This window comes from Cyprinodon tularosa, unplaced genomic scaffold, assembly GCF_016077235.1.
Source record: "Cyprinodon tularosa strain WSP-4 unplaced genomic scaffold, ASM1607723v1 ctg334, whole genome shotgun sequence".
In the NCBI taxonomy this organism is placed as follows: domain Eukaryota; kingdom Metazoa; phylum Chordata; class Actinopteri; order Cyprinodontiformes; family Cyprinodontidae; genus Cyprinodon; species Cyprinodon tularosa.
In genome coordinates this window covers 549,640-693,818 of record NW_024039046.1, presented here as the reverse complement: position 1 = coordinate 693,818, position 144,179 = coordinate 549,640, and the positions used below count along the sequence as shown (strand labels likewise).

General features: G+C 40.8%; 5 protein-coding genes across 7 annotated transcripts; 1 reads left to right on the top strand and 4 right to left on the bottom strand.

Annotated features, from left to right (window-relative positions):
• Nucleotides 1–23,553: 23,553 nt before the first annotated feature.
• Nucleotides 23,554–36,496, bottom strand: LOC119789292. The gene is made up of 4 exons (XM_038294116.1): nt 36,082–36,496; nt 33,397–33,506; nt 33,097–33,315; nt 23,554–23,786 (listed from the first exon to the last, which is right to left on the bottom strand). The coding sequence occupies exons 1-4, from the start codon at nt 36,408–36,410 to the stop codon at nt 23,677–23,679; spliced, it is 768 nt and encodes a 255-aa protein (XP_038150044.1). The 5' UTR covers nt 36,411–36,496; the 3' UTR covers nt 23,554–23,676.
• A 2,302-nt stretch (nt 36,497–38,798) lies between these two features.
• On the bottom strand, nt 38,799–42,557 carry rpl35 (ribosomal protein L35). The gene is made up of 4 exons (XM_038294100.1): nt 42,474–42,557; nt 41,882–42,018; nt 39,359–39,440; nt 38,799–38,991 (listed from the first exon to the last, which is right to left on the bottom strand). Exons 1-4 carry the CDS (start codon nt 42,474–42,476, stop codon nt 38,842–38,844), a joined length of 372 nt encoding a protein of 123 aa, XP_038150028.1. The 5' UTR covers nt 42,477–42,557; the 3' UTR covers nt 38,799–38,841.
• A 622-nt stretch (nt 42,558–43,179) lies between these two features.
• golga1 (golgin A1) lies at nt 43,180–75,898 on the bottom strand. Of its 3 annotated transcripts, XM_038294113.1 has the most exons (24): nt 75,691–75,898; nt 74,830–75,001; nt 71,724–71,814; nt 68,589–68,663; nt 65,553–65,650; nt 65,427–65,459; nt 58,324–58,452; nt 57,951–58,120; nt 56,345–56,456; nt 56,185–56,268; nt 55,937–56,062; nt 55,668–55,763; nt 55,430–55,525; nt 52,001–52,096; nt 51,779–51,919; nt 51,554–51,628; nt 51,205–51,294; nt 47,434–47,536; nt 47,172–47,320; nt 46,883–47,041; nt 46,735–46,794; nt 46,428–46,652; nt 46,261–46,347; nt 43,180–44,563 (listed from the first exon to the last, which is right to left on the bottom strand). In XM_038294113.1, exons 2-24 carry the CDS (start codon nt 74,956–74,958, stop codon nt 44,483–44,485), a joined length of 2,505 nt encoding a protein of 834 aa, XP_038150041.1. In that variant the 5' UTR covers nt 74,959–75,001; nt 75,691–75,898; the 3' UTR covers nt 43,180–44,482. The 3 variants fall into 3 exon arrangements, with proteins under 3 accessions (XP_038150041.1, XP_038150043.1, XP_038150042.1); XM_038294115.1 differs by lacking the exon at nt 58,324–58,452; XM_038294114.1 differs by lacking the exon at nt 68,589–68,663.
• A 2,368-nt stretch (nt 75,899–78,266) lies between these two features.
• On the bottom strand, nt 78,267–88,068 carry LOC119789298 (serine/threonine-protein phosphatase 6 catalytic subunit). The gene is made up of 7 exons (XM_038294126.1): nt 87,929–88,068; nt 83,676–83,771; nt 83,499–83,564; nt 83,278–83,419; nt 83,117–83,196; nt 82,784–82,993; nt 78,267–79,096 (listed from the first exon to the last, which is right to left on the bottom strand). The coding sequence occupies exons 1-7, from the start codon at nt 88,001–88,003 to the stop codon at nt 78,848–78,850; spliced, it is 918 nt and encodes a 305-aa protein (XP_038150054.1). The 5' UTR covers nt 88,004–88,068; the 3' UTR covers nt 78,267–78,847.
• Nucleotides 88,069–90,807: 2,739 nt separating this feature from the next.
• On the top strand, nt 90,808–143,739 carry LOC119789286 (multiple epidermal growth factor-like domains protein 9). The gene is made up of 6 exons (XM_038294109.1): nt 90,808–91,470; nt 97,199–97,403; nt 121,109–121,248; nt 127,281–127,430; nt 138,314–138,583; nt 141,818–143,739. The coding sequence occupies exons 1-6, from the start codon at nt 90,954–90,956 to the stop codon at nt 142,336–142,338; spliced, it is 1,803 nt and encodes a 600-aa protein (XP_038150037.1). The 5' UTR covers nt 90,808–90,953; the 3' UTR covers nt 142,339–143,739.
• The last annotated feature ends 440 nt before the right edge of the window (nt 143,740–144,179 follow it).

Here is a 144,179-nt window from a genome sequence, read left to right as displayed (position 1 = left end):
GAGGGACTGCCTTGGAGGGACTATGGAATGCAAAACGTGAAAGTCTATACCAGCTGAAATTTGGTGTTTATCTTGGAGAAAGTCAGATTCAACAGTGTTGAATGTTAAAACCTGTTTTCTCATTGTTATCAGGGTTTTTTCTGATTAACATTTCATAGAACAAATAAGGACATACAGAAGAAGTTTTTGCTTTGCTACTAGATGTGCAAAAGGTTTATTTTCCAAGAAAAATCAAAATGGTCTGTGATGTTTTTGTTTCTGGTTTTAAAGAGAAAAAAAACAAAAACTGTTTCTCTACTATAAGGTCGAGCATTAACTCTTAAAGCTACAGTGTGTAATTTTCAGCGACATCTAGCGGTCAGACTGCAGACCGCAGCAACATGAACATCTCCCCCCCACCGCTTCTCCCCCCAACAGTACGGCGAGCGTTACGGGACAAAATTTCTTCCACGACGTCCACATCACCTACCTTCTCAAGTGATGAGGTTTGTTTACATAGATAATTTTACAGATAGTATTTCATTAGTCTGAGTAGGGTATAGATTTCATGTAGACTTAAGATAATAAATATACCCGTTATTTTTTCTACATCGTTGTGACGTTTTGGTGAGCTGCTTTGCATGGTGATATAAACAGACGAAGTAATTGTAGTCATTAGTTTAACAGCGAGATTGTGTTCGCTGGAAGAATATATATTCCCCGTTTACAGAGTCTAAGTCATTTTGGTGGCACGGGGGTTACAACGCGAGGAAGAGGGAGAGGACGAGGGCGAGGGCAGGGAGGCCGTGCAGCTAGGGCCAGGCGAGAGAGGGGAGCCAGCGGGGTGAGAGCAGAGGAGGAAAGGCTTGAAGATCTCCAAAGGAGCCGGAGAGAAGTAACCGAGGTATATATCCAGAAAATTATTTTACAGAAAATTACTGAATCATTACCTATGAAACGTCAGGGACGTTGCTGAATAAGTATACTGGAGAGGAACAGCATCATCACGCCGCAGCATGTTATTGTTTTAGACAGGTCTGAGCATCCTGTACTCCAAAAACTGCAGTGATATTAGACAATTGTGTGTGTAGGATTAATTACCTGTCCAAGAGAAAACTGGCAACTTGAGCGTCACTTTGAAAACCTTTTTCCTCCATCAGTGACTTCCATCGTGTAAATGCCGTGCCAATGTTGATCCGTGTTTTTTGCCGTTTCTTGTCACGCTTGCGTTTATTCTCGTCGTGTTTCCGCTTCTTAGATGACGGGGGTTCGGTGTCCGCCGCTTTTCGTTGTGATACAGAGTAGGCATGATCCTCCATTCGTCTGATGTTTGGCCACACAGTGCCAAACAGTTTGCAAAGTCACTCACGCCTGCCGCCTTGTTCACCTTTCTTGTTACTGAGGCGCAGTATACCTGCTTCTTCTTCTTCTTCTTTGGTTTCAGGCAGACTAAACGCTTCTCAGGCATAATACTGCCATCTACTGTTCAGTACCGTCTCAGTTCATCTCTCTCAACTTGCCGTAGTTATTTTTGAGCGTCATGGGAGATCTCGCAATCGCTAGTTTGTTGCCTCTGCGCTTGCCGTAGCGCAAAGATGTCAGCCTCCATGGCTGCGAGACCCGCTCCTATGTAATTATAAATAACGAATTCTAAGGCAACGCAAATATTATGGTTAAAAGGCTGAGCTCATAGGTGATGATAAATAACATAGTTATGTATAATATATTAAATTTCTGACTTTATATCCCTGTAATTATTACACACTGTAGCTTTAACATTTTGCCAATGGAACAAGACAATTTACATTTAAAATAAGAAAACACAATTGCATTGTCTTATTTCAAGTGCATATTATCTAATTTTTGCATTTTAAGAGTAAAAATACTCATTTCATTGGCAAACTATCACATTTACCTACTCAAATTAAGGGTAAATACACTAAATTTAAGAAATTTTTACTTTTTTCTAGGTCGTTTTTCCAGTGCAGGCTTTAATCCTGTCTTGGAGACTCTACTGCATGTCTTATCTATTTCACTTTACCTCATTTCCTGTCCTTAAAAAAAAAAAAAAAAGGCACCACAAAGCTTTAAAAAACAGCATAGGCCTAGATAGATGGCTTCATAAAAAGATTCACTGTGTTGTTTTTCTTGAAGGTTTTTATGAATATATTTGAGCTCAGACTATAAATTACAACATCAGGATCCACATCAACCCCAGGTGTGTATCGCTGTCTTTCACTGACAACCACAGAGCCCAGACAATGTTTGGATTACAGCTGAAGAACTGTAACGAAACTGTAGTATTCCTTCAGTTTTAATGTTGCTTCAGTACTAATGATGCTATCAGAGCCATCAGCTTTGGCAAAGGCGAAATTAAAGGAAAAGTCCGGTCAGCAAGGAATGATCAATGGATCATTCATTATACCTAAAACTAATACGTTCGTACGTTGATTTAATGAGTGTTAATCAGTAAAAAATTTTTAAAGATTATTTTCATTGCGATCACTGAGTCTGGGAGCGGCCATTTTTGCCCAAATATAGCAACCCCTCCCTCCTGCCATCTTCCCACAATGATGTCATGCTGCGGTAAGCCTAGCGCCATTCTCCCCGCTTTACAAGCAAAATCAATGGCGACTACTAGACACATCTGCAATCAACAACAATTATTGAAGATTTCCAGAGGACTTCACCATTGAAATTCACCACGGACGGGTTCATTGTTGAATTGTCAACTTGAAGAGGAGGATTTGCCATCGAACTTCTGGCACGGAGAAGTTCGATGGCAAATCCTCCCTCTCCAAGTTGACAAGCAAATTGAACAAACATTTCTTCACATTAATTTCTTCTAAATGTATGTGGCCAACATTTTGAAGACGAAAGTTTTCATGATGACTTGGATTATATCGCGTTATGACAAACACCAGAGACAGCACTGGGACAGCCTCTACCGCACCGTGACATCACAAACTGCAGTAGTGTTCTTTGACAAACATGGATGTTTCCAGTAAAGCACATTCAAATGAAATTATTCTTAATTAAAAACACTTATAATTTATTGAACACTATTTAATAATTTCATATTTAAAGTACTTTCAGACGTTTGAATTGTGAATATGACTGAACTTTTCCTTTAACAACAAACAAAGCAGACTGAAGAAGATCCTGGCTTCATTTCCTTGCTGGATAGACTATGATGCAGTAGGTGGGCAGCAGTGTCCTGCATGTATCCTTGTGGTTGTGCTCCACAGAGCTTTGCTGGGTCCATTTTCCAGCCTGTTGCACCAGGTCAAGTTACAGAGTTCCTGGATGATAGCCGATGGCTCTGATACCCTTTGCTGAAATGGCATCGTCTCATTACATTTTCTATTGGAGTGAAATACTAAGGAAAAACAGCTAGTGTTCTAGATACTAACAAGCCAGTGTCTGAGACCTAACCCACAGAGTCTTTAGTCCTCCAAGAAAATCTGAAACACAGTTAGTGACCATAAGCAGAGAATGTATTACATAAAGAAGATTATTACTACACCAACCTTATGCCATTATGCTTTTCGGGTCTAGAGAAGCTATTGATAAAGGATCATTTACAGAATATCGAGCTTCATATGGATTGTCTACCTCCTCTATTAGTTAAAGAGAAAAAAAAACAGTAATTATGTTCACACTTGATTCTGACAGCCTGTTTTCTATTAGCACCCTCTCCTTATTAGCAGAAAAGTCTTGCCCATCCAGAATAGTTTACGGCTATTGGCTTAGATTTAATTTGGGTTCTTATGTTTACCACAGGACTTTTGGCATAAAAGTGAAACCCAATCAAAGCTGCTGCCATGTTCTAATGCACAGTTCCCACCAAATGGCTTGAGGACAGAGAGGAACAGCCCATGTGATCCACAGTGAACGAGGTTCAGAAGTGGATTGGGTAATCAGGGAGGGAAAACACCTTGTTAAAATAATCGCGGCTTTGCTATTGTTTCTCAAAAAAACCACAGGCCTGTAACTGTGAGGGGAGGGAACCACAGCAGCTCACTGTGCCCAACCCCCTGCAAACCACAAACAAATCCACCGAAGGAACCCGCTGTCCCTCGGCAACAGCGGAGTAGATCCACGGTGAGAGTAAAATCAGTATTTGGGTGGGGGTGCACAATCAGGGGAACATTGCAAGATTGAAACTCATTCAATCATGCTTTTTTTTGTTCCCGTCGGGGGGATATGCAGAGAGATTGGAATGAGAGCAGGTAAGAGCTGCAACAGGACTTTAAACAATGCTGGGGAGTTCCTGCAAGTCAGTGAAATTAACTGTTTCCCTAACCGTAATGACACACATGCTTTGAGTTAAAAGGCAGGTGATAATCATCCTTGTCCAAATTACGGGGTCAAAACAGCCATTTTGGTTCCAGAGAGGAAAACCTCCCGTTATTGTTTAACTGCTAGAATGTTTAATATATGTACGACAAACCCTCTTGAGGTGGCAAACTATGTTTGTTTCTTGGTAATGTCTTTTCTTTAACAATATTCTCTATCCTCTGTGGTTAAAACCTCTACTGTTGAGCAGAAAATAAGATGGAACAAATAAAAATCACTATCATTAATAGTTAATAATCACCTAGGAAAAATATTTACCGTATTTTCACGACTATAAGGCGCATATAAACATCTTTTTTTTCCCTCAAAATGTGCGGTACGCCCTATAGTGCGGTGCGCCCTATGTGTGTTGTTACTGCGGACGTTTGAGACCACCATGAGAAAGTTAAAAGGGGAAGTGTGGGCGTGGATTGTGTATAAAATAACAGGTATGTGCTTTATGCAGAACTCCTCATCTCCTCATTGAGGAGATGATGAAAGAGTGGCTGAGGGAGGTGAATGTAAGGAGACCAGGTGGTTTCCACTCATCACCATCGCTGTTAATCTGTGACTCCATGCGTACCCATCTCACAGCCGATGTGAAAAAAAACGTGAAACAATTGAACGCTGTGCTCGCCATTATTCCGGGAGGTCTGACAAAGGAACTTCAACCGCTCGACATCGGTGTGAACCGGCCGTTCAAAGTAAGGCTGCGTTCACAGCGGACGCAGCAGGCGCAGCAGAAGCAGCGAGTTTACATGCAAAGTCAATGGTTGACGCGCGTCAAGGCACAGCAAAAGGTCCCGCAGCGCATTTTGAGCAGCAGGCGCAGCGCATCTGAGCAGCCAAAGCAGCGCGTCGGGAGTGTTTAAGCTTCTGATGCGCTTGACGCGCCGCCAACGCGCTGCTGCTGCTGCTCGAGATGGAAAAAAAGCTGCTTCACCCGCGCGTCAGAACTGGTACAATCTAAACTGCAGGCACCAGGATAATAAAAGCGAACATATTCTGCCGGCAGATTTCTGCAATTTAAGTTAATTTATGCGTCAATAAACTGTTTCAGAGGAGTGATCACAGCGCTCTGTGTCATCAGCGATGTGTCTGTCTCACGGCCAGCTCCCAGGTTTGATTAATACTTTGTAATAAATACATGAATAAAGCACAAACAGGTATTTAAACGTAGTAGAGGATATGTATATATATAAAACCAGCGCCCTATAGTCCGGTGCGCCTTATGTGTGTGTTAAATACAGTAATGGCACACATAACTAAGACTGCGTCTTTTAGTACGGTGCGCCTTATGGTCATGAAAATACGGTACATGTTTTTTTTCTGTTTTACTGGGCCTCTTTAAAAAATAACTGATCTTGCAAAGATGATGGTAACTAGGTATAAACATCCAAAATGACTCCGACATTTCTATTTTTACCCTTTATTGACAGGAACTATTTTGTAAACAGCTTCTACACTTTTGATGTCCCAATTTCCAAGAACCAGAATCTAACAATTTTACAAATGTCTGGCTGCTGATCTTCATATTCAACCGAGAGCAAGGTAAACAATGATCATTATTGGTTTTACCAACAGACAGGATACCAGGGGAAACTGGGTAACAATTTGTCAAAGATGAGAAAGGTGAAAGAAGAGGTTGAAGAAATGTCCGTATGCAGAAAGAAGAGGAAAGGCAAGAGTCGAGGGCAGAGAAACGGAACTTCGATTGGAGAAGCTAGAGAGCTGGCAGATTTGATTCAGAGGAAGAAGGTGGACATACTGACACTGAGCTACTATAAGCATGGGTATATAAAAACATGTGCAAAGATGATAGCATGAGCAAAGCTTATCTACTCATCACACGCAGCCAGAATTACATCTGTGATAAAACCAAAAGAGCAGACCGATCCATTTAGCATGTTTACCCTCAAGATGTAGAACATATGCTGGTCATCAGAACCTGCAAAATACAGTTCACAAATGTGATTACTTACGACCTGCAATGTAATTCATTAAACCTAAAACAGATTGTGTTACACTTTTAGTGTTTTTATTTATCTAAAGTCAAGTTAAAACTCTCATGCAAAGATGTTTATGAGTGATAGTTAAAGAAAGAGCAAACAGCAACTTATATCGACAAGGAGGGAGAGGAGCTGTGCTCAGATTCTATGAAGTTGTTTTATTACAGTCATTCTCCGGCCAACAGCATCATATTATGGGTTTTCTGTTATGGCCTCATTGGTAAAATGTGAAAGAAGTTTGTCATCTTTCCATCATGATCAGCATCTTCATTGAGAAAAAATATTTTCCTATTAACCTTCAACAGATTCATTGTTTGCTAAACCTAAACACAGATAAATAAATTTAACCCAATAGGGACATGTTGGTTGATTTTTATCTCTATCTGGTTTATAATTCAGGGTCTGTATCAACCTGAATCAGGTAGATATGTTGCCTAAATTGTAGCAATAAACTGGAGGCAAACTTCTGGTACAAAATTAACCTGATGAGGTTTGAATTTAACGACAAGAACCAGTGTTGTCTTCTCAGTGTTTCTAACCATGTAATCAGATTTCATTTTCTCTCGCATTAAAAAATGTGAAAAGATGAAGTTTTGGAGCAAATCTCTGCTTCTTTTTTTTTTTTTTCTGTCCTCACATAATAAAGCACTTAAAGAAAGACAGAGGACGGAACAACAGCTTGCAATGACACTGAAAAATCTCTTAACATTTCCCCAGATCTGTTCCCTCTATGTGGACTAAAGCCACTCCGGCCAGCACATGTGTTTGACACATTTTGGGGTTGACACATTGAGTTGTAGCATATTGTATTCTGGTTCCACTTATTAGAACCACTGCCAGATTTTTCTGGAATGTCTCAGCTCCTAAAAAAATAAATGAAATAAATATGATAAAATACAGATTCTAAACAGATGCTTTATTTTTTTATGTACTGTGTTCATTCCCCACTACAAAGCACATATAATAAATTATCTTGAAGCAATGTTGTTGTTTTCTGAGGCTTTGAAATCCAGAAAGCCTATAAAGATTATGTCCTTCCTTTCAGCTGTACAACTAAATGACTGGTTTACACTGAATCTGTGTTTATAAATGATTATATATAATATGAAATGAAGAATAGGAGGAAGGCTACAAAGAAATGTTTGTCCATTTTATAAAAGAAAAGAGTAAATATTGCTATTAAATATTACTTTTGCAAGTAGTATTATGACTATTTGATCCCCTGTTCAATAACCTGTTTCTCTATATCTGACATCATGTGCAATAACTGTATATATAAGTGTAAAAATCCATCTATATAAATACCTATGTAAACACCCTGTGCAATAACCCTGTATAATGATTCTACTATATATAAAAAACGTTGTCATATGCAGACGCACTTGTATATACTGTATATGGGTCATTCCATGAAAACTGTTAAGTTTGGGTCCATAACATTCAAAGAGGAATAGGAAGCATAATAAAACTGTCAGTAGTACTTTAAGTGTCTAAAGCCATTGATTCAAGTTTAGTTGGTAGCATGAGGTCAAATAAAATTGAATGATAAATATATATTTTGCACATTTATAACTTTTTATGTTATAAACCATTTTTCTCATTCGTGTAATGTAAAACTTAAGAAATATGAAATAAATCTCAAAAAAAAATTTGTTGTTATGGTTAGAAATACTTTCCTCTTAATAGGAAATGTGTTAATTATATTAATATTTTTTTATTGAAATAGCATGATTTTTCTATGTCCATCAATTTCATATCCCACCCCGTTACACCAATGTTATTTTGCGCCAAAATGCAACACACTTCCTAGAAGTGACCTCACTAACATGAAGTGACATCATTCAAGAGTTTGAAGAAGAGAAGTCCAAACAATGGTGAGTTCTGTTTTTTCTTTAAGAAAATTTTTGGTACATTTTTCCTTTAAAATCCTTTCTGTTAACCACAGCATATCCACCCCGTTACACAAAAAAAGTGGGGAAAACAATTTGTTAATCAAATTTTGAAATTAAATTTGTATTAATCATTCATTTTTCATTGTACTTCAATGCTAACAGCAACATCAGGTTGTAACATATCCAGAAATTGAGCCATATTGCTTTAGATTTTCTACCCCGTCACACTAAATTCTGTGACGGGTTGGAATCATTGTGATAGGTGGCAACGTTCTTCATATTCAATTAATGCTGTACATCACATAAAAACATTTTTAAAAACACGTTGAAAACATTATTGGGTTTTTTTTTTTTTTTTAAAGACACTTTCTGAAGTGAATAAAATTTTGTTTGTCTTACCCTTTAATTTGTTAACCTTTATCCTGTGACGGGGTGGAAAAGGAAACTCTGTTCCCTGGATATAATGTGCTAAAATATTCGCAGAAAATGGTGTCTGAGCTTGAAAAACATGTTTTATTGCAACTGTTACATGTTCTACAGGCAATGAAACTAAAAAAAAAGAAAAAAAGGTTATGATCAAAAACCTTTAAATTCAGAGGTCAAATCTTTACACTTTCCATGGAATGACCCATATATTCCATGCACCTTGTTCTTCCTTTGGCACCTTCTTCTTATTTGACTATTTGAGCCGATGTAACAAGTAAAATCCTCCACTGTGAGATCAATAAAGTCAATCAACCAATCAATCAATATTGGCCTGTAACTGTTTTAATACTAAATATTTAACTAATGTTGCACCCACCATGTTTATAAAAAAAATTGTATATTACCTGTAATTGTTCATTTTGCTTCTCTGTTTTAAATATATTCAATCAGCTTTTATTGAACACATTCACTGACAGAAACCAGGTTGTGTTTTAGAGTTTTTTTTCTGATACATTCCTTATAAATGTAAAATTAAAAACACAAATCGCATCCTCTTTGCTAATTAAATGTACTTCAATAAATTTAACGTTAGGAACTGAGAAACAAATGCATTCTTGTGCTTTGAGGACAAAGAAAGTAGAGCTCCATCACTGGTCCAAAGAAAATTCAGCCTAAATTCTAAAAATGACCCTTTTTCCTGCTTCCAGCAAGACCAGGAGCAAACGGAGGCCCTCCGCTGTCCTCTAGAGACTCAGGGTCTCTAAGTAGTCAAGGTAAACACAGGACGCTGGGCTTTTTCATTTCTTCATCCTATTATTTACAGGTGCTTATGCAATAACTTCTTAGTGTGGGTAAACTCATTTGTTTCTTGACCAGCGAGTGGACAGCGGTTTCAAAAGTCTGTTGTTCTTGTCTTCCAGCCAGTTTCACCGTTGCCTTTCTGTAATTTAGACCGACTAAAACATGTCTGTGTTTTCCCACAGCTTTCAGCGGCTGTGTGGGGTAAAAATACCAAATCAGAAAAACATCTGGGAATCGCAAGCTGTTTACTTTATAGTAGCTTTGCTGAATTATGAAGTCAGAGCAAAACACTCTGTTTATAGGCTAAGGCTTTAAAGAGTATCATAAATCAGCTAATTTCAATATTCAGTGCAATTTACTTCAAGACACTTGTTTAATGTTTCCTGCGCTAAAAGAGGCTTTGGAGCTGGGTGATCTTATGGTGGGGGGTGTCTGGGTACATGGTGTTAAAGAATGAGCTAAAGGCTGCAGAGAGGATCTTAGTACTCATGTTCCTGGGTGTTTTTTAGGTCACATAGGATGAACAGTGGCCTGTGGCTGACTGCATCATCTGCTCACTGTCTGCAATGATGCTTTGATTTTCTTCAGAGGCTTCAACTCCAGTAACTGAAAGGATTTCATGACAACAGACAACAGGTCTGAGGTCATTTAATCCTGTGACGTTGCATTCTTGTGGAGCGACAGATTCAGAGACTTCTTAGAGATTTGAGTTTGACAATGCAAGTTCTAAGGCACGAGGAGGACGTATTGTCAGGTCAAACATCATGATGGTCATGTGCTGCAGAACATCATGAATTTATTGCACCTCTGATCTATTAGGAAAAAAATCCCTTTGCAGCACTGTAGAAAAAAAAGGAAATAAACCTATGAAAATTTGAGCTTCGAACGAATTGCATATTGCATGTGTTTAACTGGGTATAGATTGAGATGTGAAAATGATTTATTGCTCTTCATGTTTAGGGCTAAAATGTTCCAACTAGGAAATATAAATGAGGAAGACCTTGTTGATTCTTGAAAATCAGAGAAGACGTAACCCCCCTGTTTATGGCAGATTTCTTTCCCCAGGAAAACTAAACAAAAAAAAAAAAAACAGCCATCCCTCCCACCATAGCTTTCTCTCTATATCCTTCTCCAAATGAAGGAAGATTTAAAATCCTATAGGAGTCACCATAGAACTAATGCTCGCAGCTAAATGGGGAAATAGAGGAAAATAAACAGCTTGAAGTTATCAGGAATCCTACAGGACAACGCAGAGTGTAAAAATAAAAACATATAACAGCAACATTCTAAACAACCTACTACTTTTCCAAAAAAGTTAAAAAAGTTAAAAAATAAGCAGTCTACCCCCTTGTTCAATAATTTTAATGAAGTTACTTCGATGATAAAGGAAATGATCAATTCATTGAAATGTGAGGGATAAACCAGAGACACTGAAAGGCTGAAGCTCCATGCAGGGGCAGATTTACCATTAGCCAATACTAGGCAGTTGCCAAGGGCCCCAAGTTCCTGGGGGCCACATAAGACTCTGTTTACATGTATGGTTAACACAAATAATCCCTATTTGTGCACATTAATCATGTTTTTGATAAAAATCCTTTCACTAAAATGCCATTAGAACGCTTAGAATATTAAGTGTGTCTCAGCCACCCCCACCACCCCACCCCCCTCAGTGTCCACCATATTGGATCAGTCCATTTGCTGCACATGTTCATAAAGGTCCAAACAGACAGCAGCAAATCATTTGAAAACAAACGATATGAAGAGCAGTGTTGCCAACTTAGCGCATTCGTTGCTATATTTAGCCACTTTTCAGACCCCTCTAGCACTTTGATTTCAATAAAGCGCCTAGCGCCAAATCTAGCGGCTTTTTTCTGCTACTGCAGACTTTGGCGACAACATCTAAAAGCAGCAAACTCTGCTCTCCAGAGCAAATAGATGGTAACCCCGCCTCCTGCTCTCCTCTATCTTGTCTGCTGCCATGATTCATGCAGCTATTATTTCATCCAAATGAAAAATGGAGAACAGATAAGCAGATCATGGCTTGTCTACAGTGAAAAGAAGGACTGGGTTATTTACTTTGGCCTTTTTGGAAACACAGGAAGGAGCAATCAGCTAAGTGAGCTTAGTGCTTGGAAAAAATCTTTCATTCCTTTAGAGACAGCATGAAAAGTCAGCTGAGTACAAAACATAGAGAGGAAAACAAGAAGAAAATGGACAAGAAGAGAGGGACAAAACCTAGAACAAATAATGGATGTCTATTCTATTAACATTTCTCTATCTGTATGATGGGGTGTTTTATGTGTTCTCTTCTCAACTCAGAGGGCCCCCTGCCTGTCTTTCCAGGGCCCCAAATTTCCTTAATCCGCCCCTGGCTCCATGGCCCTCCTCTGTGCTTTGCCTCCTGGTCTTAGTTGTGGAAGCAGCAGCAGCGAATGTGTTCTAGCAGCAGATGCTCATGGAGGAACTATAAAGGCACCAACAGTGCAGATGGTTTGATACCAGGACTCCTCACATTTATCCTCCCACTTTTTCACAGCTTTAGTGAGTTGATCCACTTTCTTCTGGAGGCGGAGGACTCCATCAGGAAAGATGAAAAGGGATTGCTGCACCAAAGCATGACTTAGATTTAACCCAGTGCAACTCTCCTACACCACAAACAGCCAAGAGGATAATTCCTTTACGAAGAACAGCATCTCAGACTTTCACAGACAGCAGTCCTGATTGAGAGAGGACAGCAGCTCTGGTTTGGGAGTAAATAGTGACAGAGCTGCATGAGAAGAAGGCCGAGCACAGGTGGAGGGCTTGCCATGAGAAGAGGCTGCAGGTCAAGCTTGATTGATGCTTTGGTGGCGATTCAGTGGCCAAAGGAAAAGTACTGACCAATGCTTAGATTTCATTTAAAGTTGCACTAAAGAAGAGTATCCAGTAAAAATTGAATAAAAGAAATCACATTTGCAAATTGTATTTTGCACCGCTATCAGCCAAAGATCCGCCTAAATAAAAAGATGAAAACTGGTTCAAACAAAGAATGAATCTTTGTTACAGAGCAAAGAACTGCTGCAATAAAACTAAGTATGTACTGTACGATAATTTCAATCCTTCAACTCAGCTCACGATTTATGTTCTCACACTGCGCAACTCGACGCTTGGATGCTATCTACCTGCTCACACTGCACGTCCAAAAACCACACTTCGGACTCAGCGCGTTTTGTCGTACAGTTTGAGCTTTAGCTGCGTGCAACAATTGAAAATATCACACAGTGTATGGCCGGCTTCAAAGAGGAGGCTGGAATTTAGTGCTTCTCTGGCCTCGAGGTCAAGGATGAGGAACAAACAAATTAAAGGAGGGGCCCATCAGGAGCCACTGCAGAGTCAATAAGCAAGTAAGTAAATAAAAAAGTTTCATATGAAACCTGTACAGTTTGGTGAATCCAACTCTGCTATCTTTACTTTGGGATTCCTGTACTTTTTTCTTTTCCTGACATGTTTGGGGAAAAAATCACCTAAAGGAAGCATTCAATGAGATTCCCAAATAACCCGCTCCAAACTTGGTCCTAGTCTGAATCCATGACAATAAAACCTGCTTAGAGGAACCGTCAGCTTCAGTAAGATGTAATCTGACATTGAGATCTCTGTCTTCTGCCTAAATATGACATTTTTCTTCTCATGATTGAAAGAAATTAGCATCAGGATGCTTCCAAATGCCAGCAGGTTTTTATAACTGTATCCAAACAATGTTCACATTTCAGTTTTTCTGGCTTTGGTAAAGGAAGGAGCAGCTGCGCTTGTTTGTGATCAGTCAAACACTTTTTCACTGCCAACTGACAAACATTTCTATGTTTTACATTCTTTGTTTATTACTCAGACTGGCACTGCAGATGGTTTTTGTTTTTTGTTTTTTTTACTGCAGTTTTAAATGGTTGTGATGTTGTCTGATAAAGACACACTAGTTTAATCCCAAATGACATCTGAATAATGGATTTAACTGAATCCACTTTGCCATTAGAAAATCTAATAAAAAATCTAAAATCTAATAAATTAGCAAAGATTCCCAAAGGAGTAAATCATGATAATCTAATTAAAATCAAAATAACTCCAATTGGGGAAAAAGTTAAAACAATTAAATGCGGTCTGTTTAACATAAGATCGCTTTCCTCTAAAAGTCTGCTAGTTAATGACTTGATTTGTGATAATCACATTGACTTGTTTTGCCTTACAGAAACCTGGCTGCAGCAAGAGGATTATGTGAGCATAAATGAGGCAACTCCTTCAAGCTATTTAAATTTTCACATCCCCAGAAGTTCTGGGCGAGGAGGAGGAGTAGCAACAATCTTCGAGTCTGACTTACTGATTACTCCCAAAACAATTAATTCCTACAACTCTTTTGAACATTTAACCCTTAATTTCCCTGATCCAAATTTCAAGGCAAGAAAACCTCTTCTTTTTGTAACTTTGTATCGTCCACCAGGTCCTTACTCTGAATTTTTAGATGAGTTTTCAGAGTTCCTTTCTGATTTGGTATTAAATACTGACAGGGTCATCATAGTGGGAGATTTTAACATCCATGCTGACATTGAAGGCGATAGCTTAAGAGCAGCCTTTAATGCTATCTTAGACACTATTGGCTTTGTTCAAAATGTGAATAGTCCCACGCATTCTCATCTTCATACTTTGGATCTTGTGCTGACATACGGCATAGAATGTGAAGAAATAACAGTATTTCCTCACAACCCTGTCCTCTCTGACCACTTTCTAATAACCTTCAGGATTACTTTAACAGAGTTCTCCTCCCCCAAAAGAAGGTTCAATTTTAGTAGATCTTTATCAGATAGTGCAGTTATAAATTTTAAAGAATCTGCTTCACTTTCTCTCTGCTCTGTGTTACTGAGCAGTGCTGCAGAGTGCAAAAGCTTAGCTTATTCCCCTTCACAGGTTGATGATTTTGTTGAGGGGGTTGCTAGTTCTCTGCGTATTGCCTTAGACAACGCAGCTCCTTTGAAAATGAAAACCGTTAAAAATAGAAAGCTTGCTCCTTGGTTTAATGCAGAGCTGCGTACTTTGAAGCAAAATGCTAGGAAACTGGAGAGAAAATATCGCTCCACAGGCCTGCGAGAGTCCTTCCTAGTCTGGAAAAATGGTTTACTGCTGTATAAGAGGACCCTTTGTAAAGCAAGAGCAGCATACTTCTCCTCATTAATAGAGGAGAATAAGAATAATCCTAGATTTCTTTTTAATACAGTTGCCAAACTCACCCAGAGCCATAGCTCTGTTGAACCGTCCATTCCACCTGCTCTTAGCAGCAATGATTTTATGGGATTCTTTATAAATAAGATTGATCTTATTAAAAATAAGATCATAAGCACTCCTCTATCCGCGATTGTACCTGAGGTAGTCATGGAATCTGAACCGGGTTTAGACTGCTTTTATCCAGTTGAACTCTCTGAATTAGCAAAATTATTGTCTTCATCTAAGCCTTCAACTTGTATGTTAGATCCAGTTCCAACCAGGTTATTTAAGGAGGTATTCCCTTTGATCTCCTCCTCCATTTTAGATGTGATTAATCTATCTCTGTTACAGGGATATGTACCTAAAGCTTTTAAGATTGCTGTAATTAAACCTCTGCTTAAGAAACCGTCTCTTGACCCAGATGACTTGGTCAATTATAGACCTATATCCAATCTTCCTTTCTTATCCAAAATTCTTGAGAAAGTAGTTGCCAAACAAGTTTGCGATCACTTCCACCATAATGAACTTTTTGAAGAGTTTCAGTCTGGCTTTAGAGCTCATCATAGCACTGAAACAGCTCTTGTGAAAGTCACTAATGATATTCTCATGGCCTCAGATAATGGACTTGTATCTGTGCTCGTCCTGTTGGATCTTAGTGCTGCATTTGATACAGTTGACCATAATATTCTTTTAGAAAGACTTGAATATTTTGTTGGAATTAAAGGAACAGCACTAGACTGGTTTAAATCTTATCTATCTGATCGAATTCAGTTTGTTCATGTTAATGATAGATCTTCAACACGCTCAAAGGTTACCTGTGGAGTACCACAGGGATCAGTGCTAGGACCAATTCTCTTTACTTTATACATGCTCCCAATTGGTAGAGTTATTAGACAGCATGGGATTAATTTCCACTGTTATGCTGATGATACCCAGCTATATCTGTCTATAAATCCAGATGAAGCTAACCCATTACATAGATTACAGGCATGTCTTGAAGACATAAAAACCTGGATGACTCTTAATTTTCTGCTTCTGAATGCAGACAAAACAGAAGTTATAGTCTTTGGACCAGAGTCTCTGAAAAAGAAACTGATTAGCCAGTCACTTCATTTGGATGGGATTAAACTGATTTCAGATAATAAAGTAAAAAATCTTGGTGTTATTTTTGATCAGGACCTGTCATTTAAATCCCATATCAAAGAGGTTTCTAGAATTTCCTTCTTTCATCTGAGGAACATTGCAAAAATTAGAAATATCCTGTCCAGGGGTGATGCTGAGAAACTAGTCCATGCATTTGTTACTTCAAGGCTGGACTATTGTAATTCTTTACTATCAGGAAGTCCACAAACTGTAGTTAAAAGCCTTCAGCTGATCCAAAATGCTGCAGCCAGAGTTCTAATGAAAATGAAAAAGAGAGATCATATCTCTCCTATCCTGGCTTCTCTTCATTGGCTTCCTGTTAAATCAAGAATAGAATTTAAAATCCTCCTTCTCACATATAAAGCCTTAAATGGCCAAGCTCCATCTTATATCAGAGATCTGATTGTTCCTTATGTTCCTAACAGAGCACTTCGCTCTCAATCTGCAGGTTTACTAGTGGTTCCTAGAATTTCTAAAAGTAGAATGGGAGGCAGATCTTTTTGTTATCAGGCTCCTCTCCTGTGGAACCAACTACCAGTTTTAGTCCGTGAGGCAGACACCCTGTCTACTTTTAAGGCTAGGCTTAAAACTTTCCTTTTTGATAAAGCTTATAGTTAGGGTGGCTCAGGTTATCCTGAGCTATCTCTATAGTTATGCTGCTATAGGCTTAGACTTTTGGAGGACATAGGGACCCCCATTTCATCATTCTGCTTCATTCTCTCTCTGTTCTCCTATTCTGCAGAATCTGTTAGTTCAATCTCTAACCTTCTGCTCTCTCTGCTTTTCCTCAGAGTAGCTTTGCCTCGTCTGTTCCTGTTTGGCTGTGACGTCATCCTGGAAAAAAACATCAGCTGTGCTGCTTCTATCAACACCCTTGTTAATAGATGTTGGAGATCGGCCTGTTTTCCAGTGTGGTCCTGTTTCTCTGACCGTGACTGAGTGGATGTGCTCTCTTCGTCCTCTGGCATGGGAGCTGCCTTGGAGCTCGTCTGCCTGGCTGTGTGTTTCCTGGACGGGGCCGCCTTTTACAGCTGCTTTTTGTATCTCTGCTTCTGTCTCCTTGAACCCCAGTCGGCCTCGGCAGATGGCCGCTCACACTGAGCCTGGTTCTGCTGGAGGTTTCTTCCTGTTAAAAGGGAGTTTTTCCTCTCCACTGTCGCTACAAGCATGCTTAGTGTGGGGGATTGTATTTGAGTCAATGAGTCAATGCAATCAACTGGTTTTCCTTAGATAGAAAACTTTGTATCAATTTGACTGTATGATCTGGTTGAACTGTAAAGTGCCTTGAGATGACATGTGTTGTGAATTTGGCGCTATATAAATAAACTGAATTGAATTGAATTGAATTAGAAACACTCACAATTTCCTCTGATGACAATTTTTTTTTTCTAGAGCATCATAGCTCCACGAGGATTTCAACACTCAGCCTTTATCTACCTTTAACAGCATGAGGACAATGAACAGGTGAAGGTTATGAAAGGTGCTAAAAACGCCTCAGGTTATAAAATTGCCGTCTGACTTGTGTTTCATATTCCATTGACAGATTCTCAGTGTTTCCCTCCCAGACTTCCAGAAAAGCTCTCAGAATGATGTCAGTTGGAGGGTGGGGGAGACAAAAGCTATTTTCCCAAGCAATTAGAACAACTGCAGAGCATGAGAAAGCATGCCCACTGGGTCTAACAGGGATATGTTATTGTATATCCATGGAATCACTCCATGTAACACAAAGGTCCAGGAGGATGAAGTTACCGTGTTCTGTGCCAAAAAATCTGTGAAGCATCTGAACAGAAACAGCTATAGATGTAGACAAAAGGGATTTTTGAAGGAGTGTCTTTAGGTTAAAGCTACACCGGTCAAAAAAATATAAACCTAAACAGAAATTCCCTGCAAATTGGAAGATGCTGCCCATGTGGACTAAAATATAATTCTGACAGTTTTCTAATGCTCTCCCATGGGATCAGGTTAGATATGCAGGAAGCGGTTAGCAAGATATAAATATTTTAACCTTAGCAAAATCCTGATTTCGATGATTCCATGTATCACTTACTCATGGAAAAGCCAAAAAAGTGAGTAGACCCATGGAGAAGGGCTCTAAGTTGGTAATGGTGAAAAAAGCGATGCACTTTACTGGACCCTACCAACTCACTTTGACCCCTGAATATTATCACCATCCTTTCCTCTGACCAGAAGAAACATTTGGACTGGACCAGCCGGGCTTGTGTCTAAGAAAACTAAAGATTAGGGGGATGTCTCGGAGGCTTGAACTAGACACTGAGCTCATCACCAAAGTCAACATCCAAATGCAAACATGCATGATGAAAAGACTCCAAGTAGGCGAGACTTGTCTTTTCTCTTCATTCCTCGAAGAGGATTGGGTTTACACTTCTGAAGAGTGCACATACACTAAAATTAATACAAGAAATTAGATTTTTTTTTAGAATATTATCAAAAATCCCAAATTAATACTGCAGTACAGAAACTTGAATATATATTGTAGCCTTTATTAAAAAATAGATGTTTTTATTGACTTCCAAATATTGACTTCTCCCCCATTTGTCGGATTCGCAGTGGTAACTTAACATAAAGAGTTCCCTCCATCTGTGCAACATTTGTGTGTCCAGGACTTGGACATCTAGTAATGCAGCCACACCTCCAAATATTAAGTTGCTAGTTGCATGTATGGAGGGAATTTTGTTCCATTATTGTTGCAAGCAAAGCGCATGTTTTGTAAATGGAAATATATTTGAAAAAAATAAATGCAATCCAGAAATGAAATGTTGAATCAAAAAAATGTTCTAAGCATAATGAAGATATTTTGTCTGATTTTGTTTTTAAAAAAATCATACATTTTATTTTTTAAATGTACTTTTTCATTACATATATTTTACAGATTTGATCTTTTCTGTTTATTATTTTTTAAAATATTTTCTGTCTTCATTTTTTCTTCATTTAAAATTCTTAGATTGAGTTTAATGATTTTTTTTTCAAGTTATAATTTTATATCAAAGTTACTTTTAAGACATTTTTTATTATTAAAAAAGTTTATGAAGTTTTATTTCTCTATTCCCCTTTTTTTTCAAATTTAGATTTATAAAATGTGTTTTTTTCAAACATCCAATAACAAAATGTTTTCCTTGTTTACAACAATAACGGAATGAAATTCCCTCTGTACTCCAGCAGAGGAGAGAAGATGTAAAACCAGGCAGCTCTCCCTTCACATACCACTAACCGTGGGCCTCCCTGCCTCTCGTCACAGCAGACACAACAAGACCCAAGGCTGAAAACAGATTGAACCAGTTCATGTCTAAATTTCCTCCATGTGACACAACACTACTGCTGAGGCATGCATCGGGTTAAAAACACAACTTCCACAGTAAAACCAGCTCAGCTCACAACCAATGAGGCTCATCCTGGCAGAAAAAAACAGTCTATTCACCCTGAGGGTCACTGGAGAGAAACCCAACATGATAAGAAACTTTTGGATTGAGTTCACATCTAGTTTTTAGTGAAACAGGTGAACAGCATTTAATTCAAAATTTAAAAAAGGGTAAACAAAAGACAGCTGCTGAGAGAGAAAAGAGGGGACCACACAGTGAGGAGAGACGGAGATAACATTCAAACCGCTAATTAGTGGGAAAGAATGTGACACCAGGAGAGCAGAAGTCTTGCCCAAAGCAGCTTATTAAACAAATCACAAAGTCATTTATTTTCTGTCTGTCTTTGTTCCTTAATGTATTGCATTATTTCTATGAAAGATTGCAATAGCAAGGGAATAGAAATCTTTGTGTCCTCGACTAAAAACACAGAGCGTTGTGTTAGAAGGAAAAAAAGTTTCAGTAATGTTTGGGTTCCAGGCTAACTGTCTACAGACTGGCCCTCAGAGCAGCCTGACATGGAGACCTGAGAGGAACCAGTTGAGGAGGAACCAGAACCCCAAAAACACCAGAAGTGGGATTCACACCGTTACTCCGGCTCAGTGGTAGAAATCCACTGGAGACCAAAGCCCCTACACAACCTTACCTCTCCACAGATGACCCACCCCACTACTGTTAGTACACCACCCCCTTCCCCCGCATCCAAGTCTACTTTCTCTATAGATTGTTGCATGTATCATGGAGGAGGGGGTCCTGAGGGAGAAACTAACCCAAACAGTTATTAGCCATTTTTTTTAGCCCCATCCCATTAAAACCAATCCAGAGACTTTGGCGTGGGTCTCCACAAGATCCTCAGTGCCTTATCAGCTGACTAAGAAGCAGCAACCTTCCCCAGATCCATGATCGTAGGAAAGTGCAGGGTCTAGCAGGCAATCCCCAGCCCCCTACCACCCCAGCATACCACCCTAAATGTATGTTCACCCCAAACACGAAACCTGTCAATATGTCACCAATATGTGATCACCTGGTCATGCAAAAGCCTGGGATCCTACATCTCACCTCAACATGGATGACACGGATTAACCGAGTTTGTTTTTTTTATTTTTGACAGCTCAATAAAGCGGTTGGCGCTCCTGGACAGAACCAGATTCCCAGAGAGATAGAGCCAGTACGTAGAAAACCACTGCCACCTCCAAAGGCTAAGGCTACGTTGGTTCAGCGGCACTTTGGGGCCCTGCTGTCCTGGGGGTAAATCATTTGGACATCAGACCAAATGTTTTTTTTTTACGCCAAAAGATTTGACCAAAATGTTTCCCACTACATTCACAAACACTGATGGTATCGAGCTACACTGTAGGCACAGCTGCTCTGGGACTGCCGGACACGGGCGCCGCCAGCTGACCTTCAACCGACAACCCTTTGGTTTCAGGGCAAACTCCTGCATGAGTCGCCACTGTAGGCGGACAAAGTGCTGTAGATAAAAAAAAAAGAAAAAGTTAAGAATATATAAATAATTTTCAAAAACAGACATAATAAAAATGTTCACAGCAGGAGTAGTATCATATGAAACTAGAGCACAATGTTAAAAGCCAAGGAAAACATTTTTAAAAAGATTAAAAAACTGGAAAAGAGGAGGCCTGTAAATGATTACATAATGAATGAGCTGCTGCAGCAAATGTTCCGTGACCGCTGACCTTCAGCCTAGTTTCAGGGACGGTCAGCAAAAGCCAATCAGCAGACCTAAGTGATCGAGGGAGGCAGGAAGGTTGAAGCAGCATGGATAGATACGGTGCAGTGAGGATGTTCAGACATCTAAAACAAATATCAGCTTAAAATTAACTCTATAATGAATAGGGTGACAGTGAAAGGACGCCAGAATGAAAGGGATATGCTCACATCTGCAGGAGTGAGTTAGCAAGAGAGCAGCAAAGACCTCCACAAGCTGGAGACGGGCAGGAGACGCCTGGCTACTGCCTGCATACAAGCTTTACAAACTGTAACAAAAGGGTGGAATCATTTATCCAGGTCGGGTCGCTAAGATTCAGTTTCACTGTGGCTGTTTGAGTCGATAAAGACTTTTTCTAGCACTGCTGATCTGTTTTACAAATTTAAGATTGGATTCAAACTTTACCCCCAGATTCCTGACATAGTGACCCTGAGAGAAAACTGACACTGAACCAAGATCGACATTTGGCAAAGGAAAGAAACTCGGTGTCATGATCTGGCCTGTTTGCTCTCCCACCTGCCGTTTTCCCTCCCTGCCTCAATTATAATTTATTCCTCTCACCTGTTTGCTCTTGGTTATATTCAGTTCAGTCTGAGCATTCAGCGCAGATCATTATTTGTCTTTCTGTTAGCCTGTCTGTTATTTTTATTTCATTGTTCATGTCCTGGATCCTGTCGGCCAGTGGAAAGAGGTTTTTGTGTCTGTCTCGTCTCCCGATTGTCCACTGTTCCTCCCCCGAGGAGTCCTCTGGGTTTTTGGCTCAATATGTGGGGAGGAGACCAGTTTAAAGTCCTGCATCAAGTTCTGGTTCCACGTCCTGTCTCGGTTACACTCTTCCACTTATCCTGCTCTTCTGCACCTGATAATGTCTGCTCATGTGCATGACCACCTGGTCACGCTTTCGGACCCTGTCAGACTCTGAACCCTCCTGGGAGCTTGTGGATGCCTGGTAGGCTGGATTCTGCCACCTTTTTCTGTTCCTGTCTGTTCTGGATCCCTGACCAGGATCTGCTTCCAGCATGTCCTCTGGGACTGCAGCACTTGGGGACATTCTTGGACTGGACTGTTAAACCTGAGTGTCTGTGATTGGGCGGTGCCCCGCCCCCCTCCTGCAGTGTCAGCGAGCCACAGCTCCACTTTAATTTTTGTTTTATTTAATAAACTTTTTTGAACTTTCCTACTGACTGTCTCTCCTTGAATACTGGCTCCATCTGTCTGCGTTTCATGACACTCGGTCCAGATAACACGACTTCTGTACTGTTCGAATTTCGACTAAGGAAGTTAAGAGAGAGCCATGCTTTAAAGCAGGGGTAACTAAGTAAAAGTCAATGGGGTCCAAATAAAGAAAATCAACAACCATTTAACCATTATTATCTGTTACTTTAAACAGAATTTAACACTGAAATAAAATTAGGTGTTTATGCATCCATGTTATACTTTGCATTTTTAGATAAAAAAATCTAAAAAAAAAAAAAAAGAAAAAAGAAAATGTTTCCATATTAAAATCTAAATTGTTTTTGAAGTAGAGAACAACATCTTTCAGTTTGGTATATAGACAATTTCTTGATTCCCATATTTTTTAAAAGCCCTGAACTGACCGTTTGTTATTTTTCTTTCTTTATTCTGTCTTAATGTTGGCAGTGGGCTTTATGCTGCGCTGCAAGGCTTTAAACCTGGGTTTGAATGGAGACTAAGCCATTCTCAAGCACATATCAAGGTGCTCATTTTGAGCCTGGATCCAAATTTATTTTTGATTCTGTTCATGGTGGAGAATCCTGCTTCACAGCAGCAGGTTGAGCCAAACATCCTCTAAATGTGCAGGGTCATCTTTGAGCACCATTTCACTTTTCTTTCACCAGTTCACCGCAGTTCTTCCAGCAGTCCACACTTTCTCTGCTCTCTTTTTCTCATCGTCTTCTCCTTCTTTCCCATCGCCCGGCTTGCCACAGGTTTGCCTGCTGTGTCTAAAAGTAGCAGCAGCAGCAACCCAGACTGACAGCTCATTGGCTCATTTGGATCCTGTGTAGCCTGGTCCTGCTTATTCCTGTCAGGGTTTTGTCAGTACCTATCTTTGGCAGTCTATGGACAAGAGGCAGAGTAAGTTCAGCACACTGTCACAAGGCAACACAGAAACACACACCTAAGGGGATTTTAGAGAATCCAATTAACCAATCAGTCATGTTTTTGGACTGTGGGAGGAAGCTGGAGTACCTGGAGAGAATCCACACATGGGAAGGGAGAACGTACAAGCTCAATGCAGAAAGTCCCCGGGCCGGGAATGGAACCCAGAACCTTATTGATACAAGGCCACATAGCTACCCACTCCACCACCATGCAGACCTTGTCTTGTTTTTTGCAAACATATATGTGGCAGTCATCAGGTTCTAACAGTGTTTCATCTTTGATTGATGATTCCCCACAATAAAAAAAATAAAAAATAAATTCAGTTTTTTGGTTGAATTTACAAGATGAGTGACACATAATGAAGGAAAAGGTTTTAAGATCTTTATTATGGTCTCACTGTTCTCCAAAAGAAAAAAAAAATCTACCACTGTACCAGGGCTGTTGTAGCAACCTCTACATGAGGTTCTTTCTTTCCTTTAATTACTGACATTATTTGTGTCTATTGCCAAACACAGTAAAACATTAAACTGTTATGCCTTAAAAAAAAAAAAAAAACCTAATCCGGTTATTTCTTCAGATCCAGTTCAGTCTTAGAATATTGCTCAGCTCCTCGGTTGCGCTGCGTCAGGTTTGCATCTTTACTGCGGTCGTCTCTCGCTGCAGAGGAAGCAGATCATACACCACACACTGTCCTCCGGAGATATCTGCACTCCGCTGTGGCTTCGGAACGGCCTGAGTGCACAGGAGCCTGTTCAAAGAGAGGAGAGGCTCAATTCCACAAGATATGAATTCCTTCTGAAGGACTGAGTCATGTTTATTTCTCTGCAAATCTGTACGACGTAACATCATAACTCTGCTCAGAGTTGTTGCAATTATGGCAGGAAGCTGTCCCAGTCACTGGATAGGAAGCAGATCAAACCTTTGCATGAGACTTTATTCAATATAGTCACCAGTTTAATAAACTTGGACATGTTTGGACCACAGTATCCAGAGAAGGCCCACACACAGGCCAGTTATAGCCGACAAGCAAACTCAGTATGGACGTACAGGCAGTTTATGTGGTTGACCAAACACAAGGTAAATATTTATAACCTGAATACAAAAGATACCAGAGGATGTGTTTAGCTCTGCAAGAAGAAACAAATAAAAGGGGTTTATTGTAAGATACAATTAAAGGAAAAGTGCGGTCAGCAAGCAATAAACAATGGATCATTATTTATACCTAAAACTAATAGGTGTGCGGTGATTTAATGAAATTAAAGTAAAAAATAAATAAATAAATAAAAAAAATAATAATAATAATAATTTGCTTCTTTTTTTCTTTTTTTTAATAATTTTCGTGGCGATCACTGAGTCTGGGAGCAGCCATTTTTGCCCAAATATAGTAACACCTCCCTCCTGACATCTTCCAGCAGTGACGTCATGGTGCGGTAAGCCTAGCGCCATTCTCCCCGCTTTACAAGCTAAATCAATGGGAACTACTAGATGTGGTAATGTGGCCTTTTTAAGTTTATTGCATGTATTCTAATTTTTGATTTTCTTTATTTTTGAACTTGTTTGCTTGTTTTTTAATTTTGTGTGTTGCATGTTTTTTTGGGATTTTGTTTGGAGGCCACATTGCCACTCACACCTGGACACGCCCACAGCAACGGCACAGGTGTTCCCCATCAACCAAGCAGCGTGCCAACTGGGACGCTGATTTAAAAAGGCAGCTGTTTGGTTGGGGAGAGACCAGGACATGGGAAGGTTTGGTTGGAGACAGACACCGGACATGGGAAGGCCGATCTTGGAGGGAGCCGGACGGAGCGGGTGAGAGAGAAGCAGCGGGAGAGGTTTGGGGACTGACGGCCGGACGCCCGCCGGAGCGAGGCGCAGAGACGCCCGCCGGAGCGAGGGGCAGAGACACCCGACGGAGCAAGGGGCAGAGACGCCCGCCGGAGCGAGGGGCAGAGACGCCCGCCGGAGCGAGGTGCAGAGACTCCCGCCGGAGCGAGGTGCAGAGACGCGCACCGGAGCGAGGGGCAGAGACGCCCGCCGGAGCGAGGGGCAGAGACGCCCGCCGGAGCGAGGGGCAGAGACGCCCGCCGGAGCGAGGGGCAGAGACGCCCGCCGGAGCGAGGTGCAGAGACTCACGCCGGAGCAAGGTGCAGAGACGCGCACCGGAGCGAGGCGCAGAGACGCATGCCGGAGCGGGGTGCAGAGAGGCCCGTCATGGAGCGAGGCGCAGAGGCACGCTGGCTAGAGGCGCGTGTTGGAGTTGACCTCGCAGGCCAGCTATGCTGGAGAGGCCCACACGCGCAGCGTGCCGGAACGAGGATCCAGCGCTGGGGTGAAGGCGCGTGTTGGAGGTGACCTCGCTAAGGCCAGCTATGCTGGAGAGGCCCACACGCGCAGCGTACTGGAACGAGGATCCAGCGCTGGGGTGGACGGTGCCCTCCATTATACCCGCCGAGTGCGCGTCTTTTTAACAGACTGGCCCATTGACTCTGCTGCTCTTCACCATCTGGATTTTTATCTTTCTTTTTATCTTTTTTTTATTGGATTTTAATTGATTTTAACTTATCTTTTTATCTTTTATTGGATTTTAATCGTTTAAACTTTTTAAAGCTCTTCTCACAATCGCCGCAGTCTGTTTGGTTTTATTACATTTTTTTTTTTAGATGATCGCACCTCTCGGGTGCCACACTAGACACATCTGCAATCAACAACAATTATTGAAGATTTCCAGAGGACTTCACCATTGAAATTCAAGCTAGAGTTAAACTCTAGTTTAACTTGATTGTTGTAGCACATTGGGTAAAAGTGAAAAAAAATTTATTTCACATTTTCGGGAGGGAGGATTTGGCATCGAACTTCTGGCCAGAGAAAAAACACGTAATATGTAGCCAACATTTGGAAGAACAATGTTTTCAAGATGACTTGGCTAATAGCACGTTGTGACAAACACCAGATACAGCACTGGGACTTGATCAACAGCCGATACCGCACCGCGACGTCACAAACCAGTAGGTGGCAGTAGTGTTCTTTGACAAACATGGATGCCTCCAGTAAAGCACATTCAAATGAAAATTACTCTTAATTAAAAAAAAAAACGTATCATTTATTGAACAGTATGTAATAATTTCATATTTAAAGTAGTTTCAGAAGTTTGAATTCAGAATATGACCAGACTGGGGCGACAGTGGCGTTGGATGTAGGAGTTTGCCCTGAAATCGAAGGGTTGACGGTTCAAGCCCTGACTCTGACTTTCATTGTCGTTGTGTCCTTGGGCAAGACACTTCACCTGCATTGTCTACTGATGGTGGTCAGAGGGCCCCGTGGTGCCAGTGTACGGCAGCCAGTGAGCCCCAGGGCAGCTGTGGCTACAATGTAGCTTGCCACCGTGTGTGTGAATCGGTGAATGAATGTAGTGTAAAGTGCTTTGGTCAAGTCTCCTAACTTGAATAAAGGCGCTATATAAGTATTTACCATTTTCCTTTATATATTGTATTTAGATATGACAGTGCACTTGGTCTGCCATGAGAAACTGCAGTGATCCATAATTTAGAGATAAATCTCTGAAGGAAAGGCTGGGGGGGAAAAAGGCAACAGAAGACGGTTTCCAGTCTGAAACAAACCATGCAAAGAACCTTGAACCATCTCCATGTGGAGACAAGGTAGAGGAGCCATCATGCTGTGGGGACAGGGAGCTGTAGAGAGCTTAAATGGAGATCAGTGGAGCTCAATACTGAATAATTCATGAAGAAAACCTCTTGGAGGCTTTAAAAGACTAAAAACTGGGGCAGAGCTTTAACGTCCACCTAACAAAGACCCCCAACATACAGATGGGCTACAATAGCAGCTTCTTTAGGCTGGATCAAAGTGGTGTTATGTGTTAGAATGGCTTAGTCCATATTCAGACCTAAACACAATTGTTAATGTTTCCCAAGACTCAAAATCTCTTCACCTTTATCAAATTTAGATAACATCCATCAGTCTTTTTCTAGGTATGCAAAGGTGATAGAGATACACCACAAAATACTGTAGCAGCAGCTAAACGAGAACTAGAAAGAAAAACTCTGAATGCTGAGTGATTGAATGCATATGCCCTTTACAGGTTCATATTTGGAGTATAGAAAATGATATTAAAAGCCAACTTTTCCTCGTCATTATACAATTATCTCTGATGTGCACTGGTTTATCACATAAAATCCCAGCATGAGCCCATTGTTGGGAGCTGGAGAAATTCCACCTTTCTCCAGCAGAGTCCGCCGTGGATCCTCTGAGGGAACCTCCTGCACACCTGCAGCTCGTCAAGATCATCAGAGGATCCACTACTTAAGCTGTCTTCAGACCTTGCCTCAACGCCGCAGTGTTGTTCCAGTTGGTCAGCGCTTAAGCCTAGATCCTCTGAGTAACTCGATGACTTTTGAATCCAGCTTGGATTCTAATCCTTGTCTCTGTTTTCCAGGAAACCTGTGCCTCCTCTGTGAAAGCTCAGAAAGAGCTAACCTGCCGAGCCGACCCTCAGAGCCAAACCCGAAGAATCACAGAGAACCTCCAAGCAGCTCTGGACTAGAGCTGGGAAACCCTAAACCAAGGTCTGTTCATGTTAGACGTGAGACACTGAAGCAGCAAACGGATTCTGCTGATGAACTCTTCTCCAGACGCAACAGAGACTCTCCCAAAGCTAACCTCAAGAACCCTCAAGGTACAATCAGTAAACTTCAGGAAATCAAACCTCTGTTGGCAACGCTAACTGAACTGTCTCTCACGCAGACTCCGGTGAACCAGTATCCAGGCCCCGAACCTGAACCAGTAGATTCTGTGTGCTTGTGCTTCAATAAACTGTTAAACTTTCATCCCTGTGTCCGTCAGTGGTGTTCTGCATTTTTGGGTCGCTTTTAGTGAACCCATCATGACAGAACACTGCGGCCAAACTCAAGGCCCAGCAGATCACCTCACCCGTCGACTAGAGGAGCAGGATGCCCAAATTCAAGGACAAACCCAAACGCTCCGTGAGATATACCGCCTGGTTGACACTCATAACCACATGCTACAGAGCTATGCTAATTATCTGAGCAGCGCTAATGCTGCACAACAACCATTTCCGGGTCCAGTCCCTCCTCCGAGGTCACCAGCAGTGACGTCATCAGAGTACCGTCCTAGTCTCCCAGAAAGATTTTCTGGTAACATGAAAGATTGCAAAGGATTTTTATTTCAATGTCGATTGATTTTTCAGAACTCCCCTGGCAGCTTTTCCACGGATTACTTTCATTCTCTCACAGTTAACAGGAAGAGCCTTGGAATGGGCTCAGGCAAGATTTGCCGCTGACGATAGCTTAAACTGCTACTACTCTGATTTCATCTCTGAATTTACCCAGGTATTCAACCAAGAAACTGACCAAACAATTGATTCCAGAGCTCTTTTCAACCTAAAACAGGGAAACTCTTCGGTGGCTGAATTTTCCATTAACTTCCGGGTTAAAGCGGCAGCTTCCGGATGGAACCAAAGCGCTCTTAAGGGAGCCTTTTTCATGGCATTAAATGAGCACATTAAAGATGAGCTCGCAACCCTCGACGAACCTGCTACCCTCGAAGATCTAATTCGCCTCTCCATTAGATTGGATAATAGAATTCGTGCCAGAAACAGTTCTAAGAAGCAGGGTACACTTTCTTCTGCCTCACATAACGTGACTGTTTGTTCTTCCTCTACAGATCAGCTGCCCATTCAGAGGCCTAAGTCCCAGTCTCTACCGTTGCCTATTCAGGCCTCTCATTCGGGCGAACGGGATGTCGAACCCATGCAGGTGGGACACACTAGGCTCACTCCAGAGGAGAGGCAAAGGCGTTTTCTAAGCAAACTATGTATCTACTGTGGTGAGAGTGGACACTTCATCGCTTCCTGCCCGGCTAAATCAAAAGCCTGGGCCCGCCAGAGGATCTGAGGAGTCTGGCAGGCCAGATAAACACAAAGAAATCTCCTCGACTGTTACTTCCTGCCACGTTGTTCTGTGCTAACCAAAGCCTCTCTTTTTCTGCATTCATCGACTCAGGCTGTGAACGTAACCTTATCGATTCTAACCTCGTCCAGCAACTCCAAATTGAAACCATTCCTCTGACTCAGCCTCTCAGTGTATCCGCTATTGACGGAAAAAGACTCCATCAAGTTACCCATCAAACTCTGCCCCTCGAGCTACTTCTGTCAGGTAACCACCGAGAAACTATAACATTTTTTGTTTTTCCCTCTGCATGTTCCCCATTGGTGCTTGGTTTCGAATGGTTGGAGAAGCATAATCCTCACATAAACTGGACTGAACGTCACCTGGAATCATGGTCCATCTCATGCCATGAAAAATGCCTTCGTTCTGCTGCCCCCTTGGTGGGGTCTCCTAGAGGTGGGGGGGAGATGGACTCTCCTGACCTTTCTTCAGTTCCTTCTGAGTACCATGACCTAGCCCCGGTTTTCAGTAAGGTCAGTGCGACGTCCCTACCTCCACACAGACCATACGATTGCGCCATTGAACTTTTACCTGGTGCTCCTCTACCTAGCAGCAGATTGTATAATATTTCCAAGCCTGAGAGAGAAACCATGGAAAAATACATCAACGAATCATTAGCTGCTGGAATAATCCACCCATCATCCTCTCCATTGGGTGCCGGTTTCTTCTTCGTGGGGAAGAAGGATGGTTCCCTGAGACCTTGTATTGACTATCGAGGTTTGAACCAGATTACTATTAAGAACAAATACCCACTGCCTCTCCTTACCTCTGCTTTTGAACCCGTACAGGGAGCTACTGTGTTTTCGAAACTGGATTTAAGAAACGCTTATCATCTCCTTAGGATCCGTGAAGGCGACGAATGGAAGACTGCCTTCAAAACTCCCTTGGGCCAATTCGAATATCTAGTAATGCCCTTTGGTCTAACTAACGCTCCAGCTTGCTTCCAGGCCCTTGTCAATGATGTTCTCAGAGACTTTCTCAATGTATTTGTTTTCGTGTACATTGACGACATACTCATTTACTCCAAGAACCTCGATGAACACAAGAAACATGTCCGCCTTGTTTTACAGAGACTGCTGGAGAACAAGCTGTTCGTGAAAGCCGAGAAGTGCGAATTTCATCAACCTTCAGTCACCTTTTTGGGGTTTGTGCTCGAGGGCGGCCAGGTAAAACCATCTGAGGACAAGATTAAGGCAGTTTTGGACTGGCCAGTTCCAGAGAACCGCAAACAGCTACAAAGATTTTTAGGTTTTGCTAACTTCTATCGCCGGTTTATCAGAAACTACAGCCAGACCGCCCTTCCATTAACTTCTCTGACCTCTGTCAAACGCATTTTTCAGTGGACTCCTGAGGCTCAAGCAGCGTTTGATAAATTAAAGTCTTTATTTTCCAAAGCACCTGTTCTTATGCAACCTGACCCAGCCAAGCAGTTTATTCTAGAGGTGGATGCTTCAGATTCTGGTGTTGGAGCAGTCCTATCCCAGAGACTGGATTCAGATCAAAAAATACACCCTTGTGCTTTCTTCTCCCGTAGACTTTCTTCTGCTGAGCAAAATTACGATGTGGGTGACCGAGAGCTTCTAGCCATTAAACTGGCGTTGGAGGAATGGAGACATTGGCTGGAGGGAGCTGAGCATCCGGTTCTTGTATGGACTGACCACAAGAACCTGGCTTACATCCAGTCAACCAAGCAAGCTAATCCCCGCCAATCCAGGTGGTCAATTTTCTTCTCTCTGTTCAATCTCATCATCTCCTACAGACCCGGATCCAAGAATGTCAAACCCGACTCTCTCTCTCGTCTCTACTCCGTCGATCATCCCGAGACACCTGAACCTGTTCTTCCGGCTTCCTGCACAGTGGGAGTGGTCAACTGGGAGATAACTGACCTCATCAACTCAGCCCTGGCCACCGAACCCGATCCAGGTAACGGTCCCACTAACCGAACCTATGTTCCATCTTCCGTCAGGTCCCGTCTCATCCAATGGATGCACTCCGCCAAATTCTCAGCTTATCCAGGAGTCAGTAGAACTGTAGCTCTCATCTCTAGACGCTTCTGGTGGCCCACTCTCCACAGGGACGTTAAGGAGTATGTGTTGGCTTGCCCCACATGTGCCCGTAACAAAGCCTCACACCAACCTCCTTCTGGCCTGCTTCAGCCGCTCCCTGTTCCCTCGCGTCCTTGGTCCCATATCGCCATTGATTTCGTCACTGGTCTCCCCGTCTCTCGAGGTATGTCCACCATATTCACCATTGTTGACCGTTTCTCGAAGTCCTGCCATCTTATTCCCCTCAGAAAACTTCCCACGGCCTTCCAGACAGCCCAGCTTCTCATCAAGCATGTTTTCCGGTTACACGGCATTCCCCAAGAGATCCTCTCGGACAGAGGTCCTCAGTTCATTTCCCAGGTCTGGAAGGCTTTCTGTTCTGCTCTCGGCTGCAAACCCTCTCTCACCTCTGGTTACCACCCCCAATCGAATGGTCAGACTGAGAGAATGAATCAACTGTTGGAATCAACCCTTCGCTGCCTCACTTCAAACAACCCCGTGGACTGGAGCCAATTTCTCCCGTGGATAGAATACGCACATAACTCCCTCAGATCTGCATCCACTGGACAATCCCCGTATCAGGTTAGTCTCGGCTATCAACCACCTCTTTTCCCCGCAGACGAGAGAGAGATTTCGATCCAGTCCGTAAATCAACACATCCACCGTTGTCAAAGAATCTGGAGGGAAACCATCGCCACCCTCAATCAGTCATCTGAGTCCATTAAACGCTTCGCCGACGCCAGGAGACGTCCCACCCCCGAGTACACTGAGGGCCAGTAGGTATGGCTATCCACTCGAGACATTCCCCTCAAGGGGATGTCTCGAAAGCTCTCTCCTAGGTTCATCGGACCCTACAAGATCACTCGAGTCATCAACCCCTCAGCCGTCCGTCTCCAATTACCTCAGTCACTCCGGATCCACCCTACCTTCCACGTGTCCCAGATCAAGCCTGTCTCCTCGAGCCCTCTGTGCCCACCGTCCGACTCCCCACCACCCACCCTGGAGGTCGATGGTCATCCAGCATTCACAGTTCGACGCATCGTGGACTCCCGTCGACGAGGTCGCGGATGGCAGTACCTCGTCGACTGGGAGGGCTACGGACCGGAGGATCGCCAGTGGGTTCCGGGCTCGTACATCCTCGATCCTGCCCTTATTGAGGAGTACGAGCGTTCCTGCCCATCAACCTCTTCCGGACCGCCAAGGGGCGGTCGTTGAGGGGGGGGGGTACTGTTGGGAGCTGGAGAAATTCCACCTTTCTCCAGCAGAGTCCGCCGTGGATCCTCTGAGGGAGCCTCCTGCACAGCTGCAGCTCGTCAAGATCATCAGAGGATCCACTACTTAAGCTGTCTTCAGACCTTGCCTCAACGCCGCAGTGTTGTTCCAGTTGGTCAGCGCTTAAGCCTAGATCCTCTGAGTAACTCGATGACTTTTGAATCCAGCTTGGATTCTAATCCTTGTCTCTGTTTTCCAGGAAACCTGTGCCTCCTCTGTGAAAGCTCAGAAAGAGCTAACCTGCCGAGCCGACCCTCAGAGCCAAACCCGAAGAATCACAGAGAACCTCCAAGCAGCTCTGGACTAGAGCTGGGAAACCCTAAACCAAGGTCTGTTCATGTTAGACGTGAGACGCTGAAGCAGTAAACGGATTCTGCTGATGAACTCTTCTCCAGACCCAACAGAGACTCTCCCAAAGCTAACCTCAAGAACCCTCAAGGTACAATCAGTAAACTTCAGGAAATCAAACCTCTGTTGGCAACGCTAACTGAACTGTCTCTCACGCAGACTCCGGTGAACCAGTATCCAGGTCCCGAACCTGAACCAGTAGATTCTGTGTGCTTGTGCTTCAATAAACTGTTAAACTTTCATCCCTGTGTCCGTCAGTGGTGTTCTGCATTCTTGGGTCGCTTTTAGTGAACCCATCATGACACCCATAGGTTGTTAAAATATGAGAAAATGTTCAAGGAACGTGAATACTTCTGTTCACAGCATATAAAGAAAAAGGTTTTTCTAGCTTCTGTAGAAAACCAAACACTACCAAGGATGAAGTAGGCAGCCGCACTGAGTGAGAGGATGATGAGGAAGATGGTGCCTAGACCCAGATCCCCAGTAGTGCAGGCATTTGGACAGGCGCAGGGGCTCTCCACCCAGATGTGCAGGGGGCCCTCTCTGCTGAGGCTCTGCAGTCGGATGATGGAGGATGACTGGTTGGGATTGCAGTGGAAATGAGCTGCAGTCATTGGCTGCTTCCTGTGAGCTGGATGGGTAGATAAAGACTGAGGCCACATCATGCTGAATAGAAATACTAAACTATGACAAGGTTTGTGTTTCAGCTCACCGAAATACATCACAGACAGCATCTTCAGAGTGTGGTTATAGTGGAACTCATTTCCTTCATGTGTCCCATAGTTTACATAGTGGCTGGTGAGTCCATGGACCCCTGGATTCCTCATTAAACAACAGAAACATCAGAACTAAGACAACTTTGTTTGAATCTGATAAAACTAGATAATAAAGTTAACAGAAAAAAATGTAACAAAAACATTAGAAAGCGCTAAACTTAATAAATAAACCACAATAATCACATTTAATTCTACCAAATACCAGCTTTAGGATGCGCTTCTACTGATCAGTGATTTGATCAAGCTTAGGGCTCCCCCTGGCGGCCAGAACATTTATAACAGCTGGAGCAACGAAGCATTTTAATTGCTCTAAAATGCTTCCTGTTTTTATTGAAGTTAAAAAAAATGAGTCAGATTAAACTGTAATGGTGACAGGAAAGCAGTAAAGCAATTAATATAAAAGCTCAACATTTGACTTTATTACAATGGGATCAAACTCCAAGGCAAACTCTCCTTTTGAGCTGCTCTGGTTTTCTGCTTTATGAATTTACTGCTCTGCTCAGCATCATTTCTGCTTTATTTTTGTATTTAATGTTGATTTTTATTTTCTATTTAACTGCTAATAATTCTTCTGGGTTAGGATGATTCAAATGAGCACTGCTCCCTGGGCGCTGCACAGTGGCAGCCCACTGCTCCCCAACGGGATGGGTTAAATCCAGAGTTTATTTTGTTGCTCTGTACTTGTGACAGGTTAATGACAACAAAAATTGGATTGTTTTTCAGTAATGAAATATGTTCATCAAATCTGTCCTTAACGTAAAAATATTTAGAAGGTTTCTAGATCCCATAACTCTGTAATGCTGTAAATACACTCACCGGCCACTTTATTAGGTACCCCATGCTAGTAACGGGTTGGACCCCCTTTTGCCTTCAGAACTGCCTCAATTCTTCGTGGCATAGATTCAACAAGGTGCTGGAAGCATTCCTCAGAGAGTTTGGTCCATATTGACATGATGGCATCACACAGTTGCCGCAGATTTGTCGGCTGCACATCCATGATGCGAATCTCCCGTTCCGCCACATCCCAAAGATGCTCTATTAGATTGAGATCTGGTGACTGTTGAGCCATTTGAGTACAGTGACCTCATTGTCATGTTCAAGAAACCAGTCTGAGATGATTCCAGCTTTATGACATGGCGCATTATCCTGCTGAAAGTAGCCATCAGAAGCTGGGTACATTGTGGTCATAAAGGGATGGACATGGTCAGCAACAATACTCAGGTAGGCTGTGGCGTTGCAACGATGCTCAATTGGTACCAAGGGGCCCAAAGAGTGCCAAGAAAATATTCCCCACACCATGACACCACCACCACCAGCCTGAACCGTTGATACAAGGCAGGATGGATCCATGCTTTCATGTTGTAGACGCCAAATTCTGACCCTACCATCCGAATGTCGCAGCAGAAATCGAGACTCATCAGACCAGGCAACGTTTTTCCAATCTTCTATTGTCCAATTTCGATGAGCTTGTGCAAATTGTAGCCTCAGTTTCCTGTTCTTAGCTGAAAGGAGTGGCATCCGGTGTGGTCTTCTGCTGCTGTAGCCCATCTGCCTCAAAGTTCGACGTACTGTGCGTTCAGAGATGCTCTTCTGCCCACCTTGGTTGAAACGGGTGGTTATTTGAGTCACTGTTGCCCTTCTATCAGCTCGAACCAGTCTGGCCATTCTCCTCTGACCTCTGGCATCAACAAGGAATTTTCGCCCACAGAACTGCCGCTCACTGGATGTTTTTTCTTTTTCGGACCATTCTCTGTAAACCCTAGAGATGGTTGTGCGTGAAAATCCCAGTAGATCAGCAGTTTCTGAAATACTCAGACCAGCCCTTCTGGCACCAACAATCAGTCACCACGTTCAAAGTCACTCAAATCACCTTTCTTCCCCATACTGATGCTCGGTTTGAACTGCAGGAGATTGTCTTGGCCATGTCTACATGCCTAAATGCACTAAGTTGCCGCCATGTGATTGGCTGCTTAGAAATTAAGTGTTAACGAGCAGTTGGACAGGTTTACCTAATAAAGTGGCCGGTGAGTGTAGTTTGCTGCTGATTTGAGCTCTATGCTACAGATCACAGAATGAACCTAAGAAGGTTCCTCTGTTTTTAGCTCCACATTTGTCCCTTAAACACAAAAAATGCTATTGGTTTTCACTCTTTGGTTGCAAATCTCAGTCCATAAAATGACAAACATTAATGACCTAAATGTCTTTTTATTTTTTATCTTGCTAAAAAAAAAAAAAAAACTTTTTTTTTCTTGTAAAAAGTAAAAGGTTTCTGTGCCTAGAAATGTCAAAATATTGCAGGTAACTTTATTTTTTGTGCAAAAGGATTTTATTTTCTCTTCCAAATGTAAAATTTCAGTACATTAAATAATAATTTTTGTCTAGTATAAAGCAGTAAAATGTTAACCTTGGAACAGCAAAGTTCCAAAACCAGGAAACTCGAGCTGTTATGCTAGTTTAATTGATTAATTTAAAAAATAAAGGCAACAAAAGAAGCTATTGTTACAGATAGGGTTTTATTTACTTTAAAAAGTTTTGTAAAAGTATATAAATGTGATGTTATTTAAATTAAAAGAACTATAGTTAGAACAAACAATCACAACAGTGAAGTCTTGTTCTTCTACCTGAAGATGAGGCAAGCAGCAACGTTGGTGCAGTTTCCTCCCAGCAGGTCCTCTGGCTGAGAGAAGAGCTGACAGGGGCTGAAGGAAAAGAGGATCTGTGTGTCCACAGATGGGCCCTCCACTGGCACGGCCCTCAAACGCCCCAGGAAACCGTCTGCGTCGCCCATGGCTCTCAGGTTTATCACTCCGCTGCCATCCTTCATGATGCATTTGCAGCTGTTAACTTTAAAGCAGCCTGGATTGTCTGCAGGGTTGGAGAGAGACGGAGAGGAAGAAGAAAACACACAGAAACAGACAGACAGCGAGAGGAGGCCTGCTGAGAGTCTCATGCTGATCAACTGCTCCTCAGGAAAGGATGGTAAGTAGCTGCATGTTGCTGGGGGACTAAAACAACTGGCAGCATTGTGATGATAGAAAAATAATTAGAGTGAAGGTGACAGGCCTTCTGGGCAGGGCTTGGTGTTCAGAACACCGTCTGGATTTCTACATTGAACTAGTTTGTTTGGATGATCCACCAGGATGATTCCAGAGTTTAAAGGGCCTAAAAAAATTTATTCAAAGCATCTTAGTGCTAAAAATAGTATAAAGAAAGTAGAGGGATAAAATCCTGGCTGATAATGAAAATGTTCCAGACTTTATTGTTTTCCAACATGATAATACTCTAGGAAAGCATTTTCCCCGTATTTTCACACTGACATGTAAACTCAGCTGTTTCACATCATCAAACACTTCATGTCAAAGATAACTAGAGCATCACAAAGTGCATTTTTCAATTGGTTTTTCTTTTTGCTAAAAGGTGTCCAGTCACCTACTATGACCTACTCTGTTGACTTTTTATATTTAATTTTTGATTAACACTTTGATATTACTCCATTTGTTAGTTTCCTGTTAACAATATTATGTATTCATAATAATGAAAAGTAGGTAGAATGTTGCGCCCAAATAAAAAGAGCTGTCATATGTGGACGCACTGTATATATGGTATATTATCCCATGCACCTTTTTCTTCTGCTTTGACTGTTTGAGCTGATGTAATGAGTAAATTCCTCTGCTGTGCAGGGGCGGAGCTTGATGGAGGGCCAGGGGTGGCCATGGCCACACTTAGCCAATCATTGGCCACCCCTACTATTGTTTTCCCTCTAATATAGACAGTAGCAGCAGCAATACTCTCAAGTGGAATATTCAAAACATTTCATTTTTTTGTGGGTAATTATACACATCAATATACTAACATCAAAGATGATAAGTACAGAATTAATGCTCTTTTCAGAACTAGATTTTGTCTTATATGGGGTAAAGAGAAAATTATGTAAGTCATCTAGGAGTCTTCATTGAAATCAATGACAAATAAGTTTAATAAGAAATTATCAAATAACCGATTTATGTAAATATTCCTGCTTGTAAATATAAATGTTATGCCGAACGTTTATTGATAAAAGTAGGTAAGTAATGACAATGGAAAAGATTTATGCCCCAGAACTTAAAACTGAAAGAGTTTTATCAACTATACCGTTTACCTAGAAATTACGGATGTTTAAATATATGTTTTATGTATTATTGTTAACAAAGGCTGTAGGAAAGTTTAGTTTGTCTTTATTTATAAAATAAATAGATTGTTAATTTTCCTTTAGGAACAGTGTAGATTGACCCTGAGGTTCTGCGGCTTTCTGCCACCCCTCAGTGTACAACGTCTCATCTTTCAAAGTTTATTATTAAAATGATCCAGAAATGTGGAGCAGCCTAACAGGAATAGGAACATTTCAGCCGTTGGGTTTTTATTTTAATTTTCTCGTTCTGTCATCCTTTTCCTCTCAGTTATCACTCAACTTATCTGAATTAAAGTTAATTTCAAATTGACTCTTGTCTTGTTTGAAATGAATTTATGAAATGGTTGGAACTGATCTCTGTAAAGGCCTTTAACATTCTAGACCTGGATCATCTGCCCATGGGAAGGCCATTACTTTTCCACACTGAAGAAATACCTGGTAGAACATTAATGGGAAAGAGTCCTGTTCCTCAGAGGGATCATATATGAATGATATATGAATAATTTATGTATAAATATAAATGATATTTTAAACCAAATTGTGCTTAGCGCTTGCTGCTGTGGTATAAAACCACAGCTTAAGCTTATAAACCTAAATATAATTGTTAACTAGGTTTATAACTTTTGAACTTTACTTTTTTCAATAAGCTTAAATTCCTCAAATTAATTTACAGTAGGTAATATATCATTCAAGGGCTCATCTAATTGGTCAAAAGCCAAAATAAGATATACAGCGATGTAGGAGCATCTTTGCTGAATGGCTGGATATAGATCTTGTGCTTCTAGACATCACCAAGGGATGTGCAGGTAATCAAAAATCGGTAAATTGCCCTATAAAAGGTTAAAACCAATACTTTGATTTAAGCACTTTATCCCTTGTTCCACTTGTCTCCTGTGTCACCGCCCCCTGCTGGTCAGTCTCCAATGGCTCATTAATCATTACAAACCAGCTTCAGTATTTCAGTTCAGTATGTTTTACTATCAGTTTAATATCCTTATTAACTGGGCCACTTAGATACCAATAATGTTGTAAAAATTTAGCTTTATATCCATAAATAATCTACCAATACATATTTTTGTAATTTGTGTGTGAATGATTTGTCATTTAAACAAACCGGGTTTTTGGGGATGACCTGGTATAAAGTGGGTAATAAAAACAGGTCAGAAACAATTACACACCGAAAGATTTTTTTATTTCACCTAAAATAAAAAAATCAAGCTTTGACAGCAAATTTGCGCATCGAGTAGAGGAGGTCTTTCCTCTGCTGTTTCTTTGTGCGCAGACTCTCTTCGTTCTTGTTGAGGCGGCGGCGCATCGCCCTGGTCTTCTTGGGCCTCAGGTCCAGGGGCTTGTATTTCTTGCCCTGGAAAAGTTAAGTTAGGTTTCAGTGGAGGCGATAAATGGGCCTGCTGAAAAAAAGTGTTTAAACATTTAATCTCAAAACAAGCAAACGAAAACTCCAATCCCCATGCAAATAGGACATTAGTGATTTCATTCTTAAAAGCGCCGATATGGTTACATAATCGACCAAATATCTCAGCATCATTGCAGCCAGGATAACAAGGACTCAGTAACAGTCATCTCAAGTCTCAGTCTTTCGGTAAGCAGTTTTTTTTACAGTCAGTGTAACATCAGCTCAACGTCTATCATCACAGACCAGAGAAACTGAAAAGTCCCCATCATGCAGCTGCATGTTCAGTGAGCCTAAGGAAGGCGAATGAAGCTCTCACCTTGTAGAACTTCCTCAGATTCTCCTTCTGCGTCTGGTTGATTACAGTCAGTACCCGGGCGATGGATTTGCGAACGACACGGCTGTGGAGCGTCAACGGAGAGGGTCAGAAAGCGGTTCAACCCAACAATTAATCATACAATTAATTTACTGGTCCCATTTCTTTTTTGCAAACACCAGAATTTGCTTGGTACCTTAATGTAATAATTGTTCAGACCAAACAGCTCCAATACACATTAAAGCTGCAGCATTTAAATGAACAAACTTTGCCCTTTACAACACAAACAAACAAACAAAAAAAAAAACAAAAAAAATGCTTTATCTATTATATTCCACCCCACAGCAGAAATACCAAGCTAATTAAAAAAAACTCTTAGTATGAGGAGGCTTAATTGATATTAATGTTTCTAATGACTGATAAAGTACCATTTGTTTCCTACTTAGAGATAAGATTATTTTGATCTAACCACAAGAAAATTCACTTAATTGAAAGCTGATTAACAGGCTTTTGGTCTACTGCAATCATTATAATCAGCTGTGCTAAAGCAGAGAAACCTCTAAAACCTGCAGGACAGGGGGGCTTGGGGACCGAGTTTGGGGATGCCTGCTATAGAGTAAAGCCATCTATGGTCCATTTTCAAATTAGTTTGGAAGTGGTCTTGCATAAAAAACTTTCCAAAAGCATGATCTAATCTTAATATGTTTTACAGGGAAAGCTTATTAGTCATGTCTTAAGATTCCAGGGGAATAAGTAGTTATACGCTTTAATCTAACCCACTTGCTAAGGCCCCAATCTTTAACTTCGCTGCTCTCAGTTCCTGTCTGTCAAGATGATGCCACTAATTCAAAATATAAAAAACACCTTGAAATATTCAGATTATCCTGGTTTCTTACAATTTTTTTCCTTACGGTTCAATTTCGAAAAAGAAAAACCTTAAAACAATCAAGTTAAATTGTGCAAACTGTGCTAGGGGTGTAAATAATAATCGTTTTGTATCGATGCATCGATCCAAAAGCCGACGATCCGATGCATCGACACGTCCGCAAGAGAATCGATTCATGTTTTTTTTTTCCTCCGGTCTATTTTTATCCATTTGCTCCTGGGTGTAATTCCCCCTCCCGTGCTGCGGTGGCGCTAAACCTATTATGCCCTCCTACCGCTCTTCCTGGTTATACTCTTACAGCAGTTTGTTGCAGCAAGCTTGACACAGACATTTTTAAATTATGCTCAGTATTGAAGCGTGGTCTGGGCTACACGCTGTGGGTCTAGATACGGCCGAGGCGATGAGGAAGTGGGGGCGAGTTTAGTCCGACGACGGAGGGACAATGGGGCAAAAAGAGCGGAGATTCAGCTGGAAAAAGGGTCCCAGCGGTCTCGCGCACCTCGCTCTTCTAGCGGGTCGAACTTCACGAGTTGTTTTCCGCAATTTCGGTCATAAAAACAAAACAAGCCGGCCTCCTGTCTGCGGCACTGTTTGCAATCAGCTACAATCTGGGAGAGGTGCAGCGTCTCTCAAGGGGGCGGTGACGTCGACACTGGAGCCTTCTTCTTCTTTTATTTAATGGCGGTTGGCAAACAACTTATAGGTGCATTACCGCCACCTTCCAGAATGGAGTATGGACCAGACAAATTATATTCTCCCTAAAATACCCGTTCTTCTTAGAAAATTAAAAATACTACCAAAAACTACATCCCCAGATGACCTTTGAAACAATTTCCTTATATCTAGTTTATTTTTATTCCTGTCTAACTCTCTACGCAACATCTCTCTTTCCTGAGTATATTTATTACATTCTAAAAAAATATGTTGGACAGTTTCTCTGGAGCCGAGGTATTGCATTGAACGCATTACACTGATATTGTGCAGTATTTTTGCAGAATTTTTTGATGCAACTTTTCTACTTCTGTTATTTGCTGTTGTTTCTAAAGAAAATGCATAATGATATTACAGCTTTCATTGATTTATTTCAAACTTGAAACTTTGTTTAGCCTGTAAGGTGTGAAAAAAAAAAAAAAAAATAATAAAAAAAATAACCGATTAATCGATTAATCGAATCGTGGTGTATTCTTGAGTATCGAAAATAATCGAATCGTTGGTTCAGGAAATCGATACTGAATCGAATCGCCATGATGGATGTGATTTACACCCCTAAACTGTGCTATACTATGGTTTAGTTCTTGATTTTCACTGTGCCAAAAATTAAAAACTTCCTAAAAATCAAAAGGCACGTGTTCAGATATTAATCACCATGACACTTTCCTTTTAAAAGATTGAGAATAAGGTGTAAACTAAAAAAACATTGTCAGCATCCATACTTTAATAATGATTCCATTCTGAGAGCTTTCTAGATAAGGCATAATTTGAAGGGAAATTACACCAATGTCTGGAACAGTAAATTAACTATTAGCCATAATGTTTTGGAAGCAGAACCCCTCTGTCCTTACAGGCACGTGGCCAACACGTTGCTAGTTTGTTTAGATGGAGAGATGCTCCAAAGCAGCAGCCATGCTGCTTACACTCACATCTTGGAGAGCTTGGAAGCGGCTCCTCCGGTCACTTTGGCCACACGCAGCTGGGACAGCTCATTCTTCAGGTCATCCAGCTGCTTCAGCAGCTCCTCCTTCTTCTTGCCCCGCAAATCTCTTGCCTTAATCTTGGCCTGAAACCCAACAGAAGAAAAGACTAATCAGATATTGCTCCTTCCAGATTACACATAAGCAGTCTTTACATTTCCGTCTTCGCTACTGCTGGGGGTTCATCTTAGGATTAAAATAAAATAGCCATTTAACAAAAATCAACATTACCAATTCAACTGCTGCGAATAATTCAGTGTAAGATTAATAATAATCAGTTTCTATGCATAAAACCTATTAGTCATCGGTCCCTCCACCGTGTTTCTCCGGCTAAGTGTTAGCTTCCAAATGTAGCAGCATTGCTCGGTGAGAGCGCTCCATTATCTGAATAATTCCTACTAAACTGCTGTAGCCCAAACCTCAACACGTCCACTGAAGGGAACATAAGAACCTTATGTAGAGGTAGAGCCTTGATAATAGTGGTTAACAAAGTTTTAAAATGGAAATATTCAAGTTTTCTTCTGGAGAGTAAGCTCCTCACCATGTTCGTCGTCGAAGCCCTGTTAGAAAGGCCGGACGCACCGCGTGCTCACAAAAAGTAGCTTCCGGAAAAAAACTGTCCGACTTCACGCCAGATTTTACCAACAGCGCCCCCGTGCGTACGGAGTTTTTAACACAGCGAACTCAACCAAAGGGACGCGAGCAATTATTTTTAATATCTGCATTTTAAAGGACATTTTAACTAAAAAAAATAAATAAAAAAAACGTCGTTTGAGAAATTCATCCCAGATAATCCCGGTACATGTATCAGTTTCTCACATATATACACACACATATATAAATATATATATACACATACATATATATATATACACATATATATGTGTATACTCATTGTCCCAAGGGGACCAATAATAGGTCTCCATGCTGCCATATATTATTTAAATTAATAAGTGACTGACAGACTGCTGTTTTGAAAGAAACAAAAAGATGGAGCAGATGCATCTGAAACACGCCAAGTTTCCTGAGTACCAAGGGTTTTGTTATACCAAGGGTATAACAAAAATGAAGCTTCTAGATCCCACACATTTATTCAGATGTAGCCTTGTTGCTAGAATAGAGATTAGGAGGGGGAAAAAAACAGCAGTGGGTTCCTTTAATTTAAGTCAATAACCAATCTCTTCCATTGTAGAAAAAAAGAAAATAAGCCAAAAAAAAAAAAAAATAGTAAGGTTTGGACTCTGAAATCTGGTTTCATGACCTTTGGGTTTATTCATAATCACCATTCAAAAGTAATCAACTGTAGTTGCAGGCATCATTAAATCATAGAAAAGCTGGAGACGAAACTGTAGTGATGGAATAGTAGGTTAAAAAGACCTTACACGGCTTAACTTATGATTACATACAGCTTCCAATGACATCCATCACACCCAGATAGTCAGTATGACTAGCCTGCTACCAGTCATTAGGTAAACAAGATAACCTGACAGCTGTGTTTAAAGGGTTTCCTGTATCCCAGAAACACAAATCAATATTTCAGAAAAAGAATAGTGTCTGAAAGTCAGGACTGAAGGGAAACATAGAGCAGAGGGACTGATGGAGACATTTCAACGCTAAAGATAAATACAATAAAACCATTTCATTAAAATATTTACACCCCAATTTAGAAAAAATCTCAATGCATACAGTATGTACATATCTCTATACATAAACAGACATGTTGGAATGTAAGTTTATTTACATATACATAGTATTCATCTCATCTTTTAAATACAGTTGCACCTGTAGAGCAGATCCAGGTAATATTGCTAGCACTGGGGGCCAAGAACAGCAAGACATTGCTGGGCAGTCACAGAGAGGCCCCTGACTGGCATTCAGTTAGGGCCCATTGTTAGTCTTTTTAATACATCATTATTAAAACATTAGGTTAAATTAAGGCCATTAAGTATTTAGCTCACCACACAGTGGGAGGTGAAATGTTGCTTTAAAATAAACAAAACAAATAATCTATCAACACCCAGCCCCAAAACAGTAAAATTCTTTAATAGAACCGCTTTTTAAATTTGGGATTACCAGCATAATTCCCAGACTGAAGTGAGATTAGCTTCAAGTAGAGATAATCCAGGTCTGGTGTAAATTGATTCTGATTGTTTCACTTATTAGAATCCAGCTTCAGTCTACTGAGAGTAATGCTTCCTAACATTTTAACAGAAGAGGCATTTGTGATTTAAAATATGAGCCACTGAATAACATGCTGAGTCTCATCATGGAAACGCTTGTTCCAACAGAACGTGCATCGATGTTTCCTTATAAACCAATAAACAAATGCTAGGTAGTTATCTCTTTATTCTGCTGTGTGGGTTTTCCTTTGTCTCCAACGTCGCCAAAACCCAAGAGTTTAACCCGAAGCGAGCAGGGGAAACGCTGTGAGAAGTGGATCAAAGTGGAATTTTTCTTAAAGAAAGGCAACAAAACAAAGAGTTCCTTCTTCTGGTTGAGCTGCTCCTTTATTCCCTTTCTCTTCACCTCCATGGTTCACTTTGCTGTTCATCAGCTCCAGTGAGTGGAAGAGCCTGAGATCGAAGGTCGGATGATTCCTTTGGGAGAAGGTTTGGATCCAAACCAGGACATCTGCAACACATCAGTCATTAGAGCAGAAGGAAACCAAACTATCGTTCTTGTTGAAGCCCCTGTCACACCTTGATGATTAAGCCAGCGTATGCCTGATGTACAAAAACGCTGGCATACGTTGGATATGTTATGGGTGAGTTTTGTATAAGTTATGAGCACGCTGAAGAATGCTGACGCATGTCGACATAACAGCAAATATGTCAAGAAATTTTGAATATTTCCAGTGTATGCCATTCATTGGGGCATAAGTTAGAGGTAAGTTATCTGATTATTGACATAGATGAGTGTAAGTTACTCATAAGTCATGGTGTCTAGTTTATCCAAAATCCATAAGTAACTTCTGCATAATGCGCAACATATATCATCGTATCTGATGTGTTCCAGACGGCTGCTGAACGTCTGTCTAACTTACAGCTACTGTACAATGGCATAATGCTACGTTCACACCGGACGCAGCAGGCGTGGCAGAAGCAGCGAGTTTACATGAAAGGTCAATGGTTGACGCGCGTCAAGGCGTAGCAAAATGAGCAGCAGGTGCAGCGCGTCTGAGCAGCAGAAGCAGCTCGTCGGGAGCGTTTATGCATCTGACGCGCCGCAAACGCGCTGTTGCTCGAAATGGAAGAATTGAACTTTTGCTGCTCGACGCGCCGCATCAACCAATCAGAGAAGCTGGCCATGAGACAGACACATCGCTGATGACACAGAGCGCTATGATCACTCCTCTTAAACAGTTTATTGACGCATAAATTAACTTAAAATGCTGAAACCTGCCGACAGAATATGTTCGCTTTTATTATCCTGCTGCCTGCAGTTTGGATTATTTAGATGAAAACCACCTTCCAGCCGCCGTGGCGAACCGCGAGGAGGCGACCCGGCCAGAGGCTGCTGTTGAATGGGATCCTACTGACAGCACACCGCCGGTATGTGGGGGTCTGAGCGGCTCCGACAGAACTAATATTAGAAGGCAGGATGATAATCTGAATGAACTGACTGTACCGATTATGTTTTCAGGTGGATTTTCTCACTTAGAAACATAATAAAACTACTTTATTCCCACTGATCACAGCAAATATAGCTGCAAGGCAAAGAAAGGATAGTGAAGCTCCGCCCAACGCGCGTCAGACACACTTTTCGACCACGCAGCCGGATCAGCAAAGCTGCTTAAGCCGCGCGTCAGAACTAACGGGTACAAGCAGCAAAAATGAAGCAGCAGACGCGATTCTGCTGCTCCTGCTGCGTCTGGTGTGAACATAGCATAATAATTCACTGAAGCTTCGTAATGCCCATGAAATGATGCTTTTGCATCAAATTCCCATGGTATGTATGGATGGGCATGCTTGTGTATAAAGGATTTAAAAAGCTTCTTCAGAAGGAAAATGTGCCTGATGGCAGGTATGGGCGGCCCCAGACTCACTCTACAATTAGGCTTTAGCATCATTTTATTGGACATTACGCTGCCATGCTTTATGTATAAGTTAGGCTGTTGTTGGACATAATCTCTGGACTTGTTATGAATACTCTATACGTCCAAAATTGAAAAAGTACATAGAAAGTTCACCGTATGCCAGCGTTTTAGGAGATTCTGGGACATCAGGCATACGCTGGCTAAATCGGCAAGGTGTGACACCTTACCCTAATCTTCTGTCATTTGTTGAAAGTAAACCGAGTTAAAGCCAGAGAGAACACGAACCACCAACCTTATACTCCAGGGTTTGCTTCAGCATGTCCTCCTCCTCTCGAGTGAAGTTGAGCAGCACAGACACGGCTCGGATCAGCTGGAATGCCTGATGGGGAAATCAGGACACGTTTGGTCTGTGCTTGTAAAGCTGCCTGCAGGTAGAGCATGCACCTCTGGATGACCCACCTCAGCCTCCCTACAGGACATGAACTTGAGAACGACGTGTTTGAGATACTCAAAGTTGATTTCCCGCGAGTCGTTGAGGTCTGAGGTGTTGGTGACGGTGATGCTGGACGTGATGGGGCATAGGGCTGCTGGTGGAGGTGGCTCCGAATTCACACGCTCCTGTTTCTCTGCTCGACTTTCCGCAGTCTTCTCCTTCCCTTCAGCTTCTAGCTCAGGCTTTAATTTCTTCAGAACAGCAAAACAACACAAAATGAACTACTTTATTTTCTCAGTGCCTCCAGATGAATGCTACAGTTCCCTGTATTACCAGTTCCTTCTGTAGAGTTCTCTTCAACTCTGCCAGCCTTTGCTGCAGTTGCTTTATCGTCTGGAAACAACACATGCATGATATAGAGGTAGCAGTGTGAATGTATGTTCATGCAGAAGGTGGGGCTGAGCTAGGAAAGGTGTCTGACCCTGTTCTTGTCGCTGAGCTGCTGCTCCAGATCCCTGTTGACCTTCTGGATGTGATCCAGGTCATCCGGAGTCACGCAGCCGTTCTGATCCTCCTCACAACCCTCCAGACTTTGAAGCTGCTCTGTCAGTGTTTCCACCTCCACCTCCAAGTATGAAATCTGAATCACAAACATCAAACAGGGCTGCTGTGTTATGCAGTCAATCAATGGATTACCACAGTACAGCCATCTTCCTCATCCAGTAACTAATGGTTTCCAGCTGTGTCATTAGATCAAAGTGTGAGCTGACCCGTGCCTGGCAGCTGTCCAGCTGCTGCGTCTGGCTCAGCAGCTCCTCCCTCAGGCTCTTCAGCTCAGAGTCTTTATCCAGCTCCACCTGTCGCAGCCGTTCGGTCTCCTCCTGCAGCTGAGCCAGCGAGTCCTGCCGACTCTGCAGCTCTGTAACACCAGCAGAGGGTTAGATCAACTGGCTGATTTCTCATTTTCAAGAAGTGGAAGCAGACGTGTGTGATGCAGTAAACTTTAAGGACTAGTGGTGTGTGTCTGTGTACCATTCTGAAGTGTTTGGACATCCTCATCCCTCAGTCTCAGTTTCTTAGCAGCAATTGATAATTCCTGTTGGGAGTTCTGTAGATCCACAGTCAGTTCACCAACCTAACATCAAGCAGAAACAGATACATCTCATTTAACACCATCAGCTCTGAATTTACCGTCTGCTTCCTGCTTCTGGGCTAAAGGTTCAGTTCTAAGACAACCTGCTGTGACTGGAGGCAGGGCGTTTATCGCTTATCCAGGGATGTTTGGAGAAATGAACAAGTCCAGCAGAACATCTCTGACTCCTATTTTTAAGCAGTTAAAGGAGCTGTTCACCTTGGACATGGAGTAGATAAACATCTGAGGCGTGTAAAGTATTTAAAAACGAATCTCTTCCATGTGAACGAAATATCTTTTAAATGTTGGTGATGATCCAGATCATAATCCAGATACAGGATCTTTTTTTAAGGATTCTCTCCAACATTGTCAGATGGGGATATTTGGCAGAATGAGCAGTTCCCTCCTAATCCAGAAGGTGGCAGCAGTGACTCCTAACAGCTTCAGAATCAGACTCAAGAAGTCTGAATAATACATACAATTATACTGAAAACAACAAGGAAAGGGAAAGTTTTTGGTTTATCAGCAAAATTTTTACCAGAGGCGCACCTCATCCCAGGGAACAATTTATTAAAATTTGGTAACAATCCAGATCCTTTAGGTAGAGGAGTAAGTCACAATATGGAGCAAAACTTAATGCTTGGCTGAGGCTTGCTTTCTCTGGGTGCTTTTCTACTTAAAATATGTCCTTTGTTATTTATGTGAAAAAATATTTATTTATTCATCACATTTTGAGCTATTATCCTGTTTTAATATTTGGATTATTAACTCCACCCAAGGAGTTCAGGAGTGAGGGACGGATGGAGTGAGATCGATAGACAGATCGGTGCAGCGTCGGCAGTGATGTGGTCGCTTGTATCGGACTGTTGTGGTGAAGAGGAAGCTGAGCCAGGGGGCAAAGCTGGATTTACCGATCTATCTACGTTCGCCACCTCACCTACGGTCATGAGATCTGGGTTATGACCGATAGGAAAAGTAGCGATTACAAGTGGCTGAAATGAGTTTCCTTCGCAGGGTGGCTGGGCGGACCCTTTAAGATCGGGTGAGGAGCTTAGTTACCAGGGAGGAGCTGAGAGTAGAGTGACTGCTCCTCCACGTCGAAAGGAGCCAGCTGAGGTAGCTCGGGCATCTGTTCTGGACGCCTCCTGGTCACCTCCCTCGCGAGGTGTTCCAATGATGTCCCATTGGGAGGAGGCCTGGTGGAAGGCCCAGGATACGCTGGAGGGACTATGTCTCTGAGCTGGTCTGGTGTCGCCTCGGGGCCCCCCCCCCCAGAGCAGCTGGAGGAGGTGTGTGTGGATCGGGAGTCTGGGCATCTCTGCTTAGACTGCTGCCTCCGCAACCCGGCCCCGGATAAAGCGGAAGAAAAATGGATGGATGGAACTCCAGCCAATACTAACTTGAAAATGTTTTTGAATGTCGCGCTACGTTCACACTTAATGCAACTGAAGGAGCTATTTTACATACAAAGTCAATGGTTGACCCGCATCCAGGCGCATCAAAAGGTCCTGCAGCGCGTCTGAGCAGCGCCTCATGAGCTTCTGACGCACGTGACCAGCTTCATAGGTAGCAGATGCTGGAGTTGGAAAAATTTTACTTTTTCTGCTTGGCGCCACATTACCCAATCAGAGAAGCTGATCTGGGACCTGGCAGGGAGACGGACACAGCGCTGCTGATGCAAAGCGCTATGATCACTGCCATGAAAAAGTTTATTTACGCCTACATTAACTTTAACTAAATGACAAAACCTGCCGGCAAAATATGTTCGCTTTATTATCCTGGTGTTTGCAGTCTGTACCACGTACCTGAAAAACGCTAACATCTACTCCTTAAGGTTGTGTTCTTGCCATTTGCTTTACTACCTGCTTTCATCATTTCATCTTTACTTGCTTTTATTCTATTTTTATTTTCCTTCTATTTCATCAATAAATTCATGCAAAGCACTTTAAATTCTCTTTGTACTGAATTGTGCTAAATAAATGAACTTTCCTTGCCTAAACTATTGATAAATGGTATACACAATAAACATTACATAAAGTCTGAAAGTATGAATTCATCAAGTAGCGAATAACTTTTGGATCATAATACCTGATTTGACCTTGAAAAATGATGCAAAAAGAGAAATGTTATTTGAGATTTCTAGTATCACATTAAAGATTTAAACAAAAATACAGATAAATAAGAAATAAGATAAGAATAAGAAACAAAATAAACAGAAATAAATCTGATATAAGCCACATAAGAACCATTCTGCTACTGCTTTAAAGTTAATGTAGCCGAGTGGTTAATAATAAATGGACCCGTTGTTCTCGACTGTTATGCACAACAAAGGTTTGAATTATTAGCGCTGAAATGGGGTCAATATCTGTATCTGTCATTAATCAAAGCTGGGATACTGGTTTGTCAGAAATAAAAAAAAGTCGTATCAGGAAACCTTTCATTAGGACAGAGGGAGAAACTTCCACCCATTTCTACTGTTTACTTTTTATTCCGTGAGCAGAGAAGCTGCAGACTAACTTTACTGAAGAAGGAGACGCGAAACATCACAACAATATCACTCAAGTAAAGGAAGGAGAGGAGTAAAGTAAAACTACCTCATAAAAATACATCTCTTTCAAATAGTTACTCTGGTAAATGCAGAGCTGTCAAGTAAAGCTTAAATACTTTGTTACGTTACGAAGAAAGTTTATGTTGTAAATTATTTTTTAGGCAACTTTTTTGTTCTACTTATCACATTTTTTTGCATTTATCTTTACTTTTTACTCCTTAGATATCAAAAATACACTCATTAGCTTTGTTTTATTTAAGCTCATTTTCTGTTAAAATAAAAAAAAATAATCATCATCAAAATAATTTCTTTCATCCAGACAATTAATTTATTTGTGGTTGAACTTGGTGCTGCCCCAACTTGTTGTTCACCATATACCAAAATAGATGTTCTTCAAGATGATGTAAAGTTCAATTTGACACTATTAATAGTAGTTATAAAACTAAGAAACCTAATTATAAGCAAGGAATCATCCAGATTGTCTTTAATATTTTTTTCCTGCATTACTTTTACTTCATATTTTAAGTTGTTTTAAAAATGGTACTTTTACACTTTCTGTTTAGTAAAAAGCTGAAGTTGATACTCTAACATCTATAAAAGTGTTTTAAACAGTAGGATAGCTACGTCTACTTGAGTAATAAACATTAACACTTTTGACACCTCAGTGTAACTAACTTCACACCTGGCAATCAACGATCACCAAAACCTGCAAGCTGGTGAAGAGTTCATGATTCGTGCAGGTTTAGCAAACACAGGATCTTTGAAACATGCAGCCTTCATGTTGATTGTAACTCTGCAAATATTCTGCAGCTCAAAAGCTGCAGCTTAAACCAGGTCATCAAGTGGACTCAGCAGCAGAAAGACAGCAGGACTGCAGGGCTGCAACAGCTGAGCCAAAGTCCCTGCCTCAGGCTGTGCTTTATGGAGCCTTTATTGGCTGGAAATGGTTCTTTGCACATCCTGATCTCTAGTTCAGTTCTGTTAATAAACAATCCCCAAAGTATAGGAAGATGTGTTTAGCTCATCAGTCTACTTGGTTGTTTTTAAAATCTTTTATCAGATGATGGTGTGGACCTGATGTGTTGGTTTATACATCCAGACGTCTAAAGGGAAATATGCTGACCTGTTTCTGCAGCTCCTCCTTCTGCCGTCTGGTTTCCTCCAGAGATTTAGCGATTTCTGTGTTCACAGTAAGCCGGCTGTTCAGCTCTGCCTGAGGAAACACATGAGACACAGAATAAATACAACATGTTTACTCTGCTCCTCTTCTCTGAAAACATCCCATTACGCTCTTATTACATCTAAACTGAGATCTTCAGATCTACTAAAGATTTTTTTTAAAGCTGCAAAGGCCCCTTAATCAAACCAAGCCTTTTTCTCAGTCAGTTCTGTGTTTTTGGCCTGTTTGGTGATGCTCTAATAAAATACTGACAGAGATGATGAAGGTCTTCCAGGAACGTTGGAGTTTTTACCTTGGAATTCTCCAGTTCCTCCGCTTGCTGCTTCAAAATGGAGTTTGCCTGAACCAGCTGTTTATCCAGATCCGCCTGTCAGACAGAAAACTGGCTTTTTAAAACTAATTTCTTTGCCTTTTCTTTGTGATTTTTGTTATGAACACACTTCCCTCGCTCTGGCAGCAGAATAACCGCCTGCGTCACACGGTTACCATGTCAACAAAGAGTGTAGAGGAAACATACCACCCTGTCCAGAAGTGAGAGTTTCTCCGTGTGAAGAGAGGAGACGTTTTCCTCCAGCTGGCCGACCCGCTCCACACTCTGCTGCTCTGTCAAACGCACCTGCTGCTCCAGGAAGGCCTTCTCTGCACTCCACTCCCCCTGCTGGAGGAAAAGTGTATATAACAAACCAATAATTATCCTGTAGGATCAGGAGATAAACTTAGAACACGCAGGAGTTGTTACCAATTGATCCATGCGCTGCTGTTTCTCTGCCACCTGCTGCTCTGCTGTCTTTATTCTCTCTGTTCTCTCAAGAATCTCTTGCTCCAAAGTGGCGATCTAAAACAAACAAATGTTAGTTTAATGATCAAGATTTCTAGATAATACAGACTTATTTTCTGTCTGCTAAACCCTACCGCCTCCAACTGCTGAATATTTGGACACTTTAACCAGTTCAGTGAAGGACCTTTAAACACCTGCCAGCATTGGACCTCCCACCACAAGGTGGTGACAATGCACTGACTGATAGAAAGCTTAGAGATCTTCAGGGTTCAAGCTACTGTTGTGATGTTTTTTGTGGGGTCGGGCGATTAATCCCATCCTCTGTTATGGAAAAATCTGGATTTTATTCCCACCAAGCCAATCCTTAGGCTTCCATAGCTCAGAGTGATATCAGTTCATATCCTTTTGCTCTTTGATCTATACTCATAAATGAAAACCAGTAGCTGGAAACATTCAATACGTTTTATTCTCACCGTTTGCTGTGAAACATGATTGTTTTATCAGCACGTTTCACAGCTTGAATCACTGCCTTTTAAATGAGGGTCAGTCTACGGAGGGAATAGTGGAAATAAAACTAGTTTTTGAAGTCATGATTGTCATTTTTTGAAGAGACTTAAGGAGAAAGATTTATTTATGGGATTCGGTATAAAAAAAAATGCTGCTGCATTCAGGGAATCTGAGCAAAGTTGAAGTTACAGAGATCTGTTTTGGTACTTTTACAGTAAGAAGCATCTCTTGTGATTATTCACATCATTTATTCAGAGAAATTAAAGACAGTAGATGAGATTAAAACCTTCTGAAAAATCCCAGAGCAGATGGAACAGAGTTGCTCCCATTTACAGCTTAGCTATACTTTGACGCTTCTAAAATGTATTTACTCTAGTGCTCAGTGGCGCAGTGGGTAGCACTGCTGCCTTGCAGCAAGAATGTTCTGGGTTCGTTTCCCGGCCTAGAGTTTGCATGTTCTCCCTGAGCATACGTGGGTTCTCTCCGGGTACTCCGGCTTCCCCCAAAAACATGACTGTTAAGTGAGTTACTGTGAGTGTGTGCCTAAATGGTTGTTTGTCCTGTTTGTCTCTGTTTTGCCCTGCGATGGACTCGCCAGGGTGTACTAGAGCATGAAACGGGCCTTGAAAGTCAGCCCGAAACCGACCCGAGTCCGAAAGAACCAGGCCCGTGCCCGGCCCGGCCCGTTATGATTGACAGCTTCGTAGAGCCCGACCCGTTTGCAGCCCGACATTTTTCAATTGTGCGCATTAAGGGCTAATCTCCGTTTCACTTCTGTAACATCCATTTTGCATTCATCGCGTATAGATCGAACGTTATCACATGATCATTTATTTGCCGCGCATATAACGATTTAAAGCCCGAGCCCGGCCCGGCCCGAATGAAATAATAAAAAGTACAGCCCGAACCCGCCCGAACCGGGCAGGACCTCTCGGGTCCCGTCCGGTTCGGGCTAATATTCCCTGCTCTAGGGTGTACCCCGCCTCTCGCCCGTAGACGGCTGGAGGTAGACACCAGCACCCCTTGCGACCCCACTTGGGATAAGAGTGTAAGAAAATGGATGGATAAATAATTTTTAGCGCCCTGTCACACCTTGATCTTGATGTTTCATCCAGCGTTTGCCTGACAACGCGTATTACAGCCTAACTTATGCATAAACGCATGGCAGTGTGATGCCCATGAAATGATGCATGAGTTAGTGCCGTCAGCGGGGCAGCGATGCGCCCGGTGTTGCCCGGTCTGCATAAAAGGATTTCCTTGATGGCGGAATTAACCTAGCTTCTGTTTACCAAACGCCAAAAAAAAAAAAAAAAAAGAATAAATAAAAAGAAAAAAGGAAGAAAGAAGGTTTGCAGTCGCAGCAGATTTAGCGTCACATCTGCTAGGTAGTTTGTTGGTCGTGGCCGTGGACGCAGGGAGGCTCCATCACACTCACCCTATGATGGTGATGAAGGCTGGAGGCGAACTGAAGGTTTCCTCCTGTGAACCTCCTTTTAAAACACTGACAATACACCATTATACACTAGCTGGAAGTTAGAAACACGTTCAGTGGTCGTCTGGAACACGTCAGATACGTTTAGGAGAACCGGTTCAGTGTGTTCCAATTCCATGGCAGCTCGCTTAACGGCTCTTTTAACGGTTCCAGGCAGCACCAGAGCCCAGCGCTGGACAGCACGACTTACGTCATGTTTTTTTACGCAAGTTACGCACACGGCATTCAGTAAGCAAGTACGACTTGACGAGGCATAAGTCTAGAAAAGCAAAACAAAAAAATGGCGTCCCATCGGGTAAAGCGATGGTAAATTTGGGTATAAAGTGGCAAAAACATCCGTGCGAGGAAATACATCCTACATGGAGAAACACCTGCGCACACAACATGGGATACATTTTAACTAATGTCGTGTTTTTGATGCTTCCGGACAGAAGCTAAAGTTACGACCAGCATGGAAGGCAACTCTGATGGGAAGTAGCTAGTTTTATATCACTGGCTGTGCTTAATGTGGTTCCTAGTAAATCAGATGTCATTTCTGGAAATAAACACATTTCCTACCTCTCTTTGGGGTTTTTAGACATGCTACAAAGTTTCTCCGCAGTTCAGGGAGCGATATAAAGGTGACACTCCTTTATTTAAATCAGGGGGAGATGAGTTTATTTCTCGGAATTGTACAGTAATGCTTTTTCATTAAACAGATAAGTTCTCTTTTAGATTTAGATGACTGTGACGAGACGGGTAGCGTGGCTGGATCAGAGGCTGGCAGCTCCCGTTCACTGCCTTCTGTTTTCACCAAGGCAGGCAGAAATAGAATGCCCCAGGCAAAGGTAGACGAATGTCACCGTGCACTTAGCAAGTTTATTGTGTCACAGAATTGATAAGAGAATCGAATGGCTTCACAGAATCGATAAGGGAATCAGAATCTTGAAAATCTTATCAATTCTCAACCCTAGATACGTTGATATGCATTGGAAATAAGTTACGCATAAGTAATACAGAAGTTACTCATAGGTTTTGGGTAAGCTAGACATCATGACTTACGATTAACTTACACTTATAGTGTGTCAACAATCAAACAATTTACGAGTAACTTAACATTTATGGCATACTTGCTGTGAGTCAGTGTGCTTCAGCGTGCAAATAACTTATACAAAACCCACCCATAACTTATCCAAGGTATGCCAGCGTTTCTGCCAGATTTTCAGGACGTTAGGCTGGTCTAAATCGCCAAGGTGTGACAGGGGCTTTAGGCAATGATAAAGTTGCAAAACCATAACAACTGCAATCTGGCTGTTACTCATCCACCTAATATAGACCTACAACATGTAAGCATAGACAAAACACAAGGCATCATAAGGCTGCCACGTTACAGAGGTAGAGCGGCAGCTGACCTGTGCGTCTGTTCTGTCTCTGTAGGCCTTGGAGGAATCCTCTTTGTGTCGAAGAAGCGTCTGCAGCTCAGTAATACTGCCACTCATCTTAGAAACCTGAGATCACACAGGAAATACAGGAATGATAAACATAGATCTATTTTCATTCATTCATTCAACCTGGCAGGGAGGGTACGCCCTACTGATACTGATCCGCAGTAAGAGAAGCACCCTGTAATCAGTCGATGCATTACTTCACCTGTGCCTCCAGGGAGCTGACAGTGTCAGCATGGTTGGTCCTAACAGCCAACATCTCTGCTCTGGTCTCTTCAAGGCTTAACTCAAGGTTGGACTTCTAGAAGGAAAAAGACAGCGCAGGTTATCGGCCATTTCTGCTCCAAACACACACCTAGTCTTAGATTATAAAGTGTGTACATCTGAGACGAGGGAAGGAATTTTATTTCACTGCTTTAAAGACTATAATCTGGAATATCTATCAAAGTGTCATTGATGGGAGGAGAAACCTGCCTCCTGGAGGAGCTCCTGCAGATGCTCGTCTTGGCTCAGATTCCCCTGCAGCCGTCTCCCTAAGGAGGAGACCTTCTTCTGAAGCTCCACCAGCAGCCGTTCCTTTTCCTCCTCTGCCACAGCAGCCTGAGGAAGGAACCAGGACATTTCACATCTAATCTTGCTTTTTCATTAAAAGTCTAGATATAACAAACATTTGTTTGAAAATATTCTCCTGATTATAAATAATAATGATAATATCTCCTCACCTTCTGTTGATGTAATTTCAGGGATTCATTTTCGGCCTGTAAGTCATGAATGTTCTTCTCTAGAGACGACACCATGTTTTGGGACTGATGGAAACAGAACCGACGGTGTCAGTATAAACTCAGCAGCTGGCATAGAGTGGTGCTGTTGTTCTGAACTGACCGTTTGGAAGTCCTCAGAAACCTGCTGGATGACGGCCTGCAGCTCCTGACTTCGTCCTTCCAGCTCCACGATCTTCTTGTCTGCTTCTTCTCGAAGCAGCAGCAGTTCTTCTCTGAGGAGGAACAGAAATCCGTTTATCCCTTTATAGGGCGCTCTGTAAAATGCTTTAAAAATCTAAATTTTAAGCTAAGAGTGTTATCGGAGGACAGAAAAAGAACTTATTACTTTTGGAACATTTAAAAAATATTTATATTTTGATGAAAAAGAATCAAGGTAAATGTAACAAAGAATGACTTCCACTAATATGTAAAAAACAAAAAAAAACACTCAGTGAAAGAAACAGACTATTTTATTTGATAAAATAAAACCTTAGATCATTAATGATGATACAGGCGCTCACATTACAATCCCTTACATTTTTTTACTATTTTTAATCAGGGCTGGACAATTAGTTGCATTTGCAATATAATTGCAATTTAGAAAAATGCTAATTTCAAATCGCAGAGTGACTTAATTTTTTAATCACAACACATTTCACAAGAGCACCAAGTTTCTGCCTGCAGCCCTTTAGGTGGTTGTAATATGATTAACATGGGCCGGCTGTGGCAAAAAAGGTAACAGAGAGTTGCAGCTAGCACCTAGATCTATGCTTTATAGTTGAAGTAAGAAATTTTCATGCAAATGTTACAGTAAAGTTCTGCAACACTGGATTCTGGAAAATCGTGCTTTCAAGGTCATGATTAACCTGAAACCCTTGAGTGCAAAAACAAAAACAAAAATTTGCAATAAAAATCACAATATTGTTTAAAAATAAATGCATTTTGGTTTTTGGCTAAATCATTCGATCCTATCTTAGCTTTTTAACTTAGCTTTTTACCTAATTTTACTTAAAGGTATAGTGGTGTATCTTCACGAATTTTTGAAAAAAAAAAAACCTCCCTCTCCACACGCACAACCCTGTACCCGCTCCCGAGAGGAAACGCCTTTTAAACACGTGTGAGAGCGTGCACAAGCCCATTTCTCCTCGTGCACGCTCTGTTTAAGAGTTGCTGTTTGCATTACTCATATAAGTTTACTTTCCCAAAGTAGATTAGCAATTTTTCCACTATGTCAGAATGGGGACAAGCATGTAGGACGACCTTATGTAAACATATCACAAGAATGATTGACAATTAGGAGGACCAACTATTTTGATGATCAACCCACAAGAACATCCAACGTCATTCCTATAACTTATCCACTTTTTTTCCCCAACTTAATTTACAGACGGTAACATATAATAAGAGGGCTCATTTAACTGGTCAATGGCTGCTTAACTCCATCTGTAAGAAATATGCAAGTGACTAACTTCCCTACAGAGCTGTTGGCAGAGCTACACCTCGGTTCTGTTGCGCTGACACAGGAACCCAGTTATAACAACAGCCACATGTCAGGTGTGAGAGGTCAGATATTTTCCATACAATCAGCTGTTTTAAGCTTTAACAAAGTGGAAAAACATCATTTAAAATATGATTTTTGATAGATTTCAGGACCGTAAATAAAGATCCATGTGTTTGGCAGCAAAAATATTCATAAATTGTTACCATGGAGAAGCTGAATGTCTTACCGCTCTATTTCCAGCTCTGAGTTGAGTCTGCAGCTCTCCTCATGCTGCTGCTGCAGAGCCTGGAGTTTTCCCCGAGCCTCCGACAGGCCTCGCTTCGCTGACTGAACTTCAGCCTCCTTCTTTTGAAGCTCCTGCTCCCGCAGGCTGAGCAATTCCTCCTTTCTCAGCAGCTGATGGGGACAGAAATGTAAAAAGCCACCAGATTAAGAGAACGGCTGTGAATGTGAAGCCATGAACAACTCAAACATCCCTATTTAGTCCTGCACTCAGACTGCACTTTATCTGTGAACATGACTCCCTAAATCAAACTCCCCTATTTCATGTCAAACCATGTTTAAACAAACAGATGTTGACAATCTCCACATGTACGCACCATGTGTTTAACTTTAGCAAGCTCTTGCTGCTGAAAGCCTTCCAGTTCATCCAGGTCATCCCTTTTCTGGAAGAGCGTTAAACTCTGTTCCATCATCTCCTCAATCCGAGCTGACAGGGCAGCTTTCTCCTAAACATACAGAACAACTATTTCATGCTATTGTTTCCTCACATGTTGGGTGTCAATACAGAAGCTCCCTGAGGCTCCCTGTGGGGCTCCAGCAGTACTGGTAGTGTTGATAGGATATAGGTCCAAACCAGAAGAACAGAGAAATCTTAAACCAATGCGATCAGCAGCTGAGATAAAGGTCAGGATGAAGTTCAGAGCCTTTCTGCTATGGAGTGAATTTTGTTCCATTGTTGAAAGCAAAGAAAACTATTTGTAAATGATGGCTTAAAAAAAATTAAAACCAGAAAAGAAAATTTGAAAAAGTTCATCAATAAAAGTTTTTCAGAATAAAAGTGCTGATTTTCTTTCAAATTTTTTTTTCATATTTTATTTTTTCTAATTTAATTTATTTAATGTTTCACAGTTTTTATATATTTTCAAATTTTGTGTTTAAAATTTCTCTTTTTCAGACTGAGTTTTACAAACTCCATTTTTTTTATTTTACAGTTTCTTTCCTCTGTGAAAACACATTTTTATTTGTCTGCCTGGATGTTAGCAACAACATTTTTATTACTCAAGAGTCAGCATTTAAATTGAGCCTAAAGTGAAGAAAGTGAAACGTAAATAAAAAAAAAAATGCATCTGTAAAACAACTGAGAAAGAAAGTTTTAAAATAAATTAATTAGTAATAAAAAAAATAATTTAGACAAGATATTTGGGAAATTCACATGTAAGAATCAGAAAGCTGCTCCAAATATTTTTTGTTTTATTAAAAAGTACCAACCTCGGTTTTTATAATTTTGCTTGCCCAGAGTCTACTGTCACAGGACTTTACTGTAACCATTGAGTGAAAGGTTAAATTTACTTTTACTTCCTTTCATGGATCTACCTGTTAGCTGCAAATCTCTGTACCTTTCTGTGTGGCAAAAAACCCACTTCAAGCATTTGATCACCACCTAAAAGGCTGGAGGCAGAAATTTACTGTCTTACTCTTGTTAAATATAGTGTGATTAAAAATCAGTGCCTCTGCAATTTCAAATTTTGTCTTGTTAAATTGTGATTATATTTCAAATGAAATTAGTTACCCAGCCCTTTAATAGTAATATTTGAACTTTAATGATCTCACATTGAAGAAATATGCCTCTGCATTTAACCCATCCCCTTGGGGAGCAGAGGGCTGCCACCGTGGGGCGCCCTGGGAGCAATCAGAGAGCAATCATGGCAGTCTGTGGGAGTGGGGCTTGAACTCAGAACCTCAAGTTTCCACGCTCTCTGCCCTAACCACTAGTTTGTTGCTTCCCTATTTTTTCTCTCATTTCCATTCTCAAAAAGATTTTTTCTTTGCTTGCAACAAAATTGGAACCAAATTAACTCCATATTCTGCTCCTCTCTTTGGATTTTTTAAAATCTGCAGGCCGTTGGCCGTAGCTCTAGCAGTCGACCATATACAGGTTTGTTCTCACCACAGGGAGCACCAGAGTAGGCATAAACATTTCATTCTGCTCTGATTTAAAGCCAGACTAAAGGGTAAAAACCTGGTGCCATCTTGCTCTAAATTGTAGGGTTTAAAGACCCTCAGAGTATCAGAGGTTCTTGGCACATTGTCTTATAAATGTGTGCAAATTTAGCTGGAGATACCTAAAATGATCTTCAAAGTCTTCATACATTTTGAACGGACTGAGTTCACACAAACAGGTAGGCTTCAGCACAATTTTGTCTTAGGACTCCAGAACTCCACACATGGAAAAGTTTTAGTTTCACCTGGTTTAATTTAATACATCTTTTGCTTTCTGCATAATCATCATTAGATCTTCAACTTATTCTTTGCACACTTTACTGGGAGAGGCTAAAGGCTTAGCAGAGGCAGGCTACTTCCTTGTTTATTTCGCAAACATGCAAAGTATTGTAACTTATTTGTTATCATAAATACACAATAAGAGCTTTATTTACTAACAAATTAAGCAAAAACATGTGGTAAAACAAAGATAATTAAAATATGCCCGGAGGATGTGGTAATCTTTCAGAATGTGTGTAACCATTGAGTTACTGTCGTGTAAATTTAAAACATATGAAATAATGTCACTAAAAACGCTACAGAATCGACATACAAAACTTGGGTTTATTTTGCATGTTTCCACTGCTACACTGATGATCTTATGTTTTCTGATGTCTTTGAGGCTGGAGGGCCTCCTTACAAACACCCTTAGTTTTAGCTTCCTCTTTAGGAAGGGTAGTAGAACACCATCGCCAGCAGAGGACCCCACCATCTTTGTCGCGGAAGGAGGAATCAGAAGCTTCAAGCAAAGAGAAACCTCAAGGCCCTTCACTACTGGCCAGGAGTGGAGCATGAAGGTTGACCTGGACAGGAAGCTTCAGTTTCCCACAGAAATCACCACCACATCTCTCCGACCAGACATTGTGGCGTGGTCCATAAAGGCAAGAGCGGTAGCCCTCATTGAGCTCACTGTGCCAATGGAGGAAGGGATCGAAGCTGCCTTTGAGCGAAAAAAGGCCAAGTATTCAGAGCTGGCTGCAGAGTTCCGGGAGGCGGGCTGGAAGACTACCATCTACCCAGTAGAGGTCGGATGCCGAGGCTTCACAGGGTTGTCGACCATACGCCTCCTGAAAGACGTGGGAGTCAGGGGAGGAAGGCTGAGGAAGGCAACAAAGGAACTGGCTGAGGAGGCGGAGAAAGGGAGCTTTTGGCTCTGGCTGCGGAGGAAGGACAGAACCTGGGGGAATAACACCTAACCCCCAGATAACAGTTGCAGGGAATAACACCTTTCAGCTGCAGGGGGTGACAGGGAGACGTCCCTGTCACTGCCCCGCCACCAGGAGACGTTCCAGGATTAAAGGGGCGAAACGTTGGTGAATGGTGGTTCCTGGCTGATGACCCTGCAGCTGACCCATGGGCACCGGAGGAGGTGCGACAGGCAGAAATGCCAAGCAGGATTTAACACCCTCCTGTATTATCCTGAAGTTCTGGGAAACCCAGTGGCTACTGTGAATAGGGCAGTTGGAGTCCAGGGAAGACTGGAGGACATCCAGGAAAGACTGGATGACGGCAGGGAAAGACCGCACGGGGAGTGGGCGGCTAGTAACCCAACCCACCGGTCTCTCACCAGAGAGACACCCAACTCTGACTACGAAGAACAAAAAGAAGCAACAACCCGTGGGCCCTCCGAGAGGCGGGATGAAAGATGGGCCCAACAGGACGGACTACATGGTAACGACGGCAATGGAAAAGGATAACGAGACACCCAGAACACCAGGAAATGAGGAGAAGGTCCTCCGAAAGTGTGCATGTGGATGGGAGAAAGTGACCACGTTTAGGGGCGTACGGATCCACCAGGGGAAAGCAAAGTGTGGACAGAATGGCCAGCAGCAACCTTGCACTGCAACAGCAGGTGAGACAAGAGGGACCAAAAGCCAGGGCAAAAACCACAGAGCCAATGGACCCAATGTTGCTGAAGGCAGGAGGATGACAGGGGAAGAAGGCCCACTGGTGGAGAACGAGTCCCCACGTGAGCACGAAGACCAAGTCCTCACCACACCAGACAGAACAGAGCCAATCGCAGAGACCAAGAAACCCGCCAGAAAGAACAAGATCAAGTGGCCAAAGTCTAGTGAAGCAGAGGCATGGCGTGCACTGGACACATACCTGATCAAGACCCTACAGGAGTCACTGCAAGGAGGGGCAGAGGCCAAGCTGAATCGGATTGGGGACATCATATACCAGACCTGCAAGGACAGGTTTGGAGAGATCGTTTCCAGACAGAGGTCCATCCAAAGAGAGAAGGGAAGGAGAGAGAAGGAAATCCTCCAGCTGGTACAAAGGCGTCGCCAACTCCGGAAAAGCTGAAGAAAGGCCACTCTTGTGGAGAAAGAAGGACTGAAAGCCCTATGGGAAGAGGTCAGGAAAAGACTAGCCTTGCTTCGCAGAGCTGAGCGCATCCGAAAACGCAGCAAGCGGAAGCAGAAAGAGAGAGCCAGCTTCTTCAAGGATCCCTTCAAGCATGCCAGACAGCTGCTGGAGGAAAAGAAGACTGGCAAGCTTGAAACTACCAGGGAGCAATTGGAACAGCATGTCAGAAAGCAGTACAGCGATCCACAAAGGAATGTCCCCTTAGGAACACCAGGATATTTACCGCAGCCTGCACAACCAACTGTTGAGTTTAACACCATGCCTCCCAAGCTCAGTGAGGTTAGGCAAGTTGTGGAGAAAGCGAGGTCTTCTTCTGCACCAGGCCCCAATGGTGTCCCCTACAAGCTCTATAAGAACTGCCCTAAGGTACTAGAGCTGCTATGGTACCTAATGAGAACTGCCTGGAAAAAACAACTCATTCCAGCAGAGTGGCAAAGAGCAGTAGCGGTTTTCATTCCCAAGGAAACAAACTCCAAGGACATAGGGCAGTTCCGTAACATCGCCCTTCTAAACGTAGAGGGAAAGATCTTTTTCTCGGTGCTAGCCAGAAGGATGACGACCTACCTGCTCCAGAACAAATACATCGACACCAACTGTCAGAAGGCAGGGGTGCCAGGGTTCCCAGGATGTGTGGAGCACTCCACAATGATCTGGGACCAGATCCAGAGGGCTAAGCGCGACAAGACTGACCTGCATGTCGTCTGGCTTGACCTGGCCAATGCATATGGATCTGTCCCACACCAGCTGATCATCTACGCCATGGAGTTCTTCCACATGCCTGCTTGCATCAGAAGCATGGTAAAAAGCTATTTTAACAACCTGCAAATGTGCTTCTCTGCCCTTGACTTCACTACTGGATGGCAGCGGCTTGAAGTCGGAATAGCGATGGGGTGTGCCATTTCACCTACACTGTTTGTAGCAGCGTTTGAAATAATCCTCATCGGTGCAAGGCAGATGGCAGGAGGAATAAAACTGCCAACTGGCCAGAGGCTCCCCCCGCTAAGGAGCTACATGGACGACGTCACCACCCTCCTTCAGACAGCACCATGTACAGCAAGACTGCTGAGGAGGATTGATGAGCTGATGTCATGGGCAAGGATGAAGATCAAGCCCTCCAAGTCCCGTAGCCTGTCACTCAGGAGAGGTGTCCGGAACGACAGCACCACCTTCGTCGTCGGGGGAGAGAAGATCCCACTCCTTGCAGAGCAGCCCATCAAAAGCCTTGGGAGGCAGTACACTGCTGAGCTTTCTGACAAGCAAATGGGGAAAACCGTTATGAAGCAGCTCTCTGATGGCTTGACGAGAATTGACCAAAGCCAACTACCGGGCAAATACAAGGTCTGGTGTTACCAATTTACACTCTACCAGAGACTGCTGTGGCCCCTGAAAATGAGTGAGATCCCCTCATCAACCGTGAGTAGGATGGATGGGAAAGCCAATTCATTTATCCGAAAGTGGTTGGGGCTGCCACGGTGCCTCTCTGAAGCTGGCCTATTTGGGAGGAACATGCTCCAGCTACCCCTAAGATCGCTACAGCTGGGCTACATGCAAGAAAAGACCAGGTTGGTGCTCGAGCTACGGGAGTCCACAGATGAGCTGGTTAGGAATGCTAATGCCAGGGTCCTGACTGGCCGCAAGTGGAACGCCCAGACCAAGGTCGACCAAGCGGTAAGCCGGCTGCAGCACAAGGAGATTGTAGGCAGGGTGCAGGTAGGAAGAGCAGGCCTAGGATGGGGAGAAGCACCACGCTTCTGGTCCAAGGCCCAACACAAGGAAAGAAAGGAAATGGTGGTGGCGGAGGTGATGAGGATGGAGGAAGACCGCTATAAGATCAAGGCTGTGTCTCAGGGACGACAAGGAAGCTGGACAACCTGGGAGGGAATCTCAACCAGGAACATCAGTTGGTCAGACTTGTGGAAGATCCCACAGGCAAGACTTAGCTTCCTTATCCGCTCAACATATGACACGCTTCCCTGTCCTCGGAACCTTCATCAGTGGTTCGGAAACGAGGAATGTTGTGCACTCTGCAATGCTCCCAACGCAAGCCTCCAGCACATCTTGTCAGGCTGCAAAGTGGCCCTCTCACAGGGCCGCTATAGATGGCGCCACGACCAGGTCTTGAGAAAGCTAGCCGAAGTGCTGGAGGAGCGCAGAAAGGGTAGTAGAACACCATCGCCAGCAGAGGACCCCACCATCTTTGTCGCAGAAGGAGGAATCAGAAGCTTCAAGCAAAGAGAAACCTCAAGGCCCTTCACTACTGGCCAGGAGTGGAGCATGAAGGTTGACCTGGACAGGAAGCTTCAGTTTCCCACAGAAATCACCACCACATCTCTCCGACCAGACATTGTGGCGTGGTCCATAAAGGCAAGAGCGGTAGCCCTCATTGAGCTCACTGTGCCAATAGAGGAAGGGATCGAAGCTGCCTTTGAGCGAAAAAAGGCCAAGTATTCAGAGCTGGCTGCAGAGTGCCGGGAGGCGGGCTGGAAGACTACCATCTACCCAGTAGAGGTCGGATGCCGAGGCTTCACAGGGTTGTCGACCATACGCCTCCTGAAAGACGTGGGAGTCAGGGGAGGAAGGCTGAGGAAGGCAACAAAGGAACTGGCTGAGGAGGCGGAGAAAGGGAGCTTTTGGCTCTGGCTGCGGAGGAAGGACAGAACCTGGGGGAATAACACCTAACCCCCAGATAACAGTTGCAGGGAATAACATCTTTCAGCTGCAGGGGGTGACAGGGAGACGTCCCTGTCACTGCCCCGCCACCAGGAGACGTTCCAGGATTAAAGGGGCGAAACGTTGGTGAATGGTGGTTCCTGGCTGATGACCCTGCAGCTGACCCATGGGCACCGGAGGAGGTGCGACAGGCAGAAATGCCAAGCAGGATTTAACACCCTCCTGTATTATCCTGATACTTAATCATAGCTGGGAGAGCCTCCTTCCAATCAAAACAAATATGATGAAAAAATTCAAAGATTGCTTTAAATCTGAATTGTAAAAATTTAAGTTGAACAGAGGTATGAATAGCTGAGTTAAAATTGTCTAGTCAAACATCAACACAGTTTGAAGTACTTGCTTTTTCTACATCAGCCATCTTCTCCATCCATTCCTACAGGAAAAAGGAGGCAGAAATCAGCACACAACCAACCAAACACACAAACTAACAGTTGTGATGGGATTTGTGAGAACAAGTAGGATTTACCTGATCCTTTTTCTCCAGAGCTAAAGCCATCCCCTCGGCCATTTTGGCTCTGCTGCTCTGATGAGACTCGTTCTGCTCTTGGAGTTTCTTAATCGATGCTGTTCAGTGATAGGAAATAGAAACATAACCATACGAAGGTTTATATGTCAAAAATATAGCGGCTTTGTTAGTAGCTGTGAAAAGATTAGGTGTTCTCCCTAAGAGCAAACAAAATAAAAAGATATAAACAAAAGCAAGGAAGGAGGAGTGATGCATAGCAACAGAGAAAAAAGGCAGAGAGGCTATTATTGAAGAATCTGTGAAGGAAAAATAAATCCACCCTGTTTAGAAAAATGAACGCCATGTTTTCCATTACTGCAAACATTAGCAGTTGTTAGTTAAGAGCATTAATTGGGTAAACACCACAAAAATCAACACACCTCATATAAACTTCAAACATTTTCTCCCTCATGTCTCCTGAGATCATATTTATCCTCAGACCAACATTATCTTACTACAGATCCTTCATTTATTAGACATTTATGCCTGTATTTCCTAAATGGTTCTTCTCTCCCTGAAAGGAGATGCATTTAAATAAAACATATTGGGTTTTTTATTCTTATAGAGAAAAATAAATGAGTCTCTCTATAAGGTATTAATACTCTTACTGTTTTCCCCTGTTTTTCATGAATGTAACGATCATAAACAGGATTTTTTGAATCTTATGACTAATTTTACCATTTAAAAAACACACTTCTATAGATACTTCAGACAAATTTTTATTCAAGCACTTTTTCTAAATATTATTTCAAATTTTTATGTTTCAGAATATTGATTATGCATTTTGTGTGTGTGTCGTTTCTCCGCTCACTCCTTACGTACATAAATAATAGGGGTGGAATGGTTCACAAAATCCACGGTTCGGTTCGGTTCACGGTTGCGTGGTCACTGTTTTCGGTTCGGTGTTGATTGTTACCCCGAAATCCCATAAAAATGTATGAAATTAATGAAAAAAATCAAAAGAAATTAATGAATTGTAATTATTTTTAATGATCCACGGAAACCCTGGATCATTTCCGCATGTTTTGCTGCTTTGAATTTAATCATCTCGCGCATGCCCTCTACCATCTCCAAGGAACTCAGAGGGGAGCAGACGGGAGCGCAGCGGGGCGGGGCGGAGCGGAGCGCTGACGGAGTATTTGGGATTTCGGGGTTAGCATGACATGTTGGTCATGTTGCTGTTAGCATAAACAAAACTTGTTGCACAATGCTTGCACACTGTTGCACTTTTATCCACAACTGTCTTTCCGCCGTCATCGTAGGTCACTCTAAATGCAACGTGGTCCCATACAGCAGACCTATAAAGTGCTGCTGGCACGTCTTCCAACTCCTGTTCTTTCCCACTCGCCATACCCACACAATTCTACACAACAACTGATTTTTTTCTGCTACGCTGCTTCGCTTCTTCTTCTTCTTGTTTACTACTGGTGGTTGGCTTTGGTCGCAGTACCGCCACCTTCTGCTCTGGAGTGTAATCGCTTCGCCTATGAGAAAATGGAGCAGCGCATGAACCGAACGCAACACACGCGAACCGAACCGAGACACTCGAACCGAACGGTTCGGACGATTTTCATAAACCTTTCCATCCCTAATAAATAAGCGCCACCTTTCCAGCCCGCCTCTAAACTTCCAATACTTCATTGAAAAGCTCATCTCAGTGGGTAACAAAATACGTAAGTCAAAGTTTGATTGGTCACTGAGTTGTGGAGTTCTAGCTACGGGAAAACTACAGTGACGCATGCGCCTGGGCATGGCGTTTCTTACAGAAGGAATATTCCCGACGTATTCTGGATACTTAGAAGGGAACTTAGGCTTGATTTTGGGAGAAAACAGATTGGTGAATAAGCCCATGTAACGTAGATCATCTAAAATGGTTTACATAGTTCAGAAGACACACAAAAAATGAGCCGTTATCCACTTTATATTTACTTTATCATGGGGGAAAAACTCAGCTTTGGAGGATTATTACGATGTGATTTTATTTTATGGGGAAAAAAACATGATATTACTTTTTTGTGGAGTGCTATTTACAAAATTAGCCCATTTATGTGAGGAACAAACGTGTGTTGGAATAGCAGAAGCGGAAAACAAGGTAAGATGTGAAAATTAAGAATGCTAATTTGATGACAGATAAGTGATTTGTGTTTGTGGGGAATAGTTGGCTTACAATTGAGTTGATGGTCGTTTTCTTTAGGATCACCTCATTCTAAAGAGGTACAACATGTTGGGTTTTTCTTTACAAATAAGCTTGCTATCCAGAACAAAGTGTGGCATCAAAATGTCTCAGAGCCAGGCGGTGGGAGCTAAGGGGTTAAACATAGTTTCTATCTTTTTGCTTTTTTTTTTAGATGAAACTCCTCTATCTTTTCTGCTTTAAAGGCATTCTGTATAGGATGGTCCTGAAGCGAGGCTTTGCTTTAAGAAGTTGGACACTACTGGTGTAACCTGGGCTTTACCCCCTTTCCAATTAAACGCACTAAAGATTATTGATCTAACGCAACGAAGGGTAAAATAAGGGAAAAGGGTAGTAATACCTTTCTGATCCCTAGAACAATTTGCTACATAAACTACTTAACGCACAGATAACCCAGTGAAACGCTTTGGTCTTTAAATACAGTCTAGAACTGAGATGTAAAGGATCAAAAAGCATGAAAAAATTCACTGTGAAGGTTGAACACTGGCAAAAAAAACTCATCGGACGAACAGGTGTGGCTGCAATCATTATCATCTCATTAAACATGCAGAAAGCTGCAACAGCCATCAATGAAAAGGCAACCAAAAAAAGGACAAATTCCAAAAGCCCACTCTAATCAAATATCAAAAGAATATCTTGGGTGGATTTTTAGATTGAAAAAAAAAAAAAAAAAAAAGCAGATTTGAAACTGAGCAGTAAGAAGGTTAATGGCAGGAAGTATAGATGTGATTGGTGAAGCTAAGCAAAGTGGAAAGATGAGCAAGAGAAAGGAAGCTAATTGGGAGGAGAGGAGCGGTACGTACAATCCTGATGCCTTTCTAAAGCAATTTCAAGCTTCTCCTTGGTCTTCTGCATAATTCGTAGCTGCTCAGCGTAGTCTAGCGTTGAGGGGTAGAGTGTTGGGATGAGGTTTAAACGTCACATGTGAATACATCCACACACCAAACAGTAACAGACCAGTCAGGAGATGAGCAGGGGACGATATGAACAAACGGACAAGGAGAAACAAAAGGGAGAATGATTGAGAAACAATGGAAGGTAAAGTTACTGATGATTTTTACACCTGAGGAGCTCATTTAAATGCTCTATGACTCCTCAGCCTTTTCTGTGGGAGAAACATCACTGCAGCTACTAAAGGTGGGGGGGTGCAGGGCAAGTAAATAAAAAAAAAAACATTTCACCAAAGGAAAAAAAGAGCAGTTTCACAATCATGTTCATCAGAAAGATCAGTAAGAATTGACATTGCTTTACTTTGTCCTACGGTTTATTCCAAACTAATACTTTAGTATTTTGGGGGGATTTTTTTATTTTTTTATTAGAGCAAAAGTCTGTGGTAAATTCACAGCACAGCAATTAATAGAATTCATAAAACTGCTTAATTTCTCTATGAGAAGAAAGAAAAATAACTAAATAATACACTCATATTTGGACCATTATAGCAGTTGATGAGAAAGGATGCGTTTTAAAAACTTTAATTTCAACCACAGATCAGTGCTGCAGCTCTTTATTAGGAAGGTTTCCCTTCTGGCACAGCAGCTCAGGACAAAAATTGGATACTACACTTTAATCATGACTCCTCCATAAAACAAATGAACCAAATTGGTGTTAAAACAGTTGAACTCAAACAGCTCAGATATTTGTTGTACCACAAAGAGGCGTTTAATTCTTCCAGCCCTCAGGCATATTTCCAGGGTGTTAGCTTACAGCAGGCTGATTTTCCCCAAAGCCAAACATGTTTGAAGATGCTGAAAACAGATTTTAAGCATCATAACTGGTTCTAAAAGCTACACAACAGGAATCATGGTGGATTCTTGGGGAAGCCTGTCATGAATGGAAGTCCAGAAATGCAACATGATTCTGAAAACTCAAAGTTAGCCTCCATCAGAAATGTGACGCGTTTAGAAATAAATCAGAAGAAGTACAGATCCTCCGTACGTCAAACAAACTGGGCTTCCAAACGTTCCCAGGTTAGGAACTAGATGTTCTAGAGAAAACACGCATTAACTGCAGCATTGAGTTAGAAATACTAACATTACTAACTGCTGGTAAAGTTCACCTGCACTCCTGACTGTTACTATTGTAACTCTTTATATGCATCTTGCCCTACTCACTGCCGACTGATTATTTACAGCACCAATTGTTTACATTTACATCTGCAATAACGTACTTTAACTGTAATATGCAATTACCTTCCACTGCACTTTAATTTAGATAGCTTCTGGCCAAACTCTATTTATTCATTGTATAGTAAAACCCATCTGTATATATGCTATTGTACATGACTGTAAAAACCTTTTTTATTGTAATATCCACCTGTATATTATATTTGGTACATATCCAGCTTAAATTTAGTTTATAACACTAGTGATCTATATATTATATTCATTATTTATAACAGTATTCATCTCTATGTTCATTCAGTAGAAACCCACATCCTGTATTTATGGAACCATTATTTATTCTGCACTTGCTGCTTTTGCACTTCTGGTTAGACCTGAACTGCATTTCGTTGCCTTGTACCGGTACCTGTGTAATGACAATAAAGTTGAATCTAATCTAATCTAATATAGTTGAAGATGCTTAAGCCAAATGTCCTCTCTTTTATCTTATAACCTATGTTTAAAATATCATTAAAGCTGTGTTTAACAACCAAATATGCTGGATATCGTCTTTACTAGGGATTTATAATATATATCGCTATCAACCATTTTTAAACATATGGGTATTGGTCTGATAATCAAAGCTGGGTTGACGTTAATGGCTGATATTTAAACCCGTCTAGATGCTGTTTTTGATCTAGTAGAGGATTTGTGAAGGTGTGTTTGTTTTGTTATGCTACGTGGACAGTATGTAGAGCAGGATAGTGGGCGTTCAGCTGAATGCTGATTAGCATTGAATGCGCTGTGGCTGGTTTCTCACCGTTTCCAAAGTGAAGGGAAATATATAACATTGGTTATCAAACTCTAATATAGGTCCATCATTCCTCTGCCCATAAATAAAATAATTAACATTGAAGGAAGAAAGAGTAGAGAAACCGTTTCTTTAAGGCTTTTCCTTGATTCTCTTAGTTGTATTTTAGTTTCTAAAACTAAAATTCAACAACATTCTGATCAGAAGCTCTGGTAGAAAAAAGGGAGTATTATTCACTGGTTTATCTTCATATAATCGGGTGGTTTTCTTTTTTCTGGGCCGTTTTTCTAATGATCCTCAACTTTCATTTTGAATAGCGATGCACAGTATTATAAAACAATATCAGATGTCGGCCATTTTGCCAATATAATTGACAGGTACAGTATATAAGGATGTGTTTATGTGACAAACTAGTGAGGATTCTGCCTGACCTGCAGGTCCCAGACAGCTCATGCGTGAGTCTGTCACAGAAGGGATGTAGAAGTAAAAATGTCGAAGGTATTGAAGTTTTTCAAAGTTTTAGAAACAGATTGAAAAACTGCTATTTGCAATAATGCAGCAGAGAGAGAAACACATGGCGTCTGTAAATAGGTCTAAGGAAGGAAATATTGTTATTGCCCAGTTGCTTTGCAAAATAAAAGCATTTTAAATAGATTTTAGACTTAGACAACTTTTATTGTCATTTTGTATTCGCAGAGTGTATACAATGTGAAACTTTGTTTATTACAACTTTTCAGACATTAAAGGAACATTTCTATTTCATAAAGTGCAACAGTGGTCAAATGTAAACAGTGTGGGAGAAAAAAACATGGTGGAATAAACGCACTGATATGGAAGTTCAGTGCATTAATAAATAAGGTGCAATTATGCAGTATTTTTTGTTTAGTGTTAAAAATCCAACTTCCTGCATCCCTAATTTAGAATTGAAGCAAAGTCTTCTGTTTTCTGCAGCTGATGAATGATTCGGAGTCACAGTACCATCCAGAAACACGCAGTAAAAGGCTTTACCTTCTTCTCACTTATCATACCTGAAAGCTTGGCCTCCAGTTTCCGGATCTGATCATTTCTACGAAGAAGTTGGGCTGACAAGTCGTCCCTGGAGCTGCTGCCATCAGATGCCTAAGTTAAAAAAAAAAATAAATAAATAAAATGTAATTCAGACCTCCATCGGAGGGAACTTTAAAACAAAACCAGATAAAATTTCTAAATTGCAGTCGCAGGTGATAAAAGATCTTTGAATATCAAACAGCTCTATCCCCCCTCAAAAACAAAAATCACATTATGTGGAAAACCCACCACAAAGTGTATTTAAAGCTCTGTTTTTGTTTTTATATTAGATTGCTTAAATATTCTTACCAGAATCCTAACCTTACCAGAAAATTTTTTATAAGTAATAATTTAAAAAAAAAGAATTTGGGGGGGAAGACATTATTCCATTAATATAAAAGAAAACCAAAACTTTTTTCTCACAGATGTTTAGTATTTGAATGAAGCCATTTATTGCCAAACAACTGTGTTTATCTATTTATGTATTAATCATAATGACAACAGAAACTACCCAAGAGATGTGATGAACCTACCCTGATGATTTTAGCCTGATCACAAGTGGATCAGATGGATCTGAATGGCTGCTAAAAGTTTGTTTTTTAAAGTTCTACAAGTTTCTGACAAATCCCTGCATCTTCCACTCAGTGCTACAGGGAAATGTCTGGTTTCTTAGTGTCGGGAAAAGCAAATTAATAATCAAAAGGATTTTTAGAAAACAGGCAACTAGACAAAACAGGAGGGGGATTTAACGCTGTCCGAGGAACTGAGAATGCCAAACTGCAGTTTTCAATCTCCCATTAATAAGAGGAAAATTAGGATAAAAAAAGAACCCTGGTCCGATAGAACAATGAACATTTCAGGAACAGCAGAATTGCATTGTTTGGATACAAGGAAATTACCTCAAAATAACGTTTAACTGTGAAATAAAGGGGTGTCTTTGGGTTTAAAAAGCAAGATAAACGGCTGCATGGTCAAGGCTCAGATGAAAGTAATTAACATTCAATGGTAAAAAGTTTCCTGCTTACAAGACGTCGAACAGCACAGAGATCAGCCTCAACATTTCTGAAATAAAGGCCTTTGCAGTAAATGGACCAAACCTGAACTTTTTAGCTACAAACAAAACCCTCTGGAAGCTAACGCTGAAACGCGCACTAATCCTACTGGAGGTGGATCGCTGGTGCTTTAGGGATGAGTTAGCTGCCAAAGTATGGGGCATTTGGTCAACATTAATGCATAATTCTACCTAGATGTTCCAACATGAGAACGTTAAAAACCACTAGGCGGAGTGGACCTGTCATGGGGTGCTGCAGAACAAACGGATGGTTGTTCTGCAGGGCTTTTCAATTTGCCTGAAAAATGTATAATTAAATATAAAACCTTTTAATATCAGTTATATGCATAATTTGTTTTTTCTTTTTGCCTTTTTGAAATAAGTAACGGGGAAAAATACTGAACTAAAACTGTTACCCAAAACCTTTCTAACCTTAATCTTTAAAAGCCGATGAACCCTCCCACCAAATCTTAGTTTGGCTGTTAGAGCTTATCGTAAATCCTTTCCTCTGCCTGCAACTGAAATTATCTTTTTTATCAGACATAACTAGACACCGATCAAGTGTCTATTACAATATATATAAATACTGTTTTTGTGGCTAGCACTTTTAGTTGGCCATCTCAGTCTCCTGACCTCAATCTTATTGAGTCACTCTGTCGCGATCTCACACAGCCCAGGAATTTAAAGGAACTGGAGGCTTTTTGCCAAAGAGAAAAGGCACCTTTACCATGACTGGTTTAATCCCAGTTACCACCATGGTTTTCAGTGTTAACGAAGGCAATAAAACTTATTCTGTATGCGCACTTCTGTTCTGGGTCATTTCAGTAGTTCCTGCTTTCACCATGATATAAAAAGAGTAGAGACAGTCTTTTGATAATAAATGACTTCACATCATAACTCATCAGGAAGAAAAAAAAAAATGTCATCCCATTCTTTTAAAAAAAGAAAATCCCAACAATGATGATCTCATGATTTCAATGAATGTACTAATTATGAAAGAGTGCAGAGAATAATCTTAACGGCTGGACTGCACCAAAAACGTTCCAAGTAAAACCAACACGCTGCTTCTTCCTACTGAATTATTTAGAGCAACTGATAGGATGGATCTGTAGTCGCCTGGCGAGAGACGACACCAGCCTGTAGGCTCCAACAGACAGAGCTTTAACACATCAGCACAATGGTTTTAGAGAGTAAACAGCAGACTGACAGAAGATACACCCAGAAGGAAAACAGTCACAGAAATAATCTGTGGTTAAAAAAAAGGATTATCTGACAGGTTGAATAAAAACATTAAGGACTTTTTATATTATACCTGTGTTTTTTTTGACCAACCCATCAAGACATCCTTGTTCCACAGCAATGTTGGTCACACCCTTGTCCTGTTGCTCAGACCTGCCGAACTGGTGATAAAGGGCCAGGGCGTCTGAGCTTAAAGGTTGTTAAAATCCAGAGGTTTCTATAACCTTACAGTTCTAAAGAGGGTTTATTTTTTTTACATCTAATTTATGAAATCCAACCTGATCTGAATTGATGGCTCAACTTTGAGCATTAAAACTAAAAATAGCACTTAGATGCTATTACTAAGCACAAAAGGCAGTCATTTCTCAACCTTAATAAAAACAAAACTGCATTTTATTAAAATGTTTATTCCTTCCCTTATATTTTGCTAACCTGACCTTATTTATTGCTTTTTACAATACTAGTAAGTGTTTATATAATTTCAATAATTTGTGACATTATTTGGATAAAATTAAAGAGTTCCCACCGTGGGAAAGAAAGTGTGAAGTTGAGGGCCAAGAAAGTTACTTGTTTTTTTTTTTAAATGATCGAAATAGGAAAAAATATTTGTTTATCTGTAAAATTTTACTGTGTTTTCTCTGCCCAAAGATAATATTAATATCTAATTGAAACAAATACAGACCCATTTATGTAGAAAAAGATGAAAAAAATAATGGCTGCATGTTAGACATCAGTTTCTATAGGTTGTTGTTTTTGTTTTTTATCTAATACCAGACATAAGACTACAAACTACTTACAAAGTCATCCCCAGAGTCTGCTCCCACTGAGGCGATGGATTCCTTGCTGATAGTCCGGGGGATACGGACACCAGTCCTTGGAGCTGTGGCTGCCTCCTCTGCAATCTTTTTCTTTAGTTTAGCAAACATGTTGCTTCCTTCAGAGTCTCTTTTGTAGCGCAGTTTACAGAATCTGCAACATTTGAGACAACATTCATGGATTTTAATGCTCTTTGATCAGAGTTTTGAAGCAAATCTGTGTTATTTTGCATGCAATTTCATACAGGCCTACTGTTGTTTGCATTCAGCTGTATAACAGAAATAAAAGCAACACTTAACAGATGGAAAGGACGGACAAAAGAAGTTGTTGAACCAGCAGTTTAAAATGCAGAATATGACAGTCAGTGCTTTGAGGATTAATCTCATTTGCTCTATGACATCAATTTAATTATCTATGTGAAAACAATTCGAACTGCCTTGCTACGGTGTCTTGTGAGGACAAATTGTCTTTTCAACAACAACGCGATTCAAGGATGTAAAAGCCGGGTTTGGACAGGACAGGTGTAAAAATAAAAGAAAAAAAGAAATAAAATACAATCAATGATTATGTGTGTTGGTATGAAAACACTTTTTTTTTTATTTAGCTAATCACAAGTTGTGGGAGTAAACGAGTTGCCATAAAACACAGCTGCTTATTCTGACTAAATCTAGGCGCACCATTTAGCTAACACACAGCTGTCCTTTCAGTGTTGATCCGATTAGGGTCGTCCAGGCAGACTGTCACTCAATGTTTTGACAACCAGCTAGCTCTGCTGCTTTTAACAATGAAAGTAAATGTTAGCTTTAGCTAGCTTACTCCTTTCCCAAAGTGCCCTGTCTTACCATATTGACACCGACTGAATATTCCCTTGCAGTGTTTTTGGCTTCCTCGGTGGCTTTACATGTTCCCTCTTTTTCGATATACATTTAAAAGCAGCAGAAATAGAGTAATTGAAATTAATATATTACTAAACTCGATGAAACTGTCTCGTCTGGCAAGCTAGCTACTGGGGAGCTAGCTACACGTAATCAGCCAAACACCAGCTGACTTTGCGTGTCAGAGGACAACGTCTCTGCTGATTGGTTAGGAGAATTTATGGGCGTGGCTACGTAGATAGTAGCAGAGGTATTCCCTCAGCGGGCATGAGCTGCAGATAACACAGAAATATAACTATTCACTAAAGAAATGAAGGAATTCAGGTTCAACGATATTTTTATTCTCTAATTTTCAATATAAAGTATTATTTAAAAAATTATCATATTCAAACAACAACTATGGAAACCGAAGTGTCCCAATTTTCTCACTAAAATGCAAAACAGAAATATTTTCCATTGCTTTCATAAATTAAAGAGTTACAACGGAGTATTAGGGCCAGGCTAGAGATTCTTTTTCATTTCTTAGAATAAAGTCGTAATATTACAAGAATAAATACAATGTTCCTAGTCGCCTACATTTATTATGTAACTTTTTTATAGTTGATTTAAAAAAAAAAAAACAGATCTTTGTGATTAACAATCTTTAATCACATTCTCCCTCTATTCTCCCACTCTGCATAATCTGTTAGTTCAATCTCTAACGTTCTGCTCTCTGTTTTTTTCTCACAGTAGCTTCATCTGGTCTGTTCCTGTTTGGCTGTGACTCCATCCTGGAGAGAAATATCAGCTGTCCTGTTTCTCTGACTGTGTCCGTCTGGATGTGCTCTCTTCATCCTCTGGCATGGCAGCTGGCTCGGAGCTCGTCTGCCTGGCTGTGTGTTTCCTGGACGGGGCCGCCTTTCACCGTTGCCTTTTGCATTTCACACTGAGCCTGGTTCTGCTGGAGGTTTCTTCCTGTTAAAATTGAGTTTTTCCTCTCCACTGTCGCTACAAGCATGCTTAGTGTGAGGGATTGCCATCCAGTCAATGAGTCGATGCAATCAACTGGTTTTCCTCAGAAAACTTTGAATCAATTTGACTGGAGGATCTGGTTGAACTGTAAAGTGCCTTGAGATGACATATGTTGTGAATTTGTGCTATAAAAAATAAACTGAATTGAACAACTGAAATGTTAGGGAAATAACAGCAAACATTTTATTTGTTTTTCTATTGTTATTCCAAGAAGGTAACATGAATGAAAAACATGTTATTTAACAATCACAGCTTATTGTGAATTGGAATGAGAATAACAGTTCCTAACAGTTCCTGACTTTAAAGTGATCCTTAAAAGTTCAACTGAATACAAACAGAGGTTCCTAAAACTTTCCCCAACATCAAGTATTAAATAATATTTGAACTTTGATAAAGATGATGCAGTCATTCATAATCCAGCCTTAATAGCACTCTACATTTCTCTACAGAACAGCAAAAACATAATTAACCCTCGATTCAGCATCTTTTGAAAATCTACGCAAAATATTTTGAAAAGAATTGTTACCAAAGTTAAAGCGTTATAATAATCCAATTTGGGGTGACTTGGAATTCAATTCAATTCAGTTTATTGATATAGCAGCAATTCACAACACATCATCTAAAGGCAGCTTTATCTGTATGTTTGCTTCCCTGTATGTTGATGTTCCCCTGAGCAAGGCACTTGAGCTCAAAACAATTAATTTTTGTATTATGAAAAAAAACTAAATCCATTTATTATCCCACAATAGGGAAATTCACACTCTGCATTTAACCCATCCCCTTGGGGAGCAGTGGGCTGCCATTGTGTGGCGCCTGGGGAGCAATAAGGGGTTAAGGGTCTTGCTCAGGAACCCAGAATGGAGGCTGTGGTAATGTGGTGAAACAGGTACTTGCAACCTTCTCAGAGCACAAGCACACCACTCTAACCCACTAGGCCAACACTCCCCCAATTTATATTATTTTTGTTTAAAAGACTGCTGCACTTTAAGAAATGTGATAAAAGCTACACTAAACAAAATTTCGTTGTGTATACAAAAAGACGATAAAAGTTGTCCAAGTTAAAATTATTTGCATCAGATTGGCCAAAAAAAACAGGTTGATCCTAACCTTTCGGTAAATGGACTTATAGGTAAAGAGAAAGGTGTGGAGTGGACTTTCTAAATAAAGCAATAAGACCAAGATGGCATCTCAGCAGATAGCCGCAAACTACAGTATACTGGTGAAAGTATGATAATCTGGGTTACTTTGCAACTTCAGGATCCCAATTGTTTAAATTCTTATTGGGACACAGAAATTTCCTTTTTTTTTTTTTTTATCAGAAAGCCAAAGGATAGTTCCTAACTAGTAAATCTAGGTGTTTTCTTTGCATCAGGTGCAACTTTACTGGTGACAATAATGTTTTTGAGATAAAAAGCAGACTTAAATCCTGAGAGAATGCATTAGGATGACCTTAAAAGCAATTTAAAACTGATTAAGGAGAACATATTGAGGGAAAGCAGTTATTTATGCCTCTTTACCAAAGTCTTATGGACTAAAACTCTAAATATTTTTTTATTTAAAAACAAGCAGAAATAATATCCACAAAGAACTGACTATACATTTGCATATTACAGACAGTTCTGAGGTCACCACAGCATAAACATGAAGGAGATGAGCGTATCTTTACATATCAACTCTCAGGTGTCTGGTTTATTTACAGGCTTACATGGAACTGAGAGGTGTCAGGATACAGAATTTTGATTTTTTTTAGCAGTGCTTTTTATACGTCCAGCTAAATACATACACCGAAATAACATTCAAACAATCTATACAACACCGCATGTGCAATTTCTTTTTAATGTAAAGATCGAAGCTTTATAAATATGATTTTACATCGTCAGTTGATCAGAGTCCTTTTCTCGTACACAGCAGGACAGCAGTGATGCTCAGCAACTTTCCTTTGCTGTAGTATTTAAGCGAAACCTAAGCTGCAGAATAATGGCATCAAACGCACAAAGCAGGAATAAAAACTGGCAGCCGGCACCGAGAAGTGCTCCCTCAATAATCAGTTACACCAACATTTAAATGGGTTTATAAGTGCTGTGTCTCTGTCTAATGACCGAGCTGCTTTCGTCTACAGGAAGTAAGGTGTCGTCGTTCTGGGAGGAATGACTCTTTCAGAGTCAGGCACTGCTCTGAACAGCTTTGGCTCCCTTGTGTTAGCGTCTTTGAAGACCATGATGGATGCGATGTTGCCGCAGCGGTAGCAGTAATTGGGAGCTGACCAAACCGTGACGAGCTTCTCATCAAACATGAACTTGTAGCCTTCGTGGACAAGCTGATGAGCCCTGCAGATGAGCTTCAGGTTGTTGATGTGAACAAACTGCAGAAATAGAGAAAGTATTAGATGTAGTTCGAAGTTCGACACCAGCCCATTAATTACACCCATTTCAAATCCCCATCTCAGCATCTGCACCGCAACCTCTTCAGTTTAAAACCTCAAGACTCTGTTATTATATCTCACATACATTATACCCACCTTAACCACATCAAACTATAGAGTTAAATCTTAGTATTAGCAGAATTATAACACTGATTGCTGACCTAAAGAGCATACCTTTTGTATTGCTGTACTTTAGATGCTAATGAGGTGCTGAATTAGGTAAAGACAAGAGAACTATTTCTAAATAAAGTCCTGAACACAGTAGTTGTATATTACCCCATTTACACTACCCTTGAAAAACTAATCCATGCCGAGACCGGTCCGAGCTCGGATCAGCTAACCAGGCCGAGCTCGGTTCTGACAACTGTTTACACATCACGCTATCTCAGTTCCTCGACCCCTCGCCTCCTAGTGACGATCTGCGGTATTACGGCCAGTTTTGAAGGAGGAAATCAAGCAGTTGGTGGCGTTAATGCACCAAAAGTTGTTTGCCAACCGCCATAAAACACAAGAAGAAAAAGACAAGGAAGGAGGAAATCAAGCAAATCAAAATGGTGGCGCCCGTCACATTCAGAAAGTTATGCTTGATTATTATTGCTGTACTTCAGTGTTTGCGGAGGGTCAGGCGAAGACGGCAACCTTTCATGGATTTACTTGAGAAAGTCGGCTTTTGTTTATAGTTGTTCTTCTTCTTCTGTTTTGTGTTGGTTGGCAAGCAACTGCCGGAGGGGCATTACCGCTAACTACTGGAATGGAGTGTGAATCGCGATGTGCAGCCAGACAGAGATGAGGCGTTCTGCTAATGCGCTCTTGTTGTCAGAGAACCGAGCCGGGGAAAAACCGAGCCGAGCCCACCTCTGGAACTGGTCTGCAGTTATCTCGGTCCGGTTGTGTCTAGCTCGGTATAGTTCAGTTTGCTTTCCATTTATGCACGATAAGTTATCTCAGTTACTGAGCTCGGACCCGTCTCGGCACAGTTTTTCAAGGGTAGTGTAAACGGGGTATATGACTTTATAATCTCTGATCCGATTTTATTCGAGGCACACTGAGTATAGAGAGGCTCCGATTAGACAGGGTGAGCAGATCTGCACACTTTCACTTCCGTCTCTGTGCTATACACAAATTAAAACAATTTCCTACGTTTGACTTGGGCATATTATGAAAAGTTATATAAAAAAAACACACCAGTGGATTTTATAAAGAAAAGCCCCACTTAATGAATCTGTGCAGAAGACAATAAATAGAGAATGTTAATAGGCCTGAATTAAAAATACAGTGAGATCTACATCTAAAGAAAAGAAAGACAGAAATAAGTGGGATGGTTTCTATGCAGACTGAGGCAGAGAGGTGATTCTTAAAAAGAAATCTGGGAAGTTTATCACGTTTAAAGTTTTTCTTTTTTTCATAAAGAGGTGAGAGATACGACGCCCCGACCTGCTCTGTCTGCCCCTCGTAATTTTGTTTTTTTGTTAAGCTCAAAGAGGATCACTATTTTATCCGTTTCCTGTCCTCCTGAATTCCTATCATGGCTAAAGTAGGGCTGAAATGATTAATCAGATTAATCGTGATTAATTGATTATTGAATGTCAACTAATTTAATAATTGGTTAATCGAGTATAGAGACTATAAAACATGCCTTTACCTGACAGAGCGACCCACTTAGAGCAGGGATTATATAAAGATTGTAAAAAATATAAAAACATTTTGCATTAAGGTAAAAAAAAAAAAAATCATCTGTCAATATGCTCTATCCAGAACTCCTCAGGTGGAAAAGTTGATTTCGTAAAAAGTCTTCTTTTAGAAGCTTTAACAAACTATCCAATTAATAAACGATAATTGTAAAAAATTAATCAACAGATTAATTGATTTGCTAAATAATCTTTAGTTACAGTCCTAGGGTAAAGTTAACTTTTTCGAATGTTTCATTCATTATTTTTGTACCAGTCTGTCCTGCTTACTTCGTACACAATGTGAGACTCCAAAACTGATTCTTTCCCCGTGTGATTAACAGATTTTATTTTGCATTTCAAACCAAAGTGGATGCGTTTTACTTCTCTCTTCCTGTCAGACCCATGAAATTACCGCTGAATTGCTGCGTAGTCCGACTAAAATAGAACCTATGAAATCCCCCTGCATAAAATCAATGGGGGTCTTATCCTCCCCATCGAATTTCAATGAGCGCTAAACACCGTGACCACGTCTGACATGATTTTCTGTCCAATCAAAGTCAAAATCAGATTTGGTGAGCTCTTGCCTTAAGGATTTGCTCCATATCTTTCCTCTATTTTCAACACCGATTCATGGCCACCTTAAACGCCCCTCTAGGTACAGTTTACCACAAATAAACAATAGCAAAGACTGATCTCCATAACTCCTGCTACAAAAAAAAAATTTTTTTTTTTTTTTAAATGCATGTTTATGTAAGATTACCTAAAAAAAATGGCTCATAACCATCTATTAAAATTAGCTATTTTTATCTACATTAGATAAACATTCATCTTAGCTGCAGTATTGGCTGGAAGCGATTCAATCAGCCCCGTCTAAAACCTCCAGAATGCGATTGGTGCAGTTTTTAGGTGTGTTTTAGTCCTTATCGTCCAATAATATAATCTATTAACAAGAGTTCAATGAATTCAGGTATTTTAAGGCCGTTGCCAACATGATTATTTTGACATCAGTCTACTGATTCCAGATATGTGCTGGGGATTTTTTGGGGCCATTTTTGAAGTAGACATTACTAGGGGTGGGTTAAATAATTGAAGAATCGATGCATCGCAATTATTACACGCAAAATTCATAATCGATGCGGGAGCCCCTCAGAATCGATTCACCTCCTGACCGTTGGGGGCGCTGTTGGCACTGTACACAGAGGTGAAGACGGCTGTGTTGGAGTCGCTAAAGGCTGCTTAAAGAGTCGCGCTGACGTGCGATGGCTGGACTTTGAGAGCGACTGACCACTACATAACCATTACGTCTCATTTCATATCAAATGAGTGGGAATTAGTTTCAAATGTGCTTCAGACCAGGCCGCTTCACAGAAGTCACACAGGGAGCAACATAGCAAACATGTTGATGGAGGCAATAAACGAATCGGGCATTACCGGAAAAGTAGCTGCTGTTGTTACAGATAATGCTGCCAACATGCTAGTTGCTGTCGATATCACTGAGCTATTACATGTTGGCTGCTTTGCCCATGTGCTCAACTTGGCATCCTAGGCTGCTCTTAAAACTCCTGCAGTCACACGGCTTCAAAAATCAGCATTGAATCGAATCGAATTGCATCGGATCGAATCGTAACAGCAATATTCGAAATCGAATTGAATCATCAGGTTCCTAACAATACCCAGCTCTAGACATTACTGCTTCTTTCTTCGTTTAATTGATAAAAATGATTGTTTAACAACTGTTTTAATTGAAACAGAAAACAAACAAGATATTAAAAACTGATAAAAAAAAGGAGGACTGGGCCATGCAAGCTCTTGTCATGGCTGCTAAATGAATCCGTGAACTAGGGAGACGCTGATACGCAACAAAAAAAATGAGAAGATCAGCAAAAAATATCAACCTGCAGATGCACAGATCTGCCTTGATTAAATCGGCTCCCATAGGTTTTGCCGACAGACCTACCTCATTTGTAACTTTTGCACCAAAGAGCCAACCGGCCCCTCTGGGACTGATGGCCCAGGTATCTACGTCCTCTGGGTCCGACCACACCAGGTCACAGAAAGCTCCTTTATGAGGGATCTCTTGATTTCGCTCGATGGTTCGGATTTGATCGAGGGTTTTGATGTCAGGAGAGAGGCCGCCGTGGACACACAGAATCTGCTCGTCCATTAGCTGACAGAGGAGACAAGAAAACAGAATCCCTCTTCTTTTTTAGTTCGCTGTAGCAAAGCTGTCTGTGCTCAAAGCATCCTTCATTTAAAAAAAAAAAAAAAACATGACATATTCCCAACTTACAGCTGCAACTGTTAGCATATCAAACACTTTGGTGCAGTATCGCCATGCGTTTGCATTCCCGTATTTGGTTTGGCACTCATCTGTGAAATATGACATTTCCCGCAGATTTTAGGGATGTTTGCAGTGGATGTCCCATCATTCTCCATTGAAATAAACCTCACCATAAAAGCCGTAGACTTGCGTAATCTGCCTGCTCTCGTGGTTCCCGCGCAGCAGTGTGATGCGGTCGGGCCACTTGGCTTTCAGCACCAGCAGGTAGGTGAAAGTCTCCAAGCTATAATATCCTCGGTCAACAAAATCCCCCTAAAGAAAACAAACGCTTGTTACAAAAAACTCAAAAATACCCTCATCCTTATATTTATTCAGATGGAAACACACAAACCATGAAGATGTAATTTGTGTCTGGAACCTGGCCGCCGGTTCGGAACAGTTCACATAGATCGTAAAACTACAACAAAAGCACAGATTGAATTAGTTTAGGCTCAACATTTTATTAGCAGAAATAGAGAAAAAAACAAGGAAAAGACTCAATTTGACAAATGAATAGAAAATATTTTACCTGTCCGTGAATATCTCCACATACTGTTACGGGTGTAGAGACAGGCTGAACGTTTGACTCCTCCAGCAGCAGATCACACACATAGTCGCATAACCTCTACATAAAAGAGAAATGGTCAGAAAGGAGCCTCTGTGGCTGATCACACACAAACCTACAGATGTTTAAAAGAAAAACTACAAACAAAGCAGGGAAAACTAATAACTCCTCCTGATTCCATTTAAAGGTTCAGTTTCTGACCAGATAAAACTGTCAATTAAAGCACAAGAAGGATTTAAGAATTTAACTGATAGATGCTGAGAATTTGACTGTCCAAATGATGTCGAGTCATTACAGGAACAATCAATCAGAATCATCTAGGAACTAGGGGTGTAAATAATCATCGTTTTGTATCGATGCATCGATCCAACAGCTGACGATCCGATGCATCGATACGTCCGCAAGATAATTGATTCATGTCTTTTTTTTCCCTCCGGTCTATTTTTATCCATTTTGTTCCTGGACGTAATTCTTCCTCCCGTGCTGCGGTGGCGCTAAACCTATTTTGCCCTCCTACATCGCTTCCTGGTTATACTCTTACAGCAGTGTGTTGCAGTGAGCTTGACACAGATATTTTTGATTTATGCTCAATATTGAAGCATGGTCTGTGCTACACACTGTGGGTCTAGATACGGCCGAGGCGAAGAGGAAGTGGGGGTGAGTTTAGTCCGACGACGGAGAGACATGAGGGCCAAAAAGAGCGGAGATCCAGCTGGAAAAAGGGTCCCAGCCTTCTCGTGCACCTCGCTCTTCTAGCTGGTCAAACTTCACGAGTTGTTTTCTGCAGTTTCGGTCACAAAAACAAAACAAGCCGGCCTCCCGCTGCGGCACTGTCTGCGGTCAGCTACAATTTGGGAGAGGAGCAGCGGAGTGTCTGTGGAGGGGGCGGGGACATCTGGAGCCGAGGTATTGCATTGCACTCATTGCACTGATTTTGTGCAGTATTTTTTGATGCGAGGCCTTTCAAAATCTATAACGCAGGGGAATTATTATTTTCAGTAAATGAGGTTTTAATAGGAATAGGTGGAGTACAACTTTTCTACTTCTATTATTTGCTGTTGTTTCTAAAAAAAAAAGAAATGCATAACGATATTAAAGCTTTCATTGATTTATTTGAAACATTGTCTAGCCTGTAAGGTGTTAAAAAACAAAAAAACAATCGAATTGAATCGTATCGTATCGTGGTGTATTCTTGAGTGTCGAAAATAATCGAATCATTGGGTCACGAAATCGATACTGAATCGAATCACCATCGTGGGTGGGTTTTACACCCCTACTAGGAACTTCAATTGCTCTTTTTAGGACAGGAAGTCCACAGATGTCTGAGGTTAGTCAGCTACACAGCAAAAAAACTAAATCTAAGTCACTTTTTCTTAAAATAAGTGCATTTTTCTTGAATTGAGGAGGTAAGTGAGACACTTTGCCAGTGGAACAAGACAATTACCATTTAAAATAAGAAAAAAAAAACAATTGCGCTGTCTTATTTCAAGTGCATGTTATCTAGTTATTTTATTTTAATGGTTAAAAATAATAACTCCGTTGGCAAATAATCTTATTTATCTACTCAAATTAAGGGTAAATACACTTCTATTAAGACATTTTTAGTTATTTCTAGATCGTTTTTGCTGAGTATTTACTAACTAGTCAAACTTAATAGAGCAGAGATGATACACAAGAATATCAGTCAGTCAAAGGTTTAATGAATTTACACAACAGCTCAACACTTCATCATGTGTCAGTTTGAATGTGTTATTTTACCCATCTTTATCCAAACTTGAGCAATTTTTAGGTCTGAAACAATAACATGTGATTAATCCAAAACTAAAAGAATCATCACATAATTTTAACTCGAGTCTAAAAAATCTAAGGCCGAAACCATTAACTGAAACAGCAACCCACTCAGAGCAGTAAATTTTAGAGACGCCCAGATTAATATATTGTTATAATATGGACTATTATTCTGTTTGATTAATATCACTTTATCAAGCCTCATCTTACAATTTCAAACTCCAAAATAAGTAATAAAAGTATGTGTGATTAGGGTTGGTGTCGATATCAGTCGATACTCAGGCTGCAGTATCGGATATCAGAGATGAAAAGGTCCTATCGGGAAAACCCCATTAATTATGTCAAAATTGTAAAATATTTCTAAATATATTATTTACATTTAGAATGAAAAACCTTTTTAGTCCTGTGAATATGTCCTACATAGAACTGTGTGGCAAAATTTGTGAGTGGTACCTTTAAAGGTACCATTTTGCAATACAGTGATAAAAAAAAAAAAAAAAAAAAAAAAAAAAAAAACCGACATATTTATCTATTACCAAAATAATCATAATTTGAAGCCCTAGCAATGTTACTTTCTAAGATTAATAAAAACTTAAATATAAAAAAATAAAGAAATTACTGTGGAAACCACATGCTGAAAAAAGAGAAAGTCCATCTATCAGTGTGCCAGGCTCGATGGAGGCCACAGCTCTCAATCCTACTCCTTACCTTTTAAAGGTCTAAACCTACTAATCAAACTAAATACTCTATTAAATTTTAGCGACAAGAAATCTAAAAGTCTGGCTATTATTAAAACCTACACTCTGAAACAGGGATAAGAATATTTTGCCATTGAACCTGCAGAGTGCGACAAGTAAAAATCCTTCACAATGTTTTTAAATGAGCTTTCTTTCTATTTCAGTCATTAAATGCTGACAATCATGGACAAAATAAGCCGTTAGCTGTGCTGTCATAGTTTTATTCATCGCATACTGTTACTAAATCTGGCCTGTAGCGTGAACATCCATAAATAACTGATGGCAGCGTTTATCTGGAGGAATTATTTCTATTAGAAAAACCATCTAAGTCACTCATAAACCTTTGCAAATCACTTCTTGTTTTATCTTTTTACTAAAGCTGCACCACTGGTGACAGAAATATCAGATGTAATCCTCATAGTTTGCCAGAATAATGAGGGAGCAGGAGATGATGGTGTTATGTTATCTCTATCCTCCCACTATGAAGAATCTGTCAACGTTCTGCTCTCTCTGCTTTTTCTCATAGTAGCTTCATCTGGTCTGTTCCTGTTTGGCTGTGACTCCATCCTGGAGAGAAATATCAGCTGTGCTGCTGCCATCAACACCTTTGTTTATAGATGTTGGATATCTGTCTGTTTTTCAGTGTAGTCCTGTTTCTCTGACTGTGACTGGCTGGATGTGCTCTCTTCATCCTCTGACATGGGAGCAGGTTTGGAGCTCATCTGCCTGGCTGTGTGTTTCCTGGACAGGGCCGCCTGTGGAGCTGATGGACAGTTGTCTTTTCTATCTCTGCTTTTGTCTCCTTGAACCCCAGTCGGCCGCTCACACTGAGCCTAGTTCTTCCTGTTAAAAGGGAGTTTTTCCTCTCCACTGTCGCTACAAGCTTAGTGTGAGGGATTGCCTTAGAGTCAATGAGTCGATGCAATCAACTGGTTTTCCTTAGATAGAACACTTTGAATCAATCTGACTGGATGATCTGGTGAACTGTAAAGTGCCCTAAGATGACGTGTGTTGTGAATTAGCGCTATATAAATAATCTGAATGAATTGAATTAAGGTCAGAATAAACAAAAACCCAGGATTCAGGTTTCACCCTTAAAAAAATGTATCTGTGGTCCTTTTACACCTTAAATAGACCTTCTCCTGGAGGAACAAGGAGGCTGGATAGGCTTTAAAAGGAAGCTGAATGGAGATAAAAACAGACCAATCCTAGAACAAAAACCTGTCAGAGGCTTTAAAAGGTTTAACACAGCAGAGGAGACTAACTCTTTAGCAGGACAGCAACTGTATATATATAACCAGTACATTTGTGTCAGACTGGCCCAGTCAAAGTAACGGGGATCACTACTGAGTGTTGTGACCTACTCTACTACTAAAAATAGGACAATAACAGGTGGGCTACCGGGTGGGATTATCATTACTGGACCAGTATGATAGCAAAACTACCACTTTAGACCTAAAATGGTGCTGCTAGCATGATTTGGTGATTTAATACCAGCTGTGTCTGATCCCAGCTTCATACCGACTGACTCAGTGCTGCTCAAACATAAACTGTTCAGTTCTGGCTTCCTGTCCCTAAACAGCAGCTTAGCATCGACAGCTACAGCAAGCTAACATCACCTTCATAACCACAGACAGTGCTGCCATTCACTGCTAAACCCTAATCTGGTTAAAACACAAACTTCTCATTTACCTTGAGGTCGTTTTCTGGGAGATATTTACACTGTTTGGCAATCTCCGCGTATTTATCCAAATCTAGCGGCGCCATTGTAGCGCGAATAGTTCACTCCTTCGCGCTTCCTGTGACGCTCCGGCGCAGATCCTATTGGTTTACCCTCTGGCGCCATCTAACGTCAGCCTGAACAAACTTCACATAAGTCAATCAGTGGCTTACAGTTTGACAAAGTTCAACTGGAATAATCCTGCTAAATATTTAATATAATACAAGAACATTTCACAAAACTGGTTAAAGATACCTTAAAGAAATTGATTAATCCGAAATTCATATTGAATAGGGAACAATGCTTGTGAAGGTTCTCTGTCATCCAGGTCATAGTCATTCCAAAAACTTGCAAACCAAATCCAGTGGATTGTTTTTCATTTTTCTATTTTTTTTTTGAATAGGAAAAATAATCACTTATGCAAAGCTTTTAATTTATTTAGTATTTGGAAAGCAGCACACAAATAATGCTCAAGATCCTTTTACGTGTATTTTGTAGATTATCTTCTGCTGTAAAAACTTCATGTAATAATAATATATAATAATGTAAAAATAAACAATAATGCAATCAAAACTCTTTCTCTTGAAATATTAAAAAAATATATTGTAAGAAAAGTTGCTTTTCAAACTCCAGAAAAGTTTCTTCTGCCTTTTAGTACACAGAATGTTCTCTCTGAATGTGCTTTTGTATAATCCCATGTCAACAATTTTACACACTGTATATTTTGCCATATTTTCATATTTTATGTGTTCCCATTTATTACGTATGTATTTCTATGTTTTGTGATAAAAATCAATGGTAATGCCACATTGCACAGATTCAGACTGCAACATGTTTGTATTGTTTTTTGATGCAATTTTTAACAAATGTTAAATGTGCATAATTTTATTCACATGGTATAAATTTAACGCAAGATGGAGTTCCCTATTCGTAGGTTTAGTGGTTTTATATTTTCCCACCCTTGTGTTTATCCCCATGCTTCCATTTGCAATCAACCTTGCTGTTGTGACAGGTGAATTTTCCCAGTTAGGGGCAATTAAGATTATTCTATTCCATTCTATAATATTGTATTGTATTATATTATGTTCTATTATATTATATTCTGTAAAACAATGAGAAATATTAATAAAAAGGAAGAAATGGTAAGGAACAAATTTGAAGAAAAAAGTGAGGACTAAACATAATAAAATGTAATGCAGATTAAATTGAAGGAATGTAACCTTGATCTGTTCATGTGAAGTTAGCCTTTACCTCTGTTGTGTCTAGGTAACATTTTAAGATCTATGTGTAACACAGACCTTCCAGTGTTGCTGGTTATGGACACCTGGAACCTTGAGATTTTTTTCTCTTCGTGATAAACTTCCAATAAAAACTGCAGGGAAATTTTAAGAAGAAATTAACATCGCCATAATAATCTGTATAAGAGTAACTTCCTTAATTATTCAGCTCTTTTTGTGGGAAGAAGTTTATATGTATTATTTTGTAGGGACAATACCCAGAAGATTCACCTCTCACCTTATTACTTGAGTAAAATTTACTCAAACTTTTCAACTCTTCCACTGTAAGTAACTTGAGGTATTCAGATCAGGTGGAAATACAACAAACTGTTGATATTGGCAGTAAGAAATCGTTACCCTCTCCCAATATATGTATAATTATCACTGCAATTTGTATGTTGAAAATATTAATTTGGAAAATGGTTTCTACTGCATGAATTTGTATTTTAGTAACAAATTATTTTATTCTTTAAAATGCAAGAAATTTCACATGTCTGTCTGACAACTTTTTTTATTTGAATAAAAAAGTTGAAATAGTGCTACTCTTACTTGAGTACAAATTTTGTATACTCTGCCCAGCTTTGGCTTCCTGCTGCAGCTGTATCCAATACCAACGACAAACTTTATTCAATTCAATTTCTATTCAGTTTATTTATGTATCACCAATTCACAACACATTCATAGATTTATAATAATAGGATCATTAGCGTATTTATAATCTATGTCAGACACACCACAGAGAGACATTAATCTTACAATTTATCTGAGCTTTACAACATACATCATACAATTTTTTTTTATTTGTTTGTTTTTTTTATTCATCAGTATAGCAGAAGTCAGAGGAACTCAGGAGAAGGAGGATGCTGCGTTTTATGAGAAGCGTATCAAGTTTTCTATACTTTGACCACCAGGGGGCGATATAAACACGCACCTGAGGTATGCTAAGTAACTTTTCCAAAAATCAACGTGAAAGAACATTTATGAGCATTTTATCATCCCCATAATTAACATTTATTAAATAACTAATAATTAATTAATTAAGTAAGAGTCAGATATTTAAATCTCTCTGTAAGGTGTCCGAAATAAAGTGAAGTATCTCAAACAGAACTTAGGATGTTTTAACTAACCAAACCGTTAAGATGAAGGAAATATTTTCACACACAAAAAAAAGAAAGAAAGAAAGAAACAGAAAACGAAAAGAAATACTGAACGAGTACAAACAGGTTATCAGCTAATAGTCTAATATGACTGTAGGAAAAAACAATATTTATGAAACAAGCCTGCACCTGTCACAACCTGTGGGAGCGTAAAGTGGATAAACCATGTAAAACATATATAAATCCTTTATCATATGTTGTGGTTATACAGGATTATACGTAAACTAATGAGCCTATTATTTTATATTTATGAATGAGTTATTTAAATGCTGATGTTTGACAGGGGAAAGGGTTCGTTTGATAATAATCTACACATTTAGCCCCGGTAAAGGATCGTCCAATCAGCGATTAAAACGGCTCTAATGGACCGCCTTCCGGGGCTCTTATTGGCTGCTGAGCCTGTCAGTCTGTGTCGGCTGCTAGGTTGCAGTGAGACTGAAGTGTTGTCGGTAACAAACAGCAGCGTTACACCGCCGGGGGACATCAATGGTGGAGAAGGCGTTGATTCCGGGCCAGGTCTGAGAGAGACCGTTAGTGGGGCTTATGGAGAGCTGAGGCCGAGGATGCGGTTAACGTCCTTAATGATGTTCACATCCACAGCCCTGCTATTCATTCTCATCGGATATATCGGGTTTGCGGAATCTGCCCCTCGCATCAGTCCCAGCGATGCGTCGCCTGTCTCCGGTAGGAAGTCCGGCTCAGCCTCCCACACCTGGGACCCCTTCCTGCCCGGCACCGCTTCATCTGGGATCAGATCCGGGTTCGGTCCTACGGCTGGAATCCCCGGCAGCTCCGGCTTTAAAACGGCAACCACCTTCCAGCCTCCGACGGATCCGACCACCGCCACCAGTCGCTCCACTGCCCTCCGCGGCTCTGGGATCATCTCCCCCAATAAGGAACCGATAACAGCGCCGAGCTCCCGGCTGACCGGGACGCGCAAACGCTCCACCGAAGCTCAGACACTTTACAGCCCGGAGAAAACGCTGCAGACCATGGTGTCCATGGTTTCCCAGCACACCACCAACGATGCCTGGGCTGCGGACGCCGCGGATCCACCTGATACCTCAGTGGAGAACCAAGGTGAGCCATCCGGACCATCCGCCGCTTTCAGGCCGGTTTTTGTTGCACACAGAAGCAAACAAGGCGGCCGCGTCCGACACAGGCTGCTGGAGCCCCGCTCTGTGATTTTGACGCAGACAGCGACCATAAAAAGAAGCCAACAATAGGCAGATCCCTCCAGTCTCTACACTGCACCCTTTGAAATCACTAAAACATCCAGAAAATGACACATTTCCACAGGATGCATGCTGCAGCTTTCCCTGTCTGGCCTTTGATGTGATCTGTAGGCCTTTTTGTTAGAGGAGGATCAAGCCACATATTCCAGTGGGCTGCAGGGGAGGGGGCTGTGAGGGGGTGTAAGGTGCTTCTGGTGTTGCTCGGTGAAATCTTCCCATCCAAACATCATTCCACTTGCATGTGGAGTGAAAGCAGCCACCCAGGGCAGCAGCTGCTCCATCCTCTCAGTATTGTTGTTTTGATGGCATCTGCAGCATCAGAACAAGGCCATCCAACCAAAATGGCCAAGCAGGCTAAAGCCATGAATGAGCAATGACAGTGGGGCCCCTCCGCTCTTACACCCCACACACATCCCAGCCTCCATGTGGATGTGTTGTTCTGTCAGCACAGCAGACAGATGCTGAAGCTTTTTAACCGGAATGGCTGGAAGTGAAAATCCAACCAACCGTTCATGTTATTATGGGGCCTGGATTTACATTGTTTACCTCAGTCTAAACATACAAAATCGTTTTCTTGTGCAATTTGGGATATTTTTTTAATCCTAAATGGTTCGTATATATGTATATGCATGTATGTATGTATGTATGTATTTATATATATACAGAGGCGTAGCCAAATTTTAATAAGGGTGGCCAGGTAATAACCAATGTAAACTGAGGGGTGGCCAAAAGTAGACAGGCACTAAAACCTCAGGGTCAATCTACACTGTTCCTACAGGAAAATTAAAGAGCAAAACATCCATATTTTCTAAATAAAGACAAATTATACTTTCCCACAGACTTCACTAACAAATAGACGCGTATATTTCAACATCCTTGCTTTCTACATAAAAGGTATATTGGATAAAATTCTTTCAGGTCTGAGTTTTGGGTGAACATCGTTTCCATTGTCATTACTTACCTACTTTTATCAATAATTATTATGCATAAAAATTATATTTACAAATACTAATATCTATATAAATTGATCATTAATAAAATTTAAAATAGTTGTTTATCTATGATTTCACTGAAGACTCCCAGATGACTTGCAGAGACGCATAATTTTCTCTTTACCCCATAAAACACAAAATGTAGTTCTGAAAAGAGCATTAATTCTGTACTTATCATCTTTAATGTTAGTATATTGATGTGCAGAATTAACCACAGTGTTTTTGTTCTCAAGTAATTGTTAATATATAAAAAATTAAAATTTTTTGCCACCATCTGTATTAGAGGGAAATAAATGGTAGAGGTGGCCACAGGGGTGGCCAATGATTTGCTGGCCCCCATCTAGCTCCGCCCCTATATATATATATATATATATATATATATATATATATATATATATATATATATATATATATATATATATATATATATATATATATATATATTATATATATATATATACTTCAAGAGAAACAATACCTCAAATCCAAATTCTCTGTGCAAATAAACTGTAGATATTTAGTCATAAGAGCCCCATATCTGCATATTATGGTGGACATTTTAACATTTTTGTTTAACTTGTTAACTGACTACATCTAAATCCCTGAAAATGCATGAATTAATTTGGCTGCTGCTGTTGAACCCTAGGGAAGGACTAGGCTGCCATATATAACTGTAGTATAGCAGCAGTAGTCCACACACAGGATGTGACAGTTAAACATGTTTATGATATAGGTGATATAGGTGATGAAATGAGGCTACTAAATGAGGCTACTGTGGTTAAATATTTCAGTTATTTAAAATGGTAGCAAAATTATATCAATATGTTCAATTTACCTGGAACTGGGAGTGATGTAATCTTCCAGGTGTGAGTGTCCCTACCTGTATGATTGGAGTACAAATAGATAACACCATAAACCATCCAAGTCAGTCAGGAGTTGCTCACATAGCGAGCATTGAATGTTATCAGCTATTAATGAGCATGGGATCTTTTTTAAGGTGGATTATTTAGTCTCATCAAATTCAATGTCATCCCAACCAGACTCTTGAATGTTTTGGTTTCACTGCGATTTTTAGAAAAGGATAAACAATTTAATGCAGTTGCAAATTATTTTTAAGACAGTTTTCAAGTACAAAACGAAGAAATAGAATGAAGAAGGAAATCTGTCCCAGATCATTTTTGTTTGGGCTTTGATATAACATTAAAATAACAGTTTTAGAGGCAGGAGGAAGGTGAACTCTGCTTCGGTTTCTTCCCTGCTGCACACAGATCCAGTCCCATCTACATCAAACCTGTTGTGTAACTTTAGAGAAGCTGCCCCAGGTCCCTTTATACACCTGAAGGAAGCTGCATTTTAAGCATGGACCACAGTGTCTGTGCTGAATGAGGCATTCTTCGGACGTCACAGTTCTGCAGGGGTGATCGGAGATGACAGACCGTTAGACTGAACTCTACACAACAGCGTCACTAAACGCCTTTATCAGTTAAATGAAACTGAAAGCTGCAGATGAACCAAAATATAATTAATAATGAAATGCCAGAGATGCTAAAGTGTCTGCTTTCTTTGTCTGCTGAGCCCAGAAAGAAGACAAACAGCGGCGCCTTCAGTTGCCACACCTAACTTGACATCAGATAAATAATAGATTGACTCTGTGCTCTAAAGTGTTATCATCCACATGCCTGACATCATATCATCAGGTTGGGCTTAAATGGTTGAGTTTGATCTTGATGTGCAGCACAGCAGCTCTCAGTTTGAACCAACGTGACTAGAGATTGTTCTTTAGAAAAGACAGAAGCAGGATTTTAGTTTTGATTTAGTAGATTTGGGTGGGTACAGTCATGAGTTGGTAAGGGAATTAGCAGCCCTGCCCTCTTCTCAAACATCTAGCTCTTTGCTTTCCCCTCCCAGGGGTTACAGGCAGCACGGTTAGGCCATTCCTGTGTCAAATTTCTATGCTTTTAGACCCCAAAACTGTCTTCCAGTGTCGCTGATGAAAGAAATCTGGAGCAGCGTCGCTGAAACTTGATCAAAGCCTGGTGGCTTAACATCAGCGTTGGCCTTTATAAGTTTGTGATGCACGCTGGATTAATGGGTTTCCTGTTTTCTGTTTTCATCTGCTACACAAAGAAGATCATACTGAGGGGGTGGGGTGCTTGGGTTGCTGTAATAACATGCAGTTGCAGTTCAATATATTATTATTATTGTTTAAAAAAAGCCAATTTTTGTAATTAATCACCTTAAAAATACTTTGATTTAAATTTAACCTTTCAGAAGGCCATTCAGTTCCTTTATGACCAATAGTGAAAGTTAAAAATGTCCCATTTTGCTTAAATGGCACCAGTACCGCTGTTTTAGGATCCTATTTATAGACAGGACTTTGAATGAAGTACAGCTGATTCAGCGATCGTTTTTATGCCTATACAATAATCTTACCAAGTAAAAAAAAAAAAATCAGTAATTTTTTTTTTCTGTGTCACGATTAAAACATATCCCTCTAATCCCTGAAATGTTTTTTTTTTTAAGATTAGAGAGGTCTTAAGACTGTTAAAAAGAATATCAGGAAGAACATTCTTCTCATATGCTGACATTTTGTTTTCTTCACTGCTAATCTCTCTAACCTTTAATTTTTTAGACCTTAAGGATTTTTTTTCATTTCAGCTCTGAACTAAACATTCTGATCCAGGCCACTTAAATTGCATTCCTTGTGGGCTGTTTTCCTGTATCTTTTATCCGTGTCTCTAATGTAACTTACCTTAATTAAATAATCGGGTTGTTAGCATGACTCGGCAGAACTTAGCTGCATGATGAGGAGGTTATTTGTTCATTTGATTCAGGCATGTTGGACCAGAGACATGTCTAAAAGTTCCACGACGATTTCATCAGTCAACTCATTTAAATTATGGACTAAGATTGTTGAAAATATCAATATTCCGGAAATACCACACCAACCTGATAGGGTATCAATGCTTAAAACAAGTGTTGTTTGTATATTTTTGCCTTTATTAATATTAGATTTCTGGATTATAGATGTGTTAAAAGAATAACACTTCAAATCACCATTTATATTTGTTTTATTTGGACATTTATTTAACTGCCATCAGGATGCTGTTAAGAAATCATGTTCCATGTTGACTTGATAAAGTTTTTCATACTGATAAAAATATTTCTATGCCTTATAGTTATGTCTTTTTTTTACCCTCTGGGTATTAAAATGGTGGTGATTATCGAGTATTGATAACAAGTTTGGACTTTTATTTTGTCACAAGCCTAATATAAACATGATTATTGGCTAAAAGGGACTCTTCTCATATGGTGGTATGAAATATAAAGTTGTATGTTATCAGTAGAGCAGGGTAAAAAAAATCGATTTAATCGATTTTGAATCGATTGCAAAATCGATGTCTAGGGAATGAGATCAATTAGTTTTATAGTGACGCGCGTGACGTTCACATTCAAATGAGCAGGAAAGATGCACTCAAGATTAATTTAAGCCAGACAGCTGCAAATATACCCAATAGGTTCACTGAAGACATTAACAAATGGGGGCTGACCAGAAAACACCCTGTAGTTGTTACAGACAATGCTGCAAATATGTTTTTTTTGCATTGAAGATAATGCAGCTCATGCACGTCTGCTGTTTCACGTCTGTGTCACGTCTGCTCGCTCGAGTGAGGCTTCACTTTTTCACTTTTCACAAACAAGTTTGCACCTTTGAGACAGTTTTGTTAACATCTCATGTTTAAACTGTCCGATTTATAAGTTTGCACTTTGTGTTTAATATGACAGGAAAAAATAAAATTTTGAAACATAGTTTAACCACTTTCATTATTGTAAAAACAGATTGAATAGAAATTAATCGATTTAGAACTGTATGAATCAAAATCGAATCGATTCAGGACTATGGCGATATACCCAGCCCTAGTTATCAGCATATTTTACGATATGAACTACAGGAAACATGTTATTTAATAAACTGGATGGAAAATGGAGCCTCAAAGCACCCCACATATAATGTTTGTTGCAACATAGATGTATAACCACTAAATAGAACAAAGTAGCTGGGTCTGAAAAGTAGAGTTTTCTAGTTAGACCAGGAAAGTGGAAAACCAAACATGGAAAAATACTCAACGAAAAGATCTCGTTTTGTGGCCGACATTCGTTTAAAAAATAAGTTTTTATATTTATGTTGTGGGGATTTTCTCTAAAAGAGGAGAAAACTGATCATTTTAAATGCTTACTGGATTTTTATTCTAAATGATTTTTTGTTTTCTTCTTTAAACCTGTAGGAAAAAAAACTGATTGTTTGAACAATGACTCCCTGTTGAGGTAAATTTTGGGATGTTTCACTTCTGTGAAAATCTTTAGGTCACCTGTTTCAGATCTGCTCCATGCTGCCACATTTATGAGATGTTTAAACTTTTGTTTCAGGGAAGAAAAAGATGATCTATGAGAATACAGGAGCTCATAGTGCAGCAATCTAAAATAAAACTACATCTGCACCTTCCATTCCATCCAACAGGCATATTTAAAGGCTTTGTCTTTCTTCTTTCATTGCAAACCTCTTCCCTCGTGGTCAATCAGAGGCGGTGTGCAACTGCAGCAGCGGCAGTGAGGGGATCGACGATCCGGACAAATGCAACCAGAGCACCGGTCAGTGTTTGTGCCTGACGGGCTACGCCGGCCTGCAGTGTGACGAGTGTGAGGAGGAGTACTTCACCAACGGCACCAGTGGCTGTCTGCCCTGCTCCTGTGACTCTTTTGGCGCAGTACACCTCAACTGCGACAGGTCAGGGTCCTTTTCTTCCATTTGCATTTTACCTTTGTGAGGACTGTTTTTTGTTGAGACCCCACCAGTGGCTGTGCTGCAGTAGACCACAAGCTAATTCCAGACTGAACTAACAAAGACCTAAAACAATGGTTCGACAGCCATACTCCTATTCTTTCTAAACATTGACTCACACAATGAAACAGTTGGATTTATTTTCTGTCTGATTTCCTCTATTCTTGTGAATAAGCTGTTATCGTCCGTCCCAGAGCCTCCATATTTTTGGGTGTGTAACCTTGTGTTTCTGGAAGGAAAAGAAAAGCTGTGAGAGCTCTGCAGCCCCGAATGCAGCACTCTCACCCAAAATTAACATGTGCACCACGCTGTTTTGTTCCCATCAGGGCTTATTGAGCCGCAGCCTATAAATCCACCTCCACCGCCACCACCGTGCAATTTACTAGGCAACTGAATGCTAATATAACTGTTTATTATTCAACCAAACTGTTTGCGTTGTGCAGGTGGTTTGGGGGGTTTTTGGGACCACTCTGACAAAGGTTTCCATAAGAAAGAGATAACCTTGACCTTGATTTTATTTTTTTTACGTTTGTGACTTGCAACCATTTCCTCTTTAAACAGCTGTATCCATTTAAAATATTGATCTATTTCGTCCATGAATCATAACAGCCTGGGTAATTCCCTTTACTTTATCTCCTATTTAAAGAGAGAGTTCAGACTTTTTATGAGGGTTTTCTAACAGCACATACTCATAACTCTTTGCATTTGAATTTTGAGAAAACACTGATTCGTTTTTTAACTATCTGGCTCTGAAAAGTTTATATTACAGTTATTTACACAGACAGGGGTAGGTAGCTTTTTGACCTTCCATGAGAAGGAAACACATGCTGGGAAATGGAGGTTAAGCATCTTTATTTTAGAGTAATTATCTCAGACTTTTATCTCATAAATAAAATGGTGTAAAGCTTTTATGCTAAAGGTTGTTAAAGCTATGCTCACAAAAATCAGATGTATAAAACCTTGTGCATGCATGTTTTTGTTCAACTTTGCTTCATGTGTCCCAGTTTGTAAGAAATCTGGTGCAGCTGCAGGTGCTTTCTGCATCACCTGCACCACCAATGAATAATTATGCAAAGTAATTGATTATTAAAATAATCGTCAACTAACTTAGTAATTGATTAATCGTTAAAAACACGACATAAAAATTTTGCATTTCAGATTAAAAAAGTTTTTCAGATTAAAAGAAATGTTTTCGTCTGTCATTATGCTCGATCAAGAACTCCACAAGTGGAAAAGAATTAGTTTCACCTGGTTTGATTTCACAAAAAGTCTTCTTTAAGGAACCTTATGTTTCTGATTATTAATCGATTCTTCCAAAAAATAATCAATTTCCAAAACACTTGTTGGTTGGCTGCATCCCCAGAAATATTAATATCACAAATCCCTGCGAAGAACACAATATTTACTTGCAGCTGTATTCTAAGTATGCTGGTTTGCACTTTGTCAGTATTTCATGCAGCAGGTTGGATGGAGCAAACATGTAACTAGACTGCAATCCCAAAGATACTTTCGCTCAAAGAGCAAAAATGGAAAAATGACCAAGAAAAATGTGGATTTATCACCAGATGTATCATCATCTCACTTTCAACAGGATGTAAAAATAGAAAATTGATATATTTTGGTAAGGAACTTTACCTGCAAAATGCAGCAAGACTAGAATGTTAACAGTAACCAATGAATAACTATGCATAGTAGTATAAATACCTGGACATTCTCACCAAGTCGAAACAACCTTGGCCGTAAGTTATACAAAAAATAGAAAAAGGTCTAATAGTTTTTCCAAAGCAATTTTAAAACAATATTAAACTTAGTGACATGCTATCATATAGCAGACTGGACATACTGAGTTATTTAAGTTATTTAATGGAAGATGAAGTGGAAACTCTGGAGGCAGCAACAGGGAAATGGTGTCAAAGGAACCCGGTTCAGCTGCAGTCTATAGTAGATGTTTTCATCCTGTCAGTCTGCTCCCTCCGAAATACTCTGGCTGTTAAGAACCCCAGCATAGCGAGAAGCTAAACTGGCCCTGGCAACAAGCGTTTCCTCCTAGTTTCACTCTGTAACCCTGAGGTCAGCCCCCTGCAGAGCTCCAAAATAATTCCTTTGAGCTAATCCGGCTAATAAGCCACACATGATCATGTAGGGCAGTACGATCTCTGACGACACACTCCCTCTGACTTCCCACAGTGCGAAAGCTGTCATCATTTCACAATTAGGCACAAATTTACACAGCAATCTACAGACATTTGTGATTGTCTGCAGCTTATCAACATAAAAAATAATCACACCACACAAATCAGACGTTCATCTTAACAAAAACAGATCACAGGTGATAGTGTATCCTAAAAATAACTATGTTGAGTGATTATTTTTGCATGATATAATTGAATCATAAATCATTAAATCAATGATAATATGGATGTATTATAGCACCTTTATTTACTGTGAGTTTAATTTGACCTAAATCATAAAGTTAAATACATTTCTGAAGCCTGGCTATTAGTTTATTAGGAAACCTGTCTGCCTAATGTGTTGATGTGAAGTTTCCCTCCATCAGGATGCTGTTATTATTACTCATGATTGTTCGCGACTCAAACAATTGAAGGAACACTTTAATATCAGATCTCGATTGGTGGGGGGGAGCCATGTTGGATATCTCCATTGATTTGAAATTGGTAATTTGTTACGCAAAAAAAAGATGCCAAAACTGAACGACTAAACCATGGAGAGCTTATTTCAAAAACATAAAAAAAACAAACCACTGGACTTTGTTTTCCAAGTTAGAAGACTTTTCCTTATCATCCAGGAAGCTTTTTAAATTCAATACGTCAGGATTATAGAAGTGAGTTCCAAGCTTTATAGACCAGCCAAACTAAGCCTCGTTTCTAATTGTTAATTCTTTCCTTGTTGTCAATTCAGACATTTTGAATTGGAAGGTGAAAAGTCTTCAAACTTTGAAAACAAAGTCCAGTGGATTGTTTTTAAAAATTTTTGGGGATTTCTATGACCTGGATGACTGAGAATCTTCACCAACACATGGAGAGCTACATTCATTGGGGAAGAGAAACTGAAAAACTGAAGCGCTAGGCTGGTCTAATGCGCTGAAACATCATTACTGCAGCTCAATAGATACTCAGCAGCTTGTGGGCCCTGAAAAAGATGATATGCATCCAGGGTAACGTCAGGATGCTACTTATGAAAGGAGGAATTCTGCCCTGGGGGGGATCCCCTACTGGGGTTGTCACGATACTAAACTTTTCAACTCTATACCGATTCTAAGTAAAATATCCGATACTGGATACCCTTTTCGATACCACAAGAATGGAGAATTCAACAGAAATATTTTCATTACTAAAAAAATACAAGAAATAAATAAAAAAACAATAAGAATAATATTTTGAGGTTGTATGCTGTGCACAATATTAAGCAAGCTTGATAAAAAAAACTAAAAAATTTTAAATTAAGTGTTCCTTCCTTGGCTATGTTTTGCAGACATAAAAATGACACTAGCCAAACCAGTTAAAAAACAAAAATAATTCTCAGTAGCTGCACCTGTTACAAAAAAAGTCTGAACCTGAAAAATGCACAGAATTATTCAATCACACAGTGTTCAGAAAGTGTATTTTCCACTATTCTGCACTTTAGATGGCTGTATCGATACTTTTGAAAATGAGTATTGTATCCGGATACAACGTTTCAGTATCGATACTTTTGACAACCCTATCCCCTACCAGATTCTGACCGTTGCATCACTGAGCATGCTGGTCATTGGATGACAATGCTGGTCATTGGAGCATGGAGGCAAGTCGGTGATATAAATTCCTTCATTTTCCAGGTACTGTCAGAAATTCTGGCCACATGAAGCACAAGTATTTTTCACCACGAGACCCGAGGATTTACTGCACCAGTAAAAGGGTTTAAAAATTTGATTTTATCTACCGGCAGATTAGAGTGCCATTATTTATTGTGTACAGTTCCTCCCTACATGGATTCGCCTCCCCAGACTTAACACAGCCACCACCACACGGATAATGCTAAAAATATAGTAGCATTAGGAGACATTTTACCAATTACAGCAGAACCCAGAAGGACTCTGAAACGCAGCGTTAAAGAAGTGAAAGGCAGCGGCATCAACTAATGAGAGATTATTTACTGGTGGCGAGACGCACTGTGTTTGGTGAACGCTTGCTTGATACACTATATTGCCAAAAGTATTTGCTCACCTGCCTTGACTCACATATGAGCTTAAGTGACATCCCGTTCCTAATCCATAGGGTTCAATATGACGTCGGTCCACCCTTTGCAGCTAGAACAGCTTCAACTCTTCTGGGAAGGCTGTCCACAAGGTTTAGGAGTGTGTTTATGGGAATTTTTGACCATTCTTCCAGAAGCGCATTTGTGAGGTCGCACACTGATGTTGGACGAGAAGGCCTGGCTCTCAGTCTCCGCTCTAATTCATCCCAAAGGTGTTCTATCGGGTTGAGGTCAGGACTCTGTGCAGGCCAGTCAAGTTCATCCACACCAGACTCTGTCATCCATGTCTTTATGGACCTTGCTTTGTGCACTGGTGCACAGTCATGTTGGAAGAGGAAGGGGCCAGCTCCAAACTGTTCCCACAAAGTTGGGAGCATGGAATTGTCCAAAATGTCTTGGTATGCTGAAGCATTCAGAGTTCCTTTCACTGGAACTAAGGGGCCAAGCCCAGCTCCTGAAAAACAACCTCACACCATAATCCCCCCTCCACCAAACTTTACACTTGGCACAATGCAGTCAGACAAGTACCGTTCTCCTGGCAACCGCCAAACCCAGACCCGTCCATCAGATTGCCAGATGGAGAAGCGCGATTCGTCACTCCAGAGAACGCGTCTCCACTGCTCTAGAGTCCAGTGGCGGCGTGCTTTACACCACCGCATCCGACGCTTTGCATTGCACTTGGTGATGTATGGCTTGGATGCAGCTGCTCGACCATGGAAACCCATTCCATGAAGCTCTCTGCGCACTGTTCTTGAGCTAATCTGAAGGCCACATGAAGTTTGGAGGTCTGTAGTGATTGACTCTGCAGAAAGTTGGCGACCTCTTCGCACTATGCGCGTCAGCATCCGCTGACCCCGCTCCGTCAGTTTACGTGGCCTACCACTTCGTGGCTGAGTTGCTGTCGTTCCCAAACACTTCCATTTTCTTATAATACAGCTGACAGTTGACTGTGGAATATTTAGGAGCGAGGAAATTTCACGACTGGATTTGTTGCACAGGTGGCATCCTATCACAGTTCCACGCTGGAATTCACTGAGCTCCTGAGAGCGACCCATTCTTTCACAAATGTTTGTAAAAACAGTCTGCATGCCTAGGTGCTTGAATTTATACACCTGTGGCCATGGAAGTGATTGGAACACCTGATTCCAATAATTTGGATGGGTGAGCAAATACTTTTGGCAATATAGTGTATGAAGTGAAAATCCTTGGTCAGTAATGAGTTTCATCGCTGGAGTGAGGGAGAGAGGTTCAGAGGTTCATCTTTCATTGCAAATTTTAAAGCCTCTGAATTAATTCCACTAACAACCTCACTGTTAATGTTTGACCTTCAAAAACTGGTACAGTTTATCTGTGATGGTTTAACATGGAGAGCTGATCCAATCAGGGCCTTAATGGGACCCTAAGATAAATTCAGCATTAGTGGCCTCTATTTCTACCAGTTATATCTATTGCTAAAATCAATAGACATTCCCTCAGCTACTATTAACACATCGCAGCTCTGGAAGAGCATTTCACAGTCTCTATTTGTTTGCATCATCTAGTGTTTCTAAAACTAACATAATAAACTATTTATTATTTTATCTATGGTAAAAAGTGTTGCTTGGTTTATAATTTGATAAAACAAGCCAGTGATTCCAACTTAAACAGCAATGTGCAAAAATAATCTTTAGTGCAACACATAAAAGAAACATTATTGTATTAAATAAACAGGAAAATGTCAGGCTTGTCTCGATTCCCCAAAGAAATGTTTGTTTCAGAGAAGTTTAATCTGGTCCTTCCTTCTCTGTGTACCAGTCTGGCCCCAAGACCAATTTTTTTTTTTTTTATTATGAGTAATGGTTTCCTTTGTTGAAAAAAATGCCAAATGTGTTTTTCTTTTTCATATTTAAATGCAAATCATTATACATAAAAAAAAAAAAAAAAACGGAAAAAACAAGAATCTTTCATGTTTTTTTGGGGCCCCACTCTTGGTAGTTGCTTTGTTTGCAAATGCTTTAGGCCGGCCCTGCATTGATTCATGCATGTGGGCCAGGGGCTCTGGCATCTGCAGCAGTCCTAGCTCTGCAGCGCAGCCCGACCTCTGCAGCCATCCTCATTGTTTCCTGCATCAAAGGTGCTGCAGTGACTCAGGTCATGAAGTTCCAAGGCTCAGTTCTCCTCTGGATGCTGTGTTCATCATCACCCTGCAGATCCTGATTCTATGCATCGATCTATACCCCTTGCTTACTCTTTGAAATCAGAGCCGGAGCACAGACAGCAGGTCTTGCATGTAGCTTCTCCACAAGTCACCAGAACTGCGACATGCAAAATGGCTGTGTGTGTGGGGGTTAGGAACGCAGTAAAAATAGCGCCTGTGCTTTCCTGCCTGTTGCCTGGGAAAAAAAAAAAATGCTGCTGCTGCTTTCTAGCAGGCTGAGTCAGTGTCTGTAGTTCAGAGGATTTGTGTTGTCATGCTCCTAAAAGCACGTCACTACATACCCTTACATAAGGTCAACTGATCCTAAGAGGTGCAGTCAGTTCTGTCTGGAAACACAGAAGATGTTTGACAACTTGGCGAGGCTGTTCAGTCTTGTCGGATTTAGATGTTTGAGGGTTTCTGGGTTGTTTTTATAGAAAGTATAGCCGTCTCAACCGATGTTCTGGGCCTGTACTCAGATAAACTCAGCTGGCCTGCTTTAACCCCGTCTAAGAGCTTACCACTGTAAATTACACAGATTAGCCAGCTTTTCAGCCCCTCCCCAGCCTGCTCCTTTAGAAATCTTTCCCATTAAGTAATGAGCAGCGATGGAAGCAGTCTGGGCCTTAATCTGAGATCTATATAATGAATGGAAGATCTGGAGTGTCCTCTTACATAAAAAAAATTCACAAAAATGTGAGAATTGCTGAAAAAACTGAGTTTTTGCAGTCACTGCAGTCCAGACTGTCACCTGATGTTACAGGCCCAGAGTTGGTAACGCTACACAGAAAGAGGAAGGAATATTGAAATGCCTCAATGAAAACAAAGAAGTTCTTCAATATGTTGCATTATTCCCCTCTATTGACTGACCTTTATGCCGTTAAAATAAACAGTAACCATCTCCAACAGAACTGGGTATATCACATAAACCTCTGTACTACGATGGAACAAACGCCTGTCATATAAAAAGGAGAGGCTTTACAGATACATGGAGACAGTTTAAAACTTCATCCCTTGAGGAACTTCACATATGTTGTTATTCGGAGATATCAAACATTCAGTAACTGTATAGTTGCACAAAACAAGATGGCATCTGGGTAAAATCCCTGAAGTCCTTATGGTGCCCGAGGGGTGCAGGCGTGCTGAGAATACATACATGCGCAACAAACACAAAACATACTGCAGAGACAAAAATGGGATTTGTAAACACGAAAATAAAACTATCACACAAATCCCATGCCGAGGGAAATTGCTGTAAACTAGCTCAGCATAACTTAAGTGCTCCAGACCAATAGAGGGAGACAATTATCAACTCTTATTGGAAACAGACCCATAGAAAAATCATAAACGGGATCCCTGCCCAGAGGACGTTTGGAGGGAAGTAAGAAAAAGTATTTGTTAAAAAATTTAGCTGTGTTTGAATTCGGCGGTTGCATCCTCTGAAAGCCTAGCCTGACGTAGTCCTACTCAATTCTAGTCAGAATATGAGTCTGATACTGCTCCATAGAGCTGTGATTATGGGGCGTGTTTCGAACGAACCAGGAAAAAAAAATGCCTCTGCACTCAATTGGATAGACCTACAACCAATAAGAGCAACGGAGTGCGTGACGTATGTTAAGCGACGCATAGTTGTTGTCAACAAAAATCAAAGCGTGCAATTGCACGCCTAGAATAAGAAGATGAGCCTTGATCGCGTTTCTCTGTTCCTCTTTTAAAATTAATTTGCTGTCGATATCTTCTAGAACAGACCTAATAGCAGAATCTACACACCTCAACTCTCCGGCGGCAGCCATTGTTGTTGTCACCCAAGCGCGCTTTGGTCACGTGGTTGATTACGTTACTGTTGATCATCTGTCCATCATCGTAAAAAGCCCACCCTGAATATTTGATTGGCCCGCCAGATATTGTGCGAGCATACTCGCGCTACTATTGAGCAATGGCAGACTGAACTTCCTGACCTCAAACGCTGTGGGCGGGACTAAGTTCGGAATGGCACCCAGGCTACTGAAAGCCAGGTTCATTGGCCGATTACGTCATAGTGTGGCACCGTGGCCTCTTCGGATTCAAAGACTCTTTCGTATGCGGCTGACGAATGGGTTGAAAGGACAGGAACGCTGTATCCTCCATGGCCTAGGGTATCCAATGATTTATTGCGAGTCCAATCAAGCCGGCAGCTCTGTGCTCAGAGGATAAAGGGAAATAACGATAAACCATGTGAATAGTTCAGTCTTAAATGAATAAAAATAGCTCATTTAAATGGTTAGTGAGTCAGATATGTTGCGAGTATTTTTTGGTTTATTGAAAGGTTTTTATCTGTCCCTGTGCTAATGGGTTTGGCTGACATTAAAGCTCAGATTTCAATATCTCTGCAGTGTTGGACTATAAATCTGACATCTGTGACGGCCGTACTGCTGCTGAAGCTCCTCATTAATGAAATTGGCAAAAAGTACAGTATTAAGAAGTAAAACATACTTTCTTTGCCTGCTTTGTGAGTCGATTGTCACGGTTGCAAGGTGACAGAGATTACGCTGAGTCTATAGTCGAACTCTTCTGACCTTATTGTAAAAGGACCCAGTCCGAATAGGCTGGGTACTTTGAAAGACGCAAACGTTGAAATCAAACACAGCCTTTGTCTAGCATTTAAATCTTTGAGCATCCCATTTCTGCTTTTACCAAAGGTCTGGTCCCATGGGAGTTAGTGAGTGTCTCCCTCAAGTGGTCTTGATCACTTAGAACTAGTTTATAGAGAAAACCAAACATAACATGAGCCATTCTAACTATAAGCTTTATCAAAAAGGAAAGTTTTAAGCCTAGCCTTAAAAGTAGACAGGGTGTCTGCCTCACGGACTAAAACTGGTAGTTGGTTCCACAGGAGAGGAGCCTGATAACTAAAAGATCTGCCTCCTATTTTACTTTTAGAAATTCTAGGAACCACTAGTAAACCTGCAGATTGAGAGCGAAGTGCTCTGTTAGGAACATAAGGAACAATCAGATCTCTGATATCAGATGGAGCTTGGCCATTTAAGGCTTTATATGTGAGAAGGAGGATTTTAAATTCTATTCTGGATTTAACAGGAAGCCAATGAAGAGAAGCCAGGATAGGAGAGATATGATCATTTTCATCAGCACTCTGGCTGCAGCATTTTGGATCAGCTGAAGGCTTTTAACTACAGTTTATGGACTTCCTGATAGTAAAGAATTACAATAGTCCAGCCTTGAAGTAATAAATGCATGGACTATTTTCTCAGCATTACCCCTGGACAGGAGATTTCTGAATTGAAATGAGGGACTCGTCAAACTCAATTGGTCAGATTGCTGTGTAGATGTGAGGCCACTCACTTCCATATCAAACTATCATCATCTAATCCATAGTTAAAATAAAGAAGGCCATCCGTTTGAAATGTGGCCGTGCCCAAACGTATGGATTCATCTTGATTGAGTGGAAAAATGAGCAGAACCATGAACTCCAGCAACCTTCCTTCCGTGTGGATTGGAGCATCATCCAGTGAGTCATAATGTCATTGAAAGCGGTGATACATTTCCTAGAATCAAAATCAGGAGAATTTTGCTTTGTCACAAACAGCTGAGAATAAAAAAATAAACCGGGAGTCTGAACTATTATGTTGTGAAGCAGACACACAGTTTATGTGAGGCAGCATTATGTAACAAGACATGGTTCAAATTCAGAGCACAGGGAACTTTTTTTCAGTACAACCTGGTTCAAGGACTCTCTGTGTTTCTGCCTGTGTTCCTTTTACTTTAAATTATAGATAAATCAAAGGAAGATAACATGCAGGTGTAAAAACCTGATGTTAGTCTTCAGCTGCATTGATGGCACTGACCTGCATGAAACACGTTAAAACCCATTGGTCTGCACAGAAACAGTCCTGAGTCAGGTTTAAGGCTTCAGGTTGTACATTAACTCGGTTCCATCAGCATGGTGATTGCACCACGACCTCTGCTCAGTGCAGTCAGGGTGGAGGTTCTCCTCAGCCAACAGCTGCTTATGTGCTGAACTAGCATGATGCACAGTGAGTGTAGTGGATGGGGATAATGAAGTGTCATCTGTCCTTAGAGGCACCTTAAAGTAGCCAGAGCCGATTTGTGTTGCTTATTTTCAATTTCTTTGTGAAGCTTTATCAGCTAATACTGATTTTGATTGATTCTGATTTTTCTTCCAACATAAAAGCATTCAGGAACGTCTTTTCAGCCCTTCTGCCCCGAGGGGTCATGAATTATTTCTATCTCTGTAGGTGTACGGATAACACAGAGCAAGTCATTCTTAAGCATCACAATAAAAATAAGAAAATATTATTGCAGTTCTGCTTTACACTGCAAAAAATGTCAATCTTTATAAGTCATTTTTTCTTAAAATACGTACATTTTTTTCTTGGATTGAGGAGGTAAGTGAGACACTTTGCCAATGTAAAAGATAATTTACATTTAAAATAAGAAAAAAACAATTGCATTGTCTTATTTCAAGTGCATTTTATCTAATTATCTTATTTCAAGAGTAAAAATACTCATTCCATTGGCAAATCCTCTTACTTACCTACTCAAATTAAGGGTAAATACACTTAATTTAAGTAATTTTTACTTATTTCTAGATTGTTTTTACAGTGTAGGATCTTATGGAAGTGATTAGCCTGGTTAGCATGAACACAACAGCTGACTCTGTTTGCATTTGACAGAATGTATCTTTAGATCCTTAGCTCCAATTTTAAAAGCTATGTTTTTCAAATGGATGACGAGGATGAAATCTCTGCTCAATCTCCCTTTGTTCAGCTTGACGTCTTCTCCTCTCCCTGCCTGAATAAACTACAGACATGTTCTCATTTGCTTCTTTTATCTCCTTGCTGTCTGCATTTGAAACCCATCTCTGATGGTGGAAAAGAACAAACTGAGCCTTATTTCTCAGCAGGAGCCTCCACATGAAGCAGCATTATTCATTTAATGACCAGTCGTGTTTAGCAGTTTGTTTTTGCCGGGTTAAGGAAGGTTAGAACCAGGCGATAACCAGAAATATCTGCTATATTCCCTTTGCTGCTCCAAATAGCTTTTTCACTGAAAGATTTGCAGACTTATTAAAAAGGTCTAAAGCTGTGAATGTTACAAATATTGAATAGGGAGCAGAACTTGTTGTTTCTTGATGCATTTACTGTCAGCTTTGGGTCAGGCTGCAGTTCAATTCAATTCAATTCAGTTTATTTATATAGCGCCAAATTCACAACACATGTCATCTCAAGGCACTTTACAGTTCAACCAGATCATACAGTCAAATTGATACAAAGTTTTCTATCTAAGGAAAACCAGTTGATTGCATTGACTCATTGACTCAAATACAATCCCCCACACTAAGCATGCTTGTAGCGACAGTGGAGAGGAAAAACTCCCTTTTAACAGTTCATTTCAGCTGCTCCCCTCCAGCCAATCACTGCACTGCAAATATTGAAATCTAAATAAATACATTTTTTTTAAATAAGTGCATTTTGTTTTGAATTGAGGAGGTAAGTGAGACACTTTGCCAATGGAACAAGACTACTTACATATAAAATAAGAACAAGCAATTGCATTGTCTTATTACAAGTGCATATTATCTAATTATCTTATTGTAAGAGTTAAATACTCATTCCATTGGCAAATCATGCCATTTAACTACTAAAATTAAGGGTAAATACACTTGATTTAAGACATTTGTACTTATTTCTAGATCGTTTTTGCAGTGTGTAAAGAGAAAACACACTTGCTGCACTGCAAAAACGATCTAAAAATAAGTAAAAAAAAAATTGAAATGAAGTATATTTAGCCTTAATTTGAGCAGGTAAGTAAGAATATTTGCAAATTGAGTTTTTTTACTTTTAAAAAAAGACAAATCAGTTTTGTTTTACTTATTTTAAATGTAAATTATCTTGATAGACTCTACAATTCAAGAAAAAATTTACTTATTTTAATGCACATTTGCAGTAATGTTTACGAACTGTTTTTTTTCCTTTGTTGATCTTGGATAAACATGCAGGTTGTGTTTGTCCTTAGATGAACTTCCCATTTTTTATCTGTTGTGTATAATATAGGGTTTACGTGTTGGCGACTTTTTTATCATATTTAAGACAAAAAAAATCTCAGTTTTCACAGACATAAAGACACCCTAAATATTTGTATTATTTAAAGTATAAGGCACATGAATAGAGCACCAGCAGGTTTGTGGAGTCTGTAAGAATGTCTCCCTGTTTAGTAGCCTTCATTTGCTTCTGCCACACGCTTTTAACAACAACCAAGCCAACCCTGACATCCTGGGCTGAACTTCTCTGGGGATTGTGGAAAGACCGATCACACCTATTATTATGAGCTGTTTTCCCAACAGGGAGATGCTTCCCTCTCACTCAGCGGTGCGGCTTTCTGTCTGCCGATCATAGCGTGTAAAATGGTCCAACAGTGATACCAAAATGTTTTTGTGCTTCAACATGTCAATATGCATCAGTCATAGCAAGTGTTTGAGTTCTTTTTTGGGGTCAGGTGCCCTGTCTGTGCAGCATCCGATAATAGATAGAAAAGGCTGAATCTGGCATAAATATTGATTGTGGGCATCCTAATTTCACTAAACTTGAAAACCAAAGTGTGCATGTTGGTCTAACTCACATTTCAGCTCATTTTGAAGAAGACTGTCAATATTTTTTTGTCAGATTTATGGGTAAGGTAGAGAATGGAGTTCTGCTCTTATTGTGCAGACTTCATGCGCAGTCGGACATCTGACTGAGAATGATTGATGAGTTCTAGTCTTACTCTGGAACTTTGAAGTTTGATGTGCTTCAGCTGTTGGGCACCTGTCTCTGCTTGCTAGTCCAAATGTTATATAAAGGTCAACAGTCACATATTATGCCCACAAAAAAAGCAGCCAAAATCATCTTAAGTCATGTTAAAATAAAGTAATATATTAAATTCAGTTTATTGATATTGACCGATTGAAAACGCACGTCATCTCAGGGCACTTTACAATTCAACCAGATCATTCAGTCAAATTGATTCAAAGTTTTCTATCTAAGGAAAACCAGTTGATTGCATCGACTCATTGACTCGAAGGCAATTCCTCACATTAAGCATGCTTGTGGTGACAGTGGAGAGGAAAAACTCCCCTTTAACAGAAAGACACCTCCACCAGAACCAGACAATGTGGCATCTGTCGACGCCGACTAAGGTTCAGAGAGACAGAAGAAGACATAGAAATGAAGCAGAGATACAAAAGTCAACTGTAAACCAGCTCCACAGGCGGCCCCGTCCAGGAAACACACAGCCAGGCAAACAAGCTCCGAGCCAGCTGCCATGTCAGAGGATGAAGAGAGCACATCCAGTTAGACACAGTCAGAGAAACAGGACTACACTGAAAAACAGGCTGATCTCCAACATCTATAAACAAAGGTGTTGAAGGCAGCAGCACAGCTGATATTTCTCTCCTTGATGGAGTCTCGAAAACATCTATTAACAAAGGTGTTCATGGCATATTTTTCTTCAGGATGGAGTCACAGCCAAACAGGAAAATACCAGATGAAGCTACTATGAGAAAAAGCAGAGAGAGGATAACATTAGAGATAGAATGAAGCAGGATGATGAAAAAGGGGTCCCCTTGTCCTCCAGCAGTCTAGGCCTATAGCAGCACAACTAGAGATAGGTCAAGATAACTTGAGCCTCTCTAACTATAAGCTTTATAATATATGCTAAATGTTTACTTTGTCCTTTTTGGGCCTAAAAAGAGCTTTTGCACAGGATAAGCAGACATAAACCTTGTTTTATGGCATCGCCATCTGCTGGCAGTTTTGAATCATGTCTGAACATTTCGGCTTCGGCTTTAATAAACTCCATCATTCATATTTTATTCCAAATCTCACTCGTCTCTTAACCCGCTCTGCATCAATGTTTTTGTGCTTTTTTCACAATTTAAAGGCTGGTTTATGCTCAGAAACCAGGTCGTCTGCGTGTGAGTCGCAGTCAATGCAAATGTGCCTCTGCCCCTTCCACAGACACTCTGGTGCACCTCTCGGGAATTGTAGGTGACCGCTGTGTGTTTAAAGGTGAATGAGACAGCCTCTTCCCTTCAATGGAAAGGGAAAGCTGTCGTTTCTATGACAACACAGTGATGCCACATATGCGTGGCTGTAGATCTGTGGCACATGTTAACATGACATCAAACATTTGACATTTTGTTAAAAGTAAATCTATCCACTCAAATAAAATTCCTTCATAGCGGACCTTCCATTTTAACAAATAAGTGCACCTTTCTTCTTCTTCCTAACTTGTGATTTTCTGTCAGTGTGACAAAGATGCAACAAACCACGTGGTTTGGTATGACTGACCCTCCGAGGGAAAGCTTAAGGATTAGTGTTTAGGGGCCTGTTTGGGATTCAGCCAAAGAGAGCTGAAACACAAGAATGACCAAAGAAGGAACAGAACTAGTGTAAATCTTGGACCAGCCTACTCAAGCTTAGCAGGATCGCCTTGAACTGAATTGGGACTCAAGACTGGCTTTAGTCCTTCTTGATCACTGTTATTACAAGATGCACATGCCTTCACCTACACATGAAGTGGGAGTAACGTTTCTCACTGGTAGAAGGTTCGGGACGGGGCTTATATTTCAAATCAAACTTCTCCTCGCTCATGGGTCTAAGCTAGAGGATCAGGCACAGCGCTTTTAATCTTGAGTTTAGCTGTTTTTCACACCTCTGCTATGGAAATGCCGGCTTGCTCAACTCCATTACTTCCTGGTTCACTTATTGCAAACAATATTGTACCTCCAACGAATAACATAGATGCAGTTTTTCAGGATTTGTTGATGTATGATTTTTTTCCCCACAGCTTGAATTGGAATGTTCTCGACCTTTAACCTCAGAACTGGCTCCTTGTGTACATGCTTGAACATGTCCATGCTTGAGTTCAGGCTACTGAAGGCTGATGTGAGTCAGAACAACCTTTATTTGTTCAACAGACCCTCTCAGGAATGATGCTGGCCCATGAACAACCCTGCAGGGTTGCCTCAACCATTGACCCCCTGTGTGGGTACAGTAGTTGCCCCTTCCATGCTCCAGTGGGGATGTTTGCCACTGTCCCCTCCACATCTACCAGCCAATAGCTGACATTGAAGCAGAATGGGGTTAAGCTTTGTCGCCCCTGTAATGCTGACCTACTTAATGTGCAGATCTTGCGCACAGCAGCTGGGCCGACATGGTACAGTGAAATCATGTAAAACAATAATAAACCCCTCCCCCATGTCAAGAGGGCACAAATTATCAGGGGGATTACCAGACCCTCGGGCGGCCTCACAGGCTTCATCCCAGTCCATTTGAGAGTCCTCCGATTCAGCCTCTTCTTCTGCGACCGAGTGGCTGATGGATGTTTGAGGCCGGCAGACTTCTTAAGAGTGTGAATAAAAAGAACTACTGCTCACACAGTGAGGTGTTAGAAACAGAAGGAAGGGATCCATGTTTTTTTGTCTTTGTCTTGTCCTTTTACTCCCGGCCATCTCTGGTATGAAATGGGGACAATTAAAGCTTGTGACTCTATGGCAAAACACAGAAATCAGATCCCATTAACCAGCTGGCCCAATGTTTGCCTGTTAATCAAGGTTTAAGCAATATCAAGTATTAAAATGGGTCCTAATCAGCTGATGATGTTTAAACACAGCTGGAATGGGCCAAATGTTAAATTTAGTTTAAATCTTAACTGGTCTTACTGTCACAAAATATTTTGTGGTGTTTTTCCAAAATTCAGGCCAATTCTCAGCTAGACCTGCTCTGAATCTTTACGATTAACCTTATGTTGTTTAAAACGTTACAGATTTAGGATTTAAGTTTTCTGATGTTTACTGGTTTGGAAATATCATCCCCATTAGGATTTCTGTCTCTAAAGCGGGATGGTCATGCAGGACTGGTTTATGGTGTGCATACATGAACTCTAAGGTTACCTTCGCTTTTAAAAAAGGTGTGAGAAACTGTCCTACCAAAGTCCACGGCATCATTCCATCATAAAATGTTACAATGGCCTCTGAAAACCAGTTGAAGCAATAAACAAGCAGACCAGGCTGAGAGCGCAAATCTGTCAAGCTCTCGTTCTACTATGTCCACCCTCCAGAAGATAAATTAGTCATAGTGATTGATTCTATATTGAATTGATAATCTGTAATCATTCAATAAATCCACAGGTCTGACTGGACCACATTGTTTAAGAACCTTTTCAAACTTGTTTACTAGAGCCAATAAATCAAAATGTTAGTGGAGCCATCTACTGCCCGCCCTCCTGACCTGAGACGTCACGTTACCTGGTTACCTTTTTTTCTTGTAGGTGATTGGCAAGTTTTTTGTTTTATTTTCATAATAAAACCAAAAAAAAAACTTCTGTATTTAGAATAGAAAGTAAAATTAGCATTGGGATTTTAGATCCGTTGCATTTTGCTGTATTGTTTCTTTTTTTAAATGATAATTGTACACTGAATTATTCCTCTGGGGTTTTCTGTATAAGTGAGATGGATGATAGCGACTTCCCTTAAGCTTCAGGTTGTTGTTTTTTTTGTTTTGTTTTGTTTTTGGAACGAGGGATTTCTATTTTTGACAGCATGCTGACAGTAAATGGAGGTTGAGTGAGACAAGAAAGGCATGGTCATGAACCCCAACCCAGGATGACCACATTGAGGACGGAGGCCCTTGAACATGGCTCCCACTGTACCAACACCGCCCTCATTTTAGATCACTTTCAGTATCTACTTCATCTAATCTTTAACCAAGACCAATTTCATCCAGTTCCAAATACTCCAGAATAAATAGCACCGTCAGAACCCTGTTTTTTAGTCTTTACCATGTCAGCAGTCAGTAGTTACAGTGTAGAAGGGATGTCACACTGTGTGAGTCGGAAAGCAGTTTTAAATAAGAGTTTTTCCTATTTCAAATACAAAATTATATAGAGTTGATATTTTAAACTGGACATTAGCATATTATAGTTTATCTTAACATTATTGAAAACAAAATTTTACTTAACTCGGATTCTCAAAAGGCTGCTAACATTTCCATATCCTGCAGCTTTCATGACGGCTTAAAATCTCAAGCAAATAAACCGGAGCAAAAATTGTTTCCTTTCTTAAAATAGACGCATTTCCATCAATGTTCTTTACGGACATTTATAAGTGTCACATTAGGAAAGCTTGATCCACTTTTGAGGTCGTTTTTTACTTTTTTCTTAAATGAATTAATCCTCTTAAGATAATGTGGAGACAGATTTGTTGAATAATTTATTTTACCTCACATGACTACGGTGGCCCTGAAGGGCAAACCTCATTGACAAATCTTTAAATACAACTATAAATAAAAAAAACACAACATTTTCAGAAACACAATTAACCTGCCGGGAAGAGTTGGATATTAGTGGGAAACGTGAGACCTCACTGAATGAACGACGGCTCTGTTTGGCTTTTAACCCTTTAAAGCCCGATCCGAGAATTAAACAAAAACAGAAAATTACTTTTTTTTGGTTTGAAGTCCTTATTTGGCTTTTTAACAAAATATGTAAAAAGAAAAAAAAATACATTTTTGATATAAATAATTTATTACAATGCAAAAAGTCAAGATTCTTTTTTGTGTAGTCTTCTGCCCTCTGTTATCAGGTGTATCTGATTGTGTACAATAGGATTTTGCGCAAAGTTTTTACCATTAAATTATGCAAAAGCTGTCGCAAAACATTTCAGAAACCGTATGTATCAAATACGATACATTTGGCATTATAGGGTTAAACTGGAAGTCATTTAGATATTTCAATTCAAACTTTGAATGAGCGGCTATAAGCTGAATAACTTCCAATTTAAAAGCCCTCCAGTGCTGTAATCCAATCAGAGAGCTCTCATGTTTTAAGGTAATATCATTGTGCTTTTGAATACGCATTTTTGATATGTTGTTGCATTTTTTTTTTTTTGTAGTTGTGTTCAAAGATTTGCCGACCAGGTTTGCACTTCAGGGCCTCTGTTCATAAGCTAAAAGCTAAAGCCTTTAGCTTATGGAAGATTTGACTGGAGGATAGGGGATGTTTTGATTTTCTGTTTATCTTTCTTCATTAAATGCAGAGCTTTTCATTTCTAAGTTATGATGCCTGATGGAGGGTTGGAAGTTTCTTCTGGGTGGCTTTTTTTTCCAAGATTTTTCCATGTTTATTTTCCAGCCGGAAGAAATAGTTTCAACCAGTTTCTTCCGGAGGAAACTTGGAAGGGGAAATTGAATGGAATGCTTTCTTTCTTTTGGTAAAAAATTAGCTTTAAGCAAACCAAATCCAGTAATAACTCTGAGGTGAGGTTCAATATCTATAAACGGGGGTGGTCTGGGGGCATTTATAGCAGAAGAAATTAAAGAAAAAGGAAAGCAGCTGGTGTAATCTTTAAAGGCAATTAGTAAATTATTACTTGTAATTCCCTGATGGGTTTCTCAGGTGCAGTGTTTCAACATCTTGTTACGTAGCAATTTTTGTATCCAATAGTTTATATTTAATTCCTAATTTCTCCTAAATATGCTCTATTACTGGACTTTCTCCCAGTTTCTTCTGGAAGAAAAGGAAAAAAAAAAAACTTTCTTCCAGTTTTTTTTCCCTTTGTCCGGAAGAAACATGTTTATTCTGGAAGAAACTCAACCCTGGCCTTAAGTTCTAACATTAAATGATTATTTTAAACACTTTGTGTGCGTTTTTTTTTTTTTTTTAAGTGTCTGTTTTAGGGCTGTGACTCAGCGAATGAACATTTTGGTTCAGCTGGTGTGTGCATTTTTGTGTGTGGCCGGGGTAAATGAGGACTGTTGATCTCCGGGTCCTCTGCAGCGCCTACGCTGAATCTGGCCCAGCTCTGGGCCTCCTCATTTGCATGAAGTGCTGTTGTTTTAACAAAGGCTTGTTTATGTGAAGACCCACACACACGCTTATGGAAAGTGGCCCCCGTCACTTCACATTTACTTCAGTTGTTAACAAGTCATTGTGCCCTGATTATGTTTCTGGGGCCATTGTCTGGACTTTTAGCCACTTGTATTCTTCTGAGGAAATGGCGTGAGAGTAGGGGAGGAGACTTTCTTCTCTTTTCTTTTTTTTTTTTGCTGTTAAAAGTGGCTGAGATGCGCAATATGAAGCCATAACTATTAAACAAAGGTTTTTTTTTTCTTACCACTTTTCAACATGATGATCGAACTGTTAATCCAGTACTTGAATTTTGAGTGAAAACAAAGAAAGGATTTATGTTAAAGTTGAAGACATTAGTTTGGCTTCTCTTTATTTATTATTAACTGTTTCACAATGAGGATCAGCACCTCCAAATCCGAGCCCATGGTTCTCCACCGGAGAAAGGTGGTCTGAAGTGGAGGAGTTGAAGTATCTTGGATGGAGTCTTGTTCACGAATGAGGGACAGATGGAGCGTGAGATTGATAGACAGATCGGTGCCACATTGGCAGTGATATCGCTTCTCTGCCTTTTGGCTAAGATCCAGTGTAGTGTAGTGATCCGGTCGCTGTATCGGACTGTCATAGGGAAGAGATAGCTGAGTCGAAGGGCAAAGCCCTCGATTTACCAATCAATCTACTTTCCCAACCTCACCTACGGTCATGAGATCTGGGTAATGACTTAAGGAGCCAGCTGAGGTGTCTCGGGCATCTGTTCCAGATGCCTCCTGGTCGCCTCCCTCTGGAGGTGTTCCAGGTGTGTCCTATTGCAGCGGTCCCCAACCTTTTTTGCACCACGGACCGGTTATATGTTAGGAAATATTTTCATGGACCGGCCTTTAAAGTGTGCGGGGTAAATACAATCAAATAAAAATGATAAGACTGGCATAAAATCAAATACGAACAGCATAAAAATAAAACTCACCATTATGTTGAATCGGTGAGAGCCCTGAGCTTGTTTCTCCGAAACATGCTCCTAATGTCCTGTCTGCTCCGTAGCTTTGTTTTGGTCGCTGTAACCGCACAAAATCCCGCTTGTGCGACCCGGTAAAAATCACAGACGAACCGGTACCGGTCCGCAGCCCGGTGGTTGGGGACCGCTGTCCTATTGGGAGGAGGCCTTGTGAAAGGCCCATGATACGCAGGAGGGACTATGACTATGGCCTGGTGTCGCCTAGGATGTCCCCCTAGAGCAGGAGGAGGTGTGTGTGGATCAGGAAGTCTGGGCATCTCTGCTTAGACTGCTGCCTCCGCGACCCGGCCCCGGATAAAGCGGAAGAAGATGGATGTATGGATGGATGGACGATTCACGATGTGATATCAAAATATGCAGATGGGTTATAATGGACAATTGCAGCTTGAAATAAAATGTTTTTCTTTAAAATATATATCGGTCTCCGCCAAGTGACGTCAATTGTTTACCTCGGGCGCGGTACACTATGCCTTTTCCACCTAAAATGGCGTCTTAGCAACAAATGTCACGTGACTGGCGGAGACCGATTTTCCTAAATCCGCCCCTGTTTTCAGGCTTATGTTAACTGTAATGACTTATCTTGGACAGGCTGCTATGTAAACAGGCCTTTAGTCCTTCGTTTAGCTATGCTGCGGTTGTTTACACTACACCTTTTCCACCTAAAATGGCATCTTAGCAACAAATGTCACGTGACTGGCGGAGACCAATTTTATGTAATTTTTTTTTTGTTTTAACTGGTACAAAGTAGAACTGATCAGTTTCCCTTGATGCATATATGTCTTTTCCCCGTTCAGGGAAATGCATCAAAGCAAAGTTCTCCAACGGTTCCTGTTGTCTAAATAAAATTCAATTCAATTCAATTCAGTTTATTTATATAGCGCCAAATTCACAACACATGTCATCTCAAGGCACTTTACAGTTAAACCAGATCATACAGTCAAATTGATACAAAGTTTTCTATCTAAGGAAAACCAGTTGATTGCATCGACTCATTGACTCAAATACAATCCCTCACACTAAGCATGCTTGTAGCGACAGTGGAGAGGAAAAACTCCCTTTTAACAGGAAGAAACCTCCAGCAGAACCAGGCTCAGTGTGAGCGGCCATCTGCCGAGGCCGACTGGGGTTCAAGGAGACAGAAGCAGAGACACAAAAAGCAACCGTCCAGGAAGCACACAGCCAGGCAGACGAGCTCCGAGCCAGCTCCCATGTCAGAGGATGAAGAGAGCACATCCACTCAGTCACGGTCAGAGAAACAGGACCACACTGGAAAACAGGCCGATCTCCAACATCTATAAACAAGGGTGTTGATGGAAGCAGCACAGCTGATGTTTCTTTCCAGGATGACGTCACAGCCAAACAGGAACAGACGAGGCAAAGAAACAGGAAATCTAAATGCATCTTAAATATCTGCTGTCTTAATGAATTATTTATGCTTCTGTATTATATTCACATTTCTGAGCTGAGCAGTTGAATGAGCCGGCCACAGCCACCCCTGCTGACCCCTTAGCTCCGCCCCTGTCAGCTTGGTTTTCCTTTGGACAGATTGTTAGCAGCAGACAGTAGAAGCTGCTTTTGTCTGTTGTTATCATAACCAGGATCAAGCAGGAATTTCTGTTCATGAATCCGTCAACAAAACTGGATTCTTTCTGATATATTTCTACACATTGTTAAGATTGTTTTTGTCTGATAATGTGTGTTGAGATAAGACTGTTGGAAATCTGAATTGCATAAATAGATTGATTTTTTATTTGTTACACTTTTTCACGTAGAATAAAAATGTTTGCTTTGATGCACAATTCTGGATCAATAATTCCCCCCATTTTTGTTTGCTTCACATCTAGTACATCTCTAAAGGGACCTACGCTGCAAATGTTTTGTGTTACTGTTCTTTCTTTACCTGTTACTGAGCAAATTACATCCAACTTATAAGCAACAGAAACAACGTGCAATCATTTGCCTTAATTTCCTTTCATGATTCGGTAATTACATTATTTTTCTATATACCGTATAAATAAAGAAAATAAATAAAAAGAGCTGAAGCCGTAAAGCTGGAACAGCTGAGGTAAATCTGACAGCTTCTCAGAAAGATCAGTTCAAAACCTAATCTGAAGTTTAAACTCTAAAGAAAAGTAGAAATCTGTAACGGTCAGTAAATAGGTTCTGATAAGATTCCTGTTCCCCATGAATGGAAGTTTACTTTTCAGGTTTCCAGTTGGAAAAAAAAAAGGAAGCTGCAGTGACATAAGTTGTCAGACCGGATCGGACCCACGTCTGACTCACAGTTCTGCTACCTGTGTCATACATGCTGCAGTGCTGATATAACTCCTCTAAAAACAAGCACACAATAGGCATCATTTATCAACGGCTGACGTCGATTCAGGCATAGAAATCCTCATGCTCAACTTCCCGTTCAAACAATCTGCCGTTGACGAATATGGGAAGTTCCGTCATTTTAATGTAATTTGTTTACAGGTTCTTGTCCCTGCCGTCTTAATTTGCATAAAGGAAGGGCGATAGAAAAGTCTCACTCTGTAAAGCAACACCAACCCGACCGGAGCTTTAATGTGCAGCGGGATAAAGTGAGCTTAGCTCCTTCCTTTTCCGTCCGTCAGTTTTTGTGGCTCTCATCAGTTTAAGTGTCATGTGTCAGTTCTTTTTGTGTATCATGCTTCCAATGGTGGCATTAAAAACATCCTAAATCCTCTGACCCAACGTCCTCTCCTCTGCTCCTTCACTGCAAAAACTGATCCAAAAATTGGTAACAAAATAAATATTTTTTTAGTTCATTAGAGCAGATAAAAAAAGATGATCTGCCACTGGATTCAGTATATTAGGTCCTTTAAATTAAGATAATTGGATAATATGCACTTTATTCAAGATAAGACTTGTTTTTCTTATTTTAAACGTAAATTATTTTCATTTTGTTGTCAAGTTGTCTTACCTGCATAATCTAGGGGAAATTTAATGAAAAAAAGGACTCTCCTATTCTCCACTTTTTGCGCAGGTGAAACCTGATAAACAGATTTACTTTCCAATTTTTATTTTCTTTTAAAGTGTGAGCCACTCCCTCCCAGACTGCTCAGCCTCACAAAGAGATAAACAAATGATCAGAATCTCAATAAAATCAACTAATTATACCTAAAAAGCAGCGACAGGGTGGCCAACAAATGACTTCCTGGAGAGTTAAAGCGTTTCACCTGGGAGAGAAGCCTTCGTTAATTTGTAGTGTTTAACTAAAGCGGTTTTGGTTTTGTTTATCCAAAAAAAGTTCCCTTATATTTTTCTTTGTCCTGCTCTTCCTTCCAGCTCAGGGACCTGCACATGTAAGACAGGAGTGTACGGGACCAAGTGTGATGACTGCCACCCTGGTTTCTTCCACTTCAGCAACACCGGCTGTCGGCCCTGCCAGTGCAACAACCACACCAGCTACTGCCACCCACAGTCCGGTGAGTTTGCAGAAGATGGGGTAGGAAAGGGCTTTAGTTCTCTGGGTTTCTCACTTTTTTATCTTCCAAAGAGCCAGAACAGATTCCTGTTTATTTAAAACGCCTGCACTGTGCTGCATAATCAACTTTTAGTTATGTTCTAATGTTATATTTTCGTTAAAAATCCAGACCAAATTGGGATTTATTTGATTCATGCTTGTCTGAGAAATCCTCATGAAATCCTGCTCTGTGAGCAACAGCCCCTCCCTGTCCTGGAAAAACCAGTGACCAAAACAGGTCTGCATGAAGCTGTGATTACCCGCCTCCTTCAGGGCCACCGACTTGGACCACGCCATGCCTGCCCTGTAAACAACACGCCCACTTTCTGCAATCAGAGAGCGGTGATGTGAAGCAGAGCGCGATCCTTTCTGCTCAAAGTTAAAGCAAAGTAAATCTTTTAGCTGATCTGCACAGTGACAGCAACTGATCATTGGTTCATGCTCAAGGTGAGAAAATGTGTTTTTTCGGCTTTTGTTCAGCCTTCCTTAAAAAGAGCATAATGAGCAGAAATGGCAGGTCTAGGATGAGATGAAAAGGGGGGGGGGGGGTTCACTGGGGGAGATGGTTCTGAAGTGAAGCTGAGAGTCTTACTTCCAGGTTGGATAAAATTTCATAACAATTAAATGCCAAATGTAACATTTCATCATATATCTGCCTATAGTTGAATTTGGAAGAAAAAGCCGGATAGAGAACCTTTTAAAGGCAAATATAGAAACATTTGACTTCATCTACATGTGAACTGCTTGATAGAATCACATATTCAAGAAAACAAAGATCCACATGTATACAGTTATGTCTACACTGCAAAAACGATCTGAAATCAAGTACAAATTTCTTAACTCAAGTATATTGAACCTTAATTTGAGCAGGTAAATGAGATAGTTTGCCAATGGAATGAGTATTTTTACACTTAAAATAAGATAATTAGAAAATATGCACTTGAAATAAGACTAAGCAATAGTTTTTTCTTATTTTAAAATGTAAATCGTCTTGTTCCATTGGCAAAGTGTATCACTTACATCCTCAATTCAAGAAAAAATGCACTTAATTTAAGAAAAAATGACTTATTTAGATTTATATTTTTTGCAGTGTAAAGGTTTTCATATCTTCTCATTAAAGAAAATTATAAATTCCAACCTGTAATTAAATTAACACAAAACTGGAAAAGCATTGATAGATAAAATGTACAAAATTATTATTTAGTAAAATAAAATATTGATTTTTTTTTTTTTTTTTTAATATTCTAAAAAAAAAACAGTCCCAGACAAGTTCCATGCTCGTGAACGGTGAACTGACATCCCTTAATATTTTCTGAAAATCCCAGAAAACATCTGATTTTAGCGATTGCTGAACAACAGAACATCTGGGACATCATGCCTGCATCCTTCCAGGAGTGGGTGGATGCTTTAGTCCAGGTCTGGGAGGAGATCCCTCAGGAGACCATCGGCCACCTCATCAGGAGCATGCCCAGGTTGTAGGGTCGTACAGTCAAGTGGAGCTACAAACAAAACTGAGCCTCATTTTAAGGACTTTTAAAGCCAAAATACAACATAATATTTCAAAGGAAGGGACAAAAGGATATTTTTCTGTCAACTCTTATGTTTAACCATTGGTAGAAATTGGTTGGACTCTTTTCCAAATCAGACTCCTTTAAAGCTCCAATTGGTTCAAAACATGGAGTTTAAAAAAAAACAATAAAAAAATCAATTCAGTTAATAAAAAAGAACAATATTTGTAAAAGAAATGTGAAAATAATGTTTCCTTTTGCAGCTGATTGACAGGCAGTTCTGTTTTCACTGAGCTTTCTGAGAAGCTGTCAGATATTCCTCAGCTGTTCCAGCTTTACAGCTTCAGCTCTTTTTATTTATTTTCCTTATTTATATAAAGAAAAATTACCGAATCATGAAAGGAAATTAAGGCAAATGATTGCACGTTGTTTCTGTTGCTTATAAGTTGGAAGTAATTTGCTCATCACTTGTTCTGGTCCTTTTACTTTATCTAGAAACCGAATCTGGACTGCTGAACATAAAGATCAACAATCTCTTCACTGGATATTTATAGAGCTAGAACAAATAGAAACAGCGACCCCCAAATTAAAGCCACAGACATTTTCCTCTAACTGCTAACCCACAGCTCCACAGTAATTACAGGATTTACTGCCCACTTTACGGCTTAAAAGGGACGTTGGGAGTAACTACTGGCCGATCGACGTGACGGATATACATAAGCTGTGGCTTTACAAAAGTATTCAAACCCTGTTCTAAAGTTTGACATAATTGGAAAGAGGAAGGAGAATAATCAAAATAAAGAATAGTCGAATTGATCTCCTCAGTCCAGCCAGTATCCTCCAGATGAGCAGAACGAGTCAATACGCCTCTGAAGTATTTCATCTCAATATAAATCCAGCTATTTAATCCAATTCAGTTGATTTATAAAGCGCCAATTCACGACACATGTCATCTCAAGACACTGTACAGTTCACCAGATCTCACAGTCAAATATTCGGGTTTAGGTTTCAGAAGTTTGTCAAAGAAAATCACCTTGTTGATGGGACGACATTATCCATGCATCAGAAACAGCTGTGCAAGTTTTTCTTGCACAGCCCATTCTGATTATTGAAGTTCAGCAAAAGCCTGTTAATCAGCTACCAATGTAAATAAGCTGTGCTGGAGCACAGAAACCTCTAAAACCTGCAGGACAGCGGCCCTCCAGGACCGACTTTGGGGATGCCTGAGCTAGAGGGTTAGAGTAGTTTGTTTGTGCTCTGAGAAGGTTGCAATTCCCTCCTCTCTGGGTTCCTGAGCAAGAGCCTTAACCCCTGATTGCTCCCCGGGCGCCGCACAATGGCAGCCCACTGCTCCCCAAGGGGATGGGTTAAATGCAGAGGTAAATTTCTTCAATGTGAGATCAACGAAGTTCAATAAAATAAAAACAAAATAAAAAAACAGGAAGCCATTAGACACCCGGTTTGCAACATGCGGAAGAAGGTGGTTTGTTCAGTTCAGATCTAAAATTTATGGAATGAGGCATCATGGTGGCGTACGGGCGCTTCTCTCCATCAGGAACAGAGACACTGCTTAGAATTGATGAGAGGATGGATGGAGATGCATTCAGGACGTCTGGGCTTTAGCTTTATCAATCGTTTTCTGGTCCTAATTTACTGCTGTGACAACCTGCCCTGATCTTTAATCCAGTTTTCAGCCTTATATAAGATGAACGTATCGCCCCCTCTGTCTTGTGTGTAATGGGGGATTGCTGCTCGCCTACCAGCAGTCAGGCCTTGATGCTTAAGCCAACAACCAGGGGCAGAGAGCAGAGAGGGAGGGGGTTCAGAGGGGGCACTGTGTGTTGTGGGGGTGGCACTTTGAGAGGCCATATGTCTTCCCATTCTAAAGCAGGGGCAGATGGAGAGCTGCAGCCTTCTCCTGGGCTCAGCGGTCAATGTGCTGCGGATTAACAAAGCTCAGGTTTGACAGCTCCTGTTAGAACCCGACCCAGGCCTTTTCCCCACGGCTGCTCAGACGGAAACACACGGAGCAAACATGTCCCAAAAGATGTGAACTTCAGGAGACCTCAGCAGGGATTTAATGTGATGTCATTTTAAAATAATCTCCTTTTGTAAATGAAGTATAAAACAGGAAAAGCAGGGTGACATCTTTCTTATTATATTTCTTATTGGGGAATACAGCATGATTTGAAGTCAGATGTAGAGAGATCCTTTCCTTTTACTACATGATCCAAAAAATTTAGTAAAGTGCCTCGAGGCAGATGATGTGATCTGGAGCTACTGTATGTAAAAGGAATTCAAATAAATTCCAGACTTATTGAGGCTTCTGCTCACTTTGCAAGGACTGATATATTGGTTTCCATTTTTCAAAAACAGTTTGCTCTGGCTGAAATATTTCATACCTCAATAAATAACTCGGTGCTCCTTCACAGCCTCTGACTACAGCTGACACACAGGATAAAGCTTTTGTGCATTAACCATGCCCAGCAAATTTTTTATTCATGCCACATGTTGTACATGACACCGGCTAAAAGTTCTGCCCAGAGGACGGTTAAAAATATCCTAAACCTAAGAAAGAGAACCGTTCTTGGAGAGTAAAAACTGGCCTTTGGGTTTGTGATATATTGCACACCTTTAAATAAAAAACTTTTTTATCCAAGTCACTGGTGACTTTATATACCCCCCAAAATACTCTAAAACCCAGAAGATAAGACATTTAAAATCCTATTTAGAAGTATATTCCAATTTTTACTGAAATGCTAGAAAATACCAAAAATTATTTGATCCTTTTACTTGAAAAGGACTAATGTGTGTTTTGTAGATTCTCAGGTAAACTGAAGCTTTAAACCTGGCATCTAATGGAAATCCTGTTTTGTTTTGTTTTCATATCTCATCACCACGTCATTCCTCCTCCTATCAGTTACTGCTGGTGCAGTAAAGTCACCATAACTGCAGCTTCACTGATGTCATGCTTTCATTGTAAAATAAATATTAAAATTATTCACATAAACATATTCACATAAAAATAATCCAACACTTGTTTTTACAATAATATTGGGTTATAATAATGCTAAGATCAGGGCTATCTATCTTCCTTATATGTGTCTACAGGTTTCTTCCTGTTAAAATTCAATTATAAAATCAGTTTATTTCTATAGCTCCAATTCACAACATGTCGTCTCAAGGCACTTTACAGTTACCAGATCATCCAGTCACATTGATTCAAAGATTTCTATCTAAGGAAAACCAGTTGATTGCATCGACTCATTGACTCTTCATAAATCCCTCACACTAAGCATGCTTGTAGCGACAGTGGAGAGGAAAAACTCCCTTTTAACAGGAAGAAACCTCCAGCAGAACCAGGCTCAGTGTGAGCGGCCATCTGCTGAGGCCCACTGGGGTTCAAGGAGACAAAAGCAGAGATAAAAGAAAGTTTTCCATATTTGATTTTAATGTTTTTCACAATATAAGTTTTAAAGCATACAGAAATACACAGCCATCTAATGATATGGTCAGTGAATGTTTTTGAAAGCTCACCGTCATAACCATAACCATGTTTGTCATTAAAGGAATAGTACACCCAAAACATGATTAGCCTTCATTTTCTACTCACCCCCATGCTGAACAAAACTCTGGAGTACTTTTTTGATATCTCAAATGCATCTGGAGATCTGGGAGGCTTCTTGCTGTCTGCTGACATTCAAATAATGGAGGTCTATGGTGACCGAGGCAGAAAGGTCCATAAAAGTCCACAAAAAACTTGTCAATATTCCTCCATACTGCTCGTCCAATGTATTCCAAGTGTCCTGAGTGGGTAGCATCCAGAATTTACTCGAAACAAAGTCATTTAGAATGTTTTTAGAGCATAAACAGTAGTGTATAGGATTTCCTAAAAGCGCGTTCACGAGTCTACGGAAACCGCGGCAGACCAAACCAGACGAAAGTGCGTACGAGTACGAGTATTCCTTTAAACTAAAGCTAAATATACAATAAAAGCAAAAGTGAAAACATATAAAAACAGCAAATCAACCTTACAAAATTTAGCATGTTACCAAAAAGCAAGCAAGAAAAGATCTTTTTTCCCTGTCTCAATCAGCTGGGTTTCCTTAGAAAATTTTTTTTTACCCATCTGGTCTGTAGGGTTAGACTGAACAGTCTGCAAACGCTTTAGTGTGACGTATGTTGGAAATTAGTGCTATATTAATAGAACTGAATTTAAATTTTTCTACATTTACTCAGCACCAAAAGGCAAATCATCCAGAGGACCCACCTCTCCTCACCTCCAGCTCTTATATCTTCCCACAGCATAACATGATACACTGAGTTTTTTCCATGAGGAGGCATTTAGGGGATTATACGCTGCTTTCAGTGGCACCAAAGCTGTTGTTAGTAGAGATTTAGGGAAGAGTTGATCTCTAGACTTTCATCATTATTTATATAAACAAATCAGACAAGAATGAAAGCTAAAGTTTGATGTTTCTTCCAGGAGTGTGCCTGAACTGTGAGGGGAACACCCAGGGGTCCAACTGTGAGGAGTGTAAGCCTGGCTTCTACCGCAGCCCAGGGGCCGACCAGACCCAAGCCTGTGCACCGTGCCCCTGCTCCAACTCCACCTCCACCAGCACCTGTCTCACCGGTCAGTCCCTGCCATCCTGGGATGGATGGATGGATGGATGGATGGATGGATGGATGGATGGATGGATGGATGGATGGATGGATGGATGGAAAAATTAGTTGGTTTTATACAGTAGTATTTGGTATAAAATCAGTTCTTTCATTTACAGATATTTTTTTTAGGTCTTTTTTCCTTAAAGGGCTAGTTTGTTGCTTAATCCAGATACTCTAGTTCAGGGGTCACCAACGCGGTGCCCGTGGGCACCAGGGGGCCCTCAAGGACCACATGGGGGGCCCTCTTCGTCTTCTGAAAACAGATGAACTCACTCAGTGGGTTAAGTTTAATTTTTTTTTTTATTCTGTTGCTCTTCTTTTTAATCATATATGTATTATTTCATCATGTTAACTATTTCATCATATTTCAGTGGTTTCAAAATGACAATATTAAAAAGAAAATTAGAAATGAATAAAAGAGGATAAAATAAGAATAAAAATGAGTTTTTATGGATGAGATTTACTGTAGGTGATCACTGATACCTCCAGTTCAGAGGTCAGTATTGGTAGCCCTTCCTATGACTCGGTAGCCATGAAGTAGCCCTCAGCCTTAAAAAGGTTGGTGACCCCTGCTCTAGTTGAAAGTCTTCATTAAACTGTGAGAGATATCCTTTATTAAATCACACCCCCAGCGATGAATGAACCTGAGACTGGACTAGACCTTGGCCCGGTCCTGGTATATCATAGAACAGAGCATACTGTACATTTTTCTCTAATGTAATGAGGAGTTAAAGCTCATAGTATGTAAGCAGTAGAGATGGCAAAAGTACTCACTTTCCGTACTTGAGTAAAAGTACAGATACTTCTGTTAAAAAAATACTCTGGTAAAAGTGGAAGTACTGATTAAACTTCTTTACTCAAGTAAAAGTAACAAAGTACAGGCTTGTAAATTTACTTAAAGTATAAAAGTAAAAGTAGAAACCACTTTTTTCATGCCGTTTCCTACATTTTAAATGGATGTCTGCCAATAGGACTAGATCTCCGTTGTGTTCATTTTCAATCATCTTGTCGTCCATGCTACTATGCTAACACCGCCGCCACCAAGCTGCAATGATTTGCCGCCAATGAATACCGCCGAATCTGTCGATTCATCTTGTAGTGGTGCGTCAAATGCAACGTAGATTCCCATCCAATTAGATTGAATTTGGTATTGATGACGTGAAAAATAATAACGGTAACTCCATTGAAAGGATTCAAAACTAAAGTAATGAGCCAATTTTTTAAAATGTAAGGAGTAGAAAGTACAGATATTTGTGTAAAAATGTAAGGAGTAGAAGTAAAAAGTCGCCATAAAAATAAGTAGTAAAGTAAAGTAAAAATATCAGAAAAATCTACTTGAGTACAGTAACGAAGTATTTGTACTTCGTTACTTCCCATCTCTGGTAAGCAGACCTTAGCACTGACAGCTGATGGCTCTATCTATATTCTTCAGTGAGAGGGAGCGTTTGATTATCAGTCACTGACGTTCACAGACCGTGGATGGTTAACAGTCTATCTAGGTCCACCTGGTAATCAAGTCATCGATATCTCTTTAACCAGACACTGTGTTAGTTTCTGAAACAACCCAAAGCTATTTAATAGACTTAATTTACTTTGGTTTTCTGGATGGAGAAAACCGCATAGAGAGCATTTACCTTTCATCTCTCCTCTGCCACAGCAGAGCCATAGAAAACAATAAACTTAACAGCATTCATTTCTGTAGGCTTTTCAGAACATTTAAAGCAACATTTAAATCTAAACTACATTTAATTTTGGGTCCCTTTATTTCTGCCAATTATATTTATTCCTGCAATCCAAAGTCAGATGATCAGATCGCTCCCACGCCTTCTATAAGCTGACTAAAGCTGTGGAGTTGCTGTTGTCAGTCTTCTCACCATGTGGCTCTAAGCAGTTGCTCAGTTTGCTTTTGCCGTTCCAGCTTTGAAGGTGTGACAGGACCTGATTTCATCATGTTCGGTCTTCTCGTCTTAAGTCACACAGATGTAGAAATCTAGGGGGGAAATGGAACGGCGGCTTTATGTTTCACACTCCGACATAAAGGGGCATGTCCTAGCAGGAAGGCACAGCTCTGCCTGCGCCCCAGGATGATTACTATAGCTTAATGACATGCAGGGACCTGCGTTATTACCAGGAACATCTAAATAACTCTACAATCTTCTGACACTGAGCTCGGATTTGGTATCTCGCCATTCTATCAGTTCCTGAACAACTTTTAAACAATAAGCAAAGATTTTATTATTTCTATAGCAGGCAGTGAAGCACAGCATAACATGAGTTCATTACATTTGTTTGGTAGCTGAGGGGATCAGATGTTCCTACAGAAGAGGCACTTCAATTTGAAATCTACGCTTAAATATGGCTGCAGCTTGTCCACTTTCACAACAGTTATAAAGAACCTGTGGAGCAGTCAAAGTTGAATGTTTTTGGAGAATGTGGGATGAATCCTGACTTCCTGTATGACCCCATTCATCCCCCTCAGGCTCTAGTATCAGTCGTTTCTCAAGAAAACAACTGAAGGTTTGATCTTAGATGCAAACATCATGTCCTTTTCCTGGATGATGACAATCCTTCTGAAGAAATCCATTGAACAACACGTTATGTGCCGTTGGAAGTGACTGGTTTCTTGAATCATGCTGCTACATGTCTTGTCCTTGTCACAGACTATTGAGCTTAATGGAAAAAGTGGCAGTTTTTTCAGTTGTAATGTTCCCGTCTGGAGAAAATGAAACTGAAGGTCTGCTGTGTAACTTAATTCTAAACACTTTCCGTATGATTTTCATGTCAGGGGACGTGACCAGAGCGCTTTATAGTACATTCATTCAGTCACCCATTCACTCACACACTGATGGTGGCAAACTACATTGTAGCCACAGCTGCCCTGGGGCTCACTGACAGAAGTAAGGCTGCGGTCTTGCCCCAGGACACAATGACACCCAAAGCGGGGGGTTTGAACCAACAACCCTTCGATATCCTACATCAGAAGCCACTGTCACCCTGACAGTATATTCTGTATACCTCTGACTTCCAGTACCAGACAGAGTCCTGTCATCTGCAGAAATACCAGATGAGTTTGCAGTCACTGGTTGCATGACAGATGTACAAACAGAGAGTGTTGTGGCATGGTGCGGAAACAATCTTCTGATCCTAAATGTCAACAAAACAAGGGAGATGATTGTAGATTTCCTTAGAAACAGGAACAAGCTGAGCCTTGTTAAAGGGGAACGCCGGTTTTTTCACATTGGGCCCTTGATTTTACGTTATTACATCATGCATACATTCTACTCACCCATATGAGTTTTGTGTATGAACATGATGGAATAACGTAAAATCAAGGGCCCAATGTAAAAAAAAAAAAAATGGTGTTCCCCTTTAACATCGTGGGGGAAGAAATAGAGGTGGGGGAGGAGTATAAATACTTTGGTTTCACCTGGACAATAAACTAGACTGGAGACACAAGAAGGGAATGAGCAGACTGGACTTCCATAGGGACCTTAGATCCTTCAGTCTTTGCTGCAAGATGCTGCAGATCTTCTATCAGGCCCTTGTGGAGAGTGTGATTTCTGCCATCATGTGCTGGAGTAACAGCATCAGAGCAAAGAACCTAAAGAAGCTCAACATACTTATAAAGACAGCTGGCTCTGTTCTAATAACTTCTCTAGAACCTCTGGAGACGATTTCAACAGAAGAAAATGAACATTATGGAAAACCCTGAGCATTCTCTTCATCAGGCTTTGGATTAACATCAAAGTGTCTTAAATCAGAGGCATCTCTCGATCCCTGGCAGCTACAGGAGATCCTTCATGCCTACAGCTATTTACATCGACACAAACCTATGATATGAGCTGGAATACCAATTAGTTCTGTTTAGGATTATTAAAGTAGATTTCAAATATTTTTTGAGTCAGTCAGAAACAAAAAAACTACTTTATGAAGCTAAGAGCTAATGCAAAGAATGAGATCTAGTAAGAAAATAAGTAATGTTTGTTTATATAGCACCTTTCACAGACATAGAGGTCACAAAGTGCTTCATAAAATTACAATACAAATAAAAATACATTTACAGTCACAAAACACATGGTCATAAAACGACCCTTAATGTACTATAATTAAATGCTTTCCTAAACAAGTTTTCAGTTCGCTCTTAAAACCTCAACAGAATAAAGTAAGCGCAAGGAAAGCGGAAGATCGTTCCAGAGCGCCGGTGCGACCGCCTGAAAGGAGCGATCTCCCCTGGTGCAAATCACATCCATCATGGCGATTCGATTCAGTATCGATTTCCTGACCCAACGATTCGATTATTTTCAATACTCAAGAATACACCAAGATACGATTCGATTAATAGGTTAATTTTTTATTTTATTTTTTTAACCTTACAGGCTAGACAATGTTTCAAATTTGAAATAAATCAATGAAAGCTGTAATATTGTTATGCATCTTTTTGAGAAACAACAGCAAATAACAGAAGTAGAAAAGTTGCATGAAAAAATACTGCAAAAATACTGCACAAAATGAGTGCAATTCAATACCTCGGCTCCAGACGTCCCGCCCCCCTCCACAGACGCTCCGCTGCACCTCTCCCAAATTGTAGCTGACCGCAGACAGTGCTGCAGACAGGAGGCCGGCTTGTTTTGTTTTTATGACTGAAATTGCGGAAAACAATTCGTGAAGTTTGACCCGCTAGAAGAGCGAGGTGCGCGAGAACGCTGGGACCCTTTTTCCACCTGGATCTCCGCTCTTTTTGGCCCTCATGTCCCTCCGTCGTCGGACTAAACTCGCCCCCACTTCCTCACCACCTCATCCGTATCTAGACCCACAGCGTGTAGCACAGACCACGCTTCAATACTGAGCATAATTTAAAAATGTCTGCATCAAGCTCACTGCAACACACTGCTGTAAGAGTATAACCAGGAAGTGAGGTAGGAGGGCAAAATAGGTTTAGCGCCACCGCAGCACGGGAGGGAGAATTACACCCAGGAGCAAATGGATAAAAATAGACCGGAGGGAAAAAAAAAACATGAATCGATACTATTGCGGACGTATCGATGCATCGGATCGTCAGCTGTTGGATCGATGCATCGATACAAAATGATTATTATTTACACCCCTAGCAACAAGTACGAGGGATATGAGCCGGTTCAGGTCCTGAGACCTCAACCAGACTGGTGACACACTTCCTCAGTATATTTAACTCCACTCAAAATCAAATCTACCGTGGGGGAGTGTTGGCCTAGTAGTTAGAGCAGTGTGCTTGTGCTCAAAGAAGGTTGCAAGTACCCTGTATGTTCCCCCCAGCCTGTACTCTGGGTTCCCGAAGAAGACCATTTACCACGCACTGCACCCAAAGCGCCGCACAATGGCAGCCCACTGCTCCCCAAGGGGATGGGTTAAATGCAGAAGTGAATTTCTCCATTGTGAGATCAATAACATTCAATTGTAATCATTATTTGGTGCTCTACCAGACTTTGAGCCTTAATTTGTGTCCAAATCAAACAGGTGAAGCACAGAGGATGGGACTTTATAAGGTTCCCCTAAAACCATGATTATATGAAGATTATGTTATGGTTTTATGTATTTTATGTCTTTCAGTAGTTTCAGATGATGTAAGAAAGTAAATAAAGGCTAAATATTACAGTGTGGTTTGTGTTTAGTGTTGCTGGTCTCCTTTTATGGGTTCACCTCATCAGGTTCAAACATCACAACAACTCTCTGATTTAGATCGCAGCCCATCTCTATGCCGCTCTGTGTGAACCTTGTCTGCTAATGGCTCAGAGGGCTTTCCTTTAGCTCTGCCCAATCATTGGCAGCTCTGCCACCCGCCGTCAGTGGGTCCCTGCGTAGAAGCGGCCTCGTTCTGGTGAACTCAGGCTGTCGGCTTTAGTTTGCCTCTGCCCAGGGCCACGGCAGAGGATGCAAAATATGGGAGGGGAGTGGAAGGGACATGAACCAGGCTTCGCACAGCTGGGCCATTTCAGAGACGGGAAGGAACAGACTGGGGGGGAGGGAAGCATCACTCTGTGTTTAGACAGCATCACTGCAGGAGAAGCTGTGTGAGAGATGGATGATCAAAATGTCCTTTCTGGACCTTTCCTTCATCTGCTGGAAATATGGCTCATAACGCAGCTGGTGGTTCCTTCATCAGCAACAGATATTTGCACGGATGCAGGAAAACATGGCTGATCATAGATGTGCTGATGTGGCTGATGTAGTTGATGAAAATAACTCCCTACAGACTCTCAGAGAAATTCACCAGTACAGAATGTGGGTCACACATACTAAATCATCCATGTGTGATTGTGTCTGTACTCAGTGGTGGAGTTTGGTTTGCTTCTGTCTGCTCCTCCTGAGGATCAACAGATCATCTCGGTCCCTTCCTTTTTCCCAAACATGTCTCCTCCTTTTACTCTAAGACAAACAGAACTTCAAAAGACCTCCGTTACCGGACCTTTGCGTGCGCGCATGTGTGTGCGCCCTCAAACGTGATATGATGGAGGAAGAAGCGGTTCAGGCCGATGGGCCACACGCAGCGCTGTGCAGAGCAGCTCCTTTCTCAGGGTTATATAACCTAACTCAGCAGGCTGATGCCTTTGAACCCCCAGCAGAGGTTAAATCAAGCTTATCATGAGGAGCAGCCTGCTCCCTGCTGGAGAACAGTCACATGACGACACTAGAGACCGCAAACTAGGCCAGAACCACGCAGATACGGATCAGGTACACAGCTGACGGGTTCCACCGTGGATCCAGTGGTCCACAGTTCTCTGATGTTTAGAGTTTTTCTCAGCTACTTTATTTCTTGCTTTAGTGTCATTTGACCTTTTTCATTAAGACCCTGCAAAGTCCACTCTGCGATCGAAGTAGGGCCGCACCAATTATTTTAGAAATCCATTAATTTATCAATTCTTTTTTTCAATTAACTGAAAAACATACTTTCGGTAAAGTAACACCCATCCATTTTCAAACATGCTTAATCCCAAGTGGGGTCACAAGGGGTGCTGGTGCCTATCTCCAGTTGTCAATGGGCAACAGGCGGGGTCCACCCTGGACAGGTCGCCAGTCCATCGCAGGGCAACACAGAGACAAACAACCATTCACGTACACACTCACACCTAAGGAGAATTTTCTAGAGAAGCCAATTAACAGCCAATTAACAGTCATGTTTTTGGACTGTGGGAGGAAGCCAGAGTACCCGGAGAGAACCCATGCATGCTCAGGGAGAACATGAAAACTCCATGCAGAAAGACTGGGAATCGAACCCAGAACCTTCTTGCTGCAAGGCAGCAGTGCTACCCACCAAGGAAATTACAAAATGGAAAATGCACATACGTATAATTTCAATTCAATTTGAATTTAGTTTATTTATATAGCACAGATAGCACAGATCATCCAATCAAATTGATTCAAAGTTTTCTATCTAACGGAAACCCGTTGATTGCATCGACTCATTGACTCAAATACAATCCCTCAGACTAAGCATGCCTGTAGCGACAGTGGAGAGGAAAACCTCCCTTTTAACAGGAAGGACAAGAAGGAATTACATGTATACATTTATATCATAAAACAAAAATGGAATCTTAAATGGAAAAATTTTATTGTTTCTTCAGACATCTCATGTTAAAAAAATTTTTATTTATTTGTCGATTTTTTTTTCTTAATCACTGCCGTAATTAGGTTAATATTTAATTAAAGGATCTGTTTTAGAGTGTGTGTGTGTGCCAATACTCAAGATCAGGGCGTCCCAAAAGGAAGGTCAGCACCCCTGGGGGGTGGGGGGTCGCAAAACACCAGGTGGCGGGTTGCAAGATGATTTTCACCATTACCATGATGTATAGTGAAGTGATCCACCAGTACAGGTTTTAAGGACAGATATCAGTTATTTTAACATCAGTCTAACTCATTCCTGATGGGTGAAGTGCTGCAGATATTTCTGAGACGATTCCTAGAGCGCATAGTGCTTTTTCTTCCTCTCTTCATCATAAAAATATCCCATGTTACACAAGTCTCCGTTTAAACCCCTAAAAAAGCTAACAAATTAAACAACAATGGATAGAAAATGAAGAGAGCAGCATCCATGTGCTGCACATGATCCCAAGGTTTACCTTCTAGATTCACTAGTGAATGTGCCAGATTCAGGTACCAGCTGATACTGAAACAATGAAAGTACTTATATCAGCCAAAAATACCGGCCTGCCGGTAATATGAAGGGCCGCAATACATAATTAAATAAGTAGATGTAACTTTTACTCAATTTTTTAAAAATCTAATTCAATCATTTCATGCACAATAAATTATTACTAAAGACCCATTTAATAATTAATATTATTTTTAAAATAATGAATTAAATGTAGTTTATTTAGAAATGAATTATATTAGCTGCAATAGACGGGTGACCTGTCCATGGTGTCTCTACCTTTCACTTACAGACAGACATAGACACCAGCCCCACCAGGATAACCTGAATTTCTATCTATATCAATGAATATAGACTGAAATAACTACATGTTATTTAATATTGTAATATTGAAGTTACGGGCTAAAATGTTTTCGATGCTGTCCTCAAGTTAACAATTCGATTTTACATAAATGATTAATCGCAATTAATCGTTTTAGTCGTAGATTGGAGCCTATTTCAGCTTGATGGGGAGAAATAAAGGAGTTTGGCCAGATAACCACTTTACCAAAACAAACAAAAAAATGTATTAGATTAATGATCAAAAAAGGACATTGGGTCTGAGTGAGAGTTGTGGTCGACCCTGAATTTTTATTTTATTTTGCAAGATTGCATTTAAAGACACAACGCATTTAATAACAACTAGAACCAGCTGATCACACACAAAATCAGCTGTTCAGACGTGAAAACATTTCTACCAGAAACACTGACATCCACCATAACAAAGCTCATGTAACAGTCCATGGTGGTGCAGGTGGAGCAACAAAGCATACCTGCAGCCATCAGGCTCTATGTAAAGACATGCAGGGAACTGTCAATTGAGAAAGAGCAGAAGGTAACCTTCAAGTCTCCTGTAGGTAGTCTGTAACCAGAGGATGGTAGAAACAACAGGTAGAGAGTTACTGAAAACCCTCGCTGCTGCAAACCAACCGGCTCTGCTTATTTTTAGGCTAAAAAACCCAAGTTTCAAATGGAACATGTGCTTGTTTGTTATTACAGGGGGGGAAAAGGTGTATTGTTGCCTAGTGGGACTCTTGCATAAACAAGCTGGAGGACATCCAAATCCCATCTGGCCTGGGGAAGCATTCAAAGCTGCAGGCTAATCAGAAGGCCTGCCTTTATCTACCAGGCAGTCCCACTAAAACAAACCCACTGAGCTTCCAAGTTCACGTTTGAGCTTTTATATTTCACTCTGACCACCTGTGGGTAAGATTTGGTCAAATTTTTTAACCCCACCGCAAATAAAAGAACAATTTAAATCCACTTTTTTTTCCCCCACCAGACTTAATGCTGATTCATATAGGTAGAAATCGTGTTGTTCCATAGTCATTGTACTGATATGTGAGCGTTAAGTTTTGATTCCAACTGTTGCACTGCAAAAATTGAAATCCAAATAAGCAATTTTTTTTTAAAATAAGTACATTTTGTCTTGAATTGAGGAGGTAAGTGAGACACTTTGCCAATGGAACAAGACTATTTACATTTAAATTAAGAACAAGCAATTGCATTGTGTTATTACAAGTGCATATTATCTAATTATCTTATCTTAAGAGTAAAATACAGCAATTATACTAAAATTAAGGGTGAATACACTTAATTTAAGACATTTGTACTTATTTCTAGATAATTTTTGCAGTGTGCTTAGATCCCACCTTTGACTTTCAGAGTGAAGGATTTATTTTCCCCTGCTGCTTGTTCCTTTCGCTCCATAGGAACCCCTACAGAGGCCCAAGCAGACGTGTCAGGAACTTGTTGATTGTCAATAAGATGATGTTTGGGGAAAAGCTTTGTCTTCTGGGGCACGGAGCAGTGAGGATGCTGCCCTTTAATACTGCATCTCCATGCCTCCATGGCAAAAGGTGTTTCAGTGTTATATTACCATGAAGGAAAGCTGACTCCTGGTAGCAGAGTATACCTGTTCTAACCACCAGTGGTGAAAATATACCAGAATCCACATCGAATCTATAAAATGTGCTTCGTTTCTGGATTTTTCAGAATAAAGGACCAAACAGTCCAATGAGAAACACAGATAAAGCCTTGAATCTGTTTTATATTTCCTATGGGTGTGGGTGTGTGGGGTGTAAAGTTTGCTTCCAAAACATCTTCCCACATGTGTTGTGTTTATGTCTATATGATAATGAGGGAGGATTCATCCCTATCTCTCCTTTACAGATGCATTTATGTTTTAATCTGCTCATTTAAAGCACATTTCAGTCTAAGATTGCATTTATTTTATGCATTCCTCAGATTTCTTCTTTTCGTGAATTCTCTATACATGTATTGAATGTTCCACTTGCCCTCCATGCCAGGCTCCCTGCTCTCCACAGGGTATAGGACAGAAGGTGCCTGGGTGTGACCTGGGCTCAGGAGACACAGCAGTCCATGTTTTTATGAAGCATCTGAGGGAAAGCAGGCTGTGGAAGGATAATAAACCACAACATGGCTCCCACATTTACAGCTTGTCCTCTTACTCCCCCTAGTGGCAAAAGCAACGTGTTGAGTTTTTATACATGTAATTCATATGAAAGAATCCATATAAAAATCTGCTCATTTGTAAAGTATTTCTTTGAGTTTTTTTTTTACCCTGAATCAGTTTTTTAGAGGATCGTTGACTTATTGTTCAGTAAAGTGTCTTCCAGCCTCTCTGTTTACCTTGAGCTGACGTGGTATTCTCTCTTCTCCTTCAGATGCCAGTGGCTCTCCAGTGTGTGACCAGTGCCTTCCCCACTACAGCGGCCCACACTGTGACAAGTGCAGCCCTGGTTTCTACAACGCCTCAGGGACCTGTGTGCCATGCGACTGCAGCGGCAACGCAGACCCTCAGGGGCCCCCCCAGCTCTGTGACCCTAAAAGTGGCACCTGCCTCAGCTGCATAAACAACACCTCTGGGTCGCGGTGCCAGGAGTGCGCCCCCGGGTTCGTGGGGGACGCCAGAGCACACAACTGCACCCGTCTAAGTAAGGCCAAAACCTCAGGATATCTTTTCATGTTATTAACATCTAACATTATTATTTGTTGTCTAACAAGGACAAAGAGTGACTAAAAACTGTGTAAGGAGAGCAACTTGTGACTCAGGATCTGGCTATTTTCACAGGAAATAACTTTTTTGCTTTTTGATGCGGTTTAGGGTTAGGGTCACTTCATTTCAGATAAATTTAGATCCCTCTTTAGGTCACTGGTTCAGTTCATTTAGTTCCCCTAATATTTCTTTGTTTTGGCCGATGTTACAGCTAGTTTCTTTTTCAGCACTTCTGTTTTAGGTTCGTAATCCTGTTGATGACCCAGTTTTCAGCCACCCTTCCTTTGCTATTTTTAACAGTTATGTTTGGCCTCTGAAGCTCTGTGATTCATTCAGATGCAACTTTGCTTCTGTTTTTTTGTGTGTCTGCTTCCGTATGATCAAACCTCAGTCAGCCTCAGCAGATGGCCGCTCACTCTGAGCCTGGATTTGCTGGAGCTTTCTTCCTGTTAAAAGGGAGTTTTTTCTCTCCACTGTCACCACATGCTCATCCATGAGGAGTGAATGCTGCCAGTTAACAACTCAACTGCAATCTGCTGGGTTTCCTGAGATGAAAAGCTTTTAACCAATCAGTCTGGATGATTTAATTGAACTGACACGTTGTGGGTTGACGTTTTATAGATAAACTGATCCGATTTTTAACTTGCTCTTTGAATAAAGCCATCATTCAGTGCTGAAGACACTCTGATGAAGAGGATGCTGAGGGTTGTTCTTAATTTTAAAACTGAGGCACTGATTTTAGAAAAAGGCTCCCTCCTTTTAATGGCTACATTAAAACTTATAAAAGCACAATGCAACTACTTTTAATGAGCATTATGGCAGTGTAAATGGTATTTTTATACACCTTTACCTAAACATAAATATAAATATGAGGGAACTGCTGGTGACATCACATTCACCCTTAGCTCTTAGTTTAGGGTCCTTAAACAGCAGTGAGTGAGCGAGACCCTCCCTCCTCCAAAACACTGCAGCTGTAGCCAGTTTCTGCAGTCAGAGGGAGAAGAGCGACTCTGTTTCCCCATTTAGCATGAGCCACACATGTATAAAGCTTCCACTGATCCTCCTGAATCAACCAGTTGGATGTAAATATAATATTTTACTGTAAAATGGATCCTCCCTGCATTTAAATCATACACAACTGTGTCTCTGTTAACTGCTTTTAAGATGAATTTGATAACATAAAGTTGATTTAGTTTCAATATCCTTCTGGAATACTAGAAAATGTTTTATAACATTTATATTTTTTATAAAAGATTTTTAAAAACATGCTTGATAAAAACATCTTAGTGATAACCCTGCCATGTAGGCCGCCTCCTTTAAAGGAGAATTCCGGTTTTTAACACTTTAAGCCCATTTTCTGTAGTGTCCAGGATGAAATCGAATGAAGGACACCAAAATTTTGACAATTGGTCCTGTCTCTGCTTTTTGGCTCATTTAGAATCCACCCCTGGCTGCTTCAGAATGGCTTCCCTAGTGCATGTCCGATAATGTCCTTAAAACAACCTTAAACGTTCTTTTTTTAAAATATGCTACTCACCGGGTCGTCAGCGCTGTTCAATGACGTTCCAAAAAAAGTTTTGTAAAGAAAAAACGTTCCTGTAGTGTTTTATTTAGCATTTTGTAAATCCCATTGAGTTCTGTTGGAATAGTCAATATTCCGCTGCCACCGGAAACGGAAATGGGGCCTGTTTACACAGTTGTAGTCTTTTCGCTTCACTCTGTGTACTCCGACGTCGAGAATCAAGAATGCACCTTTCGTATTCCATTTTTAGAGTTTTTTAAAGTGTTTAACAGAGACGTTAGCACCTCGAAAAAAAAAAGAAATTGCTTATTTAGATTTCAATTTTTGCAGTGTGAATGGAGACAGTCTGGGCTTCAGCAGCAGTCCTTCGCTCTGACATCGGCGTCACTGAGGTGTAACGCTGAGGGTTATACCAGCGTAACCATGACATGAAGTCTAACATGCACACGTTATCATTTCATCATTCTTCACCTTCACTAGTCATAGATATTCATTAGTATATTCTGCGGTAAAATTATTCTTATCAGGCTATCTTGAGCGTCACAGCTCCCCTCTTCAACCACGCAACCTCCATTCATCTCCTTGTCGCAATCTTTACTCACTGTAGCAGCAGCCACGTCCACCTCTCCCTCTTCAGTTCTTCTAAAGAACGTGTTTATTTTGGGAAGTTTTTTCCGTCCTTCCAGCATCTCTTTATTTCGATTTGAAACATATTATAGCTGTCAGGTCTAACACCTAAAACACTGTAAAACAAGGAAAGAAAGGCACAGAGTCATAATTCTTTTTACTCACAAGGAGAGTAGGAAGAGACTGTGCAGGTACATCTCCACCCCACTCTGCCGGTCTTCAGCTTTCTCCTCACTATTTATTAAAGCCAGAGGGGGGAGTCCCTAGTTACACAAGCTGAGATTGCGCTAAAGGCATAGGAAACAATAAATATAATATAATTTGCAGCCTCAGTGAACAGGTCAATTTGCATTTAAATGTCTTGCGGTCAATTGGTCCGAGAACCTCCTGGTTTCTTTAAGCTTGAGCAATACTTCCTGAGAGTTGACCTATACTGCTTGTGCAACACCTCTCTGGAACAGTAATATATCAGACATTACACATCATAAGAACAAACATTAAGTATCTTATACATAATTATTCCAACAATAGGAGTGTATTTTTTACCAACCGTCTAATGAACTATACGCATTGTTAACATAGTAATTAAAAGTACCACTGTCTCGCTCACCATCCTGTTGAAGTCTGCCATCTGTTGGGGTATTTATATGGTCCGGTCATTCAGTTTAGTGTCAGGTGGGTTTAAGATGAATTTTTTGCACCATTATATTTGCAAAGAGACATCCTTGTCCACAATTGTGTAGGGGGCCTACCTGGTGTCAGTGAAGGGGCCCCCGACCCTAATAGGAGGCCAGGGCCCCTAAGCAACTGCATACTCCTCTTACCGATAGTTACACCATTGTTGTCAGCAAGCTGGACATGCATTCAGCATTTAGTGTTTTGATTTTTAAAGACAATTGAACGATCCAGAATAGTGGCCAGTTGGTTCTGGATCATTTCTTGGACCTTTCCTACATCACCGTGAATTCCTTAAGGCTACAAATTAAGATTCACTGAAGTTTCAAATGTTTTTATTCTCCTTAGACCCTCGACTGATTCCAGCACCAGCAGAGGTCACAACCAAAACCCCCCCGCCCAGTGGCGCTTCCCCAACGTCATCTCTCACCAGCACCACTTCCACCTCCACAGCAACCAAAGGCAGGCCGGCTCTCAGATTCAACGAGGTTGACGACAACGCCTCGAGCAGCAGCACCACCCAGGCCCTGCTGACCAGCCTGAGCAGCCCCACAGATAACACCACAGCAGCCCTAACCGAGGTCTCATGGACGCAGTTTAACATCATCATCCTGGCCGTCATCATTCTGGTGGTGCTGCTGCTGCTGGGCTTCGTGGGAGGCGTGTACACCTACCGGGAGTATCAGAACCGCAAGCTCAACGCCCCCTTCTGGACCATTGAGCTGAAGGAGGACAACATCAGCTTTAGCAGCTACCATGACAGCATCCCCAACGCAGACGTGTCCGGCTTGCTGGAGGACGAGGCCACCGAGGTGGCCCCCAACGGTCAGCTGGCCCTCACCACGCAGGCGAACAACTACAAGGCTTAACGCCCCATTCGGCCTCCACTCAGACTCCTAGATTTACAGACGACGTAAAGCTGCTGGATCATACCAAATCTACCGCTCCTCAATGTGTGACTGCTTCTGTTACCCTGCTCCTCTGCAGAAATCACTACTCCTGGCAAACTGACAGAAAACAGACGTTTTGACCTGAATCATCGCCCTCTTTAGGTATATTTGATTGTGAAGTGGGTAATTGGTAAAAATGGTTCCAAAATAATGTGGTTGAATGAGATTCAGGCCTGCAGAGGTCGCTGTTGTACTGTAAATGTAAAAAGGCGGAGGACTTGGAGCATTTCATAGATTTTTTTTTTTCTTTCCTTTTTTAAATGGACTCCGGACAGTTTAAGTTAAACGCTGATCCCTTTTCAGGTGATCCTAAACTGAGACAATGATTGTTATTTAATGAATTATTTTTATTCTCTTTTTTATTTATTGGTTCATTTTTATTTTTGGGAGAAAATGCTGCACATTTCCAAGGCGTTTCTTTGTGGTGTTTTTAAATCTGATGTGCTGTTGAACGGTAATAATCACTCGGCCGTTATGTTTCCATGTACAGGTGTGCTTTTGGAGAGAGCCTGAGTAAATTGACCTCACCTTTTTGTTTATAGCTTCCTGTCTTTTTTTTTTTTTTCTTGAAGTGTGCCAGCTAACTTGAAGTATCTGAGAGGAGTGTTTCTCTTAAAGAAACAATAGTCAACTTTTACAAACACCCTATGTTGGGTGCTGCAAGGGGAAATGACACATCTTGGGCTTGCGTAAAAACACCAATAACACTCTAATCTAATCTGCTCTTCGCTGCCTACCTCAGCAAAGACAAACCTTTCAAAAATTGATTCACATTAATGTGGAGGGTGGGTGCGTGACGCAAATGATAAGGCCATTTAATGTCTAGAACAAACAGAACTCCATTGTTGATCCTGTTGTCATGGAGCCCACTACTTCCTTCAACCACTTCCAGGGTTGTTGCATCATTAGGAGCAGAGAGCTGTAAAAATCCTGGATATAGATCTTGTGGATATGGTGTTTCTGAGACGGATGTGCATCTTTTTATTCTGGTGAATGAGTAAACCCAATGGTGGAAGTAACTCCTCAGGTACTGGCTCTCTCCCTAATGTGATCACTGTAAATAGGATTCTTAATGTACAGCTGAATGTGAATAGTAGCACGATTATTGTACAGCTAGGATATTGTTTGTGCACTGTCACTCAACAAGCTCTGACCCTCTCTCTGGGTGTGATGTTGCCGTCAGCTTTTTTAAAATTGTTTTTATTTCCTACTTTACCACATCGGCGGTTGGAGCTCCCAGAAATCAGAACCGCAACAATGCAACTGTAAATAAGACCTGAAACTCAGAGCTCAACTCTCAAATAAAAAAATGGGATTAACTGTTTGGTGTTTCTCTTAATCTTCCTGCAGGAATCACGCACATGCAGCCACTGGCCTGTTATCTTGCTTTTTTGGAAAAATGTCAAATCAGGCAAAGACTGACGTTCAAACCGTAGAAGAGAACAATGAAGGGATATCTTTCTATCTTGACTGTGGAGTAGCTGCAGCCTGGCCTGAGTAGCTGCGGGACTGCTCTTCTGGGGTTTCCCATCACGCCCATCTCTTGTTAACAAAAAATTAAGGAAAAATCTACAAAACAAAAGGGAGGTGGACCAACATTAGCTGTGAATACATGCCGTACATTGTAGTAGGTGGACTGAATCTGCCGTAGGCCGCGGCAGAAGCCTTTCATGTCTGCTGAAAGCAGAAAACAAAGCCAACGGCTCAAACAGGCTTACTGAAAGTGAATAATCAAACCACTGAATAGACAATGAGTTACA

Coding starts and splice junctions, on each gene's coding strand:
- LOC119789292 (XM_038294116.1), bottom strand. CDS start 36,410: ATGAGACTCTCAGCAGGCCTCCTCTCGCTGTCTGTCTGTTTCTGTGTG. Junction 33,507..36,081: donor GCTGCTTGCCTCATCTTCAG/GTAGAAGAACAA, acceptor TTGTTTAATGAG/GAATCCAGGGGTCCATGGAC. Junction 33,316..33,396: donor GCTGTCTGTGATGTATTTCG/GTGAGCTGAAAC, acceptor CTACCCATCCAG/CTCACAGGAAGCAGCCAATG.
- rpl35 (XM_038294100.1), bottom strand. Junction 39,441..41,881: donor GCTTCCAAGCTCTCCAAGAT/GTGAGTGTAAGC, acceptor GACGCTCCACAG/CCGTGTCGTTCGCAAATCCA. Junction 38,992..39,358: donor ATCTGAGGAAGTTCTACAAG/GTGAGAGCTTCA, acceptor TAACTTTTCCAG/GGCAAGAAATACAAGCCCCT.
- golga1 (XM_038294113.1), bottom strand. CDS start 74,958: ATGTTTGCTAAACTAAAGAAAAAGATTGCAGAGGAGGCAGCCACAGCT. Junction 51,920..52,000: donor AGCAGCGCATGGATCAATTG/GTAACAACTCCT, acceptor CTTTTCCTCCAG/CAGGGGGAGTGGAGTGCAGA. Junction 47,321..47,433: donor TGTCCAAACACTTCAGAATG/GTACACAGACAC, acceptor CTGGTGTTACAG/AGCTGCAGAGTCGGCAGGAC.
- LOC119789298 (XM_038294126.1), bottom strand. CDS start 88,003: ATGGCGCCGCTAGATTTGGATAAATACGCGGAGATTGCCAAACAGTGT. Junction 83,420..83,498: donor ACACAAATTACATCTTCATG/GTTTGTGTGTTT, acceptor TGTTTTCTTTAG/GGGGATTTTGTTGACCGAGG. Junction 82,994..83,116: donor ATATGCTAACAGTTGCAGCT/GTAAGTTGGGAA, acceptor CTCCTCTGTCAG/CTAATGGACGAGCAGATTCT.
- LOC119789286 (XM_038294109.1), top strand. CDS start 90,954: ATGCGGTTAACGTCCTTAATGATGTTCACATCCACAGCCCTGCTATTC. Junction 91,471..97,198: donor TACCTCAGTGGAGAACCAAG/GTGAGCCATCCG, acceptor GTGGTCAATCAG/AGGCGGTGTGCAACTGCAGC. Junction 138,584..141,817: donor ACACAACTGCACCCGTCTAA/GTAAGGCCAAAA, acceptor TATTCTCCTTAG/ACCCTCGACTGATTCCAGCA.